This window comes from Carassius auratus, chromosome 5 (assembly GCF_003368295.1).
Source record: "Carassius auratus strain Wakin chromosome 5, ASM336829v1, whole genome shotgun sequence".
Taxonomy (NCBI): Eukaryota; Metazoa; Chordata; class Actinopteri; order Cypriniformes; family Cyprinidae; genus Carassius; species Carassius auratus.
In genome coordinates, this window is record NC_039247.1 from 25,002,736 (window position 1) to 25,124,631 (window position 121,896).

At 37.4% G+C, this 121,896-nt stretch overlaps 5 protein-coding genes across 9 annotated transcripts; 3 read left to right on the forward strand and 2 right to left on the reverse strand.

Moving 5' to 3' along the window:
• Positions 1-21,743: 21,743 nt before the first annotated feature.
• On the reverse strand, positions 21,744-60,888 carry LOC113083236 (putative E3 ubiquitin-protein ligase UNKL). 4 transcript variants are annotated; one of them, XM_026254428.1, is made up of 17 exons: positions 60,744-60,888; positions 59,582-59,791; positions 56,499-56,675; positions 55,000-55,133; positions 54,727-54,862; positions 53,763-53,880; positions 53,577-53,661; positions 52,221-52,387; positions 51,624-51,812; positions 51,002-51,064; positions 49,789-49,966; positions 49,094-49,186; positions 48,764-48,997; positions 48,486-48,682; positions 46,829-47,086; positions 37,840-37,891; positions 35,828-36,749 (listed from the first exon to the last, which is right to left on the reverse strand). In XM_026254428.1, the coding sequence occupies exons 1-17, from the start codon at positions 60,806-60,808 to the stop codon at positions 36,646-36,648; spliced, it is 2,460 nt and encodes an 819-aa protein (XP_026110213.1). In that variant the 5' UTR covers positions 60,809-60,888; the 3' UTR covers positions 35,828-36,645. The 4 variants fall into 4 exon arrangements, with proteins under 4 accessions (XP_026110214.1, XP_026110213.1, XP_026110204.1 ...); XM_026254429.1 differs by lacking the exons at positions 35,828-36,749; positions 37,840-37,891 and adding an exon at positions 21,744-21,848; XM_026254419.1 differs by lacking the exons at positions 35,828-36,749; positions 37,840-37,891 and adding an exon at positions 41,660-46,621.
• igfals (insulin-like growth factor binding protein, acid labile subunit) lies at positions 31,143-33,581 on the forward strand. The gene is made up of 2 exons (XM_026254431.1): positions 31,143-31,229; positions 31,451-33,581. The coding sequence occupies exon 2, from the start codon at positions 31,456-31,458 to the stop codon at positions 33,307-33,309; it is 1,854 nt and encodes a 617-aa protein (XP_026110216.1). The 5' UTR covers positions 31,143-31,229; positions 31,451-31,455; the 3' UTR covers positions 33,310-33,581.
• Positions 60,889-61,752: 864 nt separating the features above from the next.
• Positions 61,753-63,642, forward strand: LOC113083289 (histone H3.3). Of its 2 annotated transcripts, XM_026254434.1 has the most exons (4): positions 61,753-61,891; positions 62,761-62,901; positions 62,993-63,146; positions 63,259-63,642. In XM_026254434.1, the coding sequence occupies exons 2-4, from the start codon at positions 62,774-62,776 to the stop codon at positions 63,385-63,387; spliced, it is 411 nt and encodes a 136-aa protein (XP_026110219.1). In that variant the 5' UTR covers positions 61,753-61,891; positions 62,761-62,773; the 3' UTR covers positions 63,388-63,642. The 2 variants fall into 2 exon arrangements, with proteins under 2 accessions (XP_026110219.1, XP_026110226.1); XM_026254441.1 differs by lacking the exon at positions 61,753-61,891 and having other exon boundaries at positions 62,744-62,901.
• A 4,302-nt stretch (positions 63,643-67,944) lies between these two features.
• LOC113069415 (G-protein coupled estrogen receptor 1) lies at positions 67,945-73,715 on the reverse strand. Its single transcript, XM_026242510.1, has 2 exons — positions 73,383-73,715; positions 67,945-69,782 (listed from the first exon to the last, which is right to left on the reverse strand). The coding sequence occupies exon 2, from the start codon at positions 69,357-69,359 to the stop codon at positions 68,298-68,300; it is 1,062 nt and encodes a 353-aa protein (XP_026098295.1). The 5' UTR covers positions 69,360-69,782; positions 73,383-73,715; the 3' UTR covers positions 67,945-68,297.
• A 5,646-nt stretch (positions 73,716-79,361) lies between these two features.
• On the forward strand, positions 79,362-115,201 carry taf6 (TAF6 RNA polymerase II, TATA box binding protein (TBP)-associated factor). Its single transcript, XM_026254453.1, has 8 exons — positions 79,362-79,459; positions 94,749-94,850; positions 95,178-95,360; positions 95,498-95,572; positions 98,277-98,402; positions 114,056-114,229; positions 114,387-114,578; positions 114,886-115,201. The coding sequence occupies exons 1-8, from the start codon at positions 79,424-79,426 to the stop codon at positions 115,171-115,173; spliced, it is 1,176 nt and encodes a 391-aa protein (XP_026110238.1). The 5' UTR covers positions 79,362-79,423; the 3' UTR covers positions 115,174-115,201.
• The last annotated feature ends 6,695 nt before the right edge of the window (positions 115,202-121,896 follow it).

Below are 121,896 nucleotides of genomic sequence, written 5' to 3' on the forward strand. Positions count from 1 at the left end.
CCATTCTTTTCCCCATCTCTTCACCTCTTAGTCAGGTTGGATGGAGGCGGACACACATTTTCAGGTTTCTCCAGAGATATTTGATTGGGTTAAAGCTCAGGCTCAAGGACATTAACAGAGTTGTCTATAAGCCATTCTTGATGTGAGCTTAGGGTCATTGTGCTGTTGGAAGGTGAACCTTCTGGCCCAGCCACAGCCTGAGCTTTAACCCTATGCATTATCTATGCATTATCAGCTGTTAGACCTTATATTAAGACGTGTGCCTTTCCAAATCACACCCATTCAATTGAATTATCCACAGGCTAACCTCTCTCATTTTTTTTTTTTTTTTTTTTAAGAAATTTGCAAAGATGTTAAAAACCCATTTTTTGCTTTACCATGAAGGTGTATGGAATGAAGATTGGTGTGGAAAAAAAATAATTTAAAGCAGTTTAACATAAGGCTGCAACATAACAAAACATGAAAAAAATGAAGGGGTATAAATACATTTGCAAGGCACTGTATTTGCAGGTTTTAAATTGGGCCTAGAATAGCGCATTCAGGTGCCTGAGCTCTTGCGACTGCTTGTTCCTGATGCATCAGTCAGGACAGTCTGGCAGCCCAGGTCATAATGAGTAATTTGCAATGAGAATCACTCCCGTGACTCCAAAGTACCCTCATTACCACTCCAACAGTGAGAAAGGGGCCCTGACAGGCCTCTTAGCGAAGACTCAGAGCCACAGAAAGGCTGATTTTCCATGGGAGGTACAGTAAGAGCAGAACCCCGCTAATCAAAATGCTACAGTTGGCCTCACACTGATGTGCAGTGATGAGTCCTCCAGCAGCTACAGCACTGTAAGGCTGCTTAATAATTCATACATCCCTTTCTGCTGAGTATGAGATGGTTTGTGTGTGTGTCTCAGAAGATAACAATCACAGAGAAAGGCTCTCAAGACAGCAACCTCTATACTGCACCCGCAGTGATTTCTTTGTAATACACTGAATGCTGCACAAGACGCAATTTTATTTGCAAGAGCAGGGGCTGACATTTGCTCTCGTCAAAAATAAATAGCATTCTTAGTTTTAATAAGTGTACACACTCACAGTTGTTTCAACCCAAAGGGACTCATATTCCCCCTAAAACATAAACAAGGCCATTTTTCACATGAAATGTGCGAATTGAAAAGCATATAGCTAAGCTACATATGAACTCAACTACAAGCATAATCTTATACGTTTTTTTTTTTTTTTTTTAATGAAAACATTTTGTGATGTGGTAAATTGGGTGGTATGTGTGTATATGTGCCAAAGCTAATATTGCTCCAGTGGGACTGTCACTGTAAGTACACGGTAAATCATTTTGGATAAAAGCATCTGCTAAATAACAGATTGCCATTTACATTTTTTAATAAATATAAAGATTTAGAAAATATATATGCAAATACAGTAACATAAATATGATGCTTATAAATAATACAGAAATTAATTTATGAAATGTTATATTTATATTTGATATAATATATACTCATTACAGTTCACTTTTTTTAAGTTTGTTTTGTAATTGTTTTGAAAGACGACTCTTAGGCTTACCAAGGCAGCATTTATTTGAGGAAAACAGAAACATTGTAAAATATTATTATAATCATCTTTATAAATTTGAATGCTTTTAACATGTAATTTATTACTGTGATGCAAAGCTGAATTTTCAGCATCATTACTCCTGTATTCAGTGTCACGTGAACCTTCAGAAAGTATTCTAATATGCTGATAATTTAATGATATGCTCAAAAACATTTATTGTTATCATTACTGTTATAAATAGTTGTGCTGCTTAATAAAATCTGCATTGCTAAAAATCTGCTATGGGGAAAAAATACCAAGTTCTATATAAATAGTGGTTAGAAAAACAACACACACACACTTGCAAAAAACACTAGTTGTAAGGTTAAAGCAAGTGTACTTTTAAGCACTATATTATGAAACATGAACTGTACATGTTCTGAAAAGTGAGATTAATTTCTTAAGAGTAACATGTTCTATTCCTGTGAGAATAGAGCTGAATAATTAAAGTCAAGGTGATGAATATTTGAAAAGGTCCAGATCCCTCAAGTTTTAAAAGGCCATTTTGCGTCCTGAGAGCCCAACAAAACTCTTCTCTCTGTGCCTTTTCAGATTATATCACACTGTTCTGCTGGGCCTCAGTTTACGTGTCCCAACAAAACCAGACCATACAGTGTGTACCGCTCGAGTGCTGAACAGAGAAATACAAAGGGCGTTGATATGTGAGGGTATCTCATCAAAACAAAACCTTATGGTCCTAAAAGTTGGTTTTTATCATAAAATGCAATTTCTTACTTCAGGCTTTAGATTATACATTAGATATATTTTAATATATGGACACTGCAAATCTTCAGTAACAGTCTCTGTATACTACAGTACCCTTTTAATATTCACTCATGCCTGCAGTATTTCCCAAGAGTGGAGTTAAGTTTTATTAATAATGTGTACTAAACCCCCTTGTCTGTCTTACACAAAACAAATCCGCACCCACATGTTACCGTGGGATTATGCAGTTTCTCTGCGCTCATTCTCTCGCTGTCAGCAGCTTGTGGGACAAGCGAGAATAAGAGGAACAGCTGTGGGTTCCAGTAGTACAAGATAAACATCGTTTAGGAACATTAACCAGGGAAAGACAACAACATAATGGATTTTGGATAAAGGGAGCAGTACACTGATTTGGCATTAGCCATAATGATTTCAGCAAACACTTCTAATACCATAATAATGATCGTCTAAACTGGCCACTTGTGAGTCTCCATTATACAGAACAATACGAGATGTTTCAAACACTGTTCCAGCTGTTTCAATGGGCTGGTGTCTATAATAATGTGACACTAGGTAACTGGGTTTCTAGATTAATCATGAATTCACAAATTAATGAATGAACTTTCATCAAAACACCTTGGAGATCAATAACCTATCTGGACTACGCACAGTGTGTCCACCCCCGCAAAAGGTCAGGACAACTGTCTAGCTGCAATATCAGTAAATAAAATCAGAGCAAGTCTGGTCATGGGGCATTCTGTTCTTCAAGAACATATTCATATACTAAAGATTATTAGTTATGCTGTTGCAGGTCAAATAATAATTTAAAAAAATCTGTGGGTGTTAATATTTTAACCATATCATAAAAAAAAAATAATTATTAATAAATTATCTCTTTTGTTTTATTGCCTAAAATGATGGATTTATTGACTGATTGGTTCATTTTTTTTTTTTTTTTTTTTTCGAAGTGATTACAGAGAAGACATTTTTACAGTTCAGCTTCAAAAATATGAAGGTAATACAGTAGCATAACTCAAGAGCCTGTCTTAATGTGAGAACATGTCATATTAACATTCATATTTGTTAGCTGAAATTTACACACAGCGCTGATATGAAACACTGAATCATTCAATTTCCACACACAGACAATGATCAAAACACCCGTGTTTGTAATTGGAAGTTGTAGATTAATAGTTACAAATGTGTAGAATGACATTCACATGAAGAAAATGACAGACACAAATGTTTGCAACATATTTACTTTTGCACTTTACTTCAGTTTCGCTGCACAACATCAAGTCGAAACTTACAACCTCTCAGATCTGGCAGTACAAGATCAAATCCTAGTGCTTTGATATTTGCTATTCCTTTTGCTGTATTCCTGTTGCAAAACTCACTTGTGCACTTGTATATGGAGATGTGAGAGAGCAGAGCCAGGGGCGGGGCTTTGGTGTGAATGAAGACATTTTATAGGTTGATGCCCAACCAATGAACAATGCCAGCCATCGTGACTTGCCAAGAAAGAAATTTGTTTTATGCATATGTATCAGGTTTTTTTTTTTTTTTTTTTTTTTGGATGAAAATGTTAAGAGTTGGCTTGGAAGCAAAGTATTTGGCAGAGATAAAGTCCAAAAAAAAAAAAAAAAAAAAAACAACTGCCAAAACCAAACATAACGATTTCATCAAAAGGAACTCCATCAAAGGCAACATAGAGAGGGCCTTGTAGACCTGTGTCCATGAGGAGAACCTATTTTAGATACCTATTTTTGAAGAATAATAATGGCCGAAGAGCACTGTGAAAAAGCAAAGTAAAAAAAAAACATCTGGAAATCACAGCCAAAGCCCACTAATCAATAACACTGATAACTTGCCTTCCAACTCTCTAAATCTAATTTGGCAGGATTGGAGCCGCTTTATTGAAAAACAGCCAAAATTCATAATCTAAATGTGCAAAGGCAGCAAAATGCTCAAGATTCACAACTGTAATTGCTGCTAAAGGTTTTGTGCAAAATATTGACTCAGGGCGACGAGGGAGCATTGAATCCTTTTGTAAATGGCAAATCATTCCCTCATTTTTTGAGAAAACAATGTTCTCTAGAATAAAGAGATATTTGATTCATGTGTTGAGTGAACTGAACTGAGTGAAGGGGGACCTTTTTGTATGTGTTTAAGAGAATTAGGAACAAAATGAAAAATTCAACTGTAAATACAATCTCAAGGCAACAGACAACCCAAGTCTCTCATTAATTTCTGAGACTCAAGATCCATCACTAAGCTGCATTTATGATAACACCACATCAAATGTTTTGAAACCGACCTTGAGGTTCAGTGGCAAAAACAAGTGTCCATCTGTGCAGCATTAAGCATGTGTAACGTCATGTATAATTCAACATGAACTGTGCTTCTACTGTATAGTGAAACTGTTACTTACACTTACACATCTGTAATAAACAGACAAAAGGAACCGTGCAACAGCAGTGGTCTCCTCTGAATGCTAAAAATGTGATTGTGTGTAGTGCAGCATTTGAATTTCCCAACATTTCCTGTAGTAGGACCAAGCATGAATAGAAGTCATTTACCCAGTGCCAGCAGACATGCCTGATGCAGTAGGGTTTCTTTCAAACTCAGTGTGAGATTGAATTACCTTCCATTGCCCTCCTCATTTATGCTAACAAGTCTATTTCACAGCCCAGCTTCTGCTAGCGCCATACTTATTAACCTCCCCTATAGCATAATGTACCAATCTAATTCCCCGTGCTCCACACCATGTGTTTGTGCAAGAGCATATGATTCACTTTGCCTCGTGCATGTATAGTATATGCACATATGAATTCAATGAATAGTTCACCTAAAAATTTTAATTTGCTGAAAATTTACTCCGCCTCAGGCCATCCAAGATGTGCATGTTTCTTCATCACAGCACATCTGTATATATTCAGTCCAAACAGCTGATAAAAAAAACAAAGTCTATCTCTTGTTGCCCTCTCACGTCAAAATAATGACATGAAAAAAACTCTTAGACTTTGACAAATGTTTTTTTACTTGTTAACATTGAATGAACTGCATTTTTCTCTCTTGATTACTTTTTCCACTGGAGAAAACAGTATTAATTGACTTGTATTGTGTGGAATACTTGTGGATTATTGTGCTGTTTTGTATCAGTTGCATGGACTCTCATTCTGACGGCACCCATTCACTGCAGAGGATCCACTGGTGAGCAAGTGATGTAATGCTACATTTCTCTACACTGTGAAAAAAAAAAAAATCTGGAGTTTTTCAAAATAACTGTGGCAGCTGTGGTTGCCAGAATAATTTTGTAAAAAATACAGAAAAACTGAAAACATTTACGTTCAAAAACTGTTAATTTTACAGCATAAAGCTGTAATTTACAAACAAGAAAATTTGAATGTAAACAAGTAAATTCAGCAACGCACACTATTAAAATCTATTTAGTAATGGAGGTGGTAAAAGAGAAGTAATTCGCTACAAGCAGAAGTATATATTAATATATAAAAAAGTGAACAGAGTGATTCATGCAAACACAAACCACCATCATGGTAACACACAATACTTAAATAATGCAATAAACTTTCATTAAATAACAGAAGATGTAACATAAAGCCCAAATGTACATAACTGATAACAAAAAATATAAAAAAAACATGATTATTTAAACAAAATACCTGTTTGAGTGTCACGCAGGGAATTCTGGTAATATCAGTTTGGCTAAATTATACATTGATTTTTTTCTTTTTTACTTCTTAAAGCTGTGGAATTAATAGCATTTTACTGTAAAATTACATGAAATGTCTGGTTTTTCACTGTATATAGTAAGTTTTTTTTATAGCGTTTTTAAAAAAAATTACAGTTAAAATTACACTTATTTTTTTTATAGTGTAAAAAAAAACATATACTACCTGGATTTTTTGATAGTAAATACATTTTCTTTTTTGGGTGAAATATTCCTTTAACATGCATGACTGTTTTAAGTGTAACTCAGTTCTGATCTTACAAAAGAAAGAAAGAAAGAAAGAAAGAAAGACATTTTTAAAGCCATGTTCTTTTGTATCTTGATGTACCTTGTAAATGCTATGGTAGATATAGCCTGTGTTTATTGACAGTGAATTAATTGCTTCAGTGAATTATCTGTAAACAGATGATACCACACCTGTAACAGCTTGTGATCTGTCAGATCTGCTTTATCCAAAATCTTCTTGACAGCGACCCATGCATGAGTAAGCATGCGTTGTGATCAGCTAAGTCACCGTATTGCCAAAAACACTAAAATATAAAAATCTACAGGTTCTAGACGTAATTAGCAATTTGAAACCATGCACATTTAATATCAACACAGGAACAGAAATATAATCTGTGCATTATGTACAATCTATGTACATTACGCAATTTATTTCACACAAGCTCTGACAGATCAGTGACACACACCAAGACCCATTCCAAAAAATAGTGAGCTGCCTTATTCTGTGCATCATACTAACAGCATAATATTGGGAACACAAGAAGGGTGTTTAATTGTACTCAATGTGCAGTTGTAGTGTACTTCAAATCTTAAAACTATATTTTAGGAAAACTGTACGTGCAGATAATATGATATTATAAGAATAATATCATTATTTTATTTTGAATACATTTTACATCATTTTAAAATGTACAATCCTTGCTTTTATTGTTGTGATAATTTTTTTAACTATTTACAAAGTCGGTAAGTGAATGATGCCTAGTGTTTAAAAAATCTGTTCAGATTTTAAAGGGGGGGTGGAATGCTATTTCATGCATACTGAGTTTTTTACACTGTTAAAGAGTTGGATTCCCATGCTAAACATGGACAAAGTTTCAAAAATTAAGTTGTACGTTTGAAGGAGTATTTTTGTTCCCAAAATACTCTTTCCGGTTTGTCACAAGTTTCGGAAAGTTTTTTTCGAGTATGGCTCTGTGTGACGTTAGATGGAGCGGAATTTCCTTATATGGGTCCTGAGGGCACGTCTGCCGGAAGAGCGCGCGCTCCCTTATAGCAGAGCACTGAGAGCACAACAGGCATTCACTGATCAGAGCGAGAGCGTCGCGAAATGTCACAAAAGGAGTGTGTTTTTGGTTGCCAGGGCAAGACAATCCTGCACAGATTACCAAAAGAGAAACAGCATTAAGGGACCAGTGGATGGAGTTTATTTTTACAGAGCATCAACGGAGTTGCACAAGTGTTTTTGTTTGTTCCCTGCATTTCGAAGATGCTTGTTTTACAAACAAGGCCCAGTTTGACGCCAGATTTGCGTATCGTTTATTTCTCAAGGATGATGCAATCCCAACGAAAAAGGGTCACGATCGTGTGTTGGAACCGCAGGCGGTGTGTAAAACTGCTTCAAATATCTCTGCCTCCTTGTTAGTGCGTCCACCTCCCATCGGAGACCCGGGTTCGAGCCCCGCTCGAAACGAGTCGTTGCTGATGCTGCTCTCATTCAGTTTCAGCCTCTGGATCTGATTCTGGATCATAAATAAACGGCTGAATCTGACCGTAAGCCATGGTTTGTTTTGAATGATGGTTTTTTTTCCTCACGGTAATGTCACAGCTTCCAAAAGCTCTCAACGCAAAAGCCTACTGGCGCTCGTGATTCTTTAGCTCCGCCCACACGTCACGCCTCCAGCTGGTCTTGTTTTTCAGGGAAAAATCGGTACAGACTATCTTTCTCTTATGAATATAATAAAACTAAAGGCTTTTTGGAGTTATGAAGGATGCAGTAGGCCTACTACTCTATAGGTACTCAAGATTAACAGGATATTGAGTGAAAACAAGCATTTTTTTTTTATACTGAGCTCATTAAAAATGTTTTTAGTAGATCATATAACGATAATAATTAACTTTAATTGTTGGCTTCCATACCTAATGCCTTAAACTTAGACTTTACTGAGAACACAACACAACTGTGCTTGACATTCACTGAGAAAGACACACGATTTCAAACAAAAATTAAAGAGTCATTGACAAAATGTAAAACACTGGCAAAAGTATGGGTCCAGGAACAAAGAGAATATATATAAAAAAAAGAATATTAGCAAAGTACCTGCCTCATCCCGAGGCACCATTTTGCTTTGTTATTAACCTAGACTTCTCCCCACATTTATCCTGTCCCTCTGTTCCTCTGTGTAAGCCCGGCCTCCTGCATTAGCCCAGGGCTACATGGTAATAGAGCAACTACTTTCATCATTCCCTTTTCCCCTGCCGTTTATCTGTTTATTCTCAGCTAAAATGCACTTCAACCTTTTGATTTATTCCTTTCATCCCTATATTGTGTGTAGGTGGACTTGGCTGGGGCGTGGGGTTGTTTTCAACTTTGTTTTTAGGTCAGGGAAATGAATTATGCCAATTATTGAAATTAATTTATATAGGGAAAGTTCCTCAGCAGAGTGACTTTAATCTCTACAATGCAACTGTGAAGTAGCCTATCTACTCCTACCAATTTAATAAGTAGTGTGGCTGCTCTGTGTTGAGTGTTTTGTTTGTTCGCACTGAGAATTTGCTGAGAAACCAATAGCCTAAATATTACAGTTTTTCTATATATTAAGATTAGTTTTTAAAACAAAACAAGAGTGCTTTTATAACAGAGTTACCAAAGCAGGTAATCACAACTGTGCTTTACGCCAATGAGAGTGAGATATAACAGTTCAATAAACCAAGTTGCAAATTACATTTTAAACACATCATTTTCATTTATTAATGTATTTATTCTCGTCCATTGGAAGAAGTTGTAAATAACACCAAAGAAGAATCAACCGCAATGCGTTTCATAGTGACGTTACTGAACAAAACCGTTGAATGAATTATTCAGTGACTCACTCGTTGCTTGTTTGATTCCTGAATGAATCAGTGTTAATGAATGAATCAGATTAATACATGATTCACTCCAGCATTAAGACAGTCAGTTGTTTCATAATGAATCAGTACATTTGAATAAACTGGTTAAGCGAATGATTCAATGACTCATGTGTGTCATTCCTGAATAATCAGTATTACTGAATGAATTAAGTACATGATTCAATGACTCATTCATAAAGACAGTTTAGAATAGCATACTAGAGCACTACTCTCACTATGTCTGTCATATAAATATATAGCAGAAATAACGAGTAGTATGGTAGTATGCAACTTTGCATTCAGCCAGTCACTTGAAGGAATCCGTATTTTTAAACAAACTGGTTGAATGAATGATTCAATAACTCACTGATAAAGTCCGAATACAGCACGTAAAATGAGAGGAATGCATAAATTCACAGTACTCATAAAACAGTAGACAAAAAGTACAATCAGATTTGAGGGCTTGAACTAGCAATTATTAGTGCTTTTTTATTATTAATCTAAATAAATTGGATATTAATTGTGTTTGGCGCATAAATATTTTGATGGTTAATTGAAAAGTTACAACCAGTAACAACTCAACTGGCACCTTCTCAAATATAGACCTGTTCCTTTCATTACATCTATACAATTCAGTGTAAAGAGCAGGAACATAGGTGACGTAAAACTGTCATCAGCACAATGTGAAGTAACGCTGTCCAGACTGTTGCATGTATTGAACCAGATAAAATTAGACCCTGTGTCATTCTTGCCATAAAAAAAAAACACAAGACCTGATGAAACTGATTATCAGAATTCTAGATTGACAAACCTTATATTACAGCAAAATACATTTAAATTAAGTACTACAAAATCAGTTTCTATATATCCATATTTCCATTGTTACTTAAAGGCACACTTAGATGGTTCGCTGAATTCTTGTGTAGACAGTATAGTACAGACCATCTTTGTGTTTTGCAGCACATGTGACCCAAATAGGCTGTCTTGTGTCACCATTAGCAGTGAACTATTTAAGCTAAAGTAGTTTTTTTCACCTCTTCTGAGCAAATCTGTGATCTCCTAACACCCATTCAGGCATCAAATGGACACCACTGGGTTGAATAGATCATGCTATCTTTAAAAAGAAAGATACGTTTATTTATTTATTTATTACAATATATATGTCAGACTCACACCTAGTTAATAACATGGAGAAACTATTTTTGAATCATCAGAGAATAAAGATGCCTTTTGCCACATAAAATATAACAATAAATCAACACAGATGCAACAGTGTCTGGCTTCTTTTAGCTGGGTTTCTGGTTTCACTCCATCTTTTCCATCATTTAAGGGATTGTACCATCTCCTCAGGTGGCTCTTCATCTCCAGGCTGATGAAATGCTTGAGCACATGATAAATATTTAATCCACGTTCGAGATCAGCGGCCACACTTTTCAAACAATCCTGGCAGAGGTCCTCAGCGGCTAATTGTCCCACCTATGGCATGCCAATGAGGTTACAGCGGGCAAGAATCAATGTCGTCCCATCAGCCCCAAGGCACAGCTGAGACCCAATCTGAGGCTGATGGAAAATGACAAATGTAAGTAATGTAATAACCCACAACGGGGAGTGAGCCATATTATTCTAAATCATTACAGCTGTGTTCATCATACTATTCATCTAGTAATCGGATAATCTGTTATATATTAAAAATAAAAATAAAAAGAGGCAAGATATGAGAGTTTATTTTAATTTTTGGTCAATGTAACAGTGGGAATAAATAAATATATAAATACAGCTGAGGTCTTTCAAGGACATTCTTCAGCTACTTTGTAGTTTTTTGCATGTCAAAGTCACCCTGACGTTTATCTGGTTACAATGCATTTCATCTAGTCTTCGGATACAGAAAAGGCTCTTTTCTTTTTAAGTTTCATCATATAATTAGCCTACTTAATTATAGCAAATGTCTTGAATAACCTTAAAATGTCAAGTTGTCAATCTTCCATCATAATAACAATGACCTATTTAGATAAAGCAACTACATTTTTTCTTAAGTTGTATCAATGTTTTTTTTTTTTTTTTTTTAACCCTATAGAGACTTTAATAACTATTCTGAAAGTTATGAGAGCATTGGAAATACTTTGGAGTGTAGACAGATACTGTTCTGTTTGTTATTCTATTCTATTCTATTCTATTCTATTCCACTGCCAATGCGCAGTGTAACTTAGTGAGACTCTCTGAGAAAATCCAATGTCTGCCACAGGGCTATTTATAATACATTTCATTGGCTGGCTGAAACAGACAGAAGAGACCCAAATTTCAACTTTGAGAAACGGATGCTTGTTAATAAAACCAGACGCGATTCTGTCAAAGAAACAATAGGAAATACAGCGCACAATGCAAAGACAGTTATTAAAAGTGTGACATGAATGTAGAGCAAGGAGTTTGCTGACAGCAGCTGTAAAAATATAGATGCCAAATAAGCAATGTCGTCAAATGCATGGAGCTGTGACAAATAAATCGTAAAGCTCCAAGAGAGTTTGTTGTCCTGTCCAAGAAGATTCATCTTTGTTTACAAGTTAAAAGATTGCACTGATACTTCAAACTGTCTTTGGGCGGCAATTTATTCATCAAACACTTCCAGCCGAGTTTTAGCTTTAGAGAAGTGTTCCAAAGGCCCTTTTCATCACAGATGAAAATATAAGGGTGCACTATGTAATCTTAAATCAGGAAAAAGTTGATTTAGTCTTGTACTGCTAATGTACCAAAGCGAAAGGATTCCTTTTAATTGCTCTCTTTTCACAAATGTATGAGTGCACCCGAGAGTTCAGCTGAATGACCAGCAGCTGTGTGCTGGAGTGCACTGATGTCAATCAAACACAAGCTCTCTGCCTTTTCCAATCAATGAACTAGGACACCTGTGGGGTGGGTCAGAAATACTGCGTGGCCTGTTCTGAAGTCACAACATAATAGTGGTCACAATTATAAAATGGGAAAATCTTTTAAATAGGTAAACATGCCAAGTTCCTAGAAATGCACTATTTGTGCAGCATTCATGTTGTTTCATATGAACAAGGAATAAATGTAATGATTTCTAAAAAATATCATGCGGTGTGAACAAGTAAAAACTAATAGCATATTTTCCTCACACTGTTATACATGCAATTGTACATGTCTTAAATCATTATTTATTTTTTTAATATAAAATAAGTGTTTACGATGAGCAGTGGACACACACACACATACTTTTTTAAGTAAAAACAAACATATCAGAGCAATCATGGTTCTTAAAATATTTTTGTGTGAATCTACAGAATCTACAGGTTTTTCTACAGAACAGAATACAAAATATCAGAAGTTATTTAAAACTAAAACTAAAATATTTTGCAACATTATCAAAGTCTTCACATTATAAAGTTATTGCATCTTTACTATATAACAGTAATAATTATTGGGGGGGGGGGGGGGGGGGGGGTACAAAACCCAAATGTTTTGAACAGTGGTCTATGTAAAATAATAACTGTAATAAATGATTAAGTGATAAATATCTTGTGTAAAGATTGTATTTTTAAAAATGCCTTTATAATGCCTTTCGATATTATTTATTGGTATGTCCCCCACATAATAATATCACAATTTTAATTACAGAATGAAAAAAAAAAAAAACGTTCTAATAATAGAAGAGGACCTATTCAATCAATTATATCTATGGAATGCATTTGTATTTTGAATAATTTAACAGCAAGCAAATAAGCACCTGCTGAAAATGATATCCAACTCCCAACCCCGAGGCCATACACAACAGAACAAAATGACAGAAGCAGCACTTCATTTGTCAATTATTCCACTAGTTTCCTGAACAAGTCAGTCAGTTTCCTGAGCTGCATATATCTAATGGAACTAGCTGTCACTTCCTATCTAGGATAGCGGGGGGCACTCCAGAAAGTCTAAGAAATGCTCATTTGGGCTGGCCTTAAACAATCTAGAAACTCTGAAGAATGAAGAAGTTCCAGAGCAGAAAGCCTGAAGCGGGAAGGCATAGAGTTGCTTTTAAGAATGCACTTTTAAGTGAAAGGGATGACATCTTGCATCACATTTATTTCACATAGCCAAAGGTGCGGGAAAAAAACTACAATGTCTGATAATTTTACAGTTTTTAAAAGTCAGAAACAAACACGTTTCAGGGTAGAAGCACAGAAGAGGCTGTCCGGGCTCTGATCAAAGCTACAGATAAAAAGGGTACAGGGGGTGGATGTGGGGTCCCTGGAGAGCGGTAACCCATCTGAGAGCAGATTAAAGTCCTATTCGTTGATAATAAGGAGGGAACTGTAAAAAATCCCCATAGTGAAAACATGAAATAGGTCTGACCTGTGATCCATCTCGCTCGGGAACATGTGTTCGTGATGTAGTTCGATAAATGCAGGTGACACAAGGTAGACAGAGCACTTCTTTCCACGTCCATTTTAAAACCAAAGACACATTCACCATTGTACAGCTTTCCTGAAACAGGTCTGAAAGTAAGCAAGACTGAGTTTGGTAGGTATTTAAATGGTAGATCTTCTGAGACGGTCCTAGCTGCAGCTAAAAGAGGTGTTTGAAAGGTCATTGTGTGGCATTCATCCCTCTAGCCAATAGCATTTGCCATTCTCGGTTATCTGGAATAATGTGGACCTGTAAATGGTGCTTGTTACTCAAATGGGTCACGAATTTGAAGTACTGACTGCTCATTAAATTAGCATTACTTTTCCTATAAACAAAACACTTGTACAGCTATTTATTCCTGTAGCATTGAATGTTTCAGCCTCCAGGCCATCGGCAATGTCAAATCACCCCCGTGGTCATTAAAAATCTCAGAACCAGTAAATTTCAAGCCTTGCTCTCCCTATTTCGGCTACCTAATGATACTCAAATGTCAGACTGATATATCTGTAATCTTACTGTAGTGCGACGGATGAGTTGGTCAGAGCAGTGGCACATAGCTGCTGTCCCATTATCTGTCAGCTGCTACATGCGACTGTATGTGGATTGGCTTCTTTTTCATTGAAGCCCACTGTAAGGCAGGCGCTATACAAGCGTAGCTCTGCAGTTATCAGGAAACATTATCGTACTGTGAAAATGGGGCATTTTGTTAATATTCGCCGTGTGAGATCTGACAGGAAAACTCATGTAAACTAATTGTGATGCTGTTTCGATATATTTAGTGGAGCCAAAGATAAAACGAATGCAACATGATTCTCATAAATCGTTTGAATGTTTTAATAGTAATAAATCAATGTGGATATGAGGCACATACCACAACAAATCTTTTTAACAAGAATGTTGTCCTTGTGCTTGATATAGTATAAATGATCCTATGTCTCATTTATTTTCACATCTGTACCTCATTATAGACTCATTGGAAAAATGTGCCTCTATATCTACATTTTTGCAATATGCAAAATTCCATGTACTTCATTACTGTCCACATCTGAAATGAATACTAATGGTATTAAAACACCGACAACTTTTGTTCCTTTTTCCCACAGTGATTACAGGAGCAGGCTATCAATTAAAATTGATATACATTACTATAGTGCATTGCTTGTAAACTAATAGACTTTTGATGTTTGCATTATATATTCAGCTCCATATTTATGGCTCTTGGGATATTGTAAACTTGCTCAGTAGCTCACCTGGAACTGCACTGCAGAAACAAGATAAAATAGCATGGTTGCTTCAACAATGTTTATATCTTGCATAACGATGCTTTGTTAACACTATTGATTAGATCGGTCGGCTTTAGTGTTGAGTGTACGGTCATTTTTAAATATGATAGGGCATTTTAACACCATTTTACTTTGAAACTGTGGAGGAACGTGCAGGAACAAATAAAATATCATGCGCAGAAATGTTGCAACATTTTTAATGATTCTGGTTCGCAATCTAAGCACAAAATCTTGTGATATGTATGCTTTAAAACATGAAAGCTTTATCAGTGGTGGTTAAAATAATAAAATAATAAAGTTAATTCAAAACCACCATATACTGTAAGCTATTAAAAAAAGTAATGGATTTATCAAAGCATATATATAAAATTGGAGAATCATTATAATTGGACACTGCAAGAGGAGAGCCTACGTGAACACATCCAGAACCCTAAAACCTCATGGAAAGAGTGTATGAGGTCAAATTAAATATTCAGAGTTTCTGTCTATTTCCCGCTCAGACCTCAGAGTGAGCATTGTGACCCATTTAGTCATCTGTGCTTTCAGCCCGGTCTCTCTGCGCTCATCCCCAAACAGATGGGTACTGAAGAAAGCAGGCGGAGTTTTGGCTCCAGCACTAAATCATGACACCTGCCGCCCTGCTGGCATACACCTCACACTGCGGGCTGCCAGGGCCTCATACCACCCCAAAAACAGGCTAGGCTGTTCCTCTGTATGATTATGATACTATTGCCAAAACAAAGCTAGTAGGAGTATGAGCAAATCACATCATTTGGTTTTTAAGGTAGCACAAACAATAAAATCACCTCTGTTGTGATGTCTATCTTAATAAATTGGCATTTAACCATTTATTTATTTTTTTTTTAATGAAACTTTTATGTAAACTTCTGTTACTTGGTCTGTTTGGGTAAAGCTAGAAATACTTCAACAAAAAATACTCAACAACAAATACTTCACAAAGGGCGAACTAACCTTCTGGATGATTCATGCAAGTTTTAAGTGCAAATGTCTGACCCCAAGCAGCATATTCACTGATTCATGCTTGTTTCGGACTGAGGATAACTCGAATGTATAAGCTTCACGAATGGTAGGATATATTGTCCCCTGATTAACCACAGCCATGGACACTGGTGCTATTCATAGACACTGTTACTCCACAGATGTCTGTGCTCCCGCTTCCAGCAGGGATGTGACAGTTTCCAGTCTCAAATGTAGATTGATTAATGACTCACAGCTCCCCCAGAAACTCTCTCTATTTCCGTTATCAAGCACGGATCATTTAACCATGTTCTGTCAAGACGGACTTTATTATTTTTATGTTTATGGTCACACATATTATGTCTTCGTAAAAATAACTACAGACATTTTGAAATCATCCAGCTATTTTCCTTGTCAGCTGATAACCTCAATAACAAGAGTGCTGTATTTAAAATATATTCATGCTTTTAAATTTTTATTAAAAAAAAAAAAAAAAAAATGTTTTCCCTTTCAGTGACACGATTTCTGTTTGAAATTAATTTGACCCCAGCAAATAACACCCAGCAGAAATACACATGAAAACAAAATAGAGAGTCAGTGAAATCTCTACAGTCTGTAAACCAGTCAGAATATTCTGATATTTTATTCACCCTCAAATTGCTCCAAACTCCTATGACTCTCTTTCTGCCGCAGAAATGTAACAGAATGTCCAAGTTGCTCTTGTCCATACAATGAAAATGAATATAGGGACCAAGGACCGACGTGATCATCATTCACTTTAATTGAATTTACATTTTTGGGTGAACGGAGCAGTTTAATTACAGTGACACCTAATCCCAGAATTCCACAGCACACATTTGCGGCTCCTCCTCTAGCAGATCTGTTTTCTCCCTAATCTGCCCCAACGTGACAACCGCAAGGCAACTGATTAGCAGAGAGTAGCACAACAGCAGAAAATATTTACTCCCTGCAAATATTTACTCCCTCTGTTAATTACAACTCTGTTAAGTCACTTCCCCACCTGTTCTTTTAATCTGTCTTTTTAACAAAGAACCTAAATTAAATCAAACCATGAGTCACAATAATTATAGACTTTATCTCTAGTTGCTGCTGTACACAGATGTCACGGTTGACTCAAGACAGATTTTTATAGATTTGCAATAGCGTCGCCTCAGGCAGGCTTTGCACTGATTCACACTCGTTGTAGAATACATGTGTAATGAGAGGATCACGGAGCCTAACATTGTCATTATGGCTGATTCTCTACGGCTTGGAATTCTTTGACTTCGGTTGCTGTATTTGAATGCATTGTGGACATCTGCGGTAGACATCTGCTCGGCGGATGACATACTGAATCTCTGCCATGCTCAATGTATTGAAGAGCTCACAATGGCTGACACATACACTGAAGCAATAGAGCCGTTATGCCAATAAGCAAAATACAGCCAGCACGTCCCAAAGAGACCATAACATGCAATTCCTAGTGAACAAAGCCCACTTGGCAGACAGTTTAAATAAAAGTCTGTTCGACCAGAATTGGTTTCATGTTTTGTGTTAAAAATCCAATACTTTCTGACGGCTGAGGCATAGTAATCACATTTTGGTCTCTAAACTCACATAATATGTAGTGAGTCATGATTAGACTGCAGAACAAGTCCATGTCAAAATCTTGTCAAAAGAGCAGCTAGTTAAATGGGGTTTCTGTCAGAAAGCTGTCTGTCATGCTTTAAACAATCTATTTAATTTGTCTCTCAAACAGCGTTCGGTTTCATTGGATAATATAGGTGAGAGAGAAATATTTAGAGCTGAGGAAAAGCAGCTAATGAAATATGAAGGACCGAATAACCTCATTTATTTCTGAAAATAAAGCTGTGGGGGAAAAGAACAAAACTAACCTTGAGACGTTCAAACAGCTGGCTTCTGAGATCAAAGAGAAGGGATCATTTTTATAGCAGTGCCAATGAAAATGGAGACTATTACATGTGTTTCTGCAGCCTGCATGGGGACTTGATATCTACACATTAGCAAAACAGAAATGAGAATCCAGGAGGGCAGTGCAGTCCAGTGCGTCACTACAACTAAGTGTTCACTTTTGACCTGGAATTATGAATATTCATAAGCACAATTGTTAACTGTTCCTATAAAACTCCAGCACCCACTGGTGGATGACAAACATGAATATTCATGCCAACATAGGCGTTTTCTGTTCTCAGCAGGTATCTTTAAAGATGTAAGGAAAAATAAGAGTGAATCAAAATACAAGAACTTCTCAGAAAAGTGTCCAAGATCAGATTTCATGTGCTGAAGTGCTCACATTGTTTTAGACAGATACCCTGAATGACAACACAATGTAAACAACAACATCTTCACAATCTCTTGCATCCATACATTTCACCCATAAAACTAAAACCTAGGAATTATACAGGCCAATTGTGTCATGTTAAAGGGTTAGTTCACGAGTGTACATGACTGTCTTCTTTCAGATTTCAGTTGGAGTTATATTAAAAATTGTGTTTGATCCTTCAAGCTGTTTAATGCCACTCAATGGGTGTTGCATGCATCAGTTGCATGCATTTCCAAACTAAGTGAAATAAAAAGTGCCAATCCTTAAAAAAAACGGTCTCACACGGTCCTGGGGGCGGTGGGGATGGGGTTTTGTGTGAACAAAGGCCTCCTGTAGTTAATCGATGGGTTTTTATAAGAAAAATATCCATATTCGAAACGTAATAATCACTTTAATGCAGCTTGCACTCACTGTTGAGCAAGCATGAAAGCAGTTTCGGGTTGATCACATATGAGGTCAGCGTTGTGCAATGGTTACCTCATCACTTTGCGTCAAAATGGTCTCACATGCAAGCAAATTGCCACAAAGTATATTGCTGAAAGGACAATTTACCGGATCATCAATAAGGAGAGAGAGTCATCTACAGAATCGTGTCTCCAGCAGTGCAGAGCTCGCTCAGGAAGGGCAGCAGGTTGGTGTGAGAGCATCTGCGTGCACAGTTAGGCCAAGAATTTTGGATAACAGCCTGGTGTCAAGAAAGAATGGAGATGATAAAGAATGGTATCAAAACGCCCTTCAAGAGCAACTTCTTCCGACGATCCATTTTATGAAGAACAAGGATCAACAGTATAAATACTGACTCATATTTTTTTGCCAATAAAAGCCTTTAAAACGTATGATATGCTTATCATTGTTTTTTCCGCATACCATAAAACATTTGGAAAAATAATCTACAAATACTGTAGAAGCAAACTTTGCAAAACACAAAATGTGTGTCACTGCCAAAACTTTTGGCCATGACTGTACATTGAGATGACAAATAAGAGATACACTATGGGTGGAATTCATCTAAAATTAGCCCAGGAAGAAAGAAGCTGCTAATTATTGTCAACCTCACACATCTTATCCCACGCAATGATGGTGAAACACCCGCCCAACGTAAAGGAATTCTGATACGTCTACCACCAATAGCGCTTTCACGTCTTTCACAAATCTCAGCTTTCTAAAGCGACTGATTCGGTTCCACAGTATTCCCCTGAAAAAACCTTAATCGTTTTTTTTAAAAATCTCAGTTATAGAAGACATAGCTCAGGAGCAGAGTGGGTATTATAAATCCCAAAGTATCAAAAAAACATATTTATAAATGTTGACATGAACATTGTTCTGTATTATCAAAAGTGCATGCTTGTAGATAATTGCCAGCCAGAGCGTCTTCTTTATACTGTAGTATGTGAGAATCAGGGCAAAAAAATGCTTGGTGGACATAAGCCGATATGGGATTTGCTCTTGTTATGATCAACCTGAACGAGTTTGAGAAAGGCCTGCAATTAAATTAGAGGAGGCAGGGCTGACTGAGCACGGCTGGATTAGAGATCCGACATGGACGGGTCTGAGCGAGACCCAGCTGGTCTCAAAGTGGAGCTACTAATTGAAAGCCAGAATACCAAACAGCAGGCACTGATGGAGCAAACGAAACAAGATGGTACTGAGGGGAGTCCTGTGTGCTCACTCCTAATTGGGTCTCTGATGGGTCAACAGAATCATTATCACTCCAAAACATGCTGATTACCGACATCTTGTTTATCCGTGCGTCTTGGCGAAATCCCTGGCAAGGTAATAACATTAGCATAATTAGCACAGCACATCTCCTATCCATTCAGAATGAAGCATGGTGAGAACTGGAATTAACCTAGAACAACTTATTTTTCCAAGAATGTTTAAAATTTCACACAGATATTTTTTTACAGGCCTAAGAGACACTCAGCAATCACATCAACAGCTCTAAAAAACTGCAGGGTTTCCTGCTGGAAAATTACCAGCTTCTGATGGCAGTTAATCTGTTATGACCTGGTTTTTGTAGCAGAATTTAAAAGTGTTATGATTTTTATACCCATCATTGTTACTTGAAAGTAGATAATGGTTCCATGCATTGTGACATGTTTACCTGATAGAACAGGTTATTTTTTTTTTTTTACAGTTATCCTGCATTATTTTCAAGATCACAAACTATTTTGTTTCTCTGCAATAACAAATGGTGCTTTTTCCAGAACACATCAAGCATGAAGTTGTCAATAATGTCAAGTCTGACCTTGTCTAACAATTTCAATTGAGCCGTCGAGTTGCTGCCAGTTTACTTTCATAATGAACAATGTAGTTGTACCTGAATGGAGTAAATGGAGCATTTTGAGTGAAAAAGGCAGCAGTTAGTTTTTTTAAATTTGTGCTTGTAATGCATTTGCTATTATATATATATATATATATATATATATATATATATATATATAGACACAATAAACCTACAGTACATGATGGAGCCATTTAAAAGATGTCAATTTTCTGGCATCCAGGCTTGGGCTACACAAACACACCAACTATAAATGCCAGTAAGGCTCATCATTAATATGAAATAATGAACTCAGAATTTCTAAAACATCCTGAGGCAGCTAGGAATTACACAAGCTTCAGTCTGGATCCAACCCTTACGAAGATTTGAGATGACTGCACCTGAGAAGAGATGATGCCAGCTTCAAGTTTAACACACTTTCGTGTCTTCAGGCCATTTCACGCTTACTGCACCTACATTAAGACTTTTTGGTGATATCCAGTCTTTAAGTCCATATAATTAGTGCTGTCATTGATGGAAAATGTTTTTTTTTTAATTATAGTAGTATTTGTAACAGGTAGGGTGGCCATTCGTGCCATTTTCGCAGGACACGTCCTGGCCAGGATTTCTATATTGCCAAAAATATCCACGTTTTGGCTTTGTTTGAACTGCACAGACCAATGGCTTCTTGTTCTAGTTCTGGAGAAAAAAAAGAACTGCATACAGGTTTGGAGAACATGATCGTAATTAAATAATGACAAAATTTCCATTTTTGTGTGGACTATTAAAAGGAAAGGAAAGAATGAGCAAACTAATAAACACTATAACAGTGTATAAAAATGTTTACTAAAATAAAACTGCTATCAAGCTGAGGCAAACCCAAAATCACTGTAAGACGAACATAAAATGAACAATAAAAACAGTGAATTCATTACAGTGGGCTACAAGGTTTTGAATAAAAGGTGGAATGGAAATGGATAAACAAGCAAATAATCCAATATTTCCCAAGCTTTTATGACAGTTATTATAGCTATTCTTGTTCAGGTGGAAGCCCATCCATGCAAAGCAGTGGGACTAAATATTCAGTCTACAGTGTGAGTGTCTGCCAACAACAGCAGGCATCATCAGGCCTGATGCGTCATGGTGGCAGAGAGACTCTCTCTAGGGGGCCGAAGGGGCAGCTGCCAGGATTCCTTCCGCCCCATTACTCCCACATAATTAGATCATCCCTGACAACCTCAACTGCTGCCACTGTGCTGGTGCAGGAGCCATCTGTGACAACATCTTACCTGCACTCATTTCTGACTTAATTCCTCTACTTCACACACTTTGACACCTCCTGCAGGAGTCGTTCAGCAGAATCTGGTCCCTGATTGAGTACATTTGGAGAGTCTTGGAACTCGGCTTCACCTAAACACAAGGAAGAAAGTATAATAACCAAACCGGTCCCTAATCACTTTCATTGCAAAGTCATATGTTGTTTAGAATGACATGACAGTGAATACATGATGATAGATCCGTTTGGGTTTCTTTAAGTTACAATAGGAAAAAAGCATGGGATTCTCTGTTTCATGACTGGTGTTACCATCATTTTGACAGCCTTTTAGTTTCTATGTGAAACACCTCTACAAATGGCATGACCACTTAAAGGGCAGTGGGTAGGGATTTCAAAATACAGAGGCTATTTGGATTGCTATCTATGTTATGAGTCATTTGAACGTATTTGTGAATTCATGTTTTAATCAAATATGAGTGTCTCAATAGCCAAACTTTAATGTAGCCCACTGTAAACACTGGCACTGCAAGAGTATTCATTGTTGGGCTTGCGGTGGGAAAGGATGCTAATAAGGAAAGAGATCAAAGCGAGGATGTTATGTGAGTTCCCACAGGACTTCATGGCCCATATTGCTGTTCAGCTCCAGGCTACTACCTGCTTCTCTTCTTTAAGAAAATAAATAAATAAATCACCCAGCAAACTATACAGCCTCTTATTTGGCAAGGACACAATTCTATTTCTATTATTTTATTTTTGACCAAAGCATAATCAAAAACAGGATGGAAAGTGATGTACTGACAAATCTGTGGTGCTTATTGTAATATTATTGCTAAATATAACTTGGCTGGTCTTCAAATTTCCTTTTGTTTTTTGGTTCAATGATATTTAAATAGACTAAGTTCATTAGATGCTATTTTTAAAAAAATAGTTCTTTTAAAAAAAAGAATTTGCTGTCATTATTTTCTTACACCACTATCCTGTTAACACAAAAAGAAAAGCAGTTTTCCATACCCCGAAAGAGAAAATGTGGAAAAAATATGTCATTTTAAATAAAGGTGACTGCCAAAAGCAAAAATGTAAATAAGACTAAATGCATTCGTGAATCAGGAGTGAAACTGTACATTATAATGAAAGAGCAGTTACAAATATTCATATTTCTAATTTACATGATAAATTGAACTAAAATGTAAACATTTGTCAAGGCAAAGCACAAAGGATATTTTAAAACATGTTAAATTCTACATCCACAAATACGAAGGCACTGATTGCATAGTGAAAATCGCTTAATTGACTCAAATAGAATTTGCTTGCATACTAACATGCTAATGGAAACACAGTGTTGAACTTAATTAAATAATCATTAGTGCTCCAAAACATAATTAAGCTTTAAATAAAAGAACAAGGACTTATAGAATACAGGTAAGATAAAACCAGCAGCAGATCAGAATGAGCCCATAAAGATGTACATTGAATTCACTTCCTTTTCACTGGGTCTAAATCAAATTACTTCCTGTCAGAGCAATTGCAAATAGGGGGAGCCAAATCACACATGAAACAACTACATTGAAGCAGAACAAAACACACAAAAAAATGTCATGAATATCATAAATCTGATGAGACACTTAAAAAAGTTCCATATTTTCAGTGACCAATGACTTTCAAGATTGAGTATTTACGGTAATGCCGTGTAGAATTTGTTTGTTAATGTGTATTTACTGTGTGTGTGTGTGTGTGTGTGTGTTCTTGTTCATACTATATTGTGGGGAGTGGGACCAAATGTCCCCACAATGTCGAATAATGGCCTGATATCCCCACGAGAGGAAACAATTATTAAAAATATTACATTATGTTTATCTATCAAGCCAGAACATTATTAGTGAATTAATCACATTTACTAATCTAAAAATAATTATTTATTTTTTTTTTTTTTGTAGACTCAAACTCCCTTTTCTAAAATCAACATCAGAAGCTTGTTTCCTTCTTTGACAACTCTGATTTAAAAGTTTGTGATTGCAAAGTATTTGGGCCTTTTTTCCCTTTAAGAAACAACTGACAAACAGTTTTATTTTCAAGACAACAGCTTGCACTCGAGTTAAACGGTCAGCACTTTTCTTCAGTCAGCAAAACACATTCAAAAATAAATTCACATCAAATATGGAGTGCGCATAAAAGTCAACTCCTATAATTGGAAACATGAGGGCAACATTTTCTAACAAGTACAAGGTGATAATAGCGATAATGAACCACTCGAAGCTTTCCTCATTTGTGAGCAGTAACTGATCGTACTTGAAGCAGTTTTTCTTCGGATTAAGTTTTATTTTAGCACGGTTTCTATTTTCATCTTAATGAAAGCTCCTTAAAAAGTGCTCTATAGACAGCACCTTCTGAAAGTATCTGAACAGAATCATCTGAGAAGTCTCCAGAGGGAAGAAGATGATGAGGTTTATTAATAGGACTTGGGCTGTGCTGTAGGACTGTCAGAAGGACTGAACTGATCATCAACATATATCTTTCTAAACCTCCCTGTGGAATGGAGCAGGCAGCTACTGAAATCCCCAAGTAAAGTTTTACAGCAGGAAACGGACAATATTGGCAATGCTTTCCACAGAATTGTGTTTCTCTAAGAATTACCTTGAGGACTGAGAATATAATGAAAATGTGACTTGGGCCTTTCTTTATGAACAAAGCTCTTTTCCAATGCACATCTAACAACGTAAGAATTGTCCAAAGATGAAATGCAAAATGTGGAAAGCAGAAGGGGCCGCAGCTGCTGCTGCTACTCCATAAACATCAAAATTGAAAGGACCTCAGGACAACCTCTAAGGCTCAGTTTATCAAAAACTTTTTCTGAGGGGATTGCTTTCCCAGATCTGCCATAGCTGGTTTAACTTCAGCATCCATTTAAGTTCATTTTGCTGGTGCAACCAACAGCAAACAAATATTTGCTTGAGGATAGAGTAGGATTGCCAGTGGCAATAGTCCATGCTATCCACTGATTCTGTTTCAGCGAAACTTGTCTAGCTGTGTTTCTTCAGCTCCCCAAACATCAGTGTACTGTTTATCTTTGCATGTAAAACAGGCTATAAAACAGATTCCATATTAAGATATGGTCTTGCGTTAGGGAATATAAGCTTATTAGCAGTCAAGAGAAAGAGTGCTTGTCATTGCTGACAACATGATTGAGCTTGAGAACAGACATTGTGTGGACACACAGAATATCATTATGTTTAAAACAGGAGAACATTCCATTATATGACATTTAGTGGACATTTAGTTTTTATCCAAAGCAGTTTACGACACGGGAAGTCACCCTGCAGCAAACTGACATGTTGTGGGGACTGCGCATCTCACAAATCGTTCTATTAGTGGATAACACCATCAATTCCAACACATTTCAGTAGACTTCTTGAGGCAATATAATGGTCTAATGATTCACATACATGATGTAAAATAAAAAAAGCTAATATCTAAAGACAAACATACAAATGTGGCTTATGTGCAGCAAATTTCCACAAACCTCAGGATGCTTTGTTTAAAAACAGCGTTTTTACAGTGTCTTCACAGAAGCTACCAAAACAAAAGCATGACCGTGTCCATCTAAAAGTTGATGTTTTTCTTCTGACTGACATACGGATAGCCTATTAAAATTAAGTAAAGCGGCAACAATAAAAATAACTAGTTAGGTTAGACAGACAGACAGGATGGATGGATGATTGGATGGATGGATGGATAGATAGACAGATAGAAGTTTTTGAAATTTACATTCAAAAGGCATATCATTATTTCACAATGTTTAGTTATGCAGCACATATTGCTGGATTTTAGAATGTAAAACTTGAAGCTAATATGCAGTGGTTTGACTTTCTCCAAGAACAACAGTCCTTGTCTGCCTAATTAAAATTTATCACAGTTATTATTAGTGTGCAAAAGAGGGACAGCACAGGGCAATTTTGCCTCCTGACTTGGAAGCCTAAAGACCCAGCCGCGAGACTTAAAGATCCGATCTGCTTCACTCCCTGCACACTAATGAATATTTTAATCAGTGCATGCTTATTAAAATGTATTTCACCTCCAATCTCTCATGTTTCACATGGACATCTACTATCAGCAAGAAGGTAAACAGGGATTTTTTTTTTTTTTTTTGCCAAGATGTACAGACAGACTAGTCAATCAGAGCAAAGCATCTGAATCCTTACACCCAGGCTTGACATGCTGTGCAACATAAAACAGGATGAGAAAAGGCCAAACTTTGTGTTGCAAAGAATACCAGCTCATTTGTGCCTAAAAATAAGATGTGATATTACAAATCATCACCCGTGCATTGTTCAGTCTAAACCTCCTGACTATTAGGCCTGCTGCATGTGCTGTGGTGTGAGGACAAAATTGTTCGCTATTCACACTGCAGAATAGATCGCACTGCTTTTATTACCAGCACCACCACAATGGTTTCAGATAGGCATAGTTTTATGAACATTATTACAGGGAGATCATGTGAGGCTTCACAGCATAAAGAAAGCACAGCCTGAAATTCAACACATTTAAACCAGAAAACAGGTCCATCGGTTGATTATAGGCATGTAATTTGTCAAAGTGAAAGCAATCAAAGGAAATGGTCTTCTTAGGCTGACTGACTATAATGCAAAATGACCACCATTTTTGTTGGCTATACAGAGACGTCTTAGCAAGAAACCTAAAATTGTCAGGTGTGTGATAATTGCAGGTGAGGTCATTTGTTCAATACATAGTAAAGCCGAATAACGGTGATAATGGGTTTTCCCATCCCATTATTGAGGTTTGTCTAGCTCACGAGGCTGTTAAAGGTCTGAAAATAATGTTGAAATCCTGTGGCAACAGCTTACAATCCTTACCCGTCATCGACAGACCGTGTTACACTCCCAAAGGGACACTAAACCCGCAGAGAAACTGCTATTCATGTAAATAGCACTGACTGAAGTAATTACTTTGTCCCCTTGTGAAGGTCTAAGAGGTGCTAACAGGTCAGAACACATACAAATGGTTATTTCTAAACACTGTTCACAGAGATAATGAAGGGAACAATTTGAATGTATCATTGGGAAGGTGTGTAACTGTTGTGCCTAGCAACAAAGCTTCTGCTATTGAATGCTGAGAAACAAACTGCTGTTCCAATTTGTTCCACAGCGTGAAATGTTTAAGCATACAATGAAATCTCAACTAAAGTATTTATTTAGTTATATGTATATCAGTTAATGTATTCTATTTTAAAATGTATTTCATTCCTGTGATGCAAAGCTTAATTTATTATCATCATTACTTCAATGTCACATGATCCTTCAGAAATTAATATGCTGAATAGATGCTCGAGAAACATACAAGATACAGTTGTGCTGCTTAACAAGTTTTTCAGGATTCTTTGATAAATAGAAAGCTTAAAAGAACAACATTTATTTGCAACATTATAAATATATGGTAAACTCTAGATGGCGCATACTGATGGTAACTGATGATATTCATATCGTTAAATGACTTTACAAGCCAGCTGGTTCATGTTGCATACGCAGGCAATGAGATTGCTACTTTACATTTATATGGCTGGTTAGCATTCACGTGAGCAACCCATCACCTTCCCCAGCTCCACCTGTATACACCAATAACCAAATACATTAATATTGTCATAACCATTGCCATCTTCAGAGAGTCGTCACAATTGAAATGTCTTTATTGTTAGTATTGATACATTAGTATATAATTGTAAATGAGTACAATTAAATTCTTCGTCATCAGTTAGGAACCTAGGTGTGCTACTTGATCGCAATCTTTCCTTAGAAAGCCAAGTTTCTAGCATTTGTAAAACTGCATTTTTCCATCTCAAAAATATATCTAAATTGCGGCCTATGCTCTCAATGTCAAATGCAGAAATGTTAATCCATGCATTTATGACTTCAAGGTTAGACTATTGTAATGCTTTATTGGGTGGTTGTTCTGCACACTTAGTAAACAAACTACAGCTAGTCCAAAATGCAGCAGCAAGAGTTCTTACTAGAACCAGGAAGTATGACCATATTAGCCCGGTCCTGTCCACACTGCACTGGCTCCCTATCAAACATCGTATAGATTTTAAAATATTGCTTATTACTTATAAAGCCCTGAATGGTTTAGCACCTCAGTATTTGAATGAGCTCCTTTTACATTATAATCCTCTATGTCCGCTACGTTCTCAAAACTCAGGCAATTTGATAATACCTAGAATATCAAAATCAACTGCGGGCGGCAGATCCTTTTCCTATTTGGCGCCTAAACTCTGGAATAACCTACCTAACATTGTTCGGGAGGCAGACACACTCTTGCAGTTTAAATCTAGATTAAAGACCCATCTCTTTAACCTGGCATACACATAACATACTAATATGCTTTTAATATCAAAATCCGTTAAAGGATTTTTAGGCTGCATTAACACTTCACTTCACACTTCACATAACACCGTATTTTCTACATCAAGAATGGCATCTACGCTAATATTTGTCTGTTTCTCTCTTGTTCCGAGATCACCGTGGCCACCAGATCCAGTCTGTGTCCAGATCAGAGGGTCACTGCAGTCACCCGGATCCAGTACGTATCCAGACCAGATGGTGGATCAGCACCTAGAAAGGACCTCTACTGCCCTGAAAGACAGCGGAGACCAGGACAACTAGAGCCCCAGATACAGATCCCCTGTAAAGACCTTGTCTCAGAGGAGCACCAGGACAAGACCACAGGAAACAGATGATTCTTCTGCACAATCTGACAATCCGCAGCCTGGAATTGAACTACTGGTTTTCGTCTGGTCAGAGGAGAACTGGCCCCCCAACTGAGCCTGGTTTCTCCCAAGGTTTTTTTCTCCATTCTGTCACCGATGGAGTTTCGGTTCCTAGCCGCTGTCGCCTCTGGCTTGCTTAGTTGGGGTCACTTCATTTACAGCGATATCATTGACTTGATTGCAAATAAAAACAGACACTATTTCAACTGAACAGAGATGACATAACTGAATTCAATGATGAACTGCCTTTAACTATCATTTTGCATTATTGAGACACTGTTTTCCAAATGAATGTTGTTCAGTGCTTTGACGCAATGTATTTTGTTTAAAGCGCTATATAAATAAAGGTGATTGATTGATTGATTGATACAAAATTGGAGCCTTTACTATTCACACTGTACTTTCAATCAAGGTCTGAGTACATTATATTTAGTTGGTGTCCTCTAAAAGTTAAGGGCTCTTTTAAACTGTCTTCCATCTTCCTCTGCACTTTTTCATCACGAAATTAGAAAATTCTTAAACATTGTGTAATCCTGTTACAGCCTTGTACATTTTCTAAAGTATCATTTCAATGCCTGTGAGGAGGATTTTGCTCTTGCTCAAAGCTGGCGTCCTTGTAATTCAATATTTATGCAACACTTTCTCAATTCTGTCTCGAAAGGCAATGAAGAGAAGCTTCGGGGAGAGTCTCAGCAGATACGTGGATTCCCTGACAGCAGACGGAGAGAAGACCAAAGGGAGATCTCATACGCGTCAGCATCACACGCATTCCCCATCAAAAGCAATCTGACATTATGCCCTTTAGGCCCGTTCACCTCCTCACCCCCACAGAGCAGAAGAAACGCTATACAATATCCAGCACTAGTTAGCTCAGCGGGTTGAAGTTAGAGACCGTTTGTGAAGCGTGCCGGCAGTGCTGAGCGGCACGTTCACTGAACAGGCAGAGAGTGTGTTTGAGCAGCTGGTACTGTCATTCATCCTGACACCTCTTGTGCTCACTGTGAGCCACAGCCAAATGACAAAGCTCCAAACCTTTGTATATCATTGACTGTAGGAGACTGAGCCAATTAGAGCTGTTTATCAGGGGAGAAGCAATCATTAAAAGCCACAGTGTGGCAGATAACTCTGTAGTACTGACTGCTTTCCATTGCATATACTGAGCTGTTCCTTTGCATATTCTTCATGAATATGAACTTCTTTTTGACTGTCGGGTACCTTACTTTGTCCTCAGCAGAAAGAAAATTACAACAGCAAGTGGAAAGTGGTGGAAAACGGACGTGAGGCAAGGCGACCTTCATCAATCATCAGTTGCTCCGCTTTCACAACATTGTTAATAGTCAATGTAGTCATTGATAAAATTAGATTAAAAATGAAAAAGCATGCAAGATTGACACATTTCATTATAACAGATAATTCAGCAGAAAGTATGTGGACTGTCTTTGAGGTAACTTAACTTGATGAAATCTTGAGAGCAAAAGACTGTACTTCCCTCTACTGGTGGTTTTATGGTAACATGTCTTAAAATACACAATTTGCTTCCACCTTGTTTATGCAGCTACTCGGAAAGTCTGTTCTTTTTTTCTCACTGCTGTAACATTCAGCCTATAACATATATATTTGGTCGCACGTGTTGCTTTGAGTATTTCTCATGGTGAGTTTATTTTTGAAAGTCAATTTCTGACAGATATCCAAAATCTTGACTGCAGATACTGTTGAACATTTCCACAGCTATTGCCCTGGAAAACAAATTCATAGTGTGCCCTTGTAACAGCTAGTCCTGGTCTCTGCTAGATTATAGCATGTCTCTGGGTCAACAAGTTCTACTGGTGGTCATTAACCCTGTGACGGAATAGAACCTCTGCATTTAAAAATTACTGTACGTGAATGAGATGTCTGTATTGATTTCTGTATGAGAGCAGAGGACTGCAGTGTTTGCCAGAGCAGGGTCCTATCTCTGTTTGCCTTTACAATAGTTGCCACTTCCTAACATTCTTTGAATGCCACTGCATAGTTACTGACACACGTGTTCTTAAAATTAATACTTTTTAATCAGGGTATTAATATCCTTCGTAACTTAAACAGACCATATGATTATCACTCAGGCCTTATTCTTAACTCTCAATAACTTTTTAGAGTTGGATGTCTTCCAACAGATAACCACAACTGGAGTAAGTACCATCTGTTAAATGTCACTGATGGCTCGGCAGGTTTACATGAACTTTGGAACACTATTCAGAGAAACTCGGGATTTTCGTCTAAAATGTGTGGGAGTATTAGAAACTTCCATGGAAATGCATTGACAATAAGTAACACAACTTAGAGTTCTAATTTCAAACAAAACATGTCAAATAGAGTTTGATTAGTACTATAAAAGGTTTAACACCTCCACTAAGATACTATTTCTATAAATAAATATACATTAATGCATATTCATATTACGTCTCTCAGTAAACATTTATTAAAGGTAAAAAAAAAAAAAAATATATATATATATATATATATATATATATATATATAGTCATTAAAACAAGCTTTTGCTAGAATTAATTTGATGTTCAAATGTTAAAACTGCTAACAGCAGCAAACTGAAAATGAAAACAGCAGAAATGAAGAGGTTAATTCTGCACAGAACACCATGTGTCTTTTCCTAGGTGATATATAGGGGCAGAGGTGGTTCAGATCCTCACACACATGCCACTCTTCTAGTGAACGCCTGCTGGACTGCTGCCACAATAAAACGGTAAGAGTCAAACCAAAATTTCTCATTTGAAATCAATCAAGCTATCGTTTTTAAAACCTGTATCTGTTTTTCCAGAGATGTTCAGAGAATACTTATTGAATTCTAAATTGATCATTCCGACATGATACTCTGAATGTCACAAATGTTAAGAAAAGTAGTGGTAGGTAGATAGGTAGTGTGCTTTGTTTCTTAATGTTGACGTTTTGATCATTGTCTCTTAGTTGGAATGAACCACTTTGCACTGCTATTGTTGTACGCACTGGGGACGTCAGCAGTGCTGGCAGACCCCAACAAAGAGGAATCCAGACCTTCAGAGAAGCCAAGGCTCTCAGAAGATTCAAAGCCCTCAGAAGAACCCAATGGCCAAAAAAGTGAGCCTTGCGCAAAGGGATGCTCCTGTGTCCAAGATGACTACAGCTTAGAGCTCAACGTCTACTGCAGCACTCGTAACTTCACCCAGGTTCCCTCCGACATCCCTCTATCTACACGCTCACTGTGGCTGGATGGAAACCTGTTTACTAACTTACCAGCGGCTGCTTTCGAAAAGCTGTCCAATCTGGAGTTCCTGAACTTACAGAGCAGCTCGCTGGTATCCCTCGATGGCCATGTCTTCAGAGGTCTGAATTCCCTTGCTCACCTGCACCTCGAGAGGAACAATATCCGTTCATTACCTTGCATTGTCTTTCAGGGCACACCCAACCTTGCATCTCTCAGTCTCAACAACAACCAGCTGTCTCGAATAGGTGAGAAGTTGTTCGCAGGACTCAGCCACATGTGGTTGTTGAACCTCGGTTGGAATTCACTGTCTGTCCTGCCCGAGACGGGGTTCCAGGACCTACACGGATTACGAGAGTTAGTGCTCGCTGGGAATCGCCTGGCGTATCTCCAACCGCAGCTATTTCAGGGTCTGTCTGAGCTCAAAGAATTGGACCTAACAGGAAACTATCTGAAAGTTATCAAGGCAAATGTGTTTCTGAAACTACCAAAGCTGCAGAAGCTTTACCTGGCCCAAAACCAGATAGTGACCGTGGCACCTAGGGCATTCGTAGGCATGAAATCTTTGAGATGGTTGGACCTCAGCAGAAATCGTCTATCTGCACTTCATGATGAAACTTTCCTCGGTCTGCACAGCCTACACGTGCTTCGCCTGTCTAATAACTCAATTGGTAGCCTAAGATCCGGGACTTTCCGTGACCTGCAGTATCTTGAGGAACTCTGCCTTTGCCACAACCAGATTCGATCCTTGGGAGTAAAAGTGTTTGAAGGTCTGGGTCATCTAGAGGTGTTGATCTTGGAGAACAACCGGCTACAAGAGGCACGCATGGGCACATTTGTAGGCCTGAATCACCTTGCTGTGATAAAACTTACTGGCAGCTGTTTCCACAGCCTACCGGATCAAGTCTTCAAGGGTCTGTCAAAGCTCCACAGTATTCATCTTGATAGAAGCTGTCTGACAAAAATCTCAGCCCAGAGTTTCAGCGGTCTAACAGGTCTTCGTCGCCTTTTCCTACAGCACAACAACATCTCTGTGCTTGAGCGTCAGAGTTTTGTGGAACTGCAAGGGCTGCAACAGCTTGATCTAAGGTTCAACCGGTTAACATCCATCAGCTCCCACACATTTAATGGCCTGAAGAACCTCGATTACCTGCTGCTGTCAGGCAACTTACTCCGCAGTCTTCCTGCTGAGGCTTTACAGCCTCTGCAACACCTGTCTTGGCTGGATCTTTCTGAAAACAGGATGGAGTTTATACTTAATGCAACCATATACATGCTGCCACGTTTGCGTTACTTAAACCTGAAAGACAATGTACTGACCAACCTCCCAGCTTCTGTACCAGACACCTTGGATCAGCTCTGGCTCTCAGGTAACAACTGGAAATGTGACTGTAGTTCTAAACCCTTTCGAGATTTCATTCTGAAGAAGCCACAGGTGGTTCCTCTGCAGGTTGAAACGCTTGGGGAAGGTGAGGAGCCCCATACACTCGTCACAATATACAATAACATCACATGTGCCAGCCCACTCAGTGTTTTTGGACTTGATCTGCGGAACATCAGCAGTGAACATTTCCGGGACTGTTAAATATAAAAACATTAATTCTGCTACAGTACAGATTACTTTTTCTATTCTGCCATTGTAATTCAAATCCACAGGTCAGAGCTTCAATTCATGACTTTTATTTATCTCAAGAAGTATCTTCTTTCTTGAAAAGATCTTAAAATGATGCATGATAGGCTGTCATTCTTAATTCAAGCCATGTTAAAATAATGTTATTTGATGATCAATTGTGCTGGTATATTCATGTAAATATATATTTTGGAAATACATTTGAATAAAGGCTACAAAAAATGTTAGGTGGTATAAAGGTGATATTTAAATAAATATATTTTGCAAAAAAAAAAAAAATCTATGACAAAGGACATGTAGAATTGTTCTTTAAATATTTGGGAAAAAGTATCAAAAGTGACTTTATAATGTATTAAGCATTGATTTTTTTTTTTTTTTTTTTTTTTCAGTACGTTGAGCATCCTTCAAAATCAAACATGTTTGTTTGTTTATGGTCACTATATAAACATGAAGAAGGACATTGTGCAAATGCTCAGTCTGATAAACCAAACCCAAATATAGATATATGCACATAATATCAGTCCTTGCTCTAAGTCCAAAGACCTGCTGAGCAACATCTTCAGGTTACAATCAGAACATTTGGTATTTGTAGACCAATTTTTCAGAACACAAATGTACTTAGTTATTTAAATAAAAATTACAGTCATTTCAAATTGCATTGTAACTTCACTTAAGGCCCCCAAATTACCCCTTTGTAAGCCAAATAACCTACAACAGTGTTTCCAGTTGAATCATTTATAATGTTGCAGTTCTGAAGAATGATTTTTTTCTTCTAAAGGATCATGAACATTTTATTTCTGTGCATATCCACCACACTATGCCTAACTTTTTTTTTTGCTATGTCATAGCATTGTAAAAAAATAAAAATAAAAAATAAATAACAACGATATTGGTTTGTTTTAAAGATGAACAACAACAATAACAACAATAATAATAAATCAACAGCAAGAACTCGATTAGCAAGTTTCGCGCCAAAAACATCTACGTGACAGAAACGACACAAACATGCACGTTGTCAACAAAGCGGTGTCTGCAGCTCGTGCGGTCGCCATGACAACTACAGTTTCGCTCGTTGTCGTCTGAACGTCAGAGCGCATTTAGAGTCAACACGCAGCTGCTGTTTACTACAGTATTTTGAGAGGAAATAGTCTTTTTATCGTTATATTAACAGTGTGTATAGTTGAAATTATTATTTTTGAGCAAGTGCAGGTGAGTTTTGATCTTAAATCTCACAAGTTTTGCAATACTGGTGGACTGACTAAAATAAACACACACCTGAAGTTCACATTTCACAGTCAGACAATAAAGGAGAGATATCTGTCCTTCAGCGGCCACCTGTGATTCACTTACCAAAAGGAAACAGCATGAACGTAAACATTTGAGGTGTGTGTGTGTGTGTGTGTGTAAGAGAGAGAGAGAGAGAGAGATTGTCTTTACATGCAATGTTACTCAAATCTGTATCACATCCATTCAGTTTCTGGACTGATGATGACCAGAAAGGTGGCTCTGATCCTCAGCTTCCTGTGGGTCACAAAACAGAAGAATCACTGAATGAAAAAGTGCTGCATAAAATAGAATGCAATGTAGCCTTGCTTCAAAAGGCATCAAGACTGATTGGATAGAGACTCAGTTCTGTCTTGTTTTATCACTGACAGTATTAGGTTGTATTTAGTCTGATTTTTACACTATAGCTCTTCAGTAAAGCCATGTAACAAATTATCTCAACAGTCTCTTGATGCCTGGGATCTTGACCAAGTCCTTCAGACTCTACAGCAACAAAAACCTCTTGTCAAGCCAATTGAGAGTGATAGATGTGAAGGTTGGATTGGAGACAGATTTACTCATTCAGACTGCATATGTTTTAGATGAACGTAAGCATTTTTATTATTATTATTATTATTTATTGTTTTGTTGTTGTTGTTACAGGCAATGGTAGGGAAATGCGTGAAAGTTATTTAATGAAGCAGCTGGTTGCTTTTTTTTTTTAAAGAAGGTAAATGAGATGGAAATCAAGACAAATGTTTCATCTATTAAAACCCATAATATACAAGAATCCACCTTCAGGTACAGTCATGTTATACTATATTACTAGTAGAACATTTAAATGGTCTTTTTTCTCTCTCTCTTTCTTCCTTTCTTTCTTTCAATTGAAATGAATTGTTTTGTTCAGCAAGGACCCATTAAACTGATCAAAGGTGACAGTGGAGACGTTTACAATGTTACAAATGTAAAAAAGTACAACATTTCTATTTTAAAAAAATACTGTTCTTTTGCACTTTTTATTCATCTAATAATCCTAAAAAAAAACTGTCACATATTCCACAAAAGTATTAAGCAGTTTCTTGAGAAGCAAATCAGTATATTAGAATGCTTGTTGAAGGATCATGTGACACTGAAGACTGGAGCAATAATGCTGAAGATTCAGCTTCGCATCACAGAAATAAATTACATTTTAAGGGTTCAAACTGTAATACTATTATTTTACAATATTACTGTTTTTGCTGTATTTTTGATCAAATAAATGCAGCCTGTTGGAACATTTGAACAGTATTGTACCTATATTTTCAGGTTTACAGATTGCTGTACTGCAGGTTAAATGTGTTTGTGGTTTTTCCCAGATACACCGAGAGACTGATGAATGAGACAGACTTTAAAGGGACCTCAGCACAATTGCAACACAATCAAAACTCTCCTTTAGTATTTATTTATAATGCGTTTATTTTTATTTTCAAGATTATATTCTGGGAATTAAGAGATTATTACTTTAGAGATTGTTATTTCATAACAAAAGACAAAAAAGAAAGAAAAGAAAAGCATGTTAGAAATGAGCTGGAGAAATCCACAAGATTTTGCTGAGGATAAGCAGAAAAACTCTTCAGAGAAAAGTATAAAGGTAAACCAGCTTTATGATTCTGAAACTAGCTGCAGTAAGCCTGGTATTCAGCAGGTCACTGTCTGCTGTTCTACTGGGAAATATGACCAACATAAACAGAGCACTCCATCTTCTCACACTCCAGCTGCTCAAAACAGGCAAAGGTACAAAACGTACATTTTCGTCACTCACAGAAACTCACGCATAACCTAATGAATACAGAGAGCAATCATAAAATCAGATGGCAGAAGGATCTGAAAATCTTGCAAGCATTCAGACATCAATATTCTGCTAGTAACTTGGAGGAAGCTGCTGAGAGGACTGATATTCTTTATGAGCCTGTGAGTTATTGGCTGTTTATCTATAAAATAAGATAATTTGAACACTGTCCTCATATTCAGAGTAACACTGCACTTCCCTTAGGAAGCATCCCAGCTTCCTTCAGTGAACACTCTGCCTCCAGATCTACAGATGAAGGAGTGTTTGCTGCTGACTATGCCTTTATCTGGTCCTGGGGTGGTGGCTGGAAGAACGCAGAGAAAAACACAGACAGTGGATTTAGTCTCGATCAAATCATGTTTACAGTGCACTCGTAGCATGGTTCATGTCTTTGGTGTGTCTGTTAGTTTGCACAGAAATACAGTAATCTTAGGCTATAATATTTGACATTTTATACAACATTTAATCTTTTTGTTAATTGCTCTGTGATGGACTGATACCAAAACCTGTGGGAGAAAAGGCAATGTGCTCGATGCCCTTGGTGGCTGGGCTGCAGCAGTTTTATAAGAAAGATGGCTTGGCCTTGAAGAACGTTGCATTATGGGTACCTCAGCTTAATAATTTGCTTGAGGAACAGGCTTATCCCACCCATGTCCACTTGTCCTCATCCTGCCTGGACTGCTTCATCTCTGTCAAACCAAATCGAGTGGCTTTATATGACTTGTGTATCTATTACTGAGATTGAGACATTTTGATCCAATTCTTTTAAGCACTTTGTTTCAGGCTCTTGAAAAGGTATTTAGTATGATCACAAGATTTTACTGGCAATCTCTGGAAACAGAAGACCAAAAATGTCAAAGCATAGAAGTCACAATTTCTCAGAGTGTTATACTGAGGTAAAAGAGTCTTTCGTAAATGGGATTATATCTTTTAGTGAACAGTTTCTTACCTTACGGTTATTTTACTTAATTTTTTGAGGATGGGACTTGTTCTGATATGCAGGGCACTGCTTCTTAACCTAGTGGCAATACACCACACACTTCAGCTTATGTGGAGATCAAGTCTAGATGTATGTGGTATCCGCTTCCTCTATCCGCCTCAAGAACTGCTGACAAACTTTGCAGGTACATATCATCTCCCACCATAATTACACAACATGTATACAAATTGCATGGGTTAACACAAATCCTGTTTTCTATTCCGCAAGTCAGTTATGCACGAAGGGGAGCATTTTCATCAGCCAGTGCCTAGCATGGCTTTCCGGGGTCCGCACGCTAATTCAGTGTGGCAGGAGATCACAGGGCCATCAGACCCCCAGCTGGCAAGGCGGACAGATCCAGCATCTATCAGCGCCCTGTACTGTCACAGTCAAGACCAACCCCTGCTCTACTCACCCATCTTGCCAGTCTTGTGCATCTGGGGCTCTGCTTGTGGTTGGGTGGTAGACTAGCAAAAAAAAAAAAAAAAGTCTGTCAAGGTTAGTTTTCAAATGTATTGTAATACTTCCTAAATTGGGTCATTGTTCACTCACACTCGTTGTACTTGTACGATTGAAATTGAAGCCTTTAGTCACGCTCAAATCAAAAATAATCAATCGATTAAACCAAATATAGTTTTAAATTTAAAATTCATCATCCATCTTATTTTGTGTTTCATAGAATAAAAGGCATACAAGTTTGGAACAACATGAGTAAATGATGACTATTTTTTTTTTTTTTTTGTGAACTATTATTTTGAGCTTCCTGCTGACTGTGTTAACTGGATCCAGGACTCTGGTGACAGAGGAGCCAATTGTCTATAGTCTTCAAGGTGACGACTATAGAAAAAAAGGCTCTGTTATAAAAGTCTCTAACATCTTATAAGTCAAACTTTCAACCCATTTGCCCCATACAGCATATATATTTCTTCTTGTGTCTGTTGTGGTTGGACCACGCTATCTGCATGTGCAAAAACAGGCTTTATTGGGACTTTATTGGGGAAAAAAACTCAATCTCTGGGACTCACCGCAGAGCAGGTGAATAAACCCAACAGTGAGTCCGTAAATGTATAGAGATATACTGAAACTGAGAGTGGGACACTAACATGACCTTGATGCCGATTGTATTTGTCTGGAAATGCTGTCTTTCTCTGTTAGGTAGCAGCGTTCTGTCAAGCTTCAACAGTGTTTCTGGCTGGAGAACAAGTTGAGCTGTCCTCTGATTGCCTGGTGCTGCTCATGAGGAGAGAAAGTGTTGTTAAACACTGCTCCAGACTGCCGATAGGTCGAGCATCTGGATGGCATACATCGTGCCAGCCACGTACTGTATGTGAAGCTATACTGAGGAGCTCCAAACATTAAGTGTCCTGTGTCTTTGCCTGATGAAGGTCTGATGAATGAGCTGGCTGCACAAGGCCTTATTGGATCAATCCGTCCAAAATTCACAGATGTTCTGGGTCCACATGTCTGCTTTTACAATGTCCCCTACTCTAAAAAACCAACTCAATGTTCTAAGTAAATACATTACTTTGCATTTTCATGATTTTTCCACTTACCATTTTTGACATTTAAATGATGTGTCCTACAGGTGGGCTGCATTGTCGAAAAAGAAATGGACTTTCTACACAAGGTTCTCAAGGAAAATGCAGCAAGTACCTAAAACAGAGGTTTATAATCTTGCTCCTGGAGAGCCACTTTCCAGCAATGTTTCAGGATTACTAGAAACAAACAGGCAGGTGTATTGGAGTTGAACTCTTAATGAAAGTGGCCCTCCAGAAACAGGATGGAGCATTCCTGACCTTCCCAAAAATACCTGTATTCTTGATTGAGTAAACCACTATAAGTTATACAACCAAATCTACCTTGTCTCGTATAAACAGGACAAGAGGGATTTGGGCTGCTGGCACTAAAGTGGGAGCCCAAGCTATCTCAGCAGCAAGCATACACAAAGGTTTAGTGCAGAAGAGTGTGCAGAGCTTGACATCCACTCCTGCATTGGTCATGGCTCTGAGGAGGGTAATCATCACCCTACGTAGACCTTTACCACAAAATTACCCAGGAAACCTCCATGTATTGATGTCCCCCACACTTGAGACAGCTTTCAGACAGACCAGGCTCTTCTTCTGTGAGGCAGGATTGGTCCCTGGTGAGAATTTGAATAGATGATACCAATTTTGTAAGGACGATCCTTAAATTGTTTGCTTAATTTAAAATTCCTTCGTCTTTAGATCACAGTAGTCGTCCATTATGGAAATTCTTACTGCCTCATCACATTGACACTCCTGGTATATGTACAGTTCCAAGCCAAAGTATCCCCTCCCCACCCACCATGTGCTCTGAGAACTGACTGTCAATCTCTAACAACCCTCAGGTCTCAGAAATCAGTCACTTTACAGTTACATGGCTGTGGGTAAGTGATGTCTTCTCAGAGCACGTTCTTTTCTTAACTTCCTCCCTCTGTACTCTGCAGGCCCAGAACCCCTTTTGACTCTAGCTCTCTTCAAGCCTGGTGCCTGGAGACCCTGCTTTTGTAAAATTCTCACCGTAATCAAACAGCACGGATATCTTTATTTTATTTTTATTTTTACAAGGGAATAATACATCTAGAGAACATTTAATAAAAATATAGCTCAGCTTGAGTGTGTAAGAAACCATTTGTCTGGTACTCATTTAATATCCAGGTTCCCATTGAGGAGCTGGATTTGAAGTACTTGAGCTCGGGCCCCTCACTGGCATTGGGTTTACTGAGAGTGAATGCAATAAAGAGGCTACTGGAGCTGATAGCCCTGAAGATCCTGATGACCCGGAGCAGTGGGCAGCCATTTATGCTGTGGCGCCTGGGGAGCAGTTGGGGGTTCAGTGCCTTGCTCAAGGGCACCTAAGTCGTGTTACTGCCAGCCCAAGATTCGAACCAACAACCCTAGGGTTAGGAATCAAACTCTCTAACCACTAGGCCACGACTACCCTAGGTGACTTGACTTATGTGCACATTCTTGTACAGGATCTCAGTCTTATCATAAGGCTGTAGAAGACATAAAATTTGTATTTCCGGCAGTGAAACTTCAGTTATGATACAAGAGAAGGTATTGTAACCTTGTAAGTCGTTCCTTCCCCTATATGTATGTTCTTACATTTGTGTTATATAGTTAAACATCTGTCTCATTTCAGATACCCAGCTTGCATTCCGATCCTGAAGTTAGTTTGGACCGTGAACAGCTGCACACCCTTAGAACCGCTGACAAAAACAAGTTTTCTTCAGGATTTGGTCAAATCAAGGCCCGATTCTCCTACTTCCTCACCCCTCTGTCAACACATCAGAAAACTGAGCCAATGACACAAACATAAACCAAAACTTGTTGATGTTTTACTAGCTGCGAGCGACCTTTGTAATGAGGATGGGAACCGTTGTTATTTGTTTGTGTTTTGGTGCCAGTAGGGTCTTTGGTCAGCAGTGCTCTTTGTCAGACCACCTGCCTGCTGATACTTTCCAACCTCCTGCGGCAGAATCAGCCTCCTCTGTACTCACAGCTACTGCAGCGGCTGCTTAGGACAGGCTGCCACCTGGTGGCTGGAAGTCTCTGCACACCAGATAACAAACAAAGGTGGCACATTATCTGAGTTACTGAGGTCCTCTGCTGGTGAAGCACTTCTGTGTGAGGGCCACTGCTATCATTGCTTTGCAAGCAGACAATGCCATCACGTTTCAATATCATTCTGGAGAGGTACAAGCCAAGCTGAAATAGAAGTAAAAGGTCACAGCAGTCTGTAGTACAAAGCATATTTAACTCCAATCTGTTTGTCTTCTTCTGCAGCATTTGCAGGGAGAGACCAGACCTAAAGAGAGTAACAATAAAACTATTTTTTACCCAAACTCTGAAAGAAAGGTGAGTCTACAATAACATTTATGTAACACTCTCAAAAAATAATAATGCAAAATAGTGTTTCATGCTGTGATGCCCTAGAACCATTTTTGGTTCCCTAAAGAAAATGGCGTTAAATAGTTAACTTTTTATATTTTCACATCAGTTTGATTACAGACATTACTGGCACATTTTCACACTGAAATGAAAAGACTGTCTTAATATTACTAGTGCCCATAAACACTTAAGTAGCATATTAACTCAAGAACAGCCATATTGATTCTAATTGAACCAAAAATAGAAACTGTTCTTTATCTACTCTGTATTGATGGTTCATAAGTAGGGAAGGGAGGAAAAGAAGACGACAAAACACTCGAGGCAGGTTAAAGATCAAAAATTATTTAATTCCCAAGATGACAAAAATAATTCCATGAATTCTGTAAACCATTGCATAACTGCTGTAGTGTAGACAAGTGTTAACAATTTTAAAATGATACACTACAAGAGAAAGATTATGCATTATAAATAATACCATCTTAAGTAATTCTAGCGATGAAAAACCTCTCTGGCCATCAAAACATACAACTTTTCCATAAAGAAGCCTCCATAACTTAAACACAGAACTCCCAGTAAAATGGTTTAAGGTCTTGTGTTGACAACACATACACAAAGTATTATACTGACAGCAAATTGTATAGTATTTCAACACTAATTAGAATATAAGCCGTTCTATATATTGATGCATACTGTACCAAAATAAGGGATATGTTTCTTCCTTGCAATATAAATGATTTCCTCATTTTGACTTCTGAGCTAATAAATCTGTGAGTTGCAGTTTCCTTTGAAAATTGGACATCTCTCTCTATTCTACAGTTCTCCTGTAAAACCCTGAGAAAAATACATCTCATATTTCCATCAAATTGTTACATCGGATAAATACACAAACTTGAAAACTGCAATCGTGTTTAACGTATAAATTTATTCGTAATGTATCGCAATTCACAAAACTAGTGCTACATCATTATAGATGAATTGTTCTGTTATTTCAGTGACCCATTTTATATGTCATTTGAATGGTACATTCAATAATCAGGGATTTAATGTTCGATTAACCGTAACATGAATTATATGGAACAATAGTTCCAAAAATCTTTTTTTTTTTTTTTTGCGCCCCTTACAAAAGTGTACTATTCTAATAGGTATTTTCCTCGCTAGTTTGCTAAATTTAACCAGTTTCATATGTAATATGTATATACAAGATTGCATAAATCCTTAGGTTCAATAAATCACACTACTGAACAAAATGAGAAAAACAAAGAAATGATTTCAAGAAAAATCCACAAGAATGCAAAAAGAAAGCAATGATTATTTCCACTGCAGAGCATTATGGTAAAATTTCCAATACATTAATTTACACATTGCTAAACAAAAGAGTCCTTGGTGCTTCTTGAATTACAGATGCCTGGTCTCACATCAACATTAAATGGTCATTTCTGTTAAAGGTTACAGTTGGTATTAAAATGGCTGATGCAGACAGGGGTCTTTTTGTGTGTAAGATCATGCTGTGGTTTAGATTTACGTAACTAAATAATTACTATCTGCCCTTTGGTACAGAAAATCACTGTTCAGCAAACCATTAACACAGAAATTCAGTAGGAAGCTCAAACTCGAAATGGTTTAACATCAATTCCACTCTAATTCTGTCATACGTCATGAACTGTTCAGATGAGCTGCTGCTTCAAACACACCATTGGTAAAGAATACAATTGCAAAACATCTTAACTGTTACTCTGACACTGTGTATACATGCATCATCATGCCGACTTTTCAACACCAACACATGTTTGTTTATCAGAATTATAATCACTTTTTACTCAAACTGAAATGGTCAAAGGCATGGCAGAGTAGGTTTTTTCATTATTATTATTTTAATACACCGGTCTGTATAAAGTGTGAGACGGGCCTCTTGTGCATTGAGAAATACAGATTAAAACATCTCAAGGCACTAATATTCGGCTCATTTCCTAAACTGAAATTTGTTCAGTCAAAAATACTTTCAATGTGTTATTACTAAAGGCACAAATTTGTTCCGGAGAGAGTTGATCCTTACAAGACTTAACAATATTATCAAGCAGAATGACTGATTGTAAAAATTGCAAACGTAACTAGGCCAAAAAGTGAGGTTTAAGGCTAGGAAATGTAGATACTTGAACAGTTTTCAGAAATGTAACCCGCTGTCTGTCTCAGCCATTTCAACTAACATGAACAAGGGACCCATTTTACATCACAATCAAATATGTTCTACACAGCCAAGGTAGACAACATCTGACAATACAATAATAGACTTCAAGGTTCAAAAAAACCAAACAAAAAGTTAGAAGATTTCTTATTTCATATCTAAATTCTTCAGATCCCAACTAAACAGACAGAAAAACAAACACCAGTCAAATGGAAACTAAAGAAAGCACCTTACGGGCAGAGTACTCTTTTAAATTCCTGACAGCATACAAGTAGTGCACAACAACTAATGTTTCAAAACTGATTTCAGAATTTTACAAACAAGTACTAGTAGTATAAAAAGAAATCATATATACTTCAAATAAGCACTAATCCATATGGCCACTTAGGAATATTAACACAAATATTCATTCATTACTATGACATTCCTTCAATTCAATACTATGTTATAGTTTTCACTGAGAAATTGAAGAAAAAAAAACACAATCTTTATATTCAGCTGATAAAGAATTGTGATTCATTAGGATTCTTTTTTCTTTTTTTTTTGAATGCACATGTAAATAAGGTACTAGATTTGGTCAACTATTTCCTCAGAATGTTAAAATGAAAATGCAGTTATAACATCGAAGAGAGAACAGAGAATAGTAAAGGTCTTTGGTAGAAACTACAAGAATGGGCATTCAGTCCATTAATATCGTCAGCAAAAGCAGTTGGCATAGTTGTCCTGTCAAATGAAACATTGAAAAACTGACATTGTAATTGTACACCACTTCAGTTGAACTTTGAAACAAGTATGAATTACAATACCACTTTGGTTCATTCAAATAAAGTCCACATTTGATTTGACCACACAAATAAATGTCGTGTGAAATCCCAATTTTATAGTTCAACAAAACCCTACGTTATGGTCAAATAACCAAACGATGGAACCAATCCCTCAATAAAGTCTTGAACACTCGAGTGCTGGAAACATATTCCCGAGCTGCTTTGATCCATTTTAACCTATGTCGCCCATCGTACGGAAAAGAACACATCTTTGCTAATCGGACTAGAAAAGAGAAGCACAAAGTCAATGCGTTTGAAGCATTGCGCAAAAATATTTCCGAATACTCGTCTGTGATGCCTGACCAACATCTGGACACGTCTGCTCAACACAAACACATTTGGCAGTGTGATTCAGAGCTTCAGCTGGTTAACAAAAGTTACACAATGACACATGCAGTGACAAATCAGTCAAGAACATCAGCTACATACAAGACCTCGTGAATTAAGATACGAACGCAAGAAAGAAAGCAGAGAGAAATCATATATATATATATATACACACGCACACTGTCTTCGCCTCGTGAAGATGAAAGAAAATACGAGGGTCTGGACAGTTAGATCCTCAATAACCATCCCTTTTAAAATAAACGGTTTATCCCGATTTCGAAAGACAAAAAGAACTTGCACCTTTGCGTACCTGACAATTTACCGCACAAACTCATTGCTGTAAATACGAAAGGAACAAGAAAAAAAGAAAAGAAAAAGAAAAAAGTTTTAGATAACACAGTAGCAGGTCATTTCAATTAGATTACCTAAGCACATTACACTGTCGAATTTGGATACGAAAAACACCAATGATTTCGGTCTGTAAACACTACAGAAGCACTACAATTCTACACATTTCAATAAACAGAAATGTACTAAGCCAGTTTCGTTTTTGCAATCAAAGAAACACACGCATTTCCTGATTTGAATATCCCTACACATTAAAATCAAGGACGATTCAACATTTCTAAGGATAATGAAGCTGCACCCAAAAAGCACCATCGTTAATGAAGGAAAAGATCGATTCTTCAGCTGAACCTCAGAGCTCAGGCACCGGCCAGGGTGAAGTCTCTCGGAAATACTTTAGTACTGAATTGGGCCACTAAATGCTCCGATAATACGGTACTACTGAAAAAATACATACTTTGCAGAAGCTATGGGTTTTCTACTACAATCCTAAACTCTTCACAGATGCTTCAACTGCTTTTAAGGCAAGGCACTTAAGAGGGAGTGGCCAGGAATCGGATATATGTTCTAACATATCTGAAAAAATAAAAAATAAATAAAAAATCCTGTGTCGCTGAGGACTTCAGAACACATGTGCTCATCTAACAACTACGGTACATAATGTATATCTAAATAGTCACTATAAGACGGAAAAATCCATTTACTAAATGCCTTAGCATACAGTATGTGCCTTACTGATATTACAGCTGCTGGTTATGCCTAAAACGCATTCAAAGTTTGCACTTATTTGATTGAAAAATTTAAGTAACAATGAAAGTAATAATAACTACTATTTAGTACTATTTTATATGAAAACTAACAAGATATATACACTATACCATGATTTAACAATAAGAAAAATGAAATATTCTATTATGTTTTTCACAGTACACACAAAAGCTTCATACGTTAGCGTATTTGGGAAAAAATTTGAATCTAAGAAATGAAAAACCTACAAAGCAGCTTAAAGCAAATTTTCTAAAAGAAAAAAAATATCCTCAGACAAATTTCTAAGTCAACAAAGTGCTTTTAACAAGAAATGAATCCTCTTCACACAGCTAGTAGCAATAATTGCGTCAGGCCGATGATTTTGTTGCTAACAGTCAAATCAGGGCCAACCGACTATAAATGCCAAAAGCAAAAACCAAGGGGAATTTTTTTAATGCTTTATGAAAATGGATAATCTAGCTTGTACAAAACAGGTATTGCATTTAAGTACTTGATTTGTATCAGTCAAACACCATTTATTAGATTCTAATAAAACTAATCAATTAAATCACTATATGAAATACTGAAACACAAAAAAAATGCTATTTAGAAATTGTAAGCATAATAATAATAATTATTATTATAGTATTAGTAGTTCTTCAAAGGGCTAAATCATTAAATAGTACCTTGGATAGCTGTACATCACCACTTCAATATTTTCATCTTACAGTAAGGACATTCCATTTTACCGGACGCACAGTTCTGACAAAGAACATAATGTTGGCAAGGCTGCAGGACAATGGAACGATCATGCTTTTGGCAAACTATACATTTCTTTGACTGAAGCTGATATATTACCTGTGTTGAGAAAAAGAAGAGTTAACATCAGTCACACTTTGACAGATTCAATGCAGTGCGTCATGCATGACTGACTGACTCGTGTGGATGTTTAACCTCGTTGCCTACTCTTCCCCTTACTTGACGAGAAGAGTGCGATGGTCTACTTTAGAGTGTGTGTAAATGTGACATGGTGACGTATGTGTGTTGGGACCTGGTCCTTCTTACCCCGTCAATGAGGTCTAGGTCAGAGCGCAGCTGGCTCTGGATGGAGCGGAGCTTTGGCAGGGGGAGCTGGTCCAGCTCGCCGTAGCTGCGCAGGAGGGGCGTGTTGGGGGAGCGACACAAAACGTCAAAGTCTCCCTGCAGTTCCTTCAGCTTGCGCTCGGTGTCCTCCCGCTTTTGCTCCGCCAGCTGCCGCTCCGCCTCTGCCGATTTAGCTTGCTCCTTCGCTTCATGAGCGTCTTTCTGCCACGCTTCGCAGGCCTGTGAGAGATGCATTTTAATAAGACGTTTCATCTTGTGATAATAACTAAACTGACACCTTCTGGTTTCAAAGAACAATAGAGTGCTGCAGGGATGATCTATGTTTGTAGGCCAAAACCTGGAAATGAGTTCGCAACTTAGTTCACAACTGAAATTCAAATTTCACGCCCAAGTCATCCAATATGTACTTATCTTTGTTTCTTCAGTCAAAAAGAAATTAAGGTTTCTGAGAAAAACATTCCAGGATTTTTCTCCATATAGTGGACTTCAATGGGAGCCAATGGGGTGAAGGACCAAACTGTAGTTTCAGTGCAGCTTTAAAGGGCTCCCAGAAGAGGAATAAGGGTCTTCTTATCTAGTGAAACGATTGGTCATTTTCTAAAAAGTTAAATATAAATGTATATACTTTTTAACCATAAATGCTCATCTTCCACTAGCTCTGTGTCCACAACCTCATGCATTACGTAATCATGTTGGAAATACCACGCGTGGTTACGTTTTCGTCTGTGTGATTTGGTTCAAAAAGGTAGCGTAGGCCAGAAACTCAGCCTAATTTTCTCATTTAACTTCAAAATTGCCTTTTTTTGTAAAGGCGTCTGACTTTCTTTGGTTTGGTTTCATTATGGTTATTATTTGAATATAACTACCAATCGTTAAATAAGACCCTCATTCCTTGGCTTGGAACATGTAGGGCTCTTTGAAGCTGCATTGAAACTGCAATTTGGCCCCGTTGATCCCCGGTCCACTATATCCTGAAATGTTTTCCTCAAAAACCTCAATTTCTTTTCGACCAAAGAAATTAAGAAAGAAAGACACAAACATTTTGGATGACATGGGGGTGAGTAAAGTTGGCTAAATGGGACAACAGAGCTATCTGGGACATTAAATGTCATCACACCAAATAGGTAAACTCCTTTATTTACTAGTGTACTTTCAAAGCCTCACTGCATTTATAATCACACCCTTTCAACCTATTCTAACTCAAACTTTCAGAGAAAATGACTCAGAAACTTGGCAAAGTGGAAGTAATGTTGAAGTTATGCAACCGTAGTATAGTTCATTTATAGTCAACCTTTAGCCTTTTAGGCTCCAAAATTAATAGAAGTTGTGTTCATTTGCGAAGATTATCATGATGTAGAATGTGTAATAATCATAAACTTCTGCTTGCCACAAATTTTAATTTCCACAATAATCCAACAGCCAATGGAAAAATGCTATTAGCTTTTAATTGAGGAAAGCAGGGTGATGCCTACAAAAACACATCATTACCACAGTGCTCTTTAGCTTGAAGTGTCACCTTAAGAGAACAGCTTCAATAAGCAAGGTAAAGCAGTGTCAGTCTCTGTCTTAAGCATCACTCATCTCACAAGACCCGTAAAAGCAAGCCAGCACATCTGACCTGCTTGACTTGGTGCCAGGCCTCTTCCCATTGCTTTATCTTGCGCTTGGCTTCCTCCAGTTCTCGGAGGAGCCGGCCGATGTCTGCACTGCTGGAGCCAACCGTGCTGGAAGTAAGGCTGCTGAACACTGGGGACGGACTGGGAGAGAAGCTGCCACTCATAAAGTCCCATATTCCCCCTGTTCCGCCATTCAGACCTAAGACAAAACATCTTTATATCAACTCAAATATTCACAAGACTTTAATCGTGATGTGAAGTTTGGGAAAATAATTCCCACCTAAGGAGTTCTGCATAGACGTGGGTGTTCCTAGAAGGCCGTGCTCGGTTTTAACAGGTGGTGCCTGTGGCTGGCTCTGCTGGGAGGCCATTCCAGTGAGGAGAGACTGGGACAGGGACTGAGACAGAGAGCTGAGCGGGGAGGCAGAGAGAGACGACGAGGAATGCAGAGAGGAAGACCGAGCCAGAGAGCCAGGAATATTGACAGGAGCAGAGCCTCCTAATAACCTCTGTCCTACAGGGAAAAAACAGTTTAAAAATTAAATGCAATGCATCCTATACCTTATACAAGACAACCCACTGTGAAATCAGCAACTACAACAATTCTTACTTGTTAAACCGAGACCATTGTTGTCTTGGTCCTCTAGCTCTTTGTCAAGGGAGGCAACATTGATGTCGCTAAAATTCAGGTCAAGTGCAGATCCTAAGAGCGAGAAAAGTAGTCTGCGATTTAGTATCTCTGCAAAGTGGATCTAAAACACAAGCTACTTAAATAGACAATATTACAAAAAGCTACATTCAAAAAGAAAAATAAAAAATTCTATACTTCTACTTTTGTATATAGTGCATTATTTATTTTTTTCATGTTTGCATTATGTACTTTCTTCTGCACTGGAAGCTCCTGCCGTGTATAAACATACTAACAGACTTGATGCCTCGTTAATCTTGCAGTGATTACAAGGCTTGATAATTCAGTTATTCATCCTGCAGCATACAATTCATATCCACTCACAGTATATAATAACCATACATCAAAGGCTGATTTTGGGCAATAGTCATATATTTAAGTTTTTTTAGCGTTCCAAGGCAAAAGCACTTACCATCCATTTAGCTGTGTGCTGCTGAGTCACTGCTGCTGCTGCTGGTGAGTTTTAGTAGACTCACTGACTTATGACTAATGCACTGCCACAAATACAGCTTCCACTTCACTAAACGCTCTGCATTTAACTGCACTGCCTTATCTGGGCTGAATCTGTCTCATGTATTTTACTCTTGGCTCGAAGATGAAAGTGCTGCAGGACTTACCTATTACTGACTCCACAGTATTGCTGCCTGGATAGAAAGGCGTGGCTTTTGCATTCATGGTTGATAAAGTGGTGGGTGACGAACTGTCAGATCCGATACTGGAGGCCAAGCTGGACGTGATGCTTGATGTTATGCTGGACGCCAGTGGGTTCACTACTGAGAACACATTGCCATGAGCCTGTGAAAGGAAGCAATGGGACACGAGTCAATGTCAAATAATAAGATCCACAATAAGAAAGAGGAGGAAACTTTTACAAATCTAATTTAAAACTCAAGTGATAAGATCTTAGAAATCAACTGTTATTACCATACCTTGAGTTAGTTTTTAATTTTATTTTAATATTTAAAGTTTGTGCTTTTGTCATTTTATTTTTAAGTTTCAGTAATGTTAGTACCCTATTTCCCAGAATACAAGTTATATTCTATAGTGAATAATATAATGCAATTAATGTCAAGTACACAAAATAAGCACAAAGTGCACACATTTGGATCTGTGCCAAATGAGAGAGGCATGTGAGCCCATTTTATTTTATTCTGGCATTTTACATATACACTTATATATAATAATACATAATCTCATAAGACCCATAAAATGTAATAAATATATATAAATATATATATATATATATATATATATATATATATATATATATATATATATATATATATATATATATATATATATATATATATATATATATATATATATATATATATATATGTATATATATATATATATATATATATATATATATATAACCTTGTACAACTTACCGGTATTGTTTATATCAAGAATAACATTGTACAACTTACCGGTATTTTTTTATCTCAAGAATGCAGTTTCGACCCAGTGCACCTTATAGTCAGGTGTGACTGGTTTTCCAAAAAATACAGTACTTGGCTGTCAACGCAATATTTCTTTAAAACTTTTAAAAATTTGTATAAAATTTTATAATTCCAATTTTTTTTTTTTTTTTAGTTTACAATAACAATACTACTTTGAACAATGTTAATTAAAAAAAAAATCTGCAAATACATATTTTATGGAACTATTTTTTATGTAATGTTATTTTCTTGATTTCTTGGAAATGAGGATGAAAACATGGAATGTAACCAATGATCCAATGCTCTGATCACTTTAGGTCTTATATACAATCCTTATTTGTTGTAAAAGGATATACAATGTGTGAATGTGAGGACTAGGTTGCTTTACCTGTTTGTCTTGGTCCATTAACTTTTGATTATTTTCCCCAGACAGGCTCTTCTGGTTCTTTGCCTGAAATCAGATAATACATCCTATCATGTGACCTGATGTTGTTAAGGCAACTAGGGCTGCTATTATATTGGGAATTGCTACCTGTTCAGAAAGGGCAAAAAATGTATGATGCCCTTTAAAGTTGTTTGTCACAGTATTACATACACCGTGTCTCGTTTCTGATATTTTTTGATTACCACAATGTGGTCTTGTGGCCTCTGGGTGTTGTTCTCTAATCACTTAGAATAAAAATGATTTCAGAACTCAGCAAACAAATGATAAATAAAAAGAGTTGCATTTGGAAGCAAACAATGTTGCCCCACCCTCAATCTCAAAGAATGAAGTGAAGCTTTTCAACAACAACAACTACTGAGTACTGACGACAACTTAAGACAAGTAACTTTCATTTTGGCAACAAACCACACATACAAAAAAAAAAAAAAAACAAGCGAAAAGTGGTGAGAACACATGAAATGACCCAAAGGCAAGGAAATCAAAGTGAAAGCTTGCAGTGTGTGTCATGCCTGCAGTCCTGCAGGAGTTCCCTTTAGTGAGGGCTAGAGAAAACGACCATGTGTACCTGATCGTCTCGTTCAAAACCCGGAGCTTTGGCATAGTTAGACTTCAGAGAGGAAACACTGGAAGTGGTGGACTCTGAACAAAAGCTACCATTAGTTAAGCATTTTGGCCTGCTGATGGGTCCAATTGGGGACAAAGAACTGTTGCTCCCTGAGCCTGGTGTTACAGTTGGACTATTAGTGCATGATACCTGAAGAAGAGAAGCACAAATCAGCTTAAAAAAGAGTGGTTTTGGAGCCAAATAGGTGACTTTTCTTTCCTGATTAGGGAGATCCGAATGTGAGAGGATTTAGCGCACAATAACAGAGAAAAAATGGCTCAGTCAAAGCTCATTTTTGGTCTAATGTCAATCAAGAAGGATTTGAGTATAAAGTTCTGATTTTAAATTAGTTGAGTTCCCTTTTCAACACAGACTGCAATAAACAGAAAAGAGTGCAAAGCCAACCAAAGTCAATAAAATGAAACACTGCAGAAATGAAGAGAAAAACGGTAGCTCTGAACACCGAACATTCAACTGCCTTTCGAAATTAAGGACATTTCTCTATCCCAGATGTAAGACAGATGAAGGACACGTGTGAGACGGTGAATGCAAACATACGCTTCCTGTCTGGCCGTTGTTACTGCCGCTGCTGGTGATGGAAAGCGTGTTGCTGCTCCACTCGCTGACTGGACACTCTGGATACTGTGGAGAGCCCAGCTTGGACTGAGAACCCGACTGCATTGCTGTGAGCAACGTGCTCATGGTCTCCTCTGTGGAAGGAATTCCTTCATAAACACACACACACGCATAAATAGTCATTAGAGTCATGAACTTTGGGCTGCACGATTTGATGAGGGGAATCAAATGGCGATTTGATATTTAAAGGAGACTTTAAAAAAATGAACTCCAGGTTTGCATTTGTAACTATTGTTATTATTATTATTATTATAATACAATATGGTTTAATTAAAATAATTGTATTATTGTCCATGCATAGGCTATGCCGTTTTACTTATCCATGTCGCATGCATTTAGGTTCAAACATAAATCATGTCATAGTGTTCCTGTAGCTCAATTGGTAGAGCATTGCGCTATGAAGCACAAGGTTGGGGGTTTGATTTCCGGGAACACATGATAGGTAAGAATTGATAGCCTGAATGCACTGTAAGTAGCTTTGGATAAAAGCGTCTGCTAAATGAATTTAATTTAAATGTCATACAATTACTTGTTTGGATTATTTAACCATTTATTTATTTTTTTTGATAAAGAAAGTTGGTTATAGGAGAGTAAAATAAATTTTAAAAAATTAGGGTTCAGGTTTGTGTATATGTTTGATTTATGTTGCAGGACATGGCTTTAAATGGCAAGACCTCTTGTGACCATGCCCTTATAAATTATATTAAACTTTGGATTTCGATTTATCGGCTATCAAACATAAAGAATTATTGCTATCAGCCATGGCCAAAATATTCATATCGGTGCATCCCTACTAATTATTTTATTTTTGGTACTATTGCAAAACTGCTTAATTTCATTACCATTAAATTGTCTAAACCACCAAGGTTTTATTTTTGCAGAAAACCACAGGGAGCTTCTCTTTTGTTGATAACATCCAGTTTATAAGAGCTTCTCATTACAAGTTTAGCAAGATGGGTGGCGTGTCATGTTGCGTTTCCAAAAGCAAGAGCAGATGAAGAGATGAGATTGTGTAGAGCAGCATTTACTGTGAATCAAGCCGCTACCAGACCCGTAAAACATCAGATTGTGAGCCGTTTGCGTGAAAAAAACAAACAAGTGCTGTTGTTCACTCTGAAACCTGCAGTGCATGTATGTATTGAATTAAGTCACAGCCTTTGCATTTAGATAAACTGACATATCATTATTAGGGTTTCATTTTAGCCATAATGAAATCACCGCACTGCAGGTATCTAACTTCAACACAACGCAATCAATCATCATTATAAACATGCTTACTTTCCACATGTGCAAAAGCACAGAATGGACCCCTTGGACAGTATCCAGTTTGCCTCATGTCGTTGCATTTTGTTGATTTGTAAATCTTGAAACAAAGACAGAAGTTGGACAGATGATGGAAATTAAGTAAATCAAATAAATAAATCAATCACTCATGTTCTCTGTTGTAAAGTTGCGTCATCTCACCTCTGGGTGGAACTGTTGTTCGGTGCGAGAGTGGCAGTACTGGCAGCTGTCCCCACTCTCACACTTGGAGGGCTCGCCCCATTCATCGCCATGCTTTACACTCGGGCAGGGCGTCGACCTGCCGACAAATCCAACAGCTGGGATTGAGTTTTTATGCTTAAACTAAAATAGTGATGCTCATCATCTAACACATTTCAGAGTTATTCATAGAGCATATATCACTCCTAACAAAAGATTCAAAATGAAACTGCAACCAAATTACAACTGCCATATCGGTTAATACTCCGTCAGCAGGTACTTTTCTTCACATGTTTTGAGAGTGTCCTATTGCCAATAATCTGTGGACACGTGTAAACTTGGTTTTATCTTCTTTACTACAAATTGATTACATGGTTAAGCCAAGTTTATGTCTTCTTTCCCTCTTATTGAAATATGTAAATTGATTATATGTTGTTGCGTTTTATCCTGAATGGATGTTATGTTATTTGTTATATGTAAAAAAAGAAAAAGTTGATAGTGATGCACTGAAATGAAACCAATATTCTTTTCTTTTTGGATGTGACCAACCAATTTAACAAATAATAAGCACAAAAAATATCTACAAATGAATACTTCATATCCAAAAAAAGTCCATATGAGGATGTTCTTTAACATAAAGAAATTATCCTATGGCTCCTATGAAAATAGCACTGGAAATTTTTTTACAATAAGACATTCGATAACTGACTAAAAACCGTTTCTTTGCCATTAAAGTGAAATAACTTAACCTAAACCAAGACGACTGATAAAATGCTTATTTAAAAGAAAAATAATCTCAGACAGATTTGGAGGTTTTTGCATCTGATTCCTTCAAACAATAAATATTCCCACATAGCATCACTTCCACTCCCAAATGTGTTTGTCACAGTGTCTCGACTTCTGCTTTATTTGGGAATATTCGCAGTCCGAAGTGTTTCCATCTCACCTATATTTGAACTTTCTGGGATTTCTTCTCCTATCTCTGCTGTTGTGATAGTGGGGACAGGCATAGCCCTGCCTGCATAGACGTGGAGGCTTGGTGCACTGCTCGGTTTTATAGTTGGCCAAAACAAAATTGGTGTCTGCAGAAAAGGGGAACAGAAACTGAAGATGAGTTGACCTCACTGTCGTGTTTGTAACCGTTACTACTAAAGTCTTTATCAGCCTCCTTTATTTCTCTTATACTGGTCTTGCATTAGAATGGGAGGCTTAGTAACACCTTGCCAGCGTGGGTCCTCATTCAGGGTCTTCTCAATCATGGCCTGGCTGGCCAGCACACCCGGCTGCAGGTCAGGAATTCCCTCCCCAGATCCCAACTGGCCGTTCTGCAGAGCTTCCTGTGCCTGGATCTCTCTGTGAACAGAATTATGCAAGTCAGCCCACCCATTCAACAGGACCAACACCAACCTCAAACGGTAGATGTAAAAAAAAAAAAAAATAATAAAAAAAAAAAATAAAAAAAAAAGGGCCGCTTTCGATGTAACATCTATTTCCACAAAAACAGTTGCTAGGCAACTGCTGAGATGGCATATTTCTTGTTATTTAATCTGTGGTAAGCCACATTTCCAGGCCAGAATCAAACCGTTTGCGGCTCTGTTGTGCAGACTGCTCGTCAATGCAGGTGTAACTGATGTCGTTAGTAGAACACAAATATGGTATATATTTGCAAATGAGGTTAAGCCCCCTCTTATAAGCACTCTGACTGCTCTCTTATGAACTGAATACACATGTAAATACCTATGGTGCTAATCAGCTGAAAACTTGTGCAGCCACCGAAAGCAACCAACGTAATAAAACAATGTCTAGCGCAAACTGCTGTTTTTACACTAGTTGGGGGCTGGGAATCCGGACAGAATTCCCCCATCGCTGAAAAACAGGAATTTAAGTGTCACAAGCCAAAGAACTTCCTTTTCCGACTAATGTCCTTAGTGTAAGTTTCCCTCGTATTTGAAGATATCCCAATAGTCCTCTCAACTATGTATATTAAATTATTAAAAACTGTAACTATACTACCTACTTGATATTCACTAACTACTTGATAAGAATGGTTAATGTTTTTTTTTTTAAGTTGTCTTTTATGGATACCTAGAATTTATTTTAAAAAATTGAAATAAAATAAAAAAACAAAACAACAACAACAATCATATTGTGAAATATTATCACAATTTAAAATATCTGTTTTCAATAGTTATCAATTTTATTAACAAAGTTAATTTCTGTGATGCAAAGCTGAATTTTCAGCATCATTACTCCAGTCTTCAGAGTCACATGATCCTTCAGAAATCATTTTAATATGCTGATATGCTGCTCAAGAAACATTTCTGATCATTGTTGAAAATGCTTAATATTATTATAAATGTTCCTAAAAATCTAAGCATTGTAACATTATAAATGTCTTCAACTTTTGATAAACTCAATGCATCCTTGATAAATAAAAAAACATTATTATATTATACACTATTATTTAAATTTGACATTTTTGTGCTTATAAGCACATATTTATCATAACATTTATATCCATAATCCTACTCAATGCCTAAATTTAACAACTACCTTACAAACTATTAAAAAGAGAGTTTATTGAGGCAAAATTCATAGTTAAAAGTTTGTTAATGTAACCATTTTATATTAATCAGACTAATTTAACATGTATGGGGAGGGACGGCTATATACACGTGTGTCCCTTGGCTAAAGATACAGAGAGAGGAAAAACACTACCTTATGTCATAAACTGGTGGCCGAAGGTCGTGTGGTCCATGAGCGAAGGCGCAGTGGAGGCCGTTCTTCACACAATGCCCACGAGCATCCGTCTCATGGATGCAGGTGCCAGTCTTGTAGTAACGTAAATGGTACTTGCGCTCGGTGTCACCAGTGGTCCGGTGTAAATAAGGGCAACTGCGAAGAGAAAAGCACCAGTGTTGCTCATCAGTAAACATGCTCAATAAAAGGAATACATTTAGGTGTGACTAAATATTTTAAAAACATGTAAAGGCCAGTGTATTTCTCTGTAAACAACAAAGTTAAAATAATGCAAAGAACTAAAAATAAATGTAAAACAACAACAATGTCCTTCCCAATGAGTGCTCTCTTTGGAAAGCTTTATTTCGAAATCCTCAGGCATTAGACTTGTGTCACTCACTGTTTACTGCACTGCCTGAAGCCACAGAAAATAGAAAAAAGACATTGGACACAAACACACTGTGGCTTTTTTGTTTTTGACAAAATCATATTGGAAATTAGAGCTGCACTTACCTGTCTGACAAATATTTCTAATATAACACAATATGACTGAGTGTGATATACAAGAAGCAGAAAACTAAATTTTAATCAACATTGCTGTCCAAGAACTAATTTTATTCCTAGCATAATACACTATAAATACTGCTTCATATATAATTCCCACAAACAAGGAGCAAACAAAGTAATCTTGCAAATATATGTTAAAATACATCAACAAATATACTAATACAGTTCTGGCCACTTAAACATACTGTTAAACACAGCATCTAAAATCAAAAAGACATCAATGGCAACAAGCATCAATGTCACAGCAAATGCTGAGCTTTCACAACTTTAAAACGGTCAACGCTTGTGAAATACTTCCCGGCTGGAAGTTAGTTTGCAAGATATATTATTGGCAGACAGTATGCATATGTAGTGTAAAGGAGATTAATGTCTCTATGAAATTATGAACTATTATTAAAGCACAACACAACAGTTTAAATAATAACAAAATACATTATTTTCAACTAACTGCACTTTTAAGTTCAAAATGTATATTTAAACTTGATTGAAACTGAGTGCATTAAGAATTGTGCATGCTGATACAGGATAACCTAATGCAAACGATGAGATTAAGAGAGACAGGCATTTATTAGAAGAAATCTGTCTGTTCTTAAAGAAAGGATTTAAGGCACACAGAAAACGAGGCTGTGATGATCACGTCAGCTCCCTGGAAGAGAGCAGATTTATACTGAAAATGCTACATACCCAATATTCTTCTCAAATATAGCAACTGCATCTTGTTCAGGTAGCAACAGTTACTATGGCAACAGCACTGATGTCATCGCAGGACGGCTGCTACTGGATGAATGAACGTGTGATCTGTGCCTATACTGAAACTACGTGACACACACTGTCGGGGAGATTCGGCAGAGACGCAGGACAAACCATTAAGAGTTATATAATAATAAAAACATTTACATTTAGTCATTTAGCAGACGCCTTTAAACAAAACAAAAACAATAATCCAGTATCCTTCAGATCAGGTGGAGGTAAAGAAAATAAACATATGTTTGTCTAACTAATATAAACTGGTTTAATTTTGTTTTTAAATAGATGTTTCAATGCAAAAGTTGTAAACACCACTGCACTGTTACGTAAGATATTAAATATATGGCTATATGAATGGGATGCGAAAAAGCTGAGAATATCTGTGGGTCCTTTATTAATTAATAGGTGTAAAATTATATTAAAAAATAAGCTTAATATATTGTGAATCAACAAAAACTAATTATACAATTATTAGTGTTGTACAATCATTAGTTAAAGAAAAAGAAATGTTTAAAAATAAATTGCAGCTATAATCTATATATAAACAAAATGCTGACCTGATGTGTCACGGGATAATATCAGAAATATCACATGACATCATACTACAGCAATCCCAAAACCAAAACAAAGATGCCATACCACTATTTATGGTTGGAGCAATCTTACGGAAAAACTTGGAAAGAATCCACATGTAACAACAGACTAAGTTATGTCACGTGGACACTACAGTAATTATGATCCTTTCACAGAGGCTTCGAGCTCTGCTGTAGCACAATTCCAGCAAAACGATTTAATGAATACGAAACTAACATAAGATAAACTACAAACGAACAGCACACATTTAAACAACCTTTGTTAATATTCATAAAGGTATTGAGATCAATCAAAGCATTAACTTCTATCTTAAGCACAGTGTTTTAACTGATTGTCAAACGAATTAACAGAGAACGAAATATACAACTGGACTAAACTAGGACATGATTGGACATGACTGAGTTTGAATATCCTCCGAACTATAAGGTGCTTGGTAAACACACGAGTTTTTATGAAGCGAGGGCTCGTAAACGTTGTAACAGCAGTGAGCCAATCAGAAAAGGGTACGTGCAAAGGAGAGCCAATCAGAAGGCAGAGAACAGGGGGCGTGTCTTTAGCCTCACTAAGCGCAATACACAAGAAAGGCAACAAACACGACTCTACCACCATCAGCTCTCTGACCTTCATTTCCAAACCGAAGATACACATTTCTGCTACACACAGGGCAAACTGGGAACCCAGAGACGAGTCATCAGGCAATAGTGGAAGTGAAACTCGAGATATACATACACCGTGCGTAACACAACACCGTGAACAGCAAAAGATTACAGGAGAAAGCGAAAGATCTCAGGAGAGAGCAAAATGTTTACACAAAGTAAACACTAACTTATAGTGAATCTACAAGGCATCAGTCTGTTAACTTTACAAAGGGGGCGTGTGCTACACAGAACAATGAGACGAGTAAAAAAACACTACAGCATGCTCATGATTACTAAAACAAAATATGGCAAAATCTGATTTACAAAACGCATGCATTTCCTTAAGAAGCTTTTTTGTGATATATATTATAATTATTAAAACAATCTTCGTTTCAAGCAACACAAACACTGCATAATTATGCAACATAAACATGACTGCGTGCACTGGCGCGAAAACAAGAACAAATACCTTTCAGCTGAAGTGTTAATAAAACAAAAACAAAAGAAGTTACTTACTCGTCTCCATCGGGACATATTCCTGTTGTTTCATCATACTTCGTGCAATAGACATCTGGGCTGTAATTAAAAGTCCCCTCTCTTCTTCGTATGGGTCTCCGTCTTCGCTGATTTAGAAAATGCCAGTGGAAACACGTAAAGGGTCGATGCTGTGTGCATTTGTGCTGCAAAAACAGTGGGCACTGCTCGGTCCTGAACTCCTTCAAATATCTAGGATTACAATGGGGGGGAAATCACGGTCAGAAACTTTATAATCAATCACCTCCGCGACAAAAACTACACTTGAGTGATGTATAAACAAATCAGTATTGACAGAATCATACGCAGCAATGTGAGACTACGTTACATTCAAAGTTTGGAGCTGCGGGGACTGTTTACACTGCGTAGTTTCGTATACGCTAACGTTACCATTCCCCAACAAAACTAGCCCTAGTAGTTAAATAGATTACGCGATAATCACCCTTTTCAGCAACTGTAAACATATAATATTCACTTTAAGTGTTTATAAACATCTAAATGGGAACGGAATGTGTTGTTTTAAATTGTTAAATTGTTTTAAAAATCCACTGCATCAACTGTAGCCACTGTGAGCCATTTCTCAAGGCTCTCCAATACAACATTAGAAGCTCACGCCAAGTACTCCGCGATTAGCGTACACAGTTACGTAAAATCTTCGGCGTACGTTCCATTCATACCAACGGAGCGTACGGCGGGAAAAGAACGTAGTGTAGAAACACGGGCCGAGGAAGGAGGCGGATGCAGCTAACAAACCAGCCTGCTAGCTACATCTAGCGAGCGTCTCGACTCGCTCGTCTTGCTGCAATGCAATGTACATGTCCTCGGGCTTTTACAAAAGCAGCGTTTGAGAAAACAAGCGAAGAGCACTTTCTTAAGTTTTAAACGACTCACAGAACAGTTAACGTAAAGCTTTGCTACGGAAAACCAACGATGTTCAGAGCATACGAAATTGTTGATTTAATTAACATTAATGTGAGATCCGCGTGTATTCGGAAGAATTTACAAAAGCAAAAGCACCATTTTAAAACGCACAGAGGGGAGGAAGCAGCACGCGTCACAAATGCAAATCCGACAGTCAAGTATCGAATAGTCATCGCCTTCCGCTGAAACGTATTTTAGTCCGTTTGATGTTTAATTTACTTACGAATAGTGGGTTGGTTTCTCGGTTTGAGGAGAAGCGCTCGCCGCCGTTTTCGAAACCGACGGCATTTTCAGTCAAAACAATAATAGCGCGTGCGCGGGGACCCTCTCGTCTACTCATGCTCTCGCGCGCCGCTGCAAGGCCAATATCAGCAACTGGCGGGACAAACAAACAGAAGACAATGGCCATGCTGCATAGCACCACTGCTATAATATGCAACGATCCCTCACACAACACGCGTGACTATTAGACTGCAACATGTTCAGAAATACTATTAATAATAATAATAATAATATAAATGTAATATAAACATAAACCAATGCTTAAATAGACATTCATTTATTTATTTGTAAATTATTCAGAGTGCAGCGCACCTAAAAGTAGTAACTGTTTTTGGGGATAAAGACATTTTTTATGTAGTTTTAGTTGCAATTAAATGTACCCAGATAGCAAACAGACGTCGATTCAATGTTGATTCTAGTTAGTTTGCTGAAGTTATGTATAAAAAAGCATCAACACACGTTCCTAAAGTGAGAATGAAGATCTAGCCTACATGTATATATTACTCCACCACCCGTTTTATCTATTAGACATAATCTTTGTTTTCTAAGTTATGTGGAAAATAAAACGTTAACAAATCGCTAAATGTGAGATTGAAGACGATGTCTGAATAAAGTACCCAAAGTATATTAAACCAGCAACCGTTTAATCTAACCAATTCTTAATCAAAGCATTTATCATTAATCATCAAACTAATTTGTTTTTTTTTTTTTTTTGCAAGAAAAAAAACTTGTACAAATATACAAAAACACAGGGAAGTGAGATATAAATACACTCCAATAAGAATCAAACATAAAATAAAATAGACATTCTGGATTTGCATATAAAATTATAGTATTATTGATACATAAAAGTGCAAAAATATACTTAAATTCTTTTGGAAAAGTTCATCAAAATAAATCTTCTAAAATGTAAATAAAGCGAAAAAACGTAGAGGAGGCTGTGTTATGTTAAACCAATGAGAGAAGGGAACGTAATAATATGGGCGTGTCTAAGCGACGATCACAGAAATATATAAATAGAAGCCCAAACCGTCATATTTTCAAACACGAGATACTACGTGGGGAAGATCGTGACGCAGAGAGGTTTGAGTGAGTCAACTTTACATCGTTTCGTAGATATGTAGACATTAGAGAACAATCATAGTAACGTAGTTCAACTAGAGCTAATGTAAAACAAGACAACTCGCCGTTTTCAGAGTTGATCGGATTTTCGGTTCCTCCTGTTTACTGATGAATCCTTTACGTTATTGGCTGCTTTGTAGCTTGGATTATTTTTTACAGTAACGTTAGTTCATTTAAACATCGTGTGGCGTTTTAAGACACGTTAAAGGTATTTTTGTTTGTTTGTTTTTAGGCAGGCTGTGAAGCAGTATGTGGCATAATATAATTCCCTGCTGGTTTGTCAGTGTACGGTTTTGCCCGCCATTTTGGACAATAGTCTATTCATCTATTAATGTTACTTGAAGAGGTCGAGTTGCCGTTGTTGTTGAATTCAAATAACTTTCCCTTGTGCCTCGGCACACTTTCCCGCTGTTTCTAAATTACGCAAACACTAGATTTCTGGTTGAAGGCGAGTCTCGCGGTGGGATGGTGTGTAATATGCAGTGTTTGAGTTTAACCGTCTTTGCTGTAGATGGGGGCTGATGCTGGTCTCTCCGAGAAGCGTCTGTGCAAATACACGCATGGGATGCTTGTTTGGTTGTGCTCAAGGCCAATCACGCGTGAACTTTAGCCGTTTTACATCGCTTATCATTTAAAACGCGTCGTAGGCACTGTAACGTTACATTGTACAGCTTTATAAATGTACAATTTTGAGTATTTGCGGCTTTGGAGCGGAAGTGGTAAAAGCAAAACCGCAAGACCCGGATGACAGCGCCATTTTAAGTCACCGTTTGAGTTTCCCCATTAAAACGGGAAGAATAACTTATTTAGGTTTTATGCTTTATCTTTAATTCCAGAGACTGAGAAACAATGGCTCGTACCAAGCAGACCGCGCGTAAATCAACTGGAGGAAAGGCGCCAAGAAAACAGCTGGCGACTAAAGCCGCCAGGAAGAGCGCGCCCTCTACTGGAGGAGTAAAGAAGCCGCACAGATACAGGCGAGGCGGAGATGCATCACAATACTCACACACGAGGAAGTTGATGATGGCAGTTAAATCAATTATTTCTCTCTTCCCTTGCCCATTTCAGGCCTGGAACTGTTGCTCTGAGAGAGATTCGTCGTTATCAGAAGTCAACGGAGTTGCTCATCCGCAAGTTGCCGTTTCAGCGTCTGGTTCGGGAGATCGCACAGGACTTCAAAACTGACCTGAGGTTCCAGAGCGCAGCCATCGGTGCACTCCAGGTGTCTAGCTATTATGTTAACTTTTTTTTTTTTTCTTGACTGTTTGCGACGCGAAATACAATATGCTCAGTTTCTGGAAGCTTTTACAAATTGTCTTTTTGTTTTTAAACAGGAAGCAAGTGAAGCCTACCTTGTCGGTCTGTTTGAGGACACTAACTTGTGCGCCATTCATGCCAAGAGAGTCACAATCATGCCCAAGGATATCCAGCTTGCGAGGCGAATCAGAGGAGAGAGGGCCTAATTTTTATCCTTTTTATTTTTAATTTTTTCCTCTTAACTTTTAATGAGAAACACTCAAATTAAAAGCAATGGATTTGTACATCGGAGTCATTTTTGTAAAGCATTCCTTACAGACTCAGGTTTTTAAAGTGAGTGTGTCTAGATTAACCATCGTGGAGCTCATTGTAGGTCAGCTTTAGTTGCATGCTTTAAAGTATTTATCACTTCTCTTTTACACTGATCATTGGGTTGTAAATAAAATTACTCTACCTCAAAACCGTGTGCTGATTCAGTCTGTCACTTGAATTATGCTCGGGGTTTTAATTGAAAGACCGACCTAATGTATGAATGACTGCTCCGTAAATCTATTAGGATCTAAGTTATCTTTTACCATGTTTATAAAGTTGAGTCTCTCGCCACAAGAGGGCAGAGTCGTGTCACTTTTGGCGCGATTCACAGCGTTAACCACAAGCACTCATCAAATTACGTCTAGTAACAATTTTAGAGGTGTCATGTTACCATATTAAATCTATTTATACTTAAGCAGAATACAACTCATTTGATGGCACTACCAAATCCATATAACGTACACAATGGATTAGAAGGAAGAAACGCCGTAACCGTGCTTGCCAACAAATTAAACCTGCAGCGTTGGAGTTTGCTACGGTGTAGCATGCTAATCAAAACATTCTCAATGTAAGTATTTGAAATATTTTCAGTGTGATGGCTTTATTCGGAACCTCTAGATTTAACAAGTTTATCACCACATTCTCCACTTAATTAAGATGCATCGTGTGATTTAATATTGTTCCATAGATTAGAAACGGCGCCACTTTGCACCTGTGTGAACGTTTCTCACCATTAATGTGTTGTCCACTGTGAGGTATATTTGCTTGTATATGTTCATGGATGTGCTCCTCTTGTGGTCAGGGTGAGTCTGAACAGTTATTTGTTTATTCAATGGACCGTTTTCACAAGACTGATGACGCGTTTAACGGTCATCAGCTTCTAAAATCCTCAAAGGTTTCTTATATTTGCATTTTTAAAATGAATTTATGTACATTTATAAGTATACATTTATGTTTGCCTTTGTTTCATATTACATTTGCATCGAAACACACACACACACACACAAAAGTTAAGGCCAAGAGTGTTTCTAATGCAGGAGGGACGGTACGTTTGATATCGTTCATTTTTCCGACTGCTGTCATCGGTCTTTTTTTTATTATTATTGAAGGTCACGGAAACTTCGTGGAGTTTTTTTTTATGCTATTTGAGCAAATGGGAATTCAAAAAAACAATATTTGTGGTACTCTTCCCCCAAGTTTAACCAACTTTGACGACTTCCGCTGCTGAGAAACCCGGGAACGTGGAAAGGGTCCATGTCGAAATGTTTTGGTTTCGTCTACGTTACTCCATGATATTTGGATGAATTCATTATAAGTGTTGTGTTAGCTACACTCTTGGACTTGAACACTCCTTTGCAAAGCTCTGTTAGACCCTCTAGATGTTATCTAAGTTGCCTCTGTTCTTTCTTTCTTTTCCCCCCTAGATATTATTTTAATATGCAAATGTAATTGTGGATCAGATCTTTTATTCAAAGTCATTCCTTAAGCATATGCATTAATTCTCACTACTTTAATTACCTTTGACAAAAGGCAGCCACCCTTTGGTGCTGGATGCTGCAAGTCTTACTGTGTTTTGTAAGCTTTCAGTTTATCATTCTCCTCCGAGCCACAATATTTCCAAGGCATTTTTAAAAGAATCTTTATTATTTGGACAAATTCAGATCAAAATAACTTTTGTTTTGCGCTCATATTTATTATGAAGTATATTGGAGGTTTGTATTGTTTAAGTGTGCGAATACAGAGAGGGGGGATGTAAACACTGAAAAACCATAAGATAGCATGAGTTCTGATAAACAGATTCATTAAATCGCATCGCACCTCTTGCTCTTTGTCTTTCTCAGAGTCGTCCTGTGTCTATTTATTTGTATTTATACAGATACGAAATTAACATGTCTTGTTGACTCTTTCCCAGGGGTTGACTGTGGGGGGTCCAGATTTCAGCTCTGTTATCTGTCATTATCTCACTTGTCTGTATATTTCTGTGATGCTCACATCCTAAGGGCTGTTCTCGTCATGGATTCTCAATCTCTGTCAGAGGCACAACAACCTTACTCATGCCCTATAGGACTGTCTGAGACACATGTTTCCCAAGTCACACTTTTTTTATCTCTTCATATGTTTGATTGTTTATATATATATATATATATATGTGTGTGTGTGTGTGTGTGTAAATTTGTTAATTTTCCTGGGCAGGTCCTTACAAATTCATAAAAAAAGCTTTTTTTAGATTATGCTTACATATTTTTCTTAGCCTGGGCCATTACGATGGAAAAACATTTATTGGTTTTGCCAGGCTGTCTTATTTCTATTTATTGTTTTCTTGCAGACTTTGCCAGAACTGCATGTTCTGTTGCACTGGTCTATATTAAATAAACTCTCTGCATCAGCACCCAGCACTCCATACAGACACATTCTTGTCATTATCAACAATAGTTGCATTACTTTATTGACTCTTGCTACAAAATACCTTTTATCAGCTGCATGTCAAATACCAACGAATGGGTTTTAGATCAAGCAGCATATTCTCCACTGATCTCAGTGTTGTCATGAGTCTCATCCTGTGTTCCCAGAGCAGTGTTATTTTAGTATTGTTTATATAATACATTGTAGTATTTATTTTTAATTAAGTTTAATTTTGAGATTTTTAATTTAAATTGTATTTCTATTAACAAAAATTGTTTTAGTAAATAATAACAGCACTGCTCCAGGGTGAGTTTATGACTCAGGGCAAAGACAGCAGCTTGGCCATCCTCAGTCAGGACACACTACGAAGCGATTTTCTAAATCTCTCACCAGTTTTCTTTTAGGTCTATTAATACTTTAACTTGTATTGTGACATTATTTTCAAGTTTTTTTTTTTCACATAAATCCAGACTTACTTACTTTACATTTTAGTGTTTTATAATTTGCATTCATGATACTCATTGCTGCAATACAATAATAAAAAAAAGGTCTCTAAAATGTGCCCTTTATAAAGCACAATCTAGATTAGCTGTTTGTGCATTTCCTGTGGCATTTGTCATAGATAAGATAAACCATTATTTTATTATGCCTACACTGTCTTGTTTTCCATCTAAGAAGGGAAGAAATCCATTATGCAACAATATCCCGTCACCTTTCTAGTGTAGCGGACAGCGTTTGTAAAACTAGTGGTCTTATTACAAAATAGACAACCGTTTTATACGTTATTGTTAAAATGGGGCTATTTCTTCATTCATTGCTTTTTTCAAGCTAAAATGCATTACATCATTCTTAACCCCAATCCTTACATAGAAAAAAAAGAAAGAAAAAAAAAAATCCCAGGAGAACAACTTTGAGATTATTATTATTTTTTTACTTATTTGCATTCCTCATTTTCTTTTTTATTTGTTTGTCTTTGTTGTGTTTTACTTGGGAAAAAGCCCTCAGACTGCCACTGTGTTTATGAATAATTTGAGTCAAATATTGTTTTAGCCTTGGGCATGAGAGGGCTCTCTCTCTCTAGGGGAGATTCTCAACATCCTGTTATCAAGATGCTCTTGTTATCATGTCATAACCGTTTGTATATGTATATGAAAATAGCATACATTCTAATGATACTTAAATCATCCTGACACATTTTGGACAGCTAAACAAATATTTAAAATCTCATTGTGTACCTATATTGATACAGCCTCTAAACGAATTAGACAGTTTTGGATTCCTTGGAGATCTTGTTTTAGCTGGTAGAGTGCACTCATGAGAAAGCGAGAGGAATGGGAATACGACAAATAAAGAGTTCAGGGGTATTACGATCAGGTAAACAGCAGAGCTGGATGCCCTGCTTCTGAAGTCTTGAATAATGTGTTTGTGTCTTGCTATGCTGTCTGCACACCACCTGCCCACTGACTCCAGCTTCAAGGAAACAGGAGCCAACACCTGGGTTTAGTGTCGCTAACACTTGTCCAAATGAGCAGTAATCCACCAAATATGTTCGCAATGAACTATATGCACTCCAATGTTTCCCTAATGATGTTTTTGTTTAAACTTAGAGAGATTGCACATTTACACTCTTGGACATTAGTACTGCTTACAGAATCCCTAAAATATGCTGGGAGTGAATCTTACACTCTTGAAATTGCCGCAAGACCCTGTTAAAAAACAAACAAACAAAAAAAACAGCAAATGCTGGTTAGTTATGTTTTGAAGCATGGCAGCTGGTATCAGCAGGTCATGTGCTGCTAGATCTAAGCAACTAGCTCCTGCTTAAACCAGCTCATGACCAACTAAGGACCAGCTCAAACCAACTGCCATACTTCAAAAAATACCTAACCAGCATACTCCGGGTTTTTTTTTCAATGGGATTCTCATGTTTTTTAGCATCCCCTTTCAGTGAAGATGTTTGCAATGAAAAATTGTAAAAAATTTGCATTTATTCAGACTTGAAACAGAACAGATCAAGTTTCAGTTACATTAATATATAAACTGGAGAACATATAGCAATGAATCGGATTGATAATGGGTCGCAGGTGCTTCCATGACTTTATTTGTTCCCTTAAAATGAACTCAGAGACTATCATTCTATAATAGTCTTCATTGAGACATGCTGTCCTATGATTTCAATCATCTGTAAAAGGCAGCCTAAGGCCAAGCTCTGTTTCCGTGTTTTATAATCCACTTCATCAGCGGGTGATTCACCCTGTATAATCCTTGTTTCGCTCAGCCAACAAATAAGAATCTGGCAGTGTCCACGGCGTCAAGCTAACCCAAAGATCTCTCTCTGTCAATTCATGATCGAGTTCTGGAAGCGAGACAACTTCAGGAACTGCAGGTTGCCACACCTGCGCTACACTTCCGACTCGCTCCTGACAGGGATGTGCAAATCCAGGGTGTGATTACAGAAGCGGTAGACCACAGACCAGCTGGCTTTCCGCTTGATGAAGAGCCGCAGCTTGTCTCTGAAAGTCTCCCCGAGGAAGCTGTAAATGATCGGATTTAGGCAGCTGTTGGAGAACGCAGCCAGGTTGACGATGTGTCCAGTCAAGGGGTAGTCATGCCACAGTGTGGTGTCGCTGCGTTTCGACGGGTCAGCTGTGCCTTGGAGCAGTTGAATGCTAATGAAAACATTCTCGGGCAGCCAGCAAATAAAGAACACCAGCACCACCACCACAATCATGCGCAGAGCCTTCTGCCGGCGTGGCCACAGTCCTTTGTGCTTCTGGGCCCGCATGAGGATGCGGACGATCAGGGAGTAGCACAGGCCGATGATGGAGAAGGGCACCAGAAATCCGATCGTCACCTCGAGCCACTGGATCTCAAAAACATTGGCAAAGCAGAAGTGTACCTCGCCGGTGTGTTGGGTCTGCACGATGGTGAAAGGAAGCAGAGTCGCCAGGATGGAGGCCATCCAGATGAGGCAGCAGCTGAGTTTGGCGTGCTGCATGGTTCGCAGAGGACTGCTGCTCATAGAGCTAGCCAGAGCAATGTATCGGTCGAAACTCATCCATGTTAGGAAGAAGATGCTGCTGTACATGTTCACCTGGAGGAACAGTGACATGAAGGTACAGAGGACAGCGTAGTCATAGTACTTCTCATTGAGATTGAAGACTTCGATGAGCGAGTCTGCCACCAGAATAAGGTCCGCCACGGCCAGGTTGACGAAGTACAGATCAGGGATGGTCATCTTGTCCCTATGGTTGAGGTTGACCACCAAAATGAGGATGTTCCCAATGAAGCCAATGGGGAACAGGAATATGGTGTACAGGCAGGAGAGAAACAGACCGATGATGTAAAACTCATAGGTGTCTATGCTTTCTTTCACATCGGTTAGGTTGAAGTCATAAGAAGCATTGAACTGCTCAGTGCCATTTATGTAAATCTGAATTACAGTGGTAGTCTGCTCTTCCATACTGGCCTAGTCTCTGTTTCAGATGTTGTGAATGGTGCTACATACTTCATTTGTGTAAGTGCCCAGTTTGCATTGTAGAGAGCATCCTTCGCTAAGGCTGCTTTTGCATTCTGACGGCAACCGGTTGTTTACGAGAGGACGCTCAAAGTTTGATAGATTCCACCCAGACAGTTTTGCCTCTGGAGATGCAGCCAGGGTTGAAGACCTCCATTTTCAGGGCAGTCTCTCAGCTGTGGAGGCTGCCTGGGCTTGTGTGATCCATGGCACCAACACCAAGAGTCTCTCCTTAGGGACTGAGCTTCCTTTTTTTCTTTTGCACACTTTGTTCTTCACACGCATTCAATCCAGTACAGTCTGGTCTCCTCCAGTCCATGAGCATGATTTTGTTTTTTTTGTACACGAATGACACCACCACTGTAACACCTGAACAAGAGAGAGAAATATGAGGAAAATAATATCTGAAGAACAAAAGTTTTTATTTATTTTTATTTATTTTATTTTTTTGGCATCAGTTGTTTCAATGACATTATTATTTAAGGTGATAATTCTCCCCAAAATAAACATTCTGTTATAATTTATTCAATCAGGGACCAAGAATGTGAACATACATTGATTCTACAAAATTAATAAAAACAGTGATATGCAAACTCAGAATATGATGCAAACCTTTTTCTGCATCCTTTCTTTATGCAATTCAGAATGGGAGGGAAGACAGCTGAAAGGCTTGTTTGAGCTGCGCCCGCTAATTAACAGACGCATATTCAAAAGGCTTTTACATCTACCAAAATCAAACAAACAAGCCCAGACCAGATTGAAAAAGTAACATAAACTGTTCCCTCTGCCCAACTGCCCATGCTCTGCCCAACTCAATTCGACCATTTAAGAAATGGCTAAAAACATATGTTTCCTGTCTTTATTTGACCCTCTAACACTAGCACTCTCTATTCTAGTTCTATTTTATATTCTATCTATTTGTTTGGTGTGTGTGTACTGGGCTAGGTTAACTGAGACTTATCATATCACTTGTTTTGATATTGGTTTTGATTGCTTCTATTGTCCTCATTTGTAAGTCACTTTGGATTAAAGCATCTAAAAAGTAACTTGCCCCAACACTAATAATTATGTGTTTTTGCCCATGTAATGAAAGTCAGTTGGGTCCGAAACTGCAAAAAGACATAATGGACTTTCACTGAATGATGGACAAAAAAGCACTGACACATTTTTCAAAATAACAGAAAGCCATACAGATTTGGAATTACATGAGGGTGAGTAAATGAAGTGAGCTATCACTTTAATGTATTATGTTAAATATCTGCATTTGTACTTGATGGCTGCTTTCATAACAGTTTTTAATTGATTCACCCTAAGCAACGAGTGTCTACAAGCTTATTAAAATGCAAAGCAAAGTCTTAAACAGATGCATTGAAGCACCCTGAGCTGTCAGACCCATGTGCTAAACTCACAATTATTAAACAGCAAAAAGACGCACTGTCAAACTGCTTCATAGGGATAGATACAATATTTGATTTTCCTCTCAGGAGGATAGGCAAACTTTACATAACATTTATGTTCATAGCTGATTTTCACTGCACTAATGTATTTTGATTTTGGAGAGATAAATTGTTCAAAGTAGTGAACTTACACAGAGTAAATGGGTGTCTCATTATATTAGTAATTTCAGATGAATATGCCACAGTATCATCATGAATAGTGCTGTGTAATGAATTAAATCGAATGCCTCCGTGCTAATTAAAATACTCATTATGCAACAATTACCATATATTTGGAAAGAATATGTAATATTTTGATATAGGATCTGTGTTAATCCAAATTAATTTGTTAAACAAATGCAAGAATTATCTTAATGAGTATTAAAATGAAGTATGGCTGACCTAGAAATCAGGGCATATCTGACTTTTTACTTCCAACATTGATGAACTATGCCTTTCTCAAATATAATTTACCAGCGCCAAATTGAAATGTGCATAATTTAATTCACAATGAACACTACATCTATTTTGTAATGAGAAAGAAACACAGTGGTTTTAATGAGGTCTATGTGACCTGTTTGGACTCAAAATACTTTAACCTTTAAAAGAATCGGCCCGGATTAAATTCCCAATGAAACTGGTCGGCACATAGCAGAAAAGTCTAAGAACTGCAGCCAGCTTTCCAAAATTAGACCACTTATTTTCAGCGTTTTGCAGATGTCTAATAGGAGCATAAGGTTGTGATATTTGGACACTGTAAATGGCTTTGACAATCATGCAATCAAATGCAATCTTCACTTTGATTGACAGTTTGCAATATTTATCTCTTAATTAAAATGTTGGAAACATATCCATATAAGTGTCACTTTTACATTTCTGTTAATAGTTTGCTACATGAACATAATATTTGTTTGGCCCATTAAATTAAACAACTATAAACTAACAGCATTATGTAAGGCTTCCTTTGTTTTAGAAATACCATAAACAGAACTGTGAGAGTCTGATCCTGTAGCTGCAATTCATTCTCAACTGCAGACCCATTCAGATTTCATCACTGCATAATAGATAAAGGAACATTTGTTATTGCCTAAAATTAAATCTCCTTCAAACGACCCAGTAGAACAATATAACTCTTTCCGAAAAGGGATTCTGCACATTTACTCACAGATGCATCATGACATGAGCAATTTATCAGTACATTAGTGATAGAGTAGTCACGTCAACAAAAGACAAGCACACATGCACCCAGATAATTGGAAGGCGAGAGAGAGAGAGAGAGAGACTGCACATTATGATGTGTCTCAACCAGGAGAATGACTGTGCTGCTCCATCAAGCATTCCCAACTATTCAAAATCTCTGCAGTGCATTTGTAAAATTATGGTGGAATAGAAGACTTAAGATTTATTCCCCTCCCTCTTTTGGAAGACTATCTTACACTAGCATGAATTTGCATGGTGTTCCAAGCTGGTTTATTCTGGTTCATGGTGTTTTGTTGCTGGTCTTGCACAGGTGCCCCAGCATCGCCATGCTATTAGTAAAACAATACTTAACAAGTGAAGCTGCTCAACCAGCAGTCTTTCTAGTGAAGCTGGTTGACTTAATAGTCTTGCTGGTTAAGATAGTTAACTGTCATATTCTCTTTGAATTCTGAGAGACTCTGAGAGACCATTTCAGTAGCTCAAAAACGTACTTGGCATTCAAGTATCAGGTTGATATTTCATGACTTTTTATAAACAAATTTTATGATAAATTATTATAATTTATATATTATATATATATATATATATACATATACCTGTATATGAATGAACCAAAAACTTACTGACTGAAAAACTTTGGGGACTGATAGAACCCAGATATAAAATAAATGCAATGAATTTTCAAATGATACGCTATATGGCAGTTAAGCACACAGCAATATTTTAGAATTATTTATGTGGTTTATGAATTATTTTTGTTTATGCATTATTGTCATATTTTCATTTTTCATTTTACTTCACTTATACTAATTCTGTCATGTGCTTTTCTCATTCTAATTGTTTTTAATATTCATATTTAGCTTTATTTTTATTTCAGCTTTTAGTTTATATTTCTCACATAATACGCACATTTTCTTCTTTTTATTGTAATAGTATTAGTTAACAATAAATAACAACCCTGACAATAACAATAATCAATGCACAACCCTTATAGCAGTACATTCCTAAAATGATTCTGAGGGAAACAACAACAAGTGTATTATATTGTAAAACAATACTGTGTATGTTCTGTATGACTACTTTGGCTAGGGTTAAAAGGTTAATTTCTAAATCACTATTTTCAGTTTTTCACACAGAGCATTGGGCACTCAGGTACCTGAACATGAAAAAAAAAAAAAAAAAAAAAAATTAAGTACATATCGACACAAAATATTCTAGCTGTTGTGGTCTTTCCAAATGAGTTTGTTCCACAAACTAACTTAACCTCCAACTAAACTATTATGCAATGTGTTATTTATGTATACAATCCATGAATAGAAAAAAAATCACTCACTTTATTCACAAAGGCTTGTGATGCCGTCAGTGTAGTTGCCACAAATTTGTAATTCCTTTCCCAGGACAAGATCCACTGTCTGTGCCACCTACTGTTATAAGACAACTGGCTGCTGTCAGGGAGAAGGTCCAGACCAGAATATCACTACAGCTTCCTTTCTTTGTGGCCACTGGTTCACTAGCCACCCCTCTACCTCCTCCTCCTCCTCCTCTCTCTATCTCTCTCTCTCTTCTTTGCTCCATGCACGGGGACAATATCAATAGCCGGAGACCCAACAATGACAGTTACTTAGCACAGGACATATGGCTGCTGTCGCGACTCATTTCACCTCTGTTCCAGCCGCGGAGACATGCATGACACTAGTGCTCATTAGTCTAATTGCAGTTCAAAGAATGACGAAGATTTCACAAAGGCAGGTTGTTTGAAATGCTCCAGACCTGGGATGAGAATCCCTAATGCAACGATGAGTTTGAGCTATTAAAGATGATGTAAAGTGCTCGTATATGATAGAGAGGCAAAGAAATGGCACGAACTTTATGGACTGTTCATATGATTGTCCTGCTAAATACAAATGCTCCTGTTGTAAAAGTCCTGTTTCTGAACACAGTACGGTGTATATCTGTACTGAGATTAGTGCCTTAATCTTAAACAGATGATGTTTCACACCTGTGTCATTTCTGTTATACCCCACAAAAAAAATGATTTATGGAAATCATTTTTTTGCTGTAATATTTAATTATTAGAATTAAAAATGAACCAAATTCGATAATATTAATGTCTTACTTTCATTATCAGCCCTTCATGGTTTCAGTCTTATATGTATTATGTGTAGCTTATTGTGAATATAAACAATCGGTTTCTGATAGGGGCAAGCTAAACTGCATCTGCTTTTAGAGCTTCGCATTTCAGCCCAAGCTTTTCATGTTCACGCATATAGAGATGGCAGAAAGCACATCTGCTTTGTTTTCTCTATTTTACAGAAGCACAGCATTTTGATATTCATGTGAGTGTACACAAAAATAAGGGAACACCATTTACACTTCCAAATGAAATATTAGTCATATCTGAATGAGCAAAATTGATGGCTGAAAGATCATGATGCCCCGTCCCCTCCCTTTTTTGAATGCACAATTAGTTTCACTACTGTGCATGCGCACAAATACAGTGAAATTTTTGTCATACTGTACTAGGGCTTCCATAGTAGTAGGCACTATTTTCTGTGAATTTTAGGATTACAATATTGCGTGGAGCTGTTACTTTCTATGACCTTATCTATGTGGCGTGTAAGAATAAAATATGTAATGTAATAATTAGGGTTGTGCCTGAAGCGGAATGGCATGGATAATGGCTTCAAAAATGAATAACGGACAAGGAATAATTCTGCCTGAGTACTCGGCTGAAGCTGACACGGTCCGTTGTTTGCTTGATAATATTTGAGTCATGGGATCGGCGCAGTATTATACACAGACCTCTAAAGTCACGAGTGTGAAGTGAATGAATGTAAACTTTATGAGTGAAAAGAGCGCAAATCAAACACCGCGTTGCTGTTGCCTCCGTGCATCTCTCAGAAATCAGAGCTTTGCAAATTTGTAATTTCACCTATAATAATACATCATACACATTATATTATTTATAAATAGGGATGTGCAACAGTGATCGAGTACTTGAGTACTCGACCGCGATAATAGATCACGTAAACGATGATCGAAATTATTATTATTTTTTTTTTTATTGGTTATGGCAGCACGTTGGGCGGCGGCCTGATCTCTGATTTGTTAGCTTCCCACTTGATGCCTCAAAAGACATAATAAGACATCATGGCCTCAAAGTCACGTAGTGATGGCTGGCTTCCCTTTGAGAAGAACGATGAAAAAACTGTTCAGGGTAAGCTGTGCGGCGCCAAGCTGTCACACAAATCTACAACAAATACAATGCACTATCATCTAAAATTTGTACATAAAATATCTGGCGATAACAGAGCGGCAACTCAGACGAGCATTGAATCACCTGCCGTAAGACCTAAATGCAGCTCAGGCAGAACCGAGAAGACGACAAAGCTATTCGCTGAAATGGTGGTGAAAGATTTGCTGCCCATTAGTTTCAGGGACAGAGAAGGTTTACTTGTCCAGTGGTGCCTGGCTGTTCCTGCAACATATTTTTCCAGCGGAGCGAATTTATTCCACTAAATGTGAACAGGCTGCGCACTTGGCTCTCATCTGAGCACGTAGACCGAATTATCTTTTTGAATGTTTCACCGGTCGTGGTAAATATAATATCCTTTTTTTTATTTATTTCTTTTTTTTTTATAATATTATTATTTTAGTTTTGAGTTTTAGCCATAGTTAAAATATCTAGGCTATTTGGTCTCTGTTTTATACCTTATATAATAGTTGTTTGGTTAAAGTTTCACTCCTGGATCAAAATATGCTGCTAAAGTTATAGCCTACTGGAAGACAATGTTTTGTAAAAAAAAAATGCAGTTGAATAAATCAGCAAAAAAAGAAAAAGTATCTTTGTGTGTTAATTTTTAAATCACAGACAAATAATGAAATGGTCTTTATAAAATAAAAATGTAGCCTAATTGCATTATATTCGTAGAGATGACGAAGATCAAAATTATTTGTTTGTCATAGTTTTTATCTTAAATATATTTTAAATCTTATTCAATTATTTAGCAATAATCAGTGATTTCCATGCTGTTAAATAATATTTAAATAATATTTTGGTTGATCAGAAAGTGCAAATTTAATACAAAATATTAATATTAAATATTAAAATACATAAAAAAATAACGATAGTGACACTAATGTGAATTTATTGTACTTTCGTGTAGGTAAAGCACAATCCGATCGAGTTACACTTTTGGTCAAGTTCACATCTTCATCGGCAAATTTTTTTTTCAGATAAACGTTGCAAGAGCTAGTCTACGTCTGATTAATTAACATGAAACAATTATGCTGAAATCGCTGCATATCATCGATTCGTTTCATGCTCATATAAGCAATGCCCAATAATTATATTGCTCTTAAATGTTTTATTTTTCTATTATTATTGATATTTTTTTACTGATGTCATAATAATGCAGCTGAGCTTTTTTTTTCGTGGCATAATTCAATTCATATGGCTTCGAAAACGTGCAGGTGGTTTATGGAAAATAAAACTTCAGTGTTCTACAGCTGGATCTGCTGGAATTAGAGGATGCTTCCCAGCCTGTTTCCTATGAGTCTGACAATTCCTCAAAGTCAGCCATGATCACGAGTCACGTCTAGATAGTTTAGTCACGTTTGTTTTGTTTACGGAACCATCAACTAATGCGCTAATCACTCCGCCCAAGTAGCCACTCCTCTCAAGTAACGTTAGCTGTGCTCCTGCTCCTAGTGAGAATATAGTTCCCAGTATTTATACGATTAAAAATGTCTCATATAGCCTTGTTATTTGTACACGCTGTGACTATACAGATCACAACATCTAAATTGGAAAATGTTTGCATTATTTTGTCACTTATTGGGATTACTATGCTACCATTATACATTTACATCCAGTCTTTGTGCTAAGCTAGGCTAGCGGTGGGTGCGTCAAATAACACTTACAGAACGCACAGAAATGAAAAAGGTATGTATGGACTTATCTAACTCTGGGGGATACTGTGAATAAGCTAAAGTCCCAAAAAGTCAGAGTGTTCCTTTAATAACGTAGATGAAAATATATTGTGCTGATACAAGTTGTAATGTTATGTCTATGTATCCCCCTCCCCCGCATAAGCCCACCCCCGATTAATCGATCAATCGTTTTTGAAACCTATCCATGATCCAGATGAGAAATTTCCCAAAATGCCCATCCCTATTTATAAATATTTAAAAGGCAATGGTTTAAAGCTCACGGTACGATATGAAACAAATGAATGGAATAACAGTGCGCTCACCAATCAAACAGCCGCGCTGCGCGTCTCAGTCTCTCAAAAACAAAATCAGTTCTCTCTCAAGAGAAGGCTAATTATCAGGTTAGACACGGATACATTTTCTACTTGTCCTACATGTTTGCATCTTTACCTTTGCTGGTTTGCGCGGCACACGCACATTTGTTTATAAGTTCAATAAACATTAAGACTTGCTTAAAGAGTTCTGTGTATGAAAATGTGTGCATTGAATTGATTGGGTCGTGTTCAAATGATCACTAAACGTTTGTCATGACATCTATCTGCTTGCATGATAAATATTATTTTAGAAATTAATAATTCATATAGTTTATTACGACATGCATATGTTCCGTGATAACTACGAAAAAAAAAGATAAAGTCATAATGGTCTTATCATGTAACTATACAACGTTGTATCCGAATGCAGATAAGAGAAATGTTGTGATTGTTACAGATACAAATACTGGCTGTTACATGAAAATGTAAATATGTAATGTCATAATTATAAAGTTTTTAAAATGTATATATGTAATTGTTGCATAAGGCTATACATTAATAAGCATTTATTGATTTAAAAAAAACAAAACTATTTAATGTAGTCAAGTTACTCAAGTATTTTTTTTTTATAAAAAATCGACTACTAGAAATTTGTAGTCTTGCAACCCCTATACTGTACAACATATTTCATTATTGTAAATGGTATGTTTAAGGCTATCTAGGTGTAGACGTAAATAAAACATAGTCTAAACAGGTAGAAAATTAAATTATACAATTAAACTTTTCAGAACGCAGCAAGTGCCACCGCTACTGCAAGGGGTTTTAGTGCTGGAAATCCATTTATCCTACTCTGAAGCTTCTGCGTCATCATGGAGAGCAGGTCATGGTTTCCTAGCAACAGCAGATGCACGGGAGCACGAGCGTTCAGAGTTCAGGCTAAAGAGTGCTTTGGAAAAAAGAAGTATAGTCCTAGCCTATAACACTCAACAATAACCCACCTTTTCTATCGTTTAATTTTTTAAGGCATAATACACACATCCTTAAATGTAATCTATTCCAAGTTAATATCCCATTTTTTACATGACTTCTAGTATAAAAAACAAAGTCGCAGGTTCATCCTATTATTCTTATTCTTATTTTAATTTTAATTTTTTTTATGGTGTGAGTCAGAGAAAATTGTGATGTGAATAGAGTGTCATGAACTTGCAGCCTGGTACACATAGATATTTTTGCTTGTACAGCTTGTACTTGTACCAACTGCCAAGGTCAGGATTTTACATTCAAACACTTTCATTAGCCTGTAGATCGAAATGAAAGCCCCTTAAAACAACATAAATTGTGTGGGTTTAATGGTTTCATAATCAATGTTTAATAACCATAACATGCAGTAAGAGCCTTTGTGTAAATTACTTTTTATATGCATTAGGCTGCAGCCTATATGAATATCTCACATTTTGAAATTAACTTTCTAAAAATAAATGTAAAATACTTTTTCTAACGATTTTTAAGGTTGTAATAATGTTATATTATAAAGTTATTTTTGTTTTATTTTGTTATTTGATCTCCGTTTACAAAACAAAGTATAATTGCAGTCAGTTTGCAAACTGTCCTTTTTGCCACCTGGCGGGAGTTTTATGAACGACTTTAACATGCAACTGACTTGCAGTTAATGCTGTGGCCCTGCAGCGGCGGTACATGTGGCAGTAGTAGGCATTTTAGTTGGCCACCTACTGTAGGCCTATGTTTGTCACATCATTACACGAGTGTTTGATAACCACATTTGAGTTATAGTTGCAAAAAATGTTCATGTATATATATTCTGTTTATGTAGGCTATATACTTTATTCTATATTCAGTACCAATAAAAGTTTGGACAAACGAATGGGTCCAAAATTTTGACTATACTGTAATAAACTGTAATAAAATTTACCATGCATTAACTGTATTTTCCATTATCGCCCTAAAAATGTTTGTCCCTGTGACATTCACTTGTTTTGCATGTTTTGGAGCATTGTAATATATTACTGATCCATTTTTTCTTTCACTTTGACATGTTGTATGTTTGTTGTTGTAATTCTGATGACAGGAAGCCCTGCAGAGCATAGCCACAGACCCAGGGCTGTACCAGATGCTGCCACGGTTCAGTACCTTCATTTCTGAGGGCGTGAGTACATTCATGAACTACATATATCTGCTAATGCTTTTATTTTTATTAGCCAGTGTAACATGGCTACTACAACCAGTAAGGGTATAGGTCAGGGGCTCCCAAGCATTTTCATTCCAGGACCCACCCAAGGACAAGAATAATCTATCCCAAGACCCACCGAAATATTTAAAATAAAAATATGTTGTCAAGAAATATGACAACACTAATATGCACAATTTGTATTTTCACAATACTGGAATCTAGGGCTGTCAAAAAAAATCTTATTTTGAATATTCTTCGATAGAAAGCCTGACATGTCTACTTTTAAACTTAACAAGTGCTGCCGAAAAATATTCTGTGATAAGGTAATCCATATGAAAGCAACGCAGTGTCTGTTTTTCACGGCTCCCTTCATTATCTTCTAATGCGACCATCTCCCCTGCGCTGAGCACCCGGTTCAGATTCTAATGTTTCACTGAAACGTGTGGCTTGAACACACCCACACAACAGAAGACAACGCAGCCAGACTGTTCTTCAAGTTCTTTTTATTTTACTGTTTGCTTCGCGATGAGAGGAATAAGACATAATTCACCCCAAAAAGATGTGATGTGGTTGAGGATTTGAGATTTGAATTTCCTCAGAAAAAAATAGCACTTTATTCTGCAGAGATCATAATGTCAATGTCAATTTTAATGTCACATTTATTTATATAGCACATATCCAAGGCCAGGGCCTACCAAAGTACTTCACAGTCAAATACACAAAAAAAAGAACAATGAAATAACAAAATGCTAAGAATAAAGGTACATATAGAATACAACACATTCATCAAGGCGGCTCCCCTGTGCCAAAAGCTACTTCAAACAAATGAGTCTTCAGCAATGATTTAAAAGTGGACAGGCTACTAGCAGTCCGCACAGCTACGGGCAGTGAGTTCCAGAGAGTGGGAGCTGCTACTGAGAAGGCTCGATCACCACTGGTTCTCAGTTTCGATCTAGGAACCTCCAGGACCATCAGGCTGGCTGAACTGAGGTCTCTGGAGGGCCTATGCAACCTGACAAGGTCTGTAAGGTACTCTGGGGCTAGCCCATTGAGACATTTAAAAACAAATAAAATAACTTTAAAATCAATCCGATACTTTACTGGAAGCCAGTGAAGAGATGAGAGCACTGGATTAATGTGCTCCCGCTTCTTCCTGCCACTTAAAAAGACGAGTTGCTGCATTCTGTACAAGCTGCAGACGATAGAGCTCAGACTTCCCAATGCCTGTATACAAGGAGTTGCAGTAATCCAGGCGAGTGGTAATAAAAACATGAATAACTTTTTCTAGGTCAGCCTGTCTCAGATACGGTTTGACTTTAGCTATCAGTCTAAGCTGAAAAAAACTAGACTTAACCACAGCACTGACCTGCTTATCCAGTTTAAATGCACTGTCAACAATCACTCCAAGATTCCTGGCATGGGATCTTAAATGAAGTGCTAGTTGGCCAAGGGAGCTGGTAAGAACCTGAACCAACTCTGGACGACCAAACAAGACAACATCCGTATTATTCTCATTAAGTTTTAAAATGTTTAGATCCATCCATGTCTTAATATCGCTCATGCAGTTCATCATGGCCTATAAAGATTCTTTTGCTGTAACATTTAGCGGTAGATACACCTGCACATCATCAGCGAAGCAGTGGAAGGAGATGCCATGCTTCCTGAATATGAATCCCAATGGGAGCATATACAGGGTGAATAGGAGTGGACCCAAAACTGACCACTGCGGCACCCCACAGGTCAGAGGGGCCAGTGAGGAGGAAAACTCTCCCATTTGTACAGAAATTGATCAGTCTGTTAACTACGACTCAAACCACTTTAGGACAGTGCCTTTTAAGCCAACACAGTGCTCTAAGCGCCACAGAAGAATTTTATGATCAACTGTGTCGAAGGCTGCAGTCAAATCAAGCAGAATTAGAATGGCACAGTTGCCAGTATCAAGGTGTAAGAATAGATCATTAAAAACTTTTAAAAGAGCAGTCTCCCTGCTATGACGAGACCTAAAACCAGACTGAAACTGTTCACAAACATCAGCTTTATTAAAAAAATGTTGGACCAGAATTAACACAGCTCTTTCTAAAACCTTTGAAAAAAAAGGGAGCTTAGAAATGGGTCTAAAATTAGATTAGACAAAACCAAAGGGTCTAAGTTCTTCTTCTTCAAAAGAGGCTGAACTATGGCATGTTTGAAGGAGGATGGGACGCAGCCAGAACTAAGACACAAATTAATAAATTTCAGAATAAAAGACTCCACCGAACAGAAGACCTTAAATAGACATGATGGGATGCTATCTGTTTGACAGTTAGCTGGGTGTAAATGTGCAACTATCTCATTCAGTTCAGAGAGACAGACCGGTTCAATGCTGTCAAAGACAGCTGTGCTTGCTAGAGGAGCTGAGGGGTCCTGAGCAGATTGAGATTCTAATAGCAGAAATCCTATCTGTAAAAAACTGCAGAAAAGCCTCACACAATCTAAAAGAAGGCTCCATACAAACAGCATCACCAGAGTTCACCAGTGAATCAAATACATTAAAAAGAACCTGAGGCTTATGAGCATTTTTTGACACAAATGAGGAGAAATATTCAGTTTTTGCAGTTTTTACAGCCTGCTGATAATTAATAAGACTGTCCTGAAGGAGTTCCCTAGAAATTTGAAGATTGACCTTTTTCCATTTTCTCTCCGCCTGTCTACATGTGCGCCTGAGCGCATGAGTAGACTCATTCAGCCAGGGCTCCTTCTGTGGCTTTATAAGTAAGTCTTATGTTAAACATAAGTAAGTCTCTTTTTATTTATTTACATACTTGTACTAGTTTTCACATAACGTGTAAACATTTTACTAGTTAGACTTTTTCCAAAGACTTTTCCAAACTATAATTCCTGACTAAATGTATAATCAAGTGAAATATTATGAAGTTTCAATAACAATATACAATACTATACCATTCAAAAGCTTGATGTAAATAAAAATAATTGTAACAAATAAATATAACTGTAACAAATGTAACACAATGCTGTTCTTTCAAATTATCTCCCCTAAAAAAACTGAAAACAATATTCCCAGCTCTTTTCAACATTAATAATAATAATAATGATAATAATGACAAATGTTTTTTGTAGAAAATAAGATTAATGATTTCTGAAGGCTTGTGTGACTGGGGTAATGATGCAAAAAAATCAGTTTGAAAGTCAGCTTTGATTGTTCCTAATAAACTGTTTAACTGCACTCCCAAGTGGATTTTCAATTATGTTGTGGGATAATTAAATATATTCTAAATAAACTACGAACATAAAATGATATCGATTTATTTTGTCCTCACATTCTTTCTTGTAACTCCTCCCTCTCAGTGACAAAGCTGACTGAAAGGCTCATTATGCAGCTCATTATGTGGCCCTTTGTCTTCTCAGGTGCAAATCACAATGATATTCATGATAGTTGATGCCTACTCGCATATGACTTTTACAAACAAAAAGTGTCTTAGAACATTTAAATCAATATATTGTTTTCTGTGTGTGAGTAAACATGATTTTCACATAATTTAGAAAGAAAAATTGCAGGCTACAAGCTCCAGTTCTCAAAAGTCCCGTGAACCAATGTCCTGTATGTGTTTTATTGCCTTATTCAAGTGATTTAACGTTTTAAGTTTTTCACTAACCACGCATAACATCAGCCCGTTTTTATGGTGAATTGTGTGAAAAATACTGGGGTTTTTTTTACACTCGAAACATGAACACATGTTATATTGCACACTGTAAACACAATCAAAGCTTAAAAAAAGCGTGTAAAACGGGACCTTTAACAGTTCAGAACAAACAAGGGACTCATGAGCAACCATACAATATCTTACTCAGGACAGAACTAAATAAGAAAATAACATGCATTTTGTACGATCTCTCTTATTTTGTTTAAATTATTCAAGTTTTTACAGATTCTGCAAGGGGTTCCAAACTTTCGCATGCCACTGCATTTGTAATTTTTTTTAATGAAATATTTTATATAAAATTAGTTTTGAACAATTGTTGTTTATAGGTTATATTCATTATTAAAAAAAATCTTTATGAAGAATAGCTTATTTATTTAAGAAAGGATTAAAAATAAAGTAAAACATTTTTTTTTTGTCGACTGTAAACGGTGACTGAGCAACTGGAACAGACCTGGTCCGACTGGGCACAAACTGTCTCTAGATCAAATAACATTCATTATCGCATGACAGTTATGTAGTGTGTTCTCTGTATGGCTGGGCAAAATAATAAATTTTTTAATTAATCGCACTAAATAAATCACTAAATAAGGACGTGAACACATGAACAACATCTCCAGAACTGATCTGACAGTCACTTCATGAGCATTTGACCGTTTGATTTTGATTGAGTAAAACTAACTAAATTACATCACATACACAGAACTGTAAATGTACGTCAACCCATCAAAATAAAAGTCTGGTTAAAGACTAATGTTCTGCAGAAAGTACATAGACTGCTACTTAAAAAAAAGCAATTTTCTTAAAGGTTTAATCACACATTTCTTCCATGTCTAATTTTTTATAGTTATTTCCTTTGTTTACCAAAAAGTTAAAGTTTGCTTAATTTTCAATAATTAAAAGGTAAATTAAATTAATGTTTTATGTGTTTAAAGTTTAATGTGCATCTCAGAAAATGCTTTATTTAAAACCCCAACTCAATGGCACTTAAATGCACTTAATTCATCTGTTAACTTTATTGTCAGAGAAACAATGGGTAATAATTTAATGTTTATTTTGATATATGCATTATGCATTTAAAAACTAAATATATATATATATATATATATATATATATATTTTTTTTTTCTTTTTTAAAGGAAACTTTGTTAATTTTAATAGACCCAGGAGTCTAATTTTCTCTTTCATAATTAATATTGCACTTTAATTAAGCAAAAACACATTTTATCTGATTACTCGATTAATCAATGTAATTTAAGGTAGAATACTCGATTACTAAAATATTCGATAGCTGCAGCCCTACATTTAACCAATCCAAAGTGCACACACCAAGAACACACACCCGGAGCACTGGGCAGCCATTTATGCTGCGGCGCCCAGAGAGCAGTTGGGGGTTCAGTGCCTTTCCCAAGTGCACCTCAGTCATGGTTTTGAAGGTGGGAGAGAGCGTTTTACATTCACTCCCCCCACCTATAATACCCGCCTGACCGAGACTCGAACTCGCAACCTCTGAGATAGGAGTACAGATCTCTAACCATTAGGCTACAATATTTTTTTTTTTTTATTGCTACTGGCGACCTTGATGAAACCATAACATCTCCATAACATCATGGAGAATCCACACTAGGGCTGTCGCGATATACCTTGACGATTGACGATAACCCTGATATTCAAATACATAATTATCAATATCTTGTTAATTTAGTGTGTAAGGATATACCGGTATTAGTGATAACCGCAATATTAAAATGAACAGTTCTCTTATGTTGACACCACATGTAAATACTTGGTAACAGTACCTGGTTGAGTGCCTAGGTGGCAGTATCGTGCCTAAACTCTGACACCTATCACAAAAGAAGACGACACAGCACTCCCAGCTACTCTGAGGAGAGCTGTGTTTATCAGAGTAAGTTGTTATTATTTTACTAATCATAGACTGGGAAATATTATATAACCTATTAACAGCGGTTTTCTGTGTTCATATACTTAAGTAAAGGGTGATTATTTTAATAAGTACCGCGTTTTCTTTACTCGTCTTATTTTTGTATTTGCAATCAATACGGCCTGTGCGTAGTAAATCTTTATTTCTTTCCTTTTTCAAATCTATGAACAATTACACGATTAAAACGGGTCTTGAAAAACTGAGCGACCACATTGCTACATTAAACTCTGTAAAATGTTAAGTTGGTCACAGTGCCATGCACTTAATGCCTCATCTGTGGTCATTCTTCAGTAAGGTTCATTAGTTAACATTAGTTAATTACATTAGTTAACATATATAAATAACATAAATAATAATGAACAATATTTCCACAGCATTTATTAATCTTAGTTCATATTAATTTCAGCATTTACTAATGCATTGTTAAAATCACAAGTTGAGTTTGTAAACATTAATGTACTATGAACATTGAATAAATCGATTTTTATTAACATTAACAAAGATTAATAAATTGTGTAATAAATGTATTGTTCATTGTTCATTCATGTTCGTTAATACATTAATGTTAACAAATGGCATCTTATTGTAAAGTGTTACCATTAATATTTATTCATCATACTGTTGAACTTGACAGTATTTTCTCTCTTGTTATTTCATAAGAGCTTCAAAGAAGACGGAGAAAGCCAGAGTCTTGTGCCCTGCATTTATCAGTATCAATATTATGCTTGTTGGGTGAAAAAGAAAAACTCAATAAACAAAGTAAAAAATAGTTGACTGATATCTTCCCCACCCCAAGGTTTCTGTAGATATCACGATATATTGACATCGTGAATTCTTATGGCCACAATAACAAGTGATATGAAAAATCTAATATCGTGACAGCCCAATCCACACCAAATTTCAGGGATCCCTTCAGCTCGAGGAACCCTCTGGAACTCAATTGAAGTATACATCTAGAGTTCCTCTTTTTTTTTTTTTTTTGATTCTTTATTTCTTAAACAATTTAATTTATAACTATTTACAACAAAGCCCAAGACCCGCCCACATTCATAAGATACAGAGATAAGAAGAAGAAAAAAGAGAGAGGAGGGAATCATTGTTTAGAGGTATAACCAATACCTCTCAAGATTTCAAGAGGTCTGATAAAGTCTCAACAAGGTCCAATCAAAACTGTACTGCCCTTCTGGTGGCACCATGCACTTTAGCTGTGGTACACTCCAAAAGAGCAATGTCCAGCAGATAGGACATCCAAGTAGATGGCTTAGTAGCTGGGATAGATGGCTCAAACCAAAGTTTCAGGATAACCTTTTTGGCAGTAGTGAGGGCAGCAGACAAAATGTCAGTCATCTGATTGACAGACAGTGATAGCGAGGAATTATCCTACAAAAGAAAAAGCAGTGGATCCTTTTGGAGTCTTTAGAAGATCAGTCAATATGTCCTGCACCGAGGATCAAAACATCTCAATTCTAGAACAGTCCCAGAACATATGCATATATGTACCTTGACTAGGTGACATAAGGGGTCAGGCTTTCTTTTCATTTTATATAATAAACAGGGAGTGGCATACACATTATAGATTAATTTATAATGAATCGTTTGATGTGCTGGGTTCTGTGAGGTAGCAAAACAATTTCTTCACACAATGTCCCAGTCAATCAGAGTGTTAAGTTCTCTCTCCCAGAAGCTATCAATCGGAATAGTTGAGTACTGTCACACCACAAGTGATTTATAAATTATACTCACAATACCTCTAGAATCCATACTAGAATCTATCCAGTTTATCATAGGCTGAGGAGATAGTTTAGTTGACCAGGGTACACCATATGCTGTCAATCCAGATCTCAGTCTTAAATACAAGAAAAAGGAGAATCCTGGGGGAGAGAATTCATCTTTTAGAATCTGAAAGGACCTGAGCCCATAATCATTGTATAGATCTTTTTAACCCTTTCGAGTCGATTAACGCATATATGCGTTTTGAGTCATTTTCACCTGATAACCCCGAAAAGAAGTTAAATTACACTCTCAGTTTTAATCGTACAGATAAGAGCAATACATCAGTCGAATCTCTAAAGGGTCTAGTTTTTTTTGGATACAGACATAATAACAAAAAACATTTGTGCACTTATAAAATAAAGATAACAAACAAGGTGCGCTTTCTACAGTCTTTGTCTCCGCTGATCGTCATGTACAAACATTTCATTAAAATGAACTGTAACTCCTTGAATACTCAACGAAGAGACATGAGAGAGATATCTATAGAAAGCCTGGAATGTCTACTTTTAAACTAAACAAGTGCTGCCGAAAACAAATATTCTGAGATAAAGTAATCCATATGAAAACAACGCAATGTCTGTTTTTCATATCTCCGCTCATTATATTTAATGTGACCACGCCCCCGCGCTTAACGCGCTATTCAGATTCAAACTGAAGCGCGCGGCTTGAATACGCCCACACAGAAGAAAAGGCAGCGAGACTGTTCTTCAAGTTTTTATTTTATTTTACTGTTTGCTTCGCGATGAGAGGACTAAGACATAATTCACCCCAAAAAGATGTGATGTGGTTGAGGATTTGAGAAATGGATTTCCTCAGAAAAAAGAATGAAGCACTTTATTCAGCAGAGATCATAAACATGAGTAAGTCTCTTTTTATTTATTTGTACTAGTTTTCACATAACGTGTAAACATTTTACTAGTTAGACTTTTTCCAAACTATAATTCCTGACTAAATGTATAATCAAGTGAAACATTATGAAGTTTCAATAACAATATACAATACTATACCATTCAAAAGCTTGATGTAAATAATATAAATGTGACAAATAGAGATAACTCTAACAAATGTAAAAACAATGCAGTTCTTTCGATTTATTCCCCCTAAAAAAAACTGAAAAATATTATCAGCTCTTTTCAACATTAATAATAATAATAATAATAATGATGATAATAAATGGGGTTTATTTGGTAGAAAATAAGATTGTTAAAAGGATTTCTGAAGGATTGTGTGACTAGAGAAAGGATGCCAAAAAATTTGAAAGTCAGCTTTGATTGTTCCTAATAAACTGTTTAACTGCTCCCCCAAGTGGATATTAAATTATGTTGTGGGATAATTAAATATATTCTTAATAAACTACAAACATAAAATTATATAGATTTATTTTGTTCTCACATTCTTTCTTGTAAGTCCTCCCTCAGTGGCACAGTTGAATGGGAGGCTCATTATGCAGCTCATTATGCAGGCCTTTGTCTTCTCAGGTGTAAATCACAATGATATTCATGATAGTTGACGCCTACTCGCATATGACTTTTACCAACAAAAAGTGTTTTAGAAAATTTAAATCAATATATTGTTTTCTGTGAGTGAGTAAACAAGATGATTTTCACATCATTCAGAAAGAAAAATTCTAGGCTACAAGCTCCAGTTCTCAACTTTTCCGGCAACCAATTTTATGTATGTGTTTTATTGCCTTATTCAAGTGATTTAACATTTTTAGTTTTTCACTAACCATGCATAACATTTTTTTCCTCAAAAATACAATCATGTACATGCATGCATTTCACATATTATTATAGCCCAGTTTGTGCTGATTACAGTGATATTAGACTTTACCCATTTAGATATTTATAAGAAACTGAAAAAAGCACAAATATCAGGGCATGACAAAACTTCTCAAGGCCCCAAAAATACCCTTAGACTCCAGAGTGTAAATACCACATTCAACCCAGCATTTATAGAGCTCCTCTTTTGAATGAGAACACCCCCACGTCGAAAGCCCCGGGGTTCATTAGTTACTTGTGGTTAAATTTGTGGTCTGGCACAGACTGATCTAGCAATCCCAGGGGGCTCCATGTTCTGTACAAATCCAAGCCTCATAGTTCAGCACGCTTGTGATCCATGGATTAATTGCACAATTTAACCATAATAGAGTACAAGTTTATAATTTGTTCATATTTACAAACGCAAGCAAATTTTAAACACTTCCAGAAAGAAAGGGCAAAAGGGAACTTTTAATAGTCTCAAGTGAATGAAAACAGCTGAGAAAGAAGAAATGGGATGTGATGTGTATCATTATATCAGATTCGTGCCTCAGGTCTTCAAAGGACAGCGGCCTATAAATACTGATTCTGTCATTTATGATCATTAAACAACAAAACAGCTGTGATAAAATGTATATTTGATTTATACTATTTATAATATTTTTTTGTAATTATTACATTTATGTATTTGAATACTACCAACCTTATTTTATTTATAGCATATTGTGTTGTATTTATCTATGCTTGTAATTTGTGTATTTGTCCTTATTTTTACTGGCTGTTCTCGTGTCTCTTTAATCATGTTCTTACAACAGTAATATTTGCTGTGGTATCAAAGAAGTACTTCGCTTTAAGTAATAACTGGAAAGTTTTTTTTAAGATTGAAATACTTTTTTCTTGTTAATCCAAAAAAATTATCCTATCCATGGGTCAAAAATAGTAATTTGATTCGAACCATTAGATTTGTGATCCATTGAACAAGTATAATATACTCAAAGAATTTCAGCTAATATATCAATATTGTCCTCTTTTTTTTTTTTTTTTTTTACTCCCTAATATCTGTATCTGCCCCAAAAAAAACCATATCAGTCTGGCTCTACATTTTACAGTTTCATTTGAGAAAACTACCGTTACATACACAGCAGCAACAGTTCCTCACTTCCTGTTTTCTTTTTTAATTTTAAAAGCAAACCTCTGTTGTGCTGCACTTTGTTTGTCAAAAAATAAAAGGGTTTAATTTTCATTTGATTAGGATAAATTAAATATTTTAGGCCTGCGTCATATTACCACAAAAATAAGAACATGCTTTAAAAAGGACCCTATACAAAAAAAAAAGAACAAAAAGAATAGGTTTAAAGGAAAGGCCTGTGGCTCTTTCACCATTTGTAAACATATGTTTACTGTTAATGTTTTTTTAAATATCAATAACATTTCTATTAATACTATATTAGACCCTTATTAGAGTCTTAAATGTGTGTATATATATATATATATAATATGAGAATCGAATCAAGAGCTTGCAAATTAAAATTTAATCGAATCAGGACATCTGGAACAATACCCAGCCCTAGTTCTCGGCTTCACTGAATGAACGGAAGACTCAGACATTGGTGATCTGCTATCGCCTCCTACCTCACAAGTTGGAGACTCAGAACAAGAAGTGTCTGTTGGAAAGATACTTTTAGCCCTTTTTTTCTTTGCCGGGAGTCAAATATATCAACCATGTGTGCGGTAATAGCATCTACGGTAATTCACGTTGGCCAAAACACACAAGGAAATGTGTCACTGACATTTGCATTCGGTCGGGATAAGTTTTCTCAGAGGATCACTGAGTTTGCTGAAAAACAGTAGGTAATTTGCTCTGGAAATATTACAGAGGTTGTGTGAGAATAACAGACGTGTCAGATTCGGACGGGATTAAAATCACCAAGTACGTCTGTGAAACACAAATTCCTTTAACGACCTGTTAAACTAGTCCCGTCCGAATAGGGCTAAAGGGCGCAAAAAGTCCAAACCTGATGGGATACAGTTGAGCTATCATTTGCTAATAATGAGCCATGATATGTTTATGATATGTTGGATTAAAAAAATTATAGCCTGAATGCATTGTAAGTCACTTTGGATCAGGGATGTCCCGACCAGGTTTTTCTGCCTCCGAGTCATTTGATTTTGAATATCTGTCGATACAGAGTCCTGATCCGATACTTCTATAATACTTAAAAAAAAGAATCAAGAAGAGCGAAAAAACTGATCCAGGATGTTCAATAAATTACATTTTGAAATGTATTCCAATATAAAACAGCTATTTTAAATAGGCTAGTAAAAATATTTCAAAATCTTACTGTTTTGCTGTACTCTGGATCAAATAAATGCAGGCTTGGTGAACAGAAGGGACTTCTTTTAAAAAAAAAAAAAAAAAAACATTAACAAGCTTACTGTTCAAAAACTTCTGACTGGTACTATAGACAACTTTAAATTTTCTCTAATTTCTAGCTTTTAATTGGCCTAGAAATCTATAAATGCTGGACAAAAAAAAAAAATAATAATGATTTGTTTATATACTACAAACACTGTTTATCACATAAGGCAGAATAGTTTCTATACTGTAATAAATGCTATGTCAATTAGCAATGCATTGTTCATATACTTTATTTATCACCTGCTGGAGAAGACTTGAAAAACAATTTAATGTCGTGATCGTATATTAATGTCTTCATGTTTGCATAAGTTTCTGTTTTCCTGTGAGCACCACAGCGATAGCTGGATGCTTTTGTCCATATTAGGAATTTCCTGATATCAGCGCTAGAGCGCACTCCGGCTTCGAGTATGAATGAAACACACACTGCATGAGAGTTTAGTGCTCTGTGATGTTCATCTCGCTGTATTCTGGGCCCGAATTAAATATCAGGTCATGCGCAGAGTATCATGTCTCTTTGAGTTTGAATATATATTTATTCACACGAGCTCTTGAAAACAAAGTGATGTCATGCCGCACGCGTTGCTGTTTCTGAGTGGAGTCAAAAGGGTCTAACTCTGTGCCACCGCATAACTAAAGATGTGTTAAAAATGAATGAGAATATATATATATCCGAGACCTGATCGGGAGGGAACGTCCTATTCCGATCGAGTCTGAAACCACGCGATCGGGCCCGATTTCCGATCACGTAATCGGATTTGGACATCCCTACTTTGGATAAAAGCGTCTGCTAAATACATAAATGTAAATGTAATAGGCCTGCTCCCGTGAACTGTTGTGTTAACAGTCAAAGCCATTAAAATTAACTGTACTTTATCTGAGGGTGAAGTGAAAGTATTGCAGATTACGTCCATTTAAGGTCTCCAAACATAGGTATGAATGAATTTGGATAGATCTTTGTGGTCTTTCTTAATTTTTTTTTTTTTTTTTTTTTTATGGCAGTTCTTCCTAAACCTTAGAATTGGGTTTGATGGTTAGTGTCAACCCATAGTCCAATGAGAAGTCCTCTCTCAGGTGGATGTGGGTGTAGAAGGTCTCCCTTCCTGTCCTGCTAGAGGTGCAAAAGTGCAAGTGCAAAACGTTTTCGGGTATTAACCTTTGTGCCATGTGCTACCAAGCAACACCTGCTCTCATTAAAACATGTATTACTGTTATACCGTTACTACATTTAGACAAGTGGTGATCTCTTTCATCTTAGTATATTTTGGATTTACGCACCATATATATATATATATATATCTATATATATATCTGTATATATATATATATATATATATATATATATATATATATATATATATATATATATATATATAGATATATATATAGATATATATATATACAGTATTGTTCAAAATAATAGCAGTACAATGTGACTAACCAGAATAATCAAGGTTTTTCGTATATTTTTTTATTGCTACGTGGCAAACAAGTTACCAGTAGGTTCAGTAGATTCTCAGAAAACAAATGAGACCCAGCATTCATGATATGCACGCTCTTAAGGCTGTGCAATTGGGCAATTAGTTGAATTAGTTGAAAGGGGTGTGTTCAAAAAAATAGCAGTGTGGCATTCAATCACTGAGGTCATCAATTTTGTGAAGAAACAGGTGTGAATCAGGTGGCCCCTATTTAAGGATGAAGCCAACACTTGTTGAACATGCATTTGAAAGCTGAGGAAAATGGGTCGTTCAAGACATTGTTCAGAAGAACAGCGTACTTTGATTAAAAAGTTGATTAGAGAGGGGAAAACCTATAAAGAGGTGCAAAAAATGATAGGCTGTTCAGCTAAAATGATCTCCAATGCCTTAAAATGGAGAGCAAAACCAGAGAGACGTGGAAGAAAACGGAAGACAACCATCAAAATGGATAGAAGAATAACCAGAATGGCAAAGGCTCAGCCAATGATCACCTCCAGGATGATCAAAGACAGTCTGGAGTTACCTGTAAGTACTGTGACAGTTAGAAGACGTCTGTGTGAAGCTAATCTATTTTCAAGAATCCCCTGCAAAGTCCCTCTGTTAAAAAAAAAGGCATGTGCAGAAGAGGTTACAATTTGCCAAAGAACACATCAACTGGCCTAAAGAGAAATGGAGGAACATTTTGTGGACTGATGAGAGTAAAATTGTTCTTTTTGGGTCCAAGGGCCACAGGCAGTTTGTGAGACGACCCCCCAAACTCTGAATTCAAGCCACAGTACACAGTGAAGACAGTGAAGCATGGAGGTGCAAGCATCATGATATGGGCATGTTTCTCCTACTATGGTGTTGGGCCTATTTATCGCATACCAGGGATCATGGATCAGTTTGCATATGTTAAAATACTTGAAGAGGTCATGTTGCCCTATGCTGAAGAGGACATGCCCTTGAAATGGTTGTTTCAACAAGACAATGACCCAAAACACACTAGTAAACGGGCAAAGTCTTGGTTCCAAACCAACAAAATTAATGTTATGGAGTGGCCAGCCCAATCTCCAGACCTTAATCCAATTGAGAACTTGTGGGGTGATATCAAAAATGCTGTTTCTGAAGCAAAACCAAGAAATGTGAATGAATTGTGGAATGTTGTTAAAGAATCATGGAGTGGAATAACAGCTGAGAGGTGCCACAAGTTGGTTGACTCCATGCCACACAGATGTCAAGCAGTTTTAAAAAACTGTGGTCATACAACTAAATATTAGTTTAGTGATTCACAGGATTGCTAAAAAAAATGTTTGTACAAAATAGTTTTGAGTTTGTACAGTCAAAGGTAGACACTGCTATTTTTTTGAAAACACCCCTTTCAACTAATTGCCCAACTGCACAGCCTTAAGAGCGTGCATATCATGAATGCTGGGTCTTGTTTGTTTTCTGACAATCTACTGAACCTACTGGTAATTTGTTTGCCACGTAGCAATAAAAAATATACTAAAAACCTTGATTATTATATATATATAGATAGATAGATAGATTTCTTGACATGGAATATTTATATATTATTTTGAATTTACATTGCTTAATGCTCATTTGGACTTTTCTTTAATTTTGGACTTTTCTTTTCATTCATTTTGGACTTTACTCTCATCCATTGCACTAATTTTCACTGTTAATCAATGCAATTTCAAGAGTGAATCCCACATTATACGAATAATGTCAAAATACGGATGTCACTCCTAAAACTTTGCAGCATGTATGTAACTGTCGATCCTCTTACCAACATGAAAAAACATTTTAGTTAAATTGTTCATATCTACATATAGAAAGCAAAGGAAGAGTCCTCCTTTTATAATCACTCACTTTACTTTATCATAGTTTTTTCTAATGTCTGCAAATTTCTGCTGCTCTCTTGCAAACAATTTCCATACAATAATCAAGTCTCAAGTCACCTTTATTTGTATAGTGCTTTATACAATACTGGTTGTGAATACACAATGAATCTCTTATTTACATCTTGTCTACATTTAATTTATTATAATGAAAGTATTTGTGTGTGTGCTGAACAAACAAAAAGTATTATGATCGTGAGAGTGAGGTCAATGTGAGAGTGCACTCTTTCTTTCATTGAGGGTGCACCCCCATAGAACCGACCCTGTATTAGTTCCTGTATATTGTAAATAAAATAATAATCTCTTTTTTTTCAGGTCCGTGTAAATGTTGTGCAGAATAACCTGGCTCTGCTGATATACTTGATGAGGATGGTGAAGGCTTTAATGGACAATCCAACTCTATATTTAGAGAAATATGTGAGCTAATCACACAGTACATACTTATAATAACATACACTTTACTTACATCTCTTACGAATATGTTGCCTATTTTATTTGACCTTTTTGATTACTTAGTTGATTAGTCAAAATCATGTTCACTCTCACGCTGATTGATTTGTTTTACTGCCACGTTTAAAAGCTCTATATTTGCATGTGTTATGATAGGCTCCTCTTTACATATAAAACAAGCTGTTTTTGAGATTACAGTAAATTTATTTTTTTTGACTGGCAAAGGTCATTTTTGGTTCTTAAACTTCTAGGAAAATTATATTTATATTAATGTAACTACTTTCACTCTTGCAGCTCCATGAGTTGATCCCAGCGGTGGTGACGTGTATTGTCAGTAAGCAGCTGTGTCTGAGGCCTGACGTGGACAATCACTGGGCTCTGCGAGACTTTGCTGCCCGGCTGATGGCTCAGAGCTGCAAGACGTTCAGCACAACAACTAACAACATCCAGTCACGTATTACAAAGACATTTACTAAGGTAGTAGACATCATGCTCATTGTGTGTTTACAAACAAATAAGTCAAACAAATATACCTGATAAGCCAATGCACCACAAGTGGTCTAAAAAGCTTGAAGGGCCCATCATTATTTTATGTTTTTTGTTTTAATCATCAGGCATTGCTGGATGATAAGACTCAGTGGACAACTCGTTATGGCTGCATTGCTGGACTTGCTGAACTTGGGCATGACGTGAGTCTTCTTTATTTACTGTCAACTAAAAATTTGATAGAGAAAAAGGCAACGAGGAAGTCTTTTTTTTAAACAAAGGTCAAAGCTCCTTTTGTAATGTAGATTTTTGAGGGTGCACTCTTGTCATAAATTGATCTATTACTTTTCCTACATAATTTCTAACAAAAAATATTGGTATAATATATATTTGGGAGTCTTAGACCTTTCCAACGATATATAGTTTGTCAAGATTAGATTAAATTTGATTGTAATATAGTATAGTCAACGTAGGCGTCCTGTATACGGGACGGGGTGACATTTAACAGGTTAAAATGTTGATGATAAAATTAAGTTTGCTTACTCTGTGCAGTTTAATTGAGACATAAAGGCCAACTGATAACCTTAGTTTACCTTCTAGCTCAAGGCACTTAATAAATAATGAACAATTGTTTTATAAAAGCGTTTAAGGGGGCATAACACAGTTTCACCTAATCTCATGCTAATCTTGAGTATCTATAGAGTAGTACTGCATCCTTTATATCTTCAAAAAAGTCTTTAGTTTCATCATATTTATAAAAGAAAGATACAGCTTTACAATTCTCTCTGAAAAAAGCAGAGCTCCTGGTGGAGCACCTTGGGCTGACCTAAAGAGAGAGACAAGCACTTGAGTGCCTAATGCTGACAAAACAGACATTTGATGGCGTTTCATTTACCTTCAGCAGTTCGGAATCATGACCAGGATCTTTTTTAGCTGGGACAACTCATCTCATCTTGTGAACGAGTCAGTCTATTGTTCGTTATCTGGCTCTGCTCGGTGTTCATCTTCAGTTCTCTCTTCACAGCAGTTCAGTCAGTGTACTGTTTGAGTAAATTAATTACTCCAGGATATTGGTTTGTTTGAACTCAGAAGGAGTGTCAGCCACATTAAAAAAAAAAGTAAAAAAAAAAGTTAACAGCTTAAGTTGACTAAGTTGACTAACAACTTAAATGGATTAATGCGTATTGGAGACGCGGACCGTTTAAAACGATTCAGTTCGATTTGGTGAACTGGTTCAAAAAGATCCGGTTACATCGAATGATTCGTTCGCAAACCGGATATCACAAACTGCTTTGTTTTAAACTCTCTCACAACAGACACGGAAGAGAAGACAATGCTGAATAAAGTCGTAGTTTTTGCTAATTTTGGACCAAAATCTATTTTCGATGCTTAAAAAAATTCTAACTGACCCTATGATGTCACATGGACTACTTTGAAGATGTTTTTCTTACCTTTCTGGACATGGACAGTATATTGTGCACAACGTTTCAGTGCAGGGACTGAGAGCTCTTGGACTAAATCTAAAATATCTTAAACTGTGTTCCGAAGATAAACGGAGGTCTCACGGATTCGGAACGACATGAGGGTGAGTTATTAATCGACATAATTTAGATTTTTGGGTGAACTATCCCTTTAAGGGCACTTCAGTCATTGGGTATTGAGGGTGGAAGAGTTCACTGTTCATTTACTACCACCCACCTATAGCTCCTCTCAGCACCGAGACTCGAACCTGGGACCTTCGGCTTACAAGTCCAAATCTCCAACCATTAGGCCACAGCTGACTCCGAATCACGAGAATCCAACTCTTTAACAGTGTAAACAACTCTGAATGCATGAAACAGCATAACAATACACCATAGATTCTCTATGGGATTCAGGTATGGTGAGTTTCCTGGCCTGTCAAGCACACCAACACAATGGTAATTTAGCCAACTTTTGGTGCTTTTGGCAGTGTGGGCAGGTGCCAAATCCTGCTTTAAAATGAAATCAGCATCTTCAAGAAGCTGGTCAGCAGAAGGAAGCATGAAGTGCTCCAAAATTTATTGGTAAATGGGCGCAGTGACTTTGGTTTTCAAAAAACACAATGGACCAACACGAACAGATGACATTGCACCCCAAATTATCACAGACTGTGGAAACTTAACACTTGACTTCAAGCAACTTGGGCTATGAGCTTCTCCACCCTTCCTCCAGACTCTAGGACCTTTGGTTTCAAAATGAAATACAAAACTTGCTCTCATCTGAAAAGAGGATTTTGGACCACTGGGCAACAGTCCAGTTCTTCTCCTTAGCCCAGATAAGACGCCTCTGATGTTGTCTGTGGTTCAGGAGTGGCTTAACAAGAGGAATACAACAACTGTAGCCAAATTCCTTGACACGTCTGTGTGTGGTGGCTCTTGATGCCTTGACCACAGCCTCAGTCCATTCCTTGTGAAGTTCACTAAAATTTTTGAATCTTGAATATGCTTGGATACAACACTCTGTAAACAGCCAGCTGCTTTGGCAATGAATGTTTGTGGTTTAAACTGCTTGTGAAAGGTGTCAATGATTGTCTTCTGGACAACTTTCATATCAGCAGTCTTCCCCATGATTGTGTAGCCTAGTGAACCAAACTGGGAGAACATTTTGGACGCTCAGGAAAACTTTGCAGGTGTTTTGAGTTGATTACCTAATTGGCATGTCGACATATTCAAATTTGTTGAGATTTGGTGGTGAATTGGTGGGTTGTTGTTAAATGTGAGCAAAAATCATCACTTTTCCAATACATTCTTGTTTATTGAGATGCACCTGGATACTGTACAGCAGTCTTGTGTACCATATTGTTTTTTTCAAAAGCTGTTTTGTATTATTCCAGTGTGCTGATCATGCACTGACAGTAAACCTTAAATCATTTTAATTTCCATGCAGGTGATAAAGACATTGATCATCCCTCGGCTAACCGTAGAAGGTGCTCGTATTAAAGCTGTGATGGACGGGCCAGTGGTGTCCAACATTGATAAGATCGGAGCTGATCATGTCCAGAGTCTGTTACTTGTAAGTACCTCACAACAACACAAGTCAGTAATTCAAAAGAGCAGTAATTTTAGTTCTGGTGCTGTCATATTTGTTAGGGGCCAAACCTCAAAGGGGCTCCCTATTGCATCTCTTAGTTTACATTATTATTATTTTTAGGGGCCAAGCCCCTGCTCTGTTGAAGCAGGGTTGAAACTTATCTCTGCAGGGCTCAGACCCTCCAGGAATTGAGTTTGACTCCCCTGGCTTACATTAATACTCCACCCATTACAGTAGCTGACATTTGGAAAAGTACGGTATTGTTTTTTTTTTTGTTGTTGTTGTTTTTTGCTCCTCCTTCAAATTTTCTTCACGTGATCTTTGGACTAATTCACACAGAAATGATTGAACAGTTTTTTTTTTTATTCATCTTGGTTCAAAGTCAAGTCAAGTCACCTTTATTTATATAGCGCTTTAAACAAAATACATTGCATCAAAACTGAACAACATTCATTAGGAAAACTGTGTCAATAATGCAAAATGATAGTTAAAGGCAGTTCATCATTGAATTCAGTGATGTCATCTCTGTTCAGTTAAATAGTGTCTGTGCATTTATTTGAACTTCAACGACTATTTATGATTCTCAACCCTTTTGCTTTTTGCCTCCAAGAAACTCATTTGTCACCAGACAGTCCTTTGTCTTTGAAAAAGTTTGTTAGCTTTAATGCATATGGTCCAAACATACATCGACCTTCTGGTGGCTCAACTATATTAGTTCAATTTTAAATCAAGACATGATCAAGTTGTCTTTACTAGGTGTAGACTGGGGCATTCAAGACTTACCCATGGGTTTTAATTAATAGGCGAAGTTCCTCCTTTATGTCTTTCATGTAAAGTTCCTTTGACTATCAAGCATATTTTGTTGAATTGTAATTTTTATGATGCTGCTAGAAAACGCTTTTATTCAGAAACATGCTTGCATGGAATATTTGAAAATATACCACCTAAATGTATTTTAGATTTTCTATCTTATGTTAAGTTGAAATGTTTTATATAATGTAAATCTTGTGGATGATACTGAACCTTTTTGCCGTGTAAATAGCCATGATGCTTACATGGCGTAAAAAACATAATAAACAAACAAACAAACTGTGCATTTATTTGCAATCAAGTCAACGATATCAAAGGTTATGATGTCGCAAACTTAGAATAGAATATAATAGAATAAAATGAGCTTTTATTGCCAGGCATGTTTACCAGAAATTCGTTTTTGTGACAGAAGCTTCAACAGTGTAACAGAATGACTGTAACTGAAAAAAAATAATAGAACAAGTAAATAAGGAATATAAATAAACAAATTGACAATTGTATGTACAGATATATAACAATAGACACTTGTATGTACAGGTATATTATGTGCAAATTGAAATGTAGACTGTTACTTGGGCGTGTGTGCGTGTTAGATAAATAAGTGTATAAGTGTATAAATAGTGTGTGTTCCATGTTTATTGGTAAATGTTCATGAGATGGATTGCCTGAGGGAAGAGACTGTTCCTGTGTCTGGTCATTCTGGTGCTCAGAGCTCTGTAGCGTTGACCAGAGAGCAACAGTTCAAAGAGAGAGTGTGGTGGATGTGAGGGGTCCAGAGTGATTTTGCCAGCCCTTTTGCTCACTGTGGATGAGTACAGTTCTTGGAGAGTGGGGAAGGTTGCACCAATGATTAACTCAGTAGTGCGGACTACCCTCTGTAGTCTTCTGAGGTCAGATTTGGTAGCTGAGCTGAACCAGACAGTTATTAAAGTGCAGAGGATGGATTCAGTGATGGCAGAGTAGAACTGTTTCAGCAGCTCCTGTGGTAGGTTGAACTTCCACAGCTGGCGAAGGAAGAACAACCTCTGCTGGGCCTTTTTCACGATGTTGACCTGAAATTAGTTCAGAGGCTGTATCTCGGCCAAACTTTGATTAGTTGAAACAAAACTTGGTATGATTCATCAACACCATGACATGAGAGTGCAAGCCAAAGTTGGGAACAGTGCCACCTATGGGTCATGAGATACCAAAAATGCACGTTTGCTTATAACGTTTGAACAGTTAGTCAGAAAATCATGATCTTGTGATGTCTACGGATTCCTTGGGTCATGCCAAATCTGTCGATGTTGATTTGTTGATTTGAACACAACGTCACCTATCATTCCAAAGATATAATTTTTTTTGCGAAAACGCTTATAACTTTTGAAAACATTGTCCAAAATTCATTATTATGCTGGTTCTGACGATATTTCATTTGTAATTTGTGCCAGTTTGCCATATTGAAGTAAAAAAAAAAAAAAATGTTGCTGCTCCTACTAATTTTGTCCAAAATCTGATCAGATGATATTTGGACCGAACCGCACAGAAGTGACTGAACATATTTTTGATATTTGCTTCCATTCATGAGAAATAACTCTCTGAAGTTGAACATACCTATGTTTGTTGTCTTAAGTTGTTAAATGCTAATAAATTACAGGCTAACCAATTACCATACTGTTTAATGTGACTGTTCAGTTATCAAGTTAACCATAAGCTGCATTACCATTAATTTATATTTGCATGTTACACTGGTTAAAATGCTAAAAAAACTTTTCATTCTCACACCTAAAGATAAGATTATTTACAAATTCAATGTGTTGCAAGTGTTTAACCATTGGAACTTTGTGACGTGTAAAAGTACCCAATTATGGTCTTTGCCCCGATATTTGCTAGGGCTGTGCAAAAAATCAAATGCGATTTTCATGCAAATCTCATCAGTAAAGATGCTCCTGTAATTGTGCGTTCAGATCAGGGTTGCCAGGTTTTCACAAAAAATCCGGCCCAGTTGCTTCTCAAAAATAGTCCAATCGCGCTTCCAGGAGGTTCCCCGAAAAAATTGCTTCCCGGGGTTAAAATATAAGTTTTTTTTAGCAGGGTTGCCTTGGTAAATTTTGCATTTTAGGGGCTAAATATCACGTTATTTGTATTGGGGTCACTTCAACCCACGGACATGAAAAACAACCACAGACTTGGCAACACTGGTTGGCATTTACTACACCGAGCCGTAATTCACTGACAATCTACACAAAATAGATGTTAAAATCGCACGCGATTCTTTGTCGATTTTGAAAACGATTTTGTGTTAGTTGTCGGTAGCCTACGGCTCTGTGTAGTAACTGCCACTCCACCTGAACCAGTGTTGCCAAGTCTGCGATTGTTTTCATGTCCGCGGTTTGAAGCAACCCCAATACCAATAACGTGATATTTAGCCCCTAAAATGCGAATTTTACCAAGGCAACCCTTCCAAAAAATTTATATTTTAACCCCGGGAAGCTCGGGGAACCTCCCGGAAAACGCGATTGGGCTAGTTTTGGACTAGTTTTAAGAAGCAACTGGGCAGGATTGGTTGTGAAACCTGTCAACCCTGATCTGAATGAAAGTGCTGGAGATATACTTATAATTACAGGTGCATCTTTACTGATGAGATGCGCGTGAAAATCGCATTCGATTTTTTGCACAGCCCTAATATTTGCTACATGCAGCTATATTTCATGTTGTTGGTATTTATGCAAATAAATGTCCATTTTAATTAAAGTATTAAAGTGGAAATTGTTAATTGTCTTGGAAAGGATTTGTTGTGTTGCCATTCTCATACAGTATTCAGTACCAAGATGCATCAAGTAGCATGAGCAGTTTTTGAGGCGCAACACTACTACTATCTGACCAAGTTTCAGCTCTCTAGGCCTTACAGTTTGGGCTGCACAATCAGTTTTACTGGAGAGAAAAAAAAAATCTTACAATTACGTGCTTGAACCCCTAAAAAGAAAAATTCACAAATAACTTGGAGATTTTTCCATATACAGATTTTTCCCAGACCTTCTTTTCTCTCCATAAATTAAGGATGTGCTGTATAGCTGAAAAACACAATCCCTATTTAGCAGTCAGATGTCCATATGCACAGATGCCTAAACAAGGCCAAATCTGCAGATTAATTAATATATATATATATATATTTTTTTTTGTAGAAGCATTTTTTCAATTTGAACTAGCACCAACTACATCACATTATGTACGAGAAGCTGCAAAAGACACAGGTGCGAGTGGAATGCAAAAAAACATGGTGACAATAATTATGTAAATATCTTGGGCGATATATTGCTTCACCAAAAATTATTTAGGTCATGAACATATATTGTGCGATAAACCAAAATGTTGATTATTTTGACAATTACAGATTTATAATTGTATCTCTAATAGTATCCATCTTGGAATTTTAAGAAGTTCATAAAGTCTTACTGCTGTGCTGTTGGGTAATGTCTGCATCTGCTGATTAGGGATGTAACAGTTCACTCAACTCACGATTCGATTCACGATTTTGATTTCACATTTCGATTTGATTCACAATTTTTATGAACAAAATTATATTTAAGGCAAATTATGAATTAAATACATCCTTTTTTATTGCTTGGACAAAATGCTGTATATTTCTTTGTGAAATTTAAATACAAGTATAATAATATACTAATAGAGCACTTGCATATTATTGGTTTTGATTCCTTCTTTTGTGCTCATTTGTAAGTCGCTTAAGATAAAATGTAAATAACAAAACTAAACCAAAAATTTAAAACAAGCTCCAAATAAATAACTAACACAAACATAATAAATATCTTTATATAAACAAAATAAGGCTTTGTCTGTGCTCTTTACATTTAAAATTAATGGCAACCACTGCATTTTAATCATGACCCAAACAAAGATGCTGCATACATGCAACATGAGCAGTTTTTAATTTAAATTAGACATTATAATTTAGAAATTTTGAAGCAAAAACAGAATGGTTTAACTTCGGTTTTGTAGAACTATACATAAATTATATCTGCATGAAATGCAGATTCACTCTCTGCCAGCAGGTGATGCTTTAAAGGGTTAGTTCACCCAAAAATCAAAATTATGTCATTAATAACTCACCCTCATGTCATTCCAAACCCGTGAGACCTCCGTTCATCTTTGGAACACAGTTTAAAATATTTTAGATTTAGTCCGAGAGCTCTCAGTCCCTCCATTGAAACTGTATGCATGGTATTACTGTCCATGTCCAGAAAAGTAAGAAAAACATCATCGAAGTAGTTCATGTGACATCAGAGGGGTCAGTTAGATTTTTTTGAAGCATCAAAAATACATTTTGGTCCAAAAATAGCAAAAACTACGACTTTATTCAGCATTGTCTTCCCTTCCGTGTCTGTTGTGAGATTTCAAAACACTGCAGTTTAGTGATATCTGGTCCGCGAACTAATCATTCGATGTAACCGGATCATCTTGAACCAGTTCACCAAATCGAACTGAATCGTTTGAAATGGTTCGCTTCTCCAATAAACATTAATCCACATATGACTTAAGCTGTTAACTTTTTTAATGTGGCTGACACTCCTTCTGAGTTAAATCAATATCCTGGAGTATTTCATTCACTCAAACAGTACACTGACTGAACTGTGAAGAGAGAACTGAAGATGCACACTGAGCCGAGCCAGATAATGAACGAAAGATTGACTCTTTCTTGAGTCAAGAACCGGTTGCATCGGTTTTCTGATCACCAGTAGTTCTTTCGGAAAGTTCAATTCAATAAACTGGTTGAAGAAAACGGTTCACCGGTTCTTTTGCACTTGACGTAATGACTTCATTTGCGATGATTGCCCTTGATTCAAGCCTTCGGTTTACCCGCGCTCATAACATTAGCCCAGAATGAGTTCAGAATCAATCACCAAAAAAAACAGTTCTGTTCAAACGCTCTGTGTGTCATTCTGCTTCACGCTGAATCACACAACACATGCACAGTATCATCAGCTCCTCGGTCCCCGAAACGGACGCGTCTGACAGAAAAGGTTCTTTACTCGAGAACGAGCCAATCTTGTGTTTGTTATCTGGCTCGGCTCGGTGTTCACATTAACCCTCTGGAGTCTAAGGGTATTTTTGGGGCCTGGAGAAGTTTTGTCCTGACATTTGTGCTTTGTTTCAGTTTCTTACATATCTAAATAGCTAAAGTCTAGTCTCACTGTAATTTGCACAAACTGGGCTATAATAATATGTGAGCAGCATGTATGTACATTGTTGTGTTCTTGCGGGGAAAAAAAGAAATGCGTGGCTAGTGAAAAACTAAAAATGTTAAATCACTTGAATAAGGCAATAAAACACATACAGAACATTGGTTCCCGGGACTTTTGAGAACTGGAGCCTTGTAGCCTGGAATTTTTCTTTCTAAATCATCTTGTTTACTCACTCACAGAAAACAATATAATTTACATTTTCGAAGACACTTTTTGCTGGTAAAGGTCATATGCGAGTAGGCGTCAACTATCATGAATATCATTGTGATTTACACCTGAGAAGACAAAGGCCTGCATAATGAGCTGCATAATGAGCCTTTCAGTCAGCTGTGTGTCACTGAGAGGAAAGAGTTACAAGAAAGAATTTGAGGACAAAATAAATCGATATAATTTTGTTTGTAGTTTATTTAGAATATATTTCATTATCCCAAACATAACTTAATATCCACTTGGGAGTGCAGTTAAACAGTGTATTAGGAACAATCAAAGCTGACTTTCAAACTGAATTGTTTGCATCATTACTCCAGTCACACAATCCTTCAGAAATCCTTTTAACAATCTTATTTTCTAAAAAAAAAAAAAACTTTATTGCTATTATTATTATTATTATTATTATTATTATTATTATTATTAGGGGTGCTCCGATCACGATCGTCCGATCGTTAATGCGCATCTCGTCAGCAAAGCCGGTTCTCTAATCAGCCGTGATTTCACATAGAGCAGCTGTTACTACACAGAGCCGTTGTTAACTGAGAAGATGTGCCAAAAAACGCTGAAAATGAAGTGGATTTGCGCATCTTCTCTATTAACAACGGCTCTGTGTAGTAACAGCTGCTCTATTTGAAATCACGCACCTGATGGAATTAACGGCTGGTTAGAGAACCGGCTTTACTGACGAGATGCGCATAACGATTGGCCGATCGTGATCGGAGCACCCCTAATTATTATTATTATTGTTAATGTTGAAAAGAGCAGAAAATATTTTTTTCAGGTTTTTTTTAGTGGGGATAAATTGAAAGAACAGCATTGTGTTACATTTGTTACAGTTACGTTTATTTGTTACATTTATATCATTTACATTAAGCTTTTGAATGGTATAATATTGTATATTGTTATTGATACTTCATAATATTTCACTTGATTATACATTTAGTCAGGAATTATATTTAAGAAAAAGTCTTACACGTTATGTGAAAACTAGTACAAGTATATAAATAAATAAAAAGAGACTTACTTATCTCAAATCCTCAACCACATCAAATCTTTTCGGGGGGTAAAATATGTTTTATCCCTATCATTGCAAAGCAAACAGTAAAATAAAAAAAAACTTGAAGAACAGTCTCGCTGCATTGTCGTGAAAAACATTGCATTGTTTTCATATGGATTACTTTATAATAAAATATTTGTTTTTAGCAGCACTTGTTTAGTTTAAAAGTAGATATGTCAGGCTTTCTATAGATATATCTCTCATGTCTCTTCATTGAGTATTCACTGAGTTACAGTTCATTTTAATGACGCGTTTGTAAATGAAGATCAGCGCAGACAAAGTCTGCTGACAACACACCTTTGTTATCTTTATTTTATAAGTGCACAAAGTTTTGTTGTTAATATGTCTGAATACAAAAAAAGTAGACCCTTTACAGATTTGATTGATGTATTTCTCTTATCTATACGATCAAAACTGAAAGTTTAATTTAAGTTCTTTTCTGGGTTATCAGGAGAAAATGCCTCATAACGCATTAATCGACTTCAGAGGGTTAAATAAATTAACAGCTTAAGTCATTTGTGGATTAATGCTTTTTGTAGACGCGAACTGTTTCAAACGATTCAGTTCGATTTGGTGAACTGGTTAAAGAATATCCGGTTACATTGAATGATTAGTTCGCGAACCGGATATCACTAAACTGCAGTGTTTTGAAATCTCATTACAGACCCGGAAAAGAAGACAATGCCGAATAAAGTTGTAGTTTTTGTTATTTTTGGAACAAAATGTATTTTCGATGCTTAAAAAAATTCTAACTGACCATCTGATGTCACGTGGACTACTTTGATGATGTTTTTATTACCTTTCTGGACATGGACAGTATACCATGCACACAGTTTCAATTGAGGGACTGAGAGCTCTTGGACTAAATCTAAAATATCTTAAACTGTGTTCCGAAGATGAATGGAGGCCTCACGGGTTTGGAAGGAAATGAGGGTGAGTTATTAATGACATAATTTAGATTTTTGGGTGAACTAACCCTTTAGACATTTCTCTGGTTTCTGCTGTAAATGGAGCAGCACTGCATTATGAACTTTAATAAGCATTATACAGAGGCAAGAAGAAAAAATACCATCTAAACTTTTCTAAAGACAGTAAGTTCCCCTCAGACATGAATTCATATAAACTAACTCTAAATTAAGTGCAATTTGTTTAGGATCTCAACCGATTTGAACCGTCACATATTTTAAATAGAATTTCAACCGGCTCACAGTTAATAGTTACATCACTACTGCTGATGCTTTATTTTTCCTTAACTTAGTCATGGTATTGATTAAATAAATGGGCTTGTGATTGTTTTCTTCTAAAAGAGATGAAAACGTACTCTGTTACGAACGTAACCTCAGTTCCCTGAGATACGGAACGAGTACTGCGTATGAGTAAAAGCTCCTTTTTTCCTCGATACTGAAGCCTTTTTTCAATAACGCAGTGCAACTGCACTGCCATTGGTTTAATCTGTAAACTTTTTTAAACCAATGACAGTGCTGCGTAGCTGCACGAGCCTGTGGCAATGCAGCGCGCCAAAGCCCGCCAGAATGGGTGGGGCGAATGGCTATATGAGCAGGCAATCGCCAGAGGAAATCAGGTCATACGACTGAAGCGACGACACTGAACCCGCAGCCTCGTGGCACGGCATATAACGCAGTACTTGTTCCGTATCTCAGGGAACCGAGGTTACGTTCGTAACCGAGTAAGTTCCCTTTCGATACCTCACTCATACTGCGTATGGGGAACAAATTCAACCGTGCCGTGCCACGGTAGGGAACGACAAGACTTATCTTGAACACCCTGGGGTCCAGAGGATAAGTGAGAGGGCCGGAGCCATCGAACCCTTGACGCTACACTGCTAAGAGGGAGCTAGCTCCCTGGAGGTGGTATGATGACGGAGTCTGCTAGAGGCCGTCGTATCAAACCAAAAGAAACCGAGCATGCAAGGTCGGGATATCCAAGTTATAGAATCTGACAAAAGTGGACCGCGAGGACCAGCCGGCCGCCTCACAGATGTCCTTGATAGAGACACCACTAGACCAGGCCCATGAAAAGGTCATCCCTCTAGTAGAGTGGGCTCTTACTCCTATGGGGCACTCAAGGCCCATAGAGGAGTAACATGGAGCGATAGCTTCAACTATCCAACGCTTGCCTATCCAACTATCAGATTGCCTGAACGGCTGTGACTGCTCTGTGTATATCTTCAAAGCCCTCACTGGGCAGAGTAAATCCAGCTCCCGCTCACCTGACAACGGAGGCAGAGCTGAGAGGGAAATTACCTGTGCTCTGAATGGCGTCAAGAGCACTTTAGGTACGTAGCCATGCTTGGGTTTTAAAATGACCTTAGAGTCATTGGGCCCAAACTCAAGGCATGCAGGGCTCACCGAGAGGGCCTGCAAATCGCCAACACGCTTGACCGATGCTAGAGCAAGTAGCAGAGTGGTTTTGAGCGTTAGGGGCCGAAGGTCAGCTGACCGCAGCGGTTCAAAGGGAGGTCCTTTGAGTGCTCCAAGGACTGTGTGAAGGTCCCAAGTGGGAACGGTGAGAGGAAGGGGGCTTCAACCGCCTAGCACCTCTCAAGAAACGCACAATGAGGCTGTTTCGACCCACTGATTGGCCAGCAATAGGAGCATGAAATGCTGCGATGGCTGCTACGTAAACGTTGAGCGTGGAAGGGGTGAGACCCTTTTCTAGACGCTCTTAGAGAAATGGCAGTATCGGAGATACGTCACACTCAACAGGGTCTTTGTTTTGTGCTAAGCACCAGTCAACAAAGACTGACCATTTCTGGGCGTAGAGGCGTCTTGTAGACGGGGCTCTTGCCTGAGCAATGGTGTGTAGCACGTCCCCGGGGAGGCTCAGAGGCTCCCATCGAAGGACCATACATGCAGAGCCCAGAGTTCTGGCTGTGGATGCCAGATTGTCCTGTTCGCCTGAGAGAGGAGGTCCCGCCTCAGGGGGATCGGCCATGGGGCTTTCATGGAAAGCCTGAAAAGCTCCGGGGACCAAACTTGGCTCCTCCAGAGTGGGGCCACTAGGAGGACCATGTGCCCGTCTTCCCTGACTCGTCTGATGACCTGAGGGATCAGAGCGATCAGGGGAAAAGCATAAAGAAGGAGGCTGGGCCAGTTGTGGGCCAGCGCATCTGTTTCCTTTGAAAAATAAGTTAGGCAATGAGAGTTGCTTTCTGAGGCGAAGAGGTCGACCTCTGCCTTCCTGAAAATCTCCCAGATTTTGAGAACCGTCTGGGGATGGAGCATCCACTCGTCCGAGGGGACATTGCTCCGTGAATGCATGTCTGCTCCCAGATTCGTCTTGCCAGGTATGTGTGTCGCCTTGAGCGATCGCAACCTGGGTAATGCCCATTTCAAGAGGCCCTTTGCCAGTACGCAGAGGCGGCTGGATGAAAGGCCACCTTGGTGATTTATGTAGGACACCACTGTCATGCTGTCCGACTGGACTAGGATGTGGCGCCCTTCCAGGATCACCTGAAAGGATTGAAGGGCTCATTCCACTGCCAGCATCTCGAGGCAGTTGATATGGAGATGGCTTTCCTCGTGCGACCACGAGCCGAAGGCTGGTCTGCCCTCGCACAGAGCACCCCAACCCAGGTTGGACGCATCTGTTGAGAGCACAATCCTTCTGGAAACCGCCTGTAGGGGTACTCCATGACTGAACCAGACATGGTTCATCCAAGGCTCCAGGGCTGCTAGCCAGTCGTCGAGACTGTTCAGAATGCAGATTCCCATCTGTCTCAGAGGGGAAAGCGCCTCGTTCATGCACTTCGTGAAAGTGCGGGGAGCTAGAGACAGCCCAAAGGGAAGGACTGTATATTGGTAAGCCACACCCTCGAACGCGAATCTCAAGAATCGTCTGTGATGGGGGGCTATCTGGATGTGAAAGTAAGCATCTTTCAGGTCCAGCGAGAAGAACCAGTCCTCGAGGCAAATCTGCGTGAGGATCTGCTTTAATGTCAACATCCTGAACTTCCATTTCATGAGGGAGAGGTTCAGGTGCCTGAGGTCTAAGATGGGTCTGAGACCGCCATCATTCTTGGGGACAAGGAAATAACGGCTGTAGAACCCCGATCCGCTTTCTGAGGGAGGAATTACCTCTATGGCTCCCTTACTTAACAGCGTCATCACTTCGGTGCGGAGGACCTGAGCGTCGTCCGGCTCTACCAAGGTGGGAATCACCTTGGGCGAACTGCAGTGAGTAGCCGTGTTTTATTGTCCCCAACACCCATTTGGACACTCCGGGGATGGCCTGCCATGCCTCGGCCCGCGTGACAAGAGGCTGGATAGTGTCAGAAGGCAGGCCGCTGATTAGGGGCCTGAACACTGACGAGTGTAGAAGAGGAAAACTGCTCTCTTTTTGAAAATGTGAAATATTTATTGTGTTCGCCATAACAACGGCTCCTTTGCGTGGATGCAACAACGGTGGACCCAGGTCGCACAGCAGGCAGGCGAGAGAGCTTCTGGGGTGGTCCGGCCGTGGTGGGACTTTGCCCCTTCCTCTTTCTTTCCCAACGATCAGGAGGATTTAGAGAGCGTCGGGTCCAGCACAATCCTTTGCCGGGGGCCCTGACGTCTAGGCGGTTTAGCGCGCCTAGTGGGGCGAGCTGGGTGCTGCTCCTTAGGGGGCGGGGACAGGTTTGCTCTGGTGCTGAGTCGGCGCAGTCCTGGGGCGACTCGGGGCAGAGGTGGAGCGCTTGGGCAGGAAGTGTCGCATGGCTTGGGTCGACTTCTGTGCTGCAGTGAAGCGCTCTGTAAACCCTTCTACGGCTGGCCCGAAGAGATGGAGAGACTGTGGCATCGAGAAAGGCCACTTTGTCGCTCTCCTTAATCTCTGTTAGGTTGAGCCAGAGGTGGCGCTCCAGCACAACCAGGTAGGCCATGGATTGTCCGATGGCATGGGCCGTGGCTTTCGTGGCGCGCAGGGCCAAATCTGTGGTGCTGCGGAGATCGCAAAAAGCAGGTTCACTAGTGCTAGACTCATCCAGGGAACGGAGAAGCTTTGCCTGGAACACTTGCAATATGGCCATGGTGTGTAGTGCTGAAGCGGCTTGGCCCGCAGAAGTGTAGGCTCTGCCAGCCATGGCAGAGGTCGTCCTGCAGGGCTTGGAAGGAAGGGCTCTCTTGTTTTTCCACCCCACAGCCGCGGGGGGACAGATGTGAGCAGCCACGGCCTCGTCATGGCCGCCGCCGTTAAAATGGCGTTAGAAACGCTCTTTTAGAGCGGTGAAAACCGCTGGAAAAAGCTCTTTTGTGATCGCCGGATGGCGGCAGGAGATCGCTGAGAAGCGGCCGGAAGCGGGAAGCGGGCGGCGCGAGATCGGCGCTAAGAGCGCTCAATTGCTCATAGCCCTTCTCCTGAGAGCCATCTACTGAGCTGAGAGCTACAGAGGAAGTGCGTAGGCGGGCCGAGTAGGGGGCGCGCCACGACTTTGTCAGCTCATCATGAACCTCAGGGAAGAACGGGGCAAAGCACTGGCGGGGGGCCTGGCGGCATCCTGACAGGTACCACTCGTCCAGCCTGCTGCATGTCGGCTCTTCAGGGGGGCCCACTCCAGATGGAGTTCCTCAACGGCCTTGGAGAGGATGCGGAGTAGCTCGGCATCCATCCCAGCTCTGGCGTCGATGGGCTCCAGTGACGGCAAGTAGTCGGCGGGGTCAGAATCGCCGGCCCAGTCCTCCGTTTCAGAAGCCGCGAGTGACATGGAGTCGTCAAGCAGCTCGTCCTCCGATCCGCCAAAAGAGACAAGGTCGCTCGCTTCAGACGAGGGACGCTGCTCTGGGCGTGAGAAGAGGACAGGGGACGGCTCTCTCATTGGAGAGGGTGAGGCACGCGGGTGCTGAGCCAGCGTGAGCTCACCCAAATCCGGGCGCTGAGCCCCTCTTCCCCGCTGTCTTTTCCTGGCCAGCCTGCGGGAGGAAAAAGACGCGGGGCGCGAGGGGCGGGATTGCTTTCATTAAAGAAAGCAATCCGCGAGCGCAGAGAGGCGAGACTTACGCAGCGCTGTCATTGGTTTAAAAAAAGTTTACAGATTAAACCAATGGCAGTGCAGTTGCACTGCATTATTGAAAAAAGGCTTCAGTATCAAGGAAAAAAGCTTTTCCCCATACGCAGTATGAGTGAAGTATCGAAAGGGAACTGTGCAGATCTAGCAGTGTTTAAGAATTTTCTGTTTGTACAGAACTTTCCCTCCATGCAGTACAAAGTATCTCTACCTCTACCTTTTTTTTCATCTATACTCCTTTTTATTTATTGTAATGATCAGTTATTTAATACTTGGTGAATTCCAATTAAAATCTGTTCAGCCTGACATTCTGAGGGGTTTAATTATACTGTACCTTAACAGTTGTGTTTTTTGGACATTTAATTTATATTTAGAGTAAGTTCCCCTTTTTTTTAAGGTGGACATTGGCCTAGGAAAACTTTAATGTTGTAACAAATAACCGCACACCTGTGTACAGACAAATATTTTGCTCTAAACCTCAAACCCTTACTCCTTTTATCCTCTTTAAATCTTTAATTAACTGTGCTATGGGCTTAATAAATAAGGGCAAGGCTAAGAGGACAGACTTGGCAGCAACTTCTTTCCAAATTAATACTCTGGGTGAGGTGGCTGTTGATCCTTATTCTAGCATTTTGTGATGAATATATAATTTTAATACATCTAAAACATTCAAAAAGTATGGGGACTAACTGATCTTTAAAGACCTTATGTGACTCCGCTGAAAATCTATCTGTTCCCAACACATTATTAACCTTTAATGTAGAAACTGCTTTCTCTGTTTCTTCCTTTGTAATCTCTACCATCAGAGCTTTATTTTGTACTTCCCATATGGAAGGTTAGTCCAGTGATTCTAAAAAATGTATTTATTTCCTGTGAGTTGGCTGTATTTGGTTTTTTATATAGATTTCTTTAGTAATTTTCATTATATCTTCTTGTGGCAGACTTTTTTTGTTTGGGAAGCCCTATTTTCATAAAATTTACTCTCTGTCTGTAGCTTTCTTAACCTCTAAGTCTATAGCTTTTAGGGGTTGCACCGACTACGGTAATCAATTAGTCGACTAGTCGACTTCAATGGTGTGCCATGACGCTTTAAGCTTGATGTCGACTAGTTGCCGGTCCTATAGAGGGCGCAACAGGATATCAACAAGAGAATCTTTGAAGGACTTCCACATTTACACTCCCATTTCCAAACAGTTAAAATAACAAATACATACATGCTATGAAAGGACTCCACATGCATGTGTGATTATATTACTGGCGCTTGAAATTCAATGGGAGAACGCACATTCTAAACCGCTTATTGTACAGGTACGGTAACTGCTGTTCTAATCTAATGCAGTGCTACACTGTAATGCACACACACATGCCTCAGACAGTGGCTCGTAAGTCACGCGCAGATCGCTCACGCACAGAATCATTTAGCGTGGAAATGTACTGTCAACACTGTTCTGTGATTTCTCAATAAAGTACCTTGGAAATTGAAAAATTCTATTATTTATTTCTTAATAACCAAATCCCACAGCTTCACTAGTGGAGAGACGGTGCCATGTAGACATACTTCACACACACAATCGCTCTTACTAATGCATTTATATGAATGTAATCCTTACTGTGCTACATTATCTGTATCTGATTTAAAACGAGCAGAAATCTGTAAAAAATATAACGATCCAAAGACAAAAGAACTGATAAAAATGATCTGTTATAGGAGCAATAACAATGTGGGCAGCGCTGTGTCATATGCCATAGCTGTGCAGTGTTTTTCAGAGCTCCAAGCTTATGTTCATTAATGACGTCATCAGCAACTAGTCGCCTTCGACTCGACTTTCCTCACATAAAAGTCGACTTTAAAAAATGACTAGTCATTCAACCCCTAATAGCTTTAGAGCCTTTGAGCCATTTTCAGAATATCTCTGCCAAACAAATTTAGCTTTTTTCTCTATTTCTTCATCATATGTTACTTCCTTTTAGCTTTCCTCTGCAATGCAAGAGCTATTAGCTTTCCTCTGATCACTAATTTTGCAATATACCAAAGGTGACTATGATGCTTCCACTTTATTGTTGCTATCCATATAATCTCTCATTTCTTTTGCGCTTTAGCTTATCACTAGAAGTCCTTCTTCCCAATTTTTTTTATAAGAATCATTTATAAATCTGTCAGTAAAAGAGATGCTTTAAGCTCTCCTGCCAAAATATAAGCTCTATGTTTTAATGTTTGAAAGCAATTAAATTAAGCCATACATTTTAGTTGTAATTTTACTGTTTTTCCTTTTTTTTCTGGTTTATTCACAATTCTCTCTCTTGTTCTGTTTAGAAACACTGTGCAAGCGTGGTTGCTAAAACTAGACCACTCCCAGATATGGTGGATCAATACAAGGCAGATTATGGTTATCTGGGCACAATGCTCTGTTCACATGTGGTGAAGGCCCGTGCACAGGCTGCCTTCCAAGCCCAGACTGTTAACAGAACCACACTCACTATCACACAGGTGAGCAAATCTGAAATAAAACGGTTGTAATGTTGTAATATACTTTTGTCTGTAAGCTGATCTGAATCATAACCAGTAGTTTTACCCCTTAAAAAAAAAAAACCTTATAAACATTGTTCAAATCAAACCTAAATTCTCCATTTGTCTCTCTTTGCAGCCACGCCCAACTCTGTCAGTATCTCAGAGTGGATTGTCAGCATCAAGTGGGCCACGCACACCGAGCATTATTAAAGTACCCAGTTCACTCACCCTTATGTCCACTCGGCCTGGAACACCTACCCAGCCATCACCCCCAGCAACCAAATACATTGTTATGGCAACAAGTGCAGGAGCTGCCTCCACACAGCAGGTAAGAGTTTAAAATTAGTTTGTGTCATAGGATTTGAGCAGGGCATAAAAAGTATCAAATAATTAATTAGTTCACTTCAAGCAGAATCAGTATTTTATAGTTTCTGTTCTTGTGTTTCTTAATAAACCATATGAAGTACGTCTGTAAATTTAGAGGGTGCTGTTTGTGGTAAAGATATAAAGCTTGTCTGGGTGGAAACTGGTAAAAATGACTTGCCTAAGATGTCAGGCATTGTTTTATTTTTGGTCTTATTAATTTTTGATCTATATATATCTGTTGTAATTGTAGACATAAAATATTTCTGCAGGTAATCACTCTCAGCTCCTCCCAGTCTGGATCTCCTGTAACAAGTACAGTCCCCAGCACCCCCACATCTTTACAGCCACTGGTCAAACTGGAGTCTGGAAACACAGGTGCTGTGAGTGGCTCGCGTCCTCTTCAGAAATACATTGTGGTGTCTTTGCCTTCATCCTCTTCCTCACTGGAGAACAAGGGCTCAAGTGTCCTTCCATCCTCTACCTCACCTATCAGTATGGAGTCGGCTGTCAAGTTGGAACGTTCAGAATCACCGGCTGCAAACACACAGTCACATTGAACACATTGAAACACACTCGCTTTCTCCACCAAGATACAGAAGAACAATAAATGTAGCTTGAGACTCATAATAGTGCTTGCACAACACTTTCAGACAAACTGACATGCATGATTAGAATTAGGAAAGCGAGCAAATAGCTATGCACATTTGGACAATAAGACTCACTCACAAACATCAACACTGTGTACACAGAGTGTGTGTTTATATGTGTGTGTGTGTGTGTTATATATATATATATATATATATATATATATATATATATATATATATATGCGCACACACAGACAATTATATCTAAACATGAACAATGAATCATGTATACACACAGATACATCTGAATACTGTGTTTGTATATACGTGTGTACAGAGAAGATGTTATGGTGACAGCCATACACACATCAAATAATAAAAAAAAACAGGAAGGAAATTGTGATTTGAAATTCTAAAATAGTGGTGTATGTGAAGATAGCACAAGTCAGTGTGTTTGAGCTCAGAGCTATAGCCATGCTTCATTAATGAACATAAGGATATGGTTATATTTATAATGGGAGAAGGAATGATAGATGTGGATTGTGTAGAAAACAAAAAAGGGATAATGGGTCCAGTACGGTCTAATTTACATTTTTATAATTAAGTACATAGAGTACGTGTGCTTTATGATTATAAATTGGGGATTTATAGGGTTTAATTAACAATTTAACTGATTTGCATTGATGTCGATGTTCATTTTTATCTTCTATAATAAAGGTTTTTATTTTGTTTTGTTTTTCAATGTGGTTGTCAGTTGTCATTTCCCTATGAGATGTAGAAACAAGTTTGTCACATGCTGAGCTGTATAAAACCACAGTTTTCAGATATGACATGTTTTGGCTATATCAAACACTGATCTATAGATCAGTGATATCAAGTTATTTATTTTCTCAAAAACAAAACCTGGTATTAAAGTGCAATTACAGTCTGAACACATTTATCAACTAGTAAAAAAAAAAAAGAATGTAAAGTAGATGCAAAAAAAGTATTTAAAAAGAGAAAAAAAAATACTGCTTCATTGAAATAGACGTTTTTACGCTAGTGAAACAACAATATAGTGAAAGTAATTATATACATATTCGATAATATAAATGCTTATAAACAAACGTGAAGCACACGCGTACATTTTTTGTTTGTTTATGTTTAACATGTAAATTACATATAATGTGTTGAAACTCCGTTTCTCAACGTGATCCTGATTCCTGACTATAAGTTGCTTGGTTTTAACGCGATCTATGCTTGTCAAATAAGCGCAAACTGAGCGATCCCACCCCCGAGGAGTGCTGTCTGTACACGGTGGTAAGGCCACAGTTTCCGTATGTTACTCAGTTTCTCTGAGTTATAATACAAACCCGAGTTTAGGGAATTTTACTAGATTGGGTAAGTAGATTAAGTATTTCCATCAACTTCTGAATTATAATAGCAACCTGAGCTTCGGGAATTTTACTAGATTTGGTAAACAGATTAAGTTTTTTTTTTTCAACCTCGCCGAATGTTGTTGTTCCGTCCGCTGTTTTCAGCCATATTATTCAGACCCTGCCTTGGGTAGGAGAAAGTAAGAAGTTTAAAATTTTAACTGGATACAGTGTGAAATGTAATTCATGTGCGAGATCAATTTGCCGTTATGTATTTTTAATTATATCAGAATAGAAACGCACTGTTTGCACATTAAGCTAACGAAAAGACTCGCTATCTACCATGAACTACCAGCCTGTAGACAGTGGTTCTGTTGCATGCTTCGTCGTTTGCTTAGTTTGCGTTTTTCTTCCATTTTTGGTCTGGCCGAAAATGCTTTGATGGTTTTAAAGCTCTTTGGCTGCTCCTAAAAATAACTTTGCTTATGGTTGTTGTTTTGGGCTACAGAGTCCTAAAGATCTTATGGCACAATTTTGATTCCTTAATGTTAATTAAATATTGTTGTCTTTGTTTTTATTATTATATTTTTTATATATTAGAATCATTCCACTTTCTATACTGTTTTACAGTTTTATTTGTACTCTTATAGTTCAAAAGCTTGTCCGGGTGCTTTCTGTTTTGTTTTACAAACATCATGGTTTCAGGTGGAGATGAGGTCAGGTGGAGATGATTTTAGATGTGGTTCCATTATATAGTAACTTAGAGTAATGCCATGCTACATTAATATTAATACTATCCGATAGATCACTGTAACGAAATTATTTTGGGTACTGGTCAATCTGTATTGAGAAACACAATTTAATGTATGCATGAAATAAAATGACTTATTTACTTTGCCTGCTTACATCACTATACTTGTGATTAACAATTAATCCGTGCAATTTATTCCAGAGGAGAAAAATAAATAAATTGTATGCCTCTGTCAAAAATGTGAAAAATTCCTTCAAACTTCCTCTTTGAGACAGAGCGCATTTAGGCCACGCCCACACCGGGCGGATAAACGAGCTTTTAGAACACAAAAGTAGAGCGCAACGTGTCATATTACTTTGAGAACTGCGCACACTAGGAGGAAACGTAATTGGTGACAGGAAACATTCATTATTTGTAACCATGTCAACCGAGTTTCGCCACACTTTGTGAATCTGAGAGGAGATATATTAAGAAACTACATTTTATTAGTCTGTGTCCCTTTTTCTGACCTTCTTTTTATTTGAGAAATGATACAAATGAACGGCCTAACGTGAAATACCCCGACATCTACAACTATTTGTGTCCTAAATGCTCGTTTCTGGGGGGTGTGGACAGCTTATAAAAACGTAGTTCTGGGTTTTTTAGTTGTTTACTGTACACGTTGTCACACAGTAGCTTTTTATGCATTGCTCCATCTATATATATATATATATATGTGTGTGTGTTGTGTGTGTGTGTGTGTGTCAGAAATTAAAAGGAGGCAACTTCCTGCAATAGAAAGTCAATGGAGATTAGATTATGATGCGTTGCACTCATTCTCCATTGCAGGGTTCTCCAACCTTATTTCATTCGGGAGTTACTTTTTAAAAATGAATGCGGCTGAGAAGTACCAATGTTATACAGTACTTAAATCTCTTAATTTACTTAATTCAATCCAAGCTGGTATACACGCCGTTGTTAAAATGTGATGAAAATATTAAAGAAGTACTGATACACACACTGAAAAGTTTTATGACAAAAGCCAACAAATAAAATTAGCAGCACAATGCACTTTTAAGTTGCCTAAACAGTGAACAAAAGCATTTAAAAAATATATTGATAACGTGATCTATTGACATAACTACATTAAAATAAAGTTTAGACAATTTTTAAAAATACAATATAAACATATCAGCCTTTACATTTTTAATAAAAGGAGTCAAAATAAAAAAAAATAAAAAAACTAATAATAATAATTTGATCTACTCCATAAACAGTTCTACATAAGCTAATGTGCATTCTAAAAATATCAACACTTCTGATAACAAGGTAGGCTATTTTCCATCGTCAGCTAAAGATTTACAACAAAACTCTTGTCTGATTTTGCATTGGTGTGAACAAAAATATGGCAGACTGAATTTATTTGTAAATCCAGTTTGACAGCAGAGGGCGCTTATGAACTGCAGAACAGAGCTGTTTCCACGGTAACCTCTTTAAAAAAAAAAACTGCTCTGTGCTTCTAAACACTGCTTTATTATGCATTACACAGAGGGAAGATGGAAAGCAAAGGCAACTGAGACTTTTCTGAAGACATTCAGTTTCCTGTCATGCATTCACACAAATAATGAAATCATATAGTATGTATAATTATAATTAAACCTGTATTTGACCCCCAAATACAGTAAAACTGCACATTTTAGAGTGGCCCTTTATTGTGGACACGCCTAAGGCACACCTGTGCAATAATCATGCTGTCTAATCAGCACCTTGACATGCCCAACATCTGTGAGGTGGATGGATTATCTTGGCAAAGGAGAAGTGCTCACTGACACAGATTTAGACAGATTTGTGAACAATATTTGAGAGAAATAGGCCTTTTGTGTACATTGAAAAAGTCTTAGATCTTTAAGTTCTGCTCATGAAAAATGGAGGCAAAACAAAATTGTTGCATTTATAATTTTGTTAGATGTATATCAAAATTATTTAACTTGAATTTAATATTTGTTTTCCTTCTAATAAAATTTTCCATATCCATTTGTATTCATATTGTAATTACATGACATGGATCATAGAATTGTTTTTATTGAATGTATTTATTTATTTATTTATTGACCAAATATCACAAGTATAATCAGTATCTAAACCAAATTTAACACTTTTAGCTGGATATATACCATGTAAAATTAAATGTAACAGCTTTTACTTTATTTAAACAGTATATTTCACAAAAACGACAAGCTTTATTCAAAAGTATATTTCTAAATGCATAGGTCCACAATAAACTTTTATGAAATCTAAAAATATGTAGAAATATATTTATTAGTATAAATATAAAAATATATGTAGAAATATGTTTATTAGTACAATTAAGAATAAGTGTCTTCTAAGGTGATGATACATGGACAACATTTTTTTACAAATGTTTCAAGGCAGTGTTTTTGAGCAATTTTGCTGGGGCACATTCCCATTGAGAATGGGCAACATATTTTGGTCTGGATACATTAAACTGGCATGGTCCCTGTGTCTCAACTGTTTGCCCTTTGACGACAGCATTGCTCAGAAAGTTGCCCCGTGTATCATCACTCTAGAAACATACTGTCTTTAACATATATATTGCTTCAGAAATAACACTACCACAAGCTCTTGAAATGTATAACCTGTTGGGTGGGGTATGGCATCAAATATGACCGCATACTATTTTGGCATAACTGGGAACCCAATTTAATTCAAGAATTTAGTATCCAGGAAGTTAATAAATCTATTTATCCCATTTAGAAATGGTTCCACTCTGAAATATATCACAATACTGAAGTAAAGTCGGTCGCAACTTCTGATTCATGACTTTAAAATGGAGAGACTGGAGCTATGTCCAGGTCCTATTGGATAGACTTAATTCAATCATATTAAATGAGTTTAATACATGTCTCAGTATATTATTTTAATAAATATAATAGAAATTACCTTAGGTTTTTATAATGTGCATATGTATAATACATCCATGTGCATTTATATAAATATAAAGATATAATTCATTTCATTTAATCTGGGCGATAATTGTCTAATATAAAAAAAACATACTTTGATTAAATTAGATGTCTTATATCTCAAACTATAATCATGTTGCATTCCAACTGTTGCATCTCGCACACTTTAAACCCGCATATAGCTGCATACAAACCTCACTAGGGACTATTTCCTCTAATACCTGTCTTTAATTTATTCCAGTTTATTGAAATGCTGGGGTGATACATTATGGCTGGTGGTTAAATTACCCTTAAAAAGTTATTGAAAATTTGAATCACTATTGCCTAGGAAAGAAGTTGTCAGCAAAATCAGAATTTATATTTACTGGTTGGTTTTGTTGTTGTTTGTTTGTGAAGGTTTCACTTAACTCAGTACCTCTTAATTACTGAGATTTAGCTCTTATCTAGCCACAGTTTCTCCTGCAAGATATAAAAAATAGCTTGGTGCTAATTTTTCTTTCTTATTTTTGTCAGGTCATAGTGAAGTAAAGAAAATGGAGAACAGACGTTTATTGCAGAATATTCGCAAACCACCCAAACTCAGCACACCTGTTCTAAGTACTCACAATTAATCTGTTATTGTATTTGTGTGTGTAATATGTTGACATGATGATTCATTAAATTATGACAAAAGTATGGTTAAAAAACATTTTAATTGTCTCTAATTAATGTTTCACAGTAATCTCCAAACTCATCATGACTGCTCTGCCTATTGCACAAGTATCAATTGGTATGTGTTCTTATTTTATCAGGTCTTTATAAACCTAAGTTAATTTGGGGTATATAAACAAGTCTGTCATCTCCCTTCTTCGTCACAGGTGCAATATATCTGCATGACTGTCAAAAGGAGCCCTATATCCCCATTTATCTGCTTGTGTCAGGTGTGTTTGCGCTGGTGCTGGGTCTGCTCTCCTGCCTGCCTTGCACCCAAGAGCCAGAAGATGGCACTCAATCTCTTCTGAGCAGTCTCTGCACTGCCTGGAATTCACTGGTGTCACTCTTCCTCTTCTGCTGGTTCATCGCTGGTAAGATATAATCAGGGTTTGCAAAATGTACCAGCCTGACTGGAAAATGACTGTCCTGCCCAATAGGCTAAACTGAACCATCAACTTCAAAAGGCTGATTTCACTGCATAAATATTAGTGCTGCACATTTCTAAGTCTCACCAGGTGTGGGTGTTTTTGTTTGAATAAATCTCTAAAGGTAAAAGTTTCGTTATAATTTTCATTTTTATCTTTCCTATAAATCGTGATAAAGTAGCGTTTATAAGTGCAGTGCTTATTTGTGTACAGCCATTAAATGGGAAACCCCTATTGCAGCACTGAACATTTTCAGAAACTGAGCCATTGCAAAAACGCCTAGTGGTTGCCATGGCAGCCATTTTACTTCCTGCCATTACCAAATTCTGTGTTTTGTATCTCCTGAACAAGAGAGCAGATCAAAACACACATATACACACACACACACACACAAAATAAAATAAAAAAAATAATACACCATTCCAAAATTTAGATAATTCCCACACAATCCTATTAAAACAGTACACTATAATACACGTACACTAACCCACACAACAATTTCAATA

Excerpts from the sequence above, each read along its gene's own strand:
- igfals (XM_026254431.1), top strand. The coding sequence starts at position 31,456 with ATGAACCACTTTGCACTGCTATTGTTGTACGCACTGGGGACGTCAGCA.
- LOC113083236 (XM_026254428.1), bottom strand. The coding sequence starts at position 60,808 with ATGCCGTCGGTTTCGAAAACGGCGGCGAGCGCTTCTCCTCAAACCGAG. Across the intron at positions 52,388-53,576 it reads TGCTTTTGCACATGTGGAAA|GAATTCCTTCCACAGAGGAG; the intron begins GTAAGCATGTTT and ends GTGTTTATGAAG. Across the intron at positions 47,087-48,485 it reads CCTGGCACCAAGTCAAGCAG|GCCTGCGAAGCGTGGCAGAA; the intron begins GTCAGATGTGCT and ends CATCTCTCACAG.
- LOC113083289 (XM_026254434.1), top strand. The coding sequence starts at position 62,774 with ATGGCTCGTACCAAGCAGACCGCGCGTAAATCAACTGGAGGAAAGGCG. Across the intron at positions 62,902-62,992 it reads AAGAAGCCGCACAGATACAG|GCCTGGAACTGTTGCTCTGA; the intron begins GCGAGGCGGAGA and ends TGCCCATTTCAG. Across the intron at positions 63,147-63,258 it reads CAGCCATCGGTGCACTCCAG|GAAGCAAGTGAAGCCTACCT; the intron begins GTGTCTAGCTAT and ends GTTTTTAAACAG.
- LOC113069415 (XM_026242510.1), bottom strand. The coding sequence starts at position 69,359 with ATGGAAGAGCAGACTACCACTGTAATTCAGATTTACATAAATGGCACT.
- taf6 (XM_026254453.1), top strand. The coding sequence starts at position 79,424 with ATGCTGCCACGGTTCAGTACCTTCATTTCTGAGGGC. Across the intron at positions 95,573-98,276 it reads TTGCTGAACTTGGGCATGAC|GTGATAAAGACATTGATCAT; the intron begins GTGAGTCTTCTT and ends ATTTCCATGCAG. Across the intron at positions 98,403-114,055 it reads ATGTCCAGAGTCTGTTACTT|AAACACTGTGCAAGCGTGGT; the intron begins GTAAGTACCTCA and ends TGTTCTGTTTAG.